General features: G+C 39.4%; 5 protein-coding genes and 1 pseudogene across 6 annotated transcripts; all 6 read right to left on the bottom strand.

Moving 5' to 3' along the window:
- Positions 1 to 1,217: 1,217 nt before the first annotated feature.
- Positions 1,218 to 2,141, bottom strand: LOC308266997 (olfactory receptor 2A5; the record flags this gene model as incomplete). Its single annotated transcript, XM_080701410.1, has 1 exon — positions 1,218 to 2,141. One exon carries the CDS (start codon positions 2,139 to 2,141, stop codon positions 1,218 to 1,220), a length of 924 nt encoding a protein of 307 aa, XP_080557536.1.
- Positions 2,142 to 31,837: 29,696 nt separating this feature from the next.
- On the bottom strand, positions 31,838 to 92,217 carry LOC308266893 (uncharacterized protein; the record flags this gene model as incomplete). The annotated part of the gene is made up of 5 exons (XM_080701273.1): positions 31,838 to 32,798; positions 76,396 to 76,578; positions 76,715 to 76,832; positions 76,933 to 77,028; positions 91,269 to 92,217. 5 exons carry the CDS (start codon positions 92,215 to 92,217, stop codon positions 31,838 to 31,840), a joined length of 2,307 nt encoding a protein of 768 aa, XP_080557399.1.
- LOC308266994 (olfactory receptor-like protein OLF3) lies at positions 46,731 to 58,487 on the bottom strand (the record flags this gene model as incomplete). The annotated part of the gene is made up of 2 exons (XM_080701407.1): positions 46,731 to 47,508; positions 58,336 to 58,487. 2 exons carry the CDS (start codon positions 58,485 to 58,487, stop codon positions 46,731 to 46,733), a joined length of 930 nt encoding a protein of 309 aa, XP_080557533.1.
- Positions 92,218 to 103,850: 11,633 nt separating the features above from the next.
- On the bottom strand, positions 103,851 to 105,385 carry LOC308266891 (olfactory receptor-like protein OLF3; the record flags this gene model as incomplete). The annotated part of the gene is made up of 2 exons (XM_080701271.1): positions 103,851 to 103,976; positions 104,441 to 105,385. The coding sequence occupies 2 exons, from the start codon at positions 105,383 to 105,385 to the stop codon at positions 103,851 to 103,853; spliced, it is 1,071 nt and encodes a 356-aa protein (XP_080557397.1).
- A 10,869-nt stretch (positions 105,386 to 116,254) lies between these two features.
- Positions 116,255 to 117,193, bottom strand: LOC308266995 (olfactory receptor-like protein OLF3; the record flags this gene model as incomplete). Its single annotated transcript, XM_080701408.1, has 1 exon — positions 116,255 to 117,193. The coding sequence occupies one exon, from the start codon at positions 117,191 to 117,193 to the stop codon at positions 116,255 to 116,257; it is 939 nt and encodes a 312-aa protein (XP_080557534.1).
- A 9,131-nt stretch (positions 117,194 to 126,324) lies between these two features.
- Positions 126,325 to 140,735, bottom strand: LOC308266890 (olfactory receptor-like protein OLF3; annotated as a pseudogene). The gene is made up of 4 exons: positions 140,691 to 140,735; positions 135,680 to 135,683; positions 133,950 to 134,144; positions 126,325 to 127,248 (listed from the first exon to the last, which is right to left on the bottom strand). The product of its transcript is annotated as an olfactory receptor-like protein OLF3 (transcript).
- Between the last annotated feature and the right edge of the window lie 3,444 nt (positions 140,736 to 144,179).

Below are 144,179 nucleotides of genomic sequence, written 5' to 3'. Positions count from 1 at the left end.
AAATAAAACTATTAATTGAAAAGTATGTATGAGAGAATTATGTTGAAAATAGAAAGATCTACAAACAGCAGGTGATAACAATACTGTGATAAGTATTATACACTTGAACACAAACTACAGAGAGGAAAAGGAGAGAATTATAAAAATATCATATTCAATTATATATGAATTATAAAAATATCATAATCACTTTATCATACCTTGCTTATCACTTAAAACTCCATCTGGTGTTAAAATCAAACCAATTACTCATTCATACCATTCTGATCACGTGGATCTAGGAAAAGTTATTTATATCACCTGGAGTAGGTGCATTTTAGAATTTTGTTGAGGTTTGTGTAAGTCCTTCTCAGACTTGTAATGTTATTGGTCTAAGATGTGTTTTTATCAAAGTGTTTTATCAAAGCATCAATATTCTTTGATGTTTTCATTTGGTGATATGTTTTTACTCTCATAATATTTTATTTATCAGTATAATGATGAACTGTCACCCATACTAACTTTTATAATCTGAATTCTGGAAAAGCTAACTCTCCTTAATAATGTTCTCTCATATATTTATTCTAACTATGAACTCTTTCCAGCCCCTTTCTAGTTAAATGGTATAACGTTAATTCTTTTTAAAGTCTTCTGCCTTTCATACCAAAAAAAAAAAAAAAGAAAAATGTAAAATTGGGCTTTTCTGTTCATAAGAGCAGATTCATCAAGCTCCCTCAGATGGCTTCTCAGTGGTGAAGTGCTGGACCACGTACTGATTCTACTCTTGGTTCTTGGTACATTCCCACTAGAAGATGCTTACCAAGGTTAGTGCTTATTTGCACACTTATAGCAACAGATATTGTAGGAATTTTAGCATGATTATTAGCAATAAGGTTAATAAAATGATAGAGAAATTTAAGAGAATTTTTAGAGAAATATGCCACAAAATATCGGACACCCATTCGTAGATGATTCTGGGAATTGTCAGTAGGCCTTCATGTTTCTTTGCTCCTGTGCTTCACCACGCCTGACCCATCTCTCTGTGGCCTGTGCTCTGTGTCTTTCTGCTTGTGATTTGTCATCTTTCCCTATGTTAGGAACATAATATAATCGATATACATTCTTGACTCATAAATCTAAGACATTAGACTAGAAGACATTTGATTTCCATTTCCTTAATTTCAAAGATAACATTTTGTTTGCCTTCAAGACTCCCATCTGGCATCTCTTCACCTTGATCACTGTTTCCACAGTACCCTCCTCAGGGCACCCTTGACCTCTGCGTTCCTCAGGCTATAGATCAGGGGGTTCAGCATGGGGTTGAAAAGGCTATAAAACAGGGAAAGGATCTTCTGCTGCTCCTCAGGGTGGCGGGACTTGGGGGCCATGTACATGACGATGGCGCTACCAAAGAAGAGGCCGACCACGCAGAGGTGGGAGGAGCAGGTGGAGAAGGCCTTGCTGCGGCCCTCCCCTGACTGGATCCTCAGGATGGCGACCAGGATGCGCGTGTAGGAGACCAGCACCAAGCAGAGGGGCCCCACTAGGATGAACACTGAAGCGGCAAAGATGACAATCTGGTTGAGCCTCGTGTCAGCACAGGCCAGCTTGAGGACGGACAGGATCTCACAGAAGAAGTGGTTGATCTCATGTGGCCCACAGAAGGGCAGCCTCAGGACGAGGACCACATGGACCAAGGCCAACAGGAAGCCACACACCCAGGAAACAACAGCCAGGACAATGCACACTCTCCAGCTCATGATGACAGAGTATTGCAGGGGGTGGCAGATGGCCACGTACCGATCATAGCACATCACCACCAAGATGAGACACTCAGTGTGAGCAAAAGCCATGTATAGAAAGGTCTGCATTATGCATGGAGCAAAGGATATTGCTTTTTTCTTGTTCAGAAAGTTTGCTAGCATCTTTGGGACATTGTTGGAAGCATAGGAAATATCGACAATGGCCAGGTGGGAGAGGAAGAAGTACATGGGGGTGTGCAGTCTACAATCCAGGCAGATGAGCCCAAGGATGACGCCATTCCCCATCATGGTGAAGGCGTAGAGCAAGGAGAAGAGCCCACAGAGGAGCATCTGCATCCTTGAGCTGAGTGGAAATCCTAGGAGAATGAATTCCGTGATCCATGTCTGATTTTCCGTCATGCCTGCGTGACAGTACCTGCATTGATCTCTCCTGGGGTAGTGAGAGTTGTTCTGAGGAACAAAGGCAGATCTTAGTTAGTCATTAAATAGATATAGAAGATTTATGATGTACACTGTGTGTGGACTTGACCAGCAATCTCTTTTAGCGTCATTGTAACAAATCCTTTAACCCACAGTAACACAGATAGAAAATCCATTTCAGATAGCTCATATACGTGACCACAGGCTGTCATATGCTATTTCTATTTCTGCAGAATTTTTTTTTATCTCTGATTGTAAGATCCACATTTTTACTATCTGGGTGGCAGCTACCAAGTTATTTTCCAGAATGAATAGCTGTTTTGTTTTTGAGAAAGGACCATAGCTATATGTCATGTTTTTGCTTTTTAGTTTATTTAGTTTTCATATTCTTGTACTACTTTCCTTCATCAATTAATTTTTTTCAGATTTTATAACTTGTGAAGAGTACATTGAACATAGTGGGTATTTAATAAATAACCAAAAAGTAAATCTATGAAGGAAGGAAGGAACGAACAAACGAAGGAAGGAAGTTAGTTAGTTTACAAATGCAATTCCAACGAGCGCTTTCCTTCTGTGTTATTGGGTTTAGGGCTTTAGCAAATGAAGCTTGCAGCAAATATTTTGCTCCCTCATGCTACAGGAAAACTTGGCTGTTTCCCTGGGCATTGGTAGAGACTGACAGTACTAACTTGGCCAACCTTCATGGAAATCATTTCTGATGTGTGGTCCAGGTAGGTGGTTATTTATGTGAAGGCTCGTAATATAGTATTCTTGCTCCAGGTACCATCTCAGCTTTCCACAGGATGCTTTCCTGGTTCTGAGTGGTTGCTCTTTATGAAATAGTGACCCACAGAGCTCAGACATTATCCGATATGGTTCTTGAATGGATGGATAGTAGACATTTAAGGTCATATTTTATGCCCTTTAACTTTTTTATTAATATTTCTTTCTGGCATCCATTTCACCAAGCATATAGCCACAGGAGTGACAGGAAGAGAAACCCCAAATGTTCTACAGATATATATTTGTGTAAAGATTAATGATCAAGAATCAATGGGCAGCTTATGATTCTGCCTCCTCACAGGTCAACCCTATTTTCAGCTCAAAAGACTTCCCACATCGACTCCAGATAATGTAGGGGAAATATCAGCAAAGTTTGAATGGAAAGATAGGAGAGGACGAAGGCTGACCTTGATTAATGAGGGTCTACATCCAAATATGTGTAAAATTATGAATATGACATAATTACCCTGGACAACCATTGGTGGGAGGGGGGAAGGGAAAACAGGGGGGGAGAGGGCACCAAATAAATACCATTTATGTTCAATAAAAAATTTGTTTAAAAAAAAAAAGACTTCCCATATTAGAGTGGATACAGTACCTCCCATTCAATGTATTCATTTCTTGAGCCTCCCTTTCATCCAGACCCCAGATTCTCTAAACTACCACACCTTGTAAAACATCATTTACTCACTGTGGTACCAACCCTGGTCTTTCTTCAGAAATATAATTAGATTTAGAGGAAACAGCACAGAGATCTTGGGAGCTTTTGAAGGACAGAGGTGAGGATCTTACTCTTTTCAGCGGCTTCTGAAAAGGGGACTTCTTGGGTGCCCGAACTGCTGCTGTCCTTGATGAAGGATGAAGCAGGGGCTGGGTTCTGCTCAATGAGAACTCTAGCCTGCAGGTCTTATGGTGAGGCTATGGCCACCAGCCCTCCCAGATTACCCCAAGGGCCCCTCTAGGGACAAGGATACACCTACTGAGATTCCATATCTACTCAAAGAAACAAATGTTTATCATTCTGTATCAATTTCTCTGGGCCCTGGGGATGGGCATTCAGAAGAAAAGGAACAGGAAGGCGATGATTTAATACCCAGCTGTATCCACACACATGACTATCTTGTAATAAGGACAAACCTTCTCCTGGGACTTCATGGAAAATTACACTCCCCAAGTATTCAGATGATGTTGCATTCATAGGTTCTAACCTTGCTTGAGTTTGAGTTTAGAGGAGGCAGGAAATCATTCTTATAAGAAATGACTTGAAAATCCCTTGCAGAACTTTAACTTAGATGTTGGTAGCTAAGAAAAAAGACTTATATCTTCCTTCTCACCCCGTGGTAAAAAACATCTGAAATACCTGTACGTTAAAAAAAACCTACTAATTTATCATTGATAAGAGAATAAGAAGAGTTTCATGTTTTAATAACTTGAATGAGAGCAAGTCAAAAGGAGACTCAGGTATACCTGGAAGCTAACCTTCAAAACAAGTTTTCCCTTTAGTTTTCTAGGTTGAGATTTTGGTGAGATTCATATAATTTAATGATGAGTGATATAAAAATGTACCTCACACCGAATCTTAAATATCCTCAAAGCCTCAAGACCATGAGGGATCTCATCTCCATCATACAAGGAAATTCAGAGGTCTGAGATATGATATACTCAGCTCAATTCTTATTTGAACAACTAGAGATGAGATAGAATTATCTATTATAGTGAATGACTTATCAGTCGGTGTCTCTTTGATAAAGTCTCTGGAAACAAATGAAAATGTTCTGGTTTAAAACTCTGTATTCTTTTATTTATATTCTATGAGCATATGTTTGGTTATTTACATTTATCTCTAGCAATATAATCCACATCTTCTATGAGTTTAATCGGTAATGATAATTAAAACATTGGTTCATTGCTTGAAATTTGGCAAAAATTGGACTAGAAAAGTTGCTTATCTGCTATCACATAGAAATTGTCTATGTGCCATATGTCCAAAATGGATGTATTTGACAGTAAATGAGAAAATTAAAAATATGAGAGGCTAATTAACCTTGACCCTTGAACTCAGCCCTTTCTTGTTCCCAATTCTCTTCTCTTACCACCGCCCTATTCCTTCTGGTATGATGCACTTGCTAAACCCTGGAGGAACCGTATGTCATATGTCCAGATACTCCTGAGGTCTGAATGAGCTCCATTTGCCTAATGCTTATTACACAAAACAGCACTTAAAACGCTTTTGTACTTCTTTGATTTTGGAACAGCACACATGCTTGTAATATAAGAAAATGAAATTCACCTGGAAGGTCACAACTCAGAAGTAAATCTGTTAACATTGCCAGGATTTTTATCAATTTTCACATATTTTTAGGATATTAGAAGTCATACTTCATACACCATTTCCTATGCTATTTACTACTTACCATAATAATTCAGGAATCTGTTAGTGAATATAATTTTAGTAGTTGTGTACTATCTTACTGTGTGCACATAAAAATTTACTTAATTAGTTCATGAATGTTTAGACTTTTCCATATAAAGAATGTAGGAAAATATTTTTGCACATAAAGCTTTTTTCTGTGTCTGAGATGGATTCTTTATTTTTTTTTTACTTGACAGAATTTATTTTTTTTTTATTTTTTATTGGTGCACTGTATTCATACATCATAGTGGGATACAAAAAAAAAAAACTTTTGCAGACTTACATGCACACATCGCCAGTCAACCCCACCCGATCCCCACCCCATTCCCTCCCCATCCCTCCTTCCCATGCTTGGCTTAGTGGTTGACATCTAGTATTATAGCAATTTATCCAAAATTAAAAATGATAATCTCACATAACAGTTTCATTTGTCTGATACCAAGCTTTTGATAACTTAAAGATGACATTTCAATATTTCTTTTTGCTTTCTTTCTTACCAAAAGATTAGAAAAATATTTACATTTGTGACATGAGCCAGTAGAGGGGCATGAACAGGCAGAACAATGAGTCATGCACTACTGTCTATTATCTGTGTGACGGGACAAGGTATCTAGCCTCTCTAAATCATTTCTTCACTTATAATTTGGGTGTAACGCCAATATTGCAGAGTTCTCATCAGAATTAAATGGAAAATGATAAATATAATTATTATATTATGAAATTAGACTGTTAAAAGATCCAGCTAATTTCTCCATCCTTTACAGATGACTTCCTTAATATCTGCACAACTTAGAGGAAGATTTATTTGCTCACAGTCTTTTTAGAGAACCCAGGTTCGGTCCAGGTGAGGCCAGGATCTAGAACTCGGGGCATGGTGGTGGAACACAGAGGGAGGGCGAGAGAGAGGCTCTGCTTTCACATCGTGGAGGCCAGAAGTAGTGAGAGACCAATCAAGCAGATTCAAAGGCACAAGAACAATGCTTAAGGCCACATTTCCAGAGACTCGCCTAATCCAGCGATACCCCACCTGCCTAGGTTACCACCAGATAAATCCATGGTCATGGATTTCAAAGGAAGGCCAGGGAAGGACTACTGGTGAGAAACAACCCTCATGGCGTAAGTCCATCAACCCTGAGCTCTTCAGGGGACATTCTATATCTGTCTATAGCATTCTGCTCCAGCCCCTAAAGAGCTTATGCCCAGTTCAGAATACAAAATGTATTTACTTCATTTTTAAGAGTTCCCATAGTCTTAAAGTTCCAGCATAGCTCAAAAGTCTCAAAGTCCAAAGTCTCCTCTGAGATTTAAGGTGAACTCTTGTCTGTGAACCCCTGTAAAAGAAAATAAAGAGCTAGTTACCTGCACCCAGTTTACAATGGTACAGAGTAAATATTTGCATTCCAAAGGGAAGAAATAGGACCATAAGAATAAGGACTGGAATAAGAACAGTATCAAAACCCAGCGGGGCAACTATTTAATCCTATGGCTCCATTTCTGGCATCTGGGTTACATAGTGGTGGTATATAAGCCCTCACAGCCCTGCCTCCGTGGCCTGGTTGATTGCAATGGGCAGTGTACTTGCCCCTCCGGAATGACTCCGTGGTTCACAGCCTGTGGACTTTCCTTGTGATCATTCATTCCATATTTCTGGTATTCTTAAATGTTGAGGTTTTTTCTTGTAACTTTGGCTTCACCCACACAGCTTCACAAATTGCCCCGTTTGGATGTGATTAAAGGGATTCTGACTCTGCCATGCATTTCCTGGCTTCTCAGGCCTTCCTTTGATTTCTGGGGGTAAGACTCCATGACCCCTCTTTTATCTAGCAAAGCCACCGGTACTCAAGCATCCAAACTGGCCACCAGCGAGAAATGTAGTCATGCCTTCTTCAATCACTGTCACTGAGCCTGTCTCAATCCTAGCGGCCAACACCAGGTCCTTTTTCTTCTTGGCTTTACAATTGGGCTTGAACTGCCCTGATCACATTTCTTTCTTTGTTCCTGTGCAGAACTTCAGCCATCATACTTTCCTTCATAATAGTATCTCTCCAGGCCTTTTAGCGCAATTCCTAGTCCATAAAGTCTCTCCACTCTGCTTTCTGTTTCTGAAATTTAGTGTACAATTAGCTTAATGCAGACATCAACATTCATAACACAGTTTGGATATTTTGCTGTTTTAAGATTTCCTCTGCCAGTTTAGTCAGTCCATCTTTTTTTTTGTGTGTGTGGTACTGGGGTTCCTGGAAACCCTTCTACCTCCAGGCTACACTCCCAGACACCTATTTTTTATGTTTTTATTTGGAAATAGGGTCTCTTAAGCCAGTGAGGCTAGCTTCAAACCTGCGTGATCTTCCTGTCTCCGCCTCCCAAGAGTGGGGATTACAACTGTGCGCTACCACGCCCGGCTCAGTTCATCATTTTTAAACTCAGACTCACACAAGGTTTCAGGACATGGGAAAAATGCTCATAAATTCTTTGCCAGAATGTAATATGTGTGGCTTGTACTCTGTTTTTGTATGGAGTCCTCTTTATCCTCCCAAATCTCCTGAGCACAGTCTAACATCCATGTTCTATCAGCATTCCGGCCCTTCCAACTTCCTCTCACAAACCATTTCCAATGACTCTCAAAACATATAGTTAGATTTAGATATAGCAGTGACCCCTCTTCTCTAGAACCAATTTTTGAGCTCTTCTGGAGTCATTCTATATCTAACTATAACACACAGTTTTCTCTCTCTATGTATGCATTTAGTTCTTAAACTTTTTTCAGTAATTTGATAGTTTCAAATTAGACCTTTTTAAGTTTGTACATATCTGATTAACAGTAAAGTTGAATGTGGTTTCATATTATTATTGGCCATTTGTATTGCCTCTTTTCTGAGAGGCTAGTTTATATCCTTTTCTTATATAGCACATGGTTTTGTCTAGGATGTTAACTTCCCAATGTTTGTTTTTCTTTCCAAGATACTGTCCAGGAACATGTGTTGAATATATTTCTCATGCTTTTATTCTTCTCCAGTCTGAAAGTGTTACTCAGTCGTTCTCTGACTTTCAATTCCACACACACCCTCAATGATTTTTGACCTGACATTCTGTAGGATTTCCCCTATCTGGTCATGTTTATTATTCCTTAATAACCAAACACGGGCCATGACTTCTTAACATGCCAAGGACACTTGGTATTGACCCTCTAGTCACTGGCGATGTTTTAACCTTGATTATAGTCAGGTTTCTCACCATGAAGACTTGTCCCTTTGAAATTTAGTAAACTTCTGCTACAGATATTATAATATTATGCCAATAGTTTGATCCTCATCAGAACTACATCTGTCAAATTTGACCCTATCAGTAATGCTCACTAAATTAGTTGCCACTTGAATGTGTGCCAAATTTCTGTTTCCATTATTTCTTCTACATTCATGAGTTGACATTCATTTGTTAAAAGAACTCATATATTTTGTCCATTTGTATTGGTTATGTATTTGTTTATGTTGGTATGAATTTGTGAATCTGTGTTTTACTCAATGAGTTTTAACCTCTTACTTTCACTCTTTGTGTGATTTGGACACTGGGAGTTCCTTTTTGATGGTCACTGTAATGTCTGACATACTCCATCATTCTTTTAGAAGTTCCTCAATATTTTGATGTAAAAAATTAGAGGCTCTTGTGCTTTCTTATTCTCACTCTGAGGTTAGTCATTTCTTCAGAAAGCCCTGTTACTTTGTATTTTAAAAAGTAAGGTCTGCCAATATAATATCAGTGCTTCTAAGACATCTACATCACCAAACATAAGAAAAAATGTATTTATACATTTATACATGTACACACATACACGTATGCATCTATAACTATATATATTACTATATTTATGTATACCTCTTAAAAGTAATTTTATAAAAATAATATATTGTGCTTTATCAAAATTAGAAACTTCTGTTCTTTGAAGGGCACAATTAAAAAATGAAAAATAAGCCATAAACACAGATAAAAATATTCCAATACTTTTTTTGACAAAAGACCTCTCTTTGTAAAATCTAAACAACTCTTACAATCTTATAAGAAGATAAGTGGTCCAATAAAAATTGATAAATGGTTAGAATTTTTATTTAAAAAGGTCAGGTAAGTATATTAAAAGATGTTCAACATCATTAGACATAGGAAAGATGCAAATTAAGTTGATGAAAAATTCTGCAACGATCTCACAATTAGTGTTAAAAATAAAACCCAGCTGTGGTCAAGATGTTGGCCAGTTAAAACTCATCTATTGCTTGTGGGAATGTACTGTGGCTAGGACATATCCCCCAAAGACCCAAAGGTTAAAGTTTTGGTCCCCAGAATGGTCCCAATGGTGCCACTGGAAGATGATGGATTTTTAAGAGATGGGGGTTTAGTGGGAGGTATTTAGATCATTGGGCGAATACCATTGAAGAGGATCGTAGGAGCCCAGCATTCTCTCTTTTTTGCTTCCTGGCCATGAAATGAGTGGTTTTACTCTGCCATGATATTATCTCCAGAGGCCCAAAACAAATCCAGTTATAAACTGTAAAGTCCTAATTTGTGTGCCTAAGTCTTTCACCTTTACAATTTTATTTTCCCAGGTAATTGTTATAGTAAAAAGATGACTAACATAGAATGTAAAGTGAATAAGTATCTTAGGGGCACATAAAATAAAGTACACTTACTATATAATACAGAAATTTCACTTTTAGATGGAAAAATAAACACTTATAGGAATTTATCAAAGAAAATTAAAGTAAATGTCCATGCAAAGAAATGTACTCAAATGTTCAGAGATACTTTACAAGGATAGTAAAAAAAACCCCGTAATGCCATGCCAGCCAATGAATTTACACACACACACACACACACACACACACACACACACACATATACATACATATGATATACCCATAAGATGCAATACTATAAAATAAAAGAAATGAATGAACTATATATATGGATTAACATGAATGAATAACAGAAACATGTTCAGTGAAGGAAGCTAGAGAGAAAAAATGAATATAAGAATATATTTGATATGATTATAGAGGAAATATATGAAATTGCAGAAGAAGCAGAACTAATCTATAGTGACAGAACTCTATAGTTCTATAGTGGTAGAAGAGTGGTTGTCATACAGAGAGTTAGGGGGATTTATTGCAAAAAGCCACTAGAAGAATTTTAAGGGTGACACAAATGACCTATATATTGGTTACAGAGATTTCCCTAACTTACTGGACTGGATTCTTAACGTGAGTGCATTCCATTGTGAGTAAGTGCTACCTCATTGAAGCTCACCTAAAACCAAAATGATTTCATACGGACACCACCACTTCCAGTCTTCCGGTTCTGGGATCTCTATGCCTACCATCATTTTCTAGTGGTAGGTGCTTTTTCCTGTTGTGAGAAAGTTCTCAGTACTTGTTTATCATTTGTGATTTTTCTCAGTTCACTCAACTTCTCAACTGTGCGAATCCACACCCTGTGTCCTGGGGTTCCTCCAGAGCACAGCCACAGATTCCTGCATCTCTACCTGCAGCCATACACAAGCAACCTGCCAACTGCTCATCACTTCTTCTGAGGAAAAAGAGATTGGAAAATAATAGAAAAATCTAATTACTATAGTTTGAAATTCCATTCTCTGATCTACGTCCTCTGTGCTTCCACCAATTTATTTTTTGTTTCATATTTGTTTCCTGATGGAAATAACATATATTGAATTCTATAGGGTGATGATAGTCCAGTCATTTTGTTGAGACCCCTTCATATATGGATATTTTGGCACTATACGGTTTGTCCAGTGAGCTCCTAGGCTGTTAGAGTGGAAAGCAGGGACAGAGGACCCCCATTGTGGAGAAGTAGAAGGGCTACACTAATGAGCTGGAAAAGTAACAGGGCTACGCTCTTGTTCTTCCGCCCTCAGACTTGCACTCAATTTCTCTGATTTCAGACCTAAACCTCACTGACTACTGCTTTATCTGGTACTTAAGATTTCAGGGATTTTTGTCCTCAATTTCCCCATAGAATTATCCTCCAGGGTCCGGCCCAGCATGAGTTTTTGCCTTGCTGGGTGAGAGCGGTGTGGGAGTCAGAAGGACCACCTGCTCTAGTAACAGAATTTCATCTTTTCATCTTGTCCCCATATGTCCACCTTGTTGCACCCTATTCTTCACTCCTCTCCTGTTCTCAGGTTAGAGACCTGAGGGGTTCTTGCTGGTGAACCTCATTGGTCTTCCCTTCAGCATACTACTACTCTGATGACTTGGCATTCCTCTTTGTGCTGTCCATTTCAAATAAATGATTTAAGCTGGGCAGTGTTGCATACCTGTAATCCCAGCACTTGGGAGGCTGAGACAGGAGGATCACAGGTTTAAGACAGCCTCAGCAACTGAGACTCTGTTTCAAAAAAAAAAAATGGAGGTAGAGTTTAGAGGTTGAATACTGCTGTGTTCAGTCCTCAGTACTTCCTAACACCAAATGTTTTAATGTCTTATTTCCTTATTTCTCTTCTCCTATTTGATACCATGAATTATATCTTTTGCCATTTTAATGTTATCTGGGGAGGAAGGTGCAATACACAAATATGAGAAATCTTCCTTGCTTTTAGAGACCCCTTAGCACTTAAAATTGTATATATCTGCAAACTAATTTTTACTCTAAGAGTTCTAAAATTAATTGAATTGATCTAAACTTATACACATGCAAATTTGCTATACTATATTCAGAAAAATTCCTTGACTTTAAAATATTCCTGGCTTATTTATTTATTTATTTATTTATTTTGGTGGTACTGGGGTTCCTGGAAGCCTTTCTACCTCCGGGATACACTCCCACGGGCTACCCTCCCAGAACTATTTTTTAACTTTTTTTTTTTTTATGTGGAAACAGGGTCTCTTAAGCCAGCGAGGCTGGCTCCGAACCAGCGCGATCCTCCTGTCTCCGCCTCCCAAGCGCGGGGATTACAAGCGTGCACCACCACGTCCAGCCTGGCTTATTTTTTTTGAGGCAGTATTTGAGAAGTGGAGTCTTGTTCACCTTTAAATCATGATCCAAAGTCTTTTATAAAATTTCAACTGTAATATCATACAAATGTCTCCACCATTTGTACTGTCTACACTGACTTAAATCCACCTCAGGTCCCTCTATTTACCCAAATAGCAACACTTTTGGGATGTCTGTTGGATGTAGACATGAAGAGCAATGTCAACACAAGGTCAAACATCTCCAAAGAATTGGTCACTTTCTTAGTAAATGTCAGTTTATTCCATTACTGGCCTTATGCATGCAAATTTATATTCCAAGTGGTTTGAAGCAAATGTATTAAACAATTAGTGGATCAATCTAATTAGATGTCCAAACTGGTTTGTGTATAGATATGTGTACAGATTTGCATATGGGTACATGCAAATTTCTTTTGGGGGGAATGCATATTCTTTGTGTGTTGATCTTTCTGGGGACCAGAAATCACCTGGCACATGTATCATGTCAACTATAGACCAGAGGTAGGTTGAGTCTGGGGACAGGATCTTTGGGAGTGAACATATGTTCCTCACAGTGGATCTGGTCACATTTCAGCTCCTCCTGCTGCTAGTCCAAAGGCAAAACTCAGATAGAAAACTAATTGGGAAAGTTTAACCTGTAAGTGACCTATTAAAGCTGTCTGGAGCATTCTCCCTTGCTTTCTCTCTCCCTCAGTGGCTGTGGACAACACCACTTTTCATCTGAAAGGAATGTGCAACTCTGAACCTTCCAAGGAAATCGCCTTCAGGGTTCTAAGAAGTTTTTCTGCTCAGGAGCCCTTTAGAGAACTCATTAGACACAGCCGCAAAATCGCCTCAGGCGTCTTGGCAAAGATGGAAAAAAACTTTTTAATTGATCTCCAAGGAATAGAAACTATTTCAGATTTTAAAAGTAAGTATCAGAAAAAAGCCTCCTTCTGGGGTTCATTAAAACTTTGCCTCTGTTAATTACAGGAGCCAGGCACTCTCAGCAGGCAACTGCTTCAGAGACCATGCATGGGGCCTGTGGCCTTTAGGGAAACAGTCCTGATTTCTAAGCTGCAGGGAACCAGAGCCGAGGGTCCTTAAGAGTGTGCAGACACCCTCCTGGGAGACTAGAGCTTCCAGTATCTTACCAATGAATTGAATTATTTGCCCAGTCATGAGTTTACATAGAGAATAATTAACCAAATTAATTGCCACATATTCCAGGCAGGATGCTAAGTCCTTTATATGCATTTTTACCAATCATCAAAATAACATGAACATGTATCTATCACTTTCCTGTTCATAAAGAAGAAAGAAATTGAACCAACTTATATAACTTATTCAAGGTCATACGAGGAACAGACCCAGAATTGAAAATTGACCCCAAATCTCTTTTCCATTTTTCTGCCGACAGATTCCAGCATACAGCAAGCATATTATCTCTGCACCTATTCATGGTACCTTGCTCAACCATCCAAACTACCATTCAGCATATGTTTTTCTTTCAAACAGCAAGAAAGAAAAATGAATGAAATATTAGCTAATAAGTGATATAAGTAGAACATCTTCAAATTAACATTATTCCAAGTTAACAGTTCTCACTGCTATCACATAACTGTCCCAGTCATTAACCTCAGGTCTAATTCCACCATCACCTTCATGACATACTCCATTTAGTTGCTTTTTTCAATGAACTGTATATAATAGGCAGATACTAAACTGGTGCCAAATTGCCCATGCACTTCAGCTCCTCTGTGAGCCTTTGCCTAGGCTCATGACATGGGGAGTGCTTGGAGTCCTAAGCTACAGAGTTGGTGCATGTCCTCCAAGGAAAAGATGTCAAGGATATCTGGGATTATAGGTGTGCAACACAGCCAGGCTTAAAAGATTTTTTAAAAAAATATGGGCGGCACAAAGAGGAACACTAGGTTATCAGAGTAGAAACTTCTGGGTAAGTAGTATGCTGAAGGGAAGACCAAGGAGGTTCACCAGCAAGAATCCCCCAGGGCTCTGACTTGAGGACAGGAGAGAAGTGAAGAGTAGACTGGAACGAGGTGGACATATGGGGACAAGATGAAGTTCTGTTACTAGAGCAGGCGCACCTTCTGACCTCCACACCGCTCTCACCCAGCAAGGCAACAACTCAAACTGGAGGGTAATTCTATGGAGAAATCGAGGACAAAAATCCCCCAAATCTGAAGTCCCAGATAAAGCAGTAGCCAGTGAGGCTTTGGTCTGAAATCAGACCAAAAGACGTCAAGGTGAGTGTTATAGTTCGAGACAGATTATCCCCGGAAGAGTTCATTATTAATATTCAGGATTGACTTAGCTAAGTCATGAGAGTTGTCATGTCATTGGTGGATTAGTCCATTGCAACAGATTTTTCTGGGTGGAAACTGAGGGCAGTGGGGTTGTGGCTGGAGAAGGTGAGTCCCTGGAGTGTGGGCTTAGGGATTGTGCTGTGTCTTTGAGTCCTCTTGCTTGTTGTGTTTTCTCTTGCTTCCAGACTCCATGGTGTGAGAGCAAAGACTTAATCTCCCTTTCTCTTACTCCCACAACCATGCCCTGAGATCTGTGGTCCCTGGGCTCACATGGACTGAACCCCTCAAGTTCCCAAAGAAACCGTGAGCAAATAAATCTACCTGCCTCTATGTCGTATGATCAGTTCATGGATTATAACAGTGAGAAAGCTAAGACAGTGTGCAAGGGACTTATTGTGGAAACACCATATGGAGAAACGAGGGGGATGCTGAGGAAGCCATGTTAGATGCAGCTCTGATTGCTGTGAGGAAAAGATTGAAGGAAGTGAGCAAGGTGTGTGCATCGCCGAGGGTCACCGCAGGAGAAAGATGGCACAATTTATGCTAATTCATGTAAAGTTTAAAAAAGAGTGGTCCTTAACAATGTTACGTGCATAGAGAACACAATGGAAGGCACAGCTGAGAGGAACACAACGTACCTATATAAAACCCTTCTCTCCAAAAGGTTTGTCTGAATCTAGATGTAAGGATTTCAAATTCCATAACATTCTGTAAAGCAATAACCTGAATTCTTCAAATAATTTTAGTGACATAAAAGACAGGACAAAAAAGATACTGAAATGAAACGAGAGGAAACAGAGAAGAAACTAAATGCACCAGTCTCTAACTACATCTCGAGTTGAAAACCGAAACCCAAACCCAAAGAGCCGTTTTCAGATCTTAGTATTGTATCGGTGTTGAATTTCTGAATGTGATGCTGGCGTTCTGGTTAATATTTGTTCTTAGGAAATACTTGTTAAATTTAGGAATAAGTAAGATGGTGTGTAGACATATATTGTATGAAGTTTCACTCATGGTGTCTAGCTAGATATCTGTGTCTAACTAGATATCAGGAGAAAGCAAAGCCCTGCATGGTAGCACGTGTTTGTAATCCCAATACTGGGGAGGTTGAGACAGGAGAATTGCAGGTTCAAGGCCAACCTCAGCAACTTTAGTGAGACCATTTAAGAAAAATTATACAAGGGGCTAGAGGTATAGAATGTAGAATGGCCCTGGGTTCAATCCTTAGGAGAGAGAGAGAGAGAGAGAGAGAGAGAGAGAGAGAGAGAGAGAGAGAGAGAGATATTAGTAATCAAAAATTAATAAATATAAGAGAAAGGGGTATGGTGCTCATTATATTAGACTTTACAAAATTGCCCTTTTTTTGGGTAACCAGAGATTGAACCCACGGGGAATTCTAAATCTAAGCTATAGCTGCAGACATTTTTATCTTTAATTTAAAACAGAATTTTTTTAAGGCCACTCACTGAAGGACTAGCTAAGTTGCTGAGGCTGGTCTTGAACCTGCAGTCCTCTTGTCTTAGCCTCCCAAGTACCGACACAATTCTGTGTTTAAAATTTCAGCAAAAAATGTTAGGAAAATTTAAATAAGTCCACTCATGATAAGAAACATTGTCAAAGAACAGAAGGAGATTCCCCCAAATGTGAAAGACTGAATAATTTGTTAAAAATTAAAACAAAACAAGTTCTCTACTCTCACCATTTTAATTCAGTGTGGTACTAAAGTGAGTTAGAAGTGCACTGAGGCAAGAGAAAGAGACAAAAGGTGTTTAGATTGGAAATAAAAGGGGGAATGTCTCTATCCTCAGGTTAAAATGATTGCATGTTCTGTACGTCTGTACATGCTAAATAAAAGTGGTGATAGTAGGTATCTTGCTTTGTTCATGTATGTATGTGTATATATATATGTATATATGTATTGAGTGTATTGTGATTTTGCATCATATCGGGGTATAGAGTGTTAGAAAAATACATACTCACAACTCTTTTTGCCCTTCCAATAATTTTGAGGGAAAATCAGTATTTCACCATTTGAAGGAGTTCTAATCTACTCCTAATTGGATGGAACATGAGTGGGTTTTTAAAAAAATATTTTTCTGCATCTATTAATATGATCACATGATTTTATATATTATATTTTAATAAGATTAATTATCTCCATTAAGTTATTATATGTTAAAGCAAACTTTGGGGGAACAAATTCCATTTTAGTATGAATTAAAGATCTATGGAGTATGTTTTGCATCTCAGGTGTTATAGTTTATATCTCTGGAAGTGTGATTTTCATTTACTGATTTTCAATGTTCTTCTGATAATGCCTTTACTTCTTCTGCCTTCTGGAAAATACTGTGTAAACTTATGAGACCAGTATCAGTGTCTTTGTCTACCAATTCCATCATCTTACTCAGTTGTGGGTCAGCTTATTTAGGTTGCAAAATCATATTTTTCTGTTATTATGCATATGTGAAAATATTTGCTTGGATTAAAGAAATAATTTTATACTATTATAGCCTTGATATTTTTATGTTTTCCTTAAATACCTTTGAGTTTGATTCTGGAATGCATTTAAATATGTGGAGATAATTTGTTTCTTCTGAAGCTTCTAAAGCTTGCTAGCAATCTTTGTTGGGCCCTAACGAGTCTTTAATTGAGGGCTTTTTATTCCCCCCAATGATTACATCATTTATTCAAGTTAGGGAAATTTTACTCAATGTTTGATTTATTAAGAGGTGTTTCTTCCTTAGTCTATGGAAACATGAACTATTCCTGGCCCCATGTGAGCTCTTAGAAGCACTGTTCAGTATTCAGCGACAGATCTGAGAACTCTCTGCAGATCTCTGGAGTTTGCTTATTCTTTCTCCACTGCCCCATCTCTGTGATGTTTCTTTTCTCTGGTACCTGTCTTGTTAATACTAGCCAGCCCCAAGTTCCAAAAGTCTGAACTCTCTTTCATCAACCTAAATATACCACTATCCTTTATTAGGCATCTATCCGTTTCTCTTTAAGCAGTAAGTTGAAGCCACTATCAAGCTCAGCTTGGAATGTTTTCTTCAAGATCACATATAGATCTGGTATAACTTAGACAAGTAGAAGCTTTGGGCTAAATATGGAGTCACGCAGACAAATCTCATTTGCATGAAGAGCATCATCTTTGTAGAGATGGTCCAGAAACAGATTTTTCTCTGGAACAAAGCCCCACAGATTCAGACTCCCACTGGCCATGAGAAAGTAAAGTTCAAATACACACAAAAAAAACCCTGTGTCATAATGAAATATTCTATGGCTATCTTCTTATGGATCCATTGCAATTTGCATTGTCCAATAATAATTTTTTTAAAAAAATCTGCTTCAAAGATAGTCAAAAGGTAGTGGAACAGTATCATAGATTCTCATAATTTATGATGGTTATATCCACCATGAGCACTGAAGTAACAAATAGTGAGCAAACAAGGTCAGGCTCTACATACATTACACCAACTGAAACATTAGCATGATGTTGACTCTGTTGCCAATGTCCTTGTGATGCAAGTAATAGCCCTCTAAAAGGTTTAAAACAAAAGTGAACATCTATGCAGATATACTCCAGAAATGAAACTGGAGAATAGAGACACCACTGGAAGCACACTAAGAAAAACTGAGCATATAAATAAAAATGTAATCATAATAAAATTGGAATAAAGGGTTAAAATAATTTGCTATTTGCTGGATGTGGTGGTGCATGCTTGTAATCCCAGCATTTGGGAGGCTGAGATAGGAGTATCAGGGTTCAAGGGCAGCCTCAGGTACTACTTAGTGAGGCCCTTTGCAACTCAGTGAGACCCTGTTTCAAAATAAAGAATAAAAAGTAGGGCTGGGTGTGTAGCTTGGAGGTTAAATGTCCCTGGGTTCTATCCCCAGTGCCGCAAAATAATAGTAATAATAATAATAATAATTTGCTATTAAAATAATAGGTGCAGGATATGCATAAGAGGGAAAATACATTCATTTTCTTAAAAAGTTTAATCCTAAAATAAAAAAATTTTTAATGTAAGTCAAGACAAATTTTCATAAATTAAAAGAAGACATGAAAAGTGGTTCCAATAACACAAAAGGAAAGCGAGCGGGATTGTTATTTCCTCCCCTCTTTCCATGCTTCTGCTTCATTGTGTACTTAATTATACTCTTCAAATCACATAAAATATCAAATAATGTTGAATGATTAAATCACAATCCTTTTCCCCTCAATTTCATGCCGCAATTGTACTCTCTTTGCCTATGTCTTTGATCTCTGTGTTTTTGTCTTCCAAAGCTACTTTGTGAATCATCTAGCATAATTTTCCAAAGCACACTAATTTCTCTTTCCTTCAAGTTCCTTGAAATATAACACCTTTTTGCTCAATGTATAAAACTTGAGTGGAATTTTTTTTCCAAAATTAGGAGTATTCATTTAAAAACATTGAATACGTTTTAGTTATTATATATATATATATAATTTTAAAATATAATCAATATTACTGAAAGAACTTAACAAATTAACTCCAAGTTTTTGCCTTTGAGTTCTTTGTACTGGCTCAATTTAGTAACAAGAGTTTATGGTCTATTGTTTACCTCTTCACACCAGATTGATTTAAAGCATTTCTTTATATTTGAGTATGATTGGCACCCATTTCACTTTAATTAAACATACCTCATCATCTTGTTTTTGTGTTATTGTACCCTAAATATCTCTTTTTTCTATGCTTCCCCTTGCGTTAAATGTTCCTTCATTGCTTCTCTAGTTATCTAAACCCTGTACAACTTTCAAAAGTCAAGATGAATCCTGTAAGTTCCACTAATTCTTTGTTTTATTCACTCAGCCTGCTTTTCTCATTTTTATGAATTCTTATAACATTTCTTGATTGTATATTTCATTAAAATTTTGTTCATACAAATATTTAATATATTTTATTGCCACATTACAATAATTAATACAATAATACAATAATAATGGCTTATTTTTCATGCTGATTGTAAATTATATAAAGTTAGAGACTATGCCTTACAACTATCTTATCTAATAGCTTATTTTATGTAACAAGAATTCAGATTTATTCAGACCTTGAGAAACTTCCTAAAGTTTCTAGATCTCAATTAATTCACCTGTATACTGGAGAATGTTGGAACAGGTAATGTTAAGTACTTCTCTCAGAACTCTGTATTTCAATTTAGTTGTTGAGCATTACTCATCTTTTTCCACTAGGTGGTACCAGCACCAAATAAACGCTGATTGAGAAAATTTGTCATGTATTTTTAAATGAGTGGTAGAAATGAATATTTGGAATAGGCCAGTTGTTATATATAATGGTCATCATATGAGAAATAGAGGCATATGTACATACCTGTGATACAATCAAACTAATCCATCATCTCCCCAAATTTTCTTTTGTGGTGACTTTGGTTGTTTTATTTACTTTTTCTTTTTTAATATTTTTTATTGGTGCATGTAGTCATACATCTCAAGGCAGCACAAGATGGCAGAAGCTTACATGCACACATCACCCAGTTAGCCCTTCCCCAATTCCCTCTTTCCTCCCTCCTTCTCATGTTTGTCTTAGTGATTGGCTTTGATATGTTTGTAAATGTATGTCATGTGCATTAGGGAATTTCTTTCTCCCCCTCTACAGTCCCCCTCAGTTAGATTTTTATTGTTCATCTATGGTTTCTCCTTCTTCATCTAGAATTCCTCCTATGACCCTTTCTTTCCAAGTTTGCACATATTAGGGAGAACATCTAATTTTTACTTTTTGTGACTGACTAATCTCACTGGCATAATGTTCTTCAGTTCCATCCATTTTCTCGTAAATGATGTAAATTTGTTCTTCTTTATGGCTTGGTAAAATTCCATTGAGTACATACCCTGTAGTTTTGTAATCCATTCATCTGTTGATGGACATCTTTGACAATTATGAATTGCGTGGTTATGAATATAGATACACATAAATTAGTTTGGTAGTTTCTTTCCATCCTTTTGGGTAGATGACCAGAAGTGCTATTGCTGGATCATATGGTAGGTTCATTCCCATTCTTTGGAGGATCCTGAATAATGTTTATCTATTTTTATTCCCCCCCCCCTTTTGATACTGGGGATTGAACCCAGGGGCATTATAACTCCAAGCTATACCCTCAGTCCTTGTTAATTATATTTTCTTCCTTTTTTGGTTGTTGTTGTTTTGAAACAGGGTCTTGTTAGATTGCTGATAGTCTCCCTAAGTTGCTGAGGCTTGTCTTGAACCCATGATCCCCCTTTCTCAGCCTACCAAGTACTGGGATTATGGGCATGTACCACCATTCCTGGTTATTTTTTCACTTTAAAATTCAATTTAATCAGCAATATTTTTCTTTATGGTGCTTATTCTTTGTGTTTCATTAACTAAGGCCTTCTTTAACCTCAAAACCATAAATGCTATACCATATCTATTACTAATACCTTTATATTTTCATTTAGGTTTTTTAGATCTCTTTTTTTTTTATTGGTGCATTGTAGTCATACATGTTAATGGGATAATATATGGTGGAGACATACACACACACATCAACCAATTAGCCTTGTCCCAATTCCTGCCCCATTCCCTCCCTCTCTCTCTTTCCCATGCTTGGCTTAGTGATTGACTTTGATGGCAATCATTCAAAACACAAACAACAACAAATGCTGGTGAGAATGTGGAAAAATGGGAACTCTAAAACATTGTTGGTGATATTGAAAATTAGTGCAACCACTCTGGAAAACAGTATGGAGGATTCTCAGAGGAATGGGAACAATTTTACCACTTGATCCAGCAATACCACTTCTGGGTATATACCCAAAAGAAAGCAAACCAAACTACCAAACTAATGCATGCTTTTCTATGTTCATAGCTGCACAATTCACCATTGCCAAACTATGGGACCAGCCAAGATGTCCATCAACAGATGAATGGATTACAAAACTGTGGGATATGTACACAGTGGAATTTTACTCATCCATAAAGAAACAAAACTACATCATTTACAGGGAAATGAAGTGGAGGACATTATGCTAAGTGAGATTAGTCACTCACAAAAATTAAGAAATTAGATGTTTTCCCTAATACGTGAAAACTAGGGAGGAACTCTAGATGAAGAAGATTTTATAGATGAACAATTAAGGCAACCTAACTGAGGGGATGGGAGGGAGGAAGAGAAACACTCTCTATAGCAACTGATGTTTTGGGTTATTCTAATCTTTGTCTTTTTGTTATGGTTCGGGAAACTGTCCCCAGGGATCTTGTTAGACCCCTGGGAATAATTTCCCAAAAACTCCCTAAAGAAACGAAAAACAGAAAAACTGCGGGTTCTTGTCCTGAGCTAAAGATAAGTAAACAATAGCCTGGACTCTTGCTGAAGATTTAAAGAAGTTTATTAAAAAGATAGAAATACAGAAGATAGTTACAGCCCCATGCCATTCAGGCATGGAGGGATGTGGTTCAAATGAATTCACACAGATACAACATGTGGACTGGACTTTTTATACAGAACACCCTCCATCTTGTTCACGTAATTCTGACTTAGTAAAAACCCCGTAAGGTTCCTCCCCTTACCCTGTAAGGTACTTCCCCCTGCCAAGATACCCTTCACAAAGGTCAATCCCCTCCTCCCATCCTAGCTAGATTATTATGCAGATCTGTCTTTAGAAGAGGAAGTCCTAGCTCCCCTCTCCTATGGACTTGCTAATTACTTTTAGCTAAGTCAATCTAAATTTCAATAGCTGTTTGCTTCCTGACCAAAACCAATGCCAAGTCTTTCTTTCCCCAGGTTGCCGCCATTTTGACACAATTATTTTTGAAATATATCTATTAATAATCAGAGCTTTCTCAAATCTTCCTAGGCCATTCCCAATACGGGTACATTTTTACTTTATTTTTTGTTAAAACATGGACCATAATACCTTTCCTTTTAACATGTTTAAAACAGTGCAATGCAGTATTATTAACAACAGGCAAAGCCAGGTGTGGTGGCGGACTCTTGTGATCCCAGGATTTGGGAGGCTGAGACAGGAGGATCGTGGTTTGAGGACAGCCTCAGCTATTACTTAGTGAGGTGCTTTGCAATTAAGGGAGACTCTGTTTCAAAATAAAGGATAAATATATGGCTGAGGGTGTAGCTCAGAGGTAGAATTCCCCTGGGTTCCATACCCAGTACTGGAAAAAAAATGAAACAAAACAAACAGCAGGTACTGTGCTGTCCAGCAGATCTCTAGAACTTCTTGTCTTACCAAATGAAAACTCTCTACCCACTAAGCAACAAACTCTCTTTTCTCCCTCCATCTTGCCCTTGGAAACCAGTGTTGCATGAGATGTATTATTTTATCCACTTCAACATAGGATAGTTTCACTGATATATGCATATGTTCAAGATCAACAAGATATATACATTGAATATGTACAGTTTGAGTGTACCAATTATATCTCCATAAATCTAAAAAATATAGGAAATCATAGAGTCTCTTTTACAGATTTTCAAATTGAACAATTATTTGCTAATAAATAACCTAATGAGTATCCTTAAAAACATTATTTGGAGAAATACTTGTGAAATTAACCCCAAAACCTTATTTAACAAGTACTTAGTGATTGTCTACTCTGTATTTAATAATATATAGGAATTATCTAAGGCTACACAAAGATGTTGCTTTTGAGTAGTCTTGGGGAAAAAAAGAAGTAAAAAATTAAGAAATCATAAGACTGATAAAAAATGAGACTGTCCAGAGAGTACAAATATTGTTTTTAGCTATGGAAATAAACTTCATTGTTCATGCAAACTGGGGTGTTTTAGATAAGTGGGAGGTCACGGATTCACTATTTTGTGTTACATTTAAAAAAAGCTCACTGAAGCACAGAGTGGAGACTACTGAATGTCAAAATACAGTCTGGATTTCATTCAATAGTTATGGGACAAAATTAAAGACTTAACACATAGTCTCATGAGTATAGATGTGGTTCAAAAAGTCATGTTTGCTTATAATGAGATTATTTGATTATAGTTAGACAGAAGAACTGGGTACAGGTTGAAAGGATGTCAGTACGTATGTTCATGAGATGGTGGTGGCCAGAAGATGGATGATGGACACAGTAGTGAAGGGTACCAGGCATCCAGGAACACAGGGAAGGCAAAGAAAACAAGGACAATGAGAATAACTGGATACCTCGAAGAGCATCAGAGCCAGTTTTGCTCTTGTGAGTGATGAATTAACCAAACGGCAATTTGGGTTTGAGCATCTAGAGACTTCTCTCCCTCAAAGAATACAGACTGTTCTGCTCAGTAATGGCAGTGCTCTGATGTTTGCTGATGATTTTCAAAGCTATTATGTCTCTTGAGTCAGTGTCAGATTTACAGCACCATCTAAAGCAAACAACTCATACTTGGACCTTTGTGAAATCTGTTAGTGACAGCTACAGAGTTGCGTAGATCTTTGGGTGCTTCTCTCGAGGCAAGTTTTCAAGTCATTTAGAATGGTATTGGAGAAATGCTCATGCACAGTTCCAGGAAACTTCTTTGTCCCCTTTGCTCCTCTCAGAAGCACACCTCCTTTAATTCATTGTAGCTTAGTTTAACAATGTTAACTATGCATCAACCCTCTGTCGAGGCTCTAGGACACAAAATAGAATAAAAAGAGACAGGCAGGTGCTCCTTTGAAAGTCTAGATTACAGGACAGCAGATTGGACTGCAGTTGGGGAGAAGGATACACTAGTTGGTGAGATTCCTGGAGGAGGTAATGCCCAAGTAAACCAGAAGAATAAAAATACAAATAGCAACAGAAGAAAGGCTGTTTTAGGTCCAGGATATAGCCTGAGAAAAGGCAGGGAGACCTGAAACAGCATGTTGTGTTTTAGAAACTACAAGAAGTCTGAGAGCCTAAAGTCCTCTGGGAGTTCAGGAACTGATGGTGCAGAGGTAGCTGCTCAGGTAAGAGAGAAGGCAGGGACACATCAAGGACAATCTTAGGAGCATGACTGAGGGCCTCGCTTCAGACTGCAGGAAAACCTGACACGTTTCAAAGAGGAGGCTGATATGAGCAGATATGCATTTTGATTTTGTGGTGGGGGATATTTTATCTTAGACACAAGCAGTAATGTTTTTAAACAGAAGAATATGAAATAGAAAATACATGGCAGTAAAGAAAAAGGAGGAAGAGGAACAAAAACCCGGACTTCTGTTCACCCCTAGACAAACACTTCTTAAATTTTAGAATCCATATTTCCAGTCATCTTCTTATTAGGAAATCATTTTTGACTACATGATCTCAGCAGGTATTGGGAGTCTTTCAGGGTCTCAGTCAAAATAAATAAAAAAGGGAAAGATCCCAAATATTAAATATGCTTTCTGTAGTAAAAGAGATGCAGTAGGCTGTGGAGCCCTGTCGTTACCATGGCAACCTTTGTACCACGTGAAAGGCTGATGGATTTTCTCTGATCTAGAAGCTTTGCCTCCATGTCATTTGATACTTCGCAATTTTTTAATATCAAGGAAATCACAGTCAGCTTCCTGTGCTCACCATGTTATATAGATGTATATCAGTTATATTAAATTGCCTAAGTCTTGTATTTTATATAACATGCCTCCTCTACACAGACACTTACTTGTGGGATGCAACTGGCCAAGTCCTATGGTGTTGTAATGGATCTGGCAATGGACAAATGTAAAAAAAAAATATTTTGTAAATGTTTTGCCACTCATGATTATTCTGTCTTGACGTGAGATACCTAGTACAATGTGGGAAGGAGCTGGTCCAAAAGATAAATGCCTCGGTTCCCTTGAGCTCTCTTGGATATTAAAGCTTTGTTTAATTAGTACATGATCTATCCACTCTCCCCTCTGCACCCTTCCCTCATCAACGCTTCCTTTCTTCTCAAAGATGTACACACACACCATATACGTACGCATTTTATTAGATAATACTGCACATCATTTTTAATTACTCCTGTGTGAGCTATTTTTCACATAGTAATACATTATGAACCACTTTCTATATCATTTTAACTATATTTTCTATCTTAAGAATATGCTACATTTTGCTCCATCCATCTCTATTTAGCACGCTGGCTACCATTTTTATACTACACACAACATTTGAATGAGGATACCATTGTTTTTACATATACTATATGTACTTCCCAGTATAAATATCCAAATTGAAATTATTGTACACGTTTTACTGTATGAGCATTCTCAGCCTTCGGCATAGATCATACTACTCTACAAGCCTTCACACTCAATGTTTGCTCTTGAGTTTCTCAATGTTTACTCACTTGCTCCCCATAGTAATAACATAATACTTTATTAAATGCTTACTAATTTTGCAACTCAGTGAGACCCTGTTTCAAAATAAAGAATGAAAATAGGGCTGGAGGTGTAGCTGGGTTCCACCCCTAGTATGGCAAAAAGAGAAAATGCTTACTAATTGTGAGATATTAGTCTAAATTCTTTATATTTACATATCAACATAATGCAATGGAATAGGTACAGTTATTAGACTTGTTTACATATAAGTAAACTAAGGCACAGAGTGTTAAACTCCTCCAAGTTCACGCAGCAGGAACCAGCATCAAGCCAACAAGCCCCAGAGCCTGTGCTTTCCAGCCACTACACTCTATTTCTTGTGACTGGATCCTTCTCATGATTCAGGTTTTGTGTGAGGTGTGGTCTCCTCCTCCATCCACACTCAGAATCTACTGCTCCCACCACCTGCTCTGCCACATTACATCCTTAAATCTGCTCTGAGTAGCCAATGACAAAGAGACTGGGAACGATCATCTCTATCTCTCTACTTCTTTTGCTGCCTGGTTTATAGATAGATGCAGCCAAAAGAAGTAGGGAGAGAGAGACTGATTGATTGGTTGGTTGGTTAATTGCAGGTCTTTCTCCTAATTCCCTCCCACACATTGTACTATGTCTCTAGACTAGACGAATCTTTTCAGGCCTACAACTATTCCCCTCTCCGGGTGGCCCATGTACCCTACTCTGTCTCCTACCAGCTTTGGTGACACTCTCTTCTCTGCTCATCTGGACAGCTCCAGGGATGTTAATTGTTTCTGAATGTTGTTGGTCTTTTTGGCCACAGCGTTCCTTATTTGATTCTGTAGCCTACTCCACACCTTCGCAAGTACTGCTTCCATTCAAATTCCTTCATGTGAACCATCCAAGGTGCCTTCTGTTGGGAACACAGGCTGGAACAAGTTGTTCTCTGGCAGGAACCTGACTGATAGAATCAACTTATCCTCTTTATTCTCTTTATGAAATTTCTTTTGTTCAAATGGAAGTCAACATGTTCATATTTGGTTTTCCTAGTTTAGAATTTTAAATTCATAATGGAATGATCTTGCATATTTAAATCTGTGCTCTCAGCATGGAGTAAACATTTACCTTATTTATTTATCTATGAATCATTAAATTGTCCTCCAGAAAAAAGCACAGGTTATCTGTGCTTCTGTCAAAAACATGCCTTAAACCAAAACACTTTTTATTAGATGTCTTGGAACGAAGAGAGCAGCCTCTCACAGACTGATAAGGCAGCTGAGTTCCAGGGGAGCATAAAGAGACAAGCACCTGGCACAATCTCTGTGTGCCACTGCGTTACAGGGCATGGCTGCAGCCCATCTATGGGGGAGCTACTGTTCTATCACCATGCATCCTGTCTTTCCACTGTTTAAAATGAATGATATTATTTGACAATTATCCTTACTAGACAGGCAGTTTAGAAAAGGAACAAGCAGACTAACAGCTCACACTGGTAGATAAACTGAATTTTAATTAGAGATGCCATGCTTGTCCTTGTAGATTTGAGGGGAACTACAAATGTTTATGTGGCTGAAGCTTTAGGTGCTGTTGAGGTTTCAAGAAAACAGCTGAGAAACAGAGAGTCCTCCTGTGCTGAAGGGCTGCATTTCCACAAGGGAGAAAATGGAAGGTGGGTTGGAGAAGCTGGTATGGCACCAAGTTAAAAAGCTTCAGTTCGGCAAAGGAAACAAACAACATTCTGAAGAGATGGCTTATGGAATGGGCAAAAAAATCTTTGCAGCGACTCTTCTAATAAAGGACTAATATCTAGAATGTATAAAGAGCTTAAAAAAAACTTAACACTTAAAAAATAAGTGAGTAGCTGGGCGTGGTGGTGCATGCTTGTAACCCCTGAGCTTGGGAGGTGGAGACAGGAGGTTTGAAGCCAGCCCTGCTGGCTTAAGAGACCCTGTTTCCATCTAAAAAGTATAAACATAGGTCTGGGAGTGTAGTCCAGAGGTAGAAGGGTTTCTAGGAACCCCATTACCACAAAAAAAAAACACAACAACAAAAATAAGTGAGTACAATGGGATTTACTCAGCTATAAAGAAGAAAAAAATGTGTCATTTGCAGGAAAATGAATGGAACTAGAGAATATGCTAAGTGAGATAAGTCAGTCACACACACACACACACACAAAGAAAGGTCAGATGTTTTCCCTCATATGCAGAAGCTAGGGAAACCCTGAGATACAGAATGGACTCCAGAGAAAGGAAGAGAACCTAGTGGAGTGAGGGAGAGAGCTGGAGGGAGGGAGGTTGGTGGGGGAGGGATTCAATGAAGAAAAAACTTCAATGGACATTACGTGCACACATAAAGTTATCAAAGTTCATATCAATATTATGCACAGGGAAGGAGAGGGAGTAGGGTGGGAATTTGGGGGGCTGTGTGCATATATGCCTCTATCACTCTTAACTTTATTATGATTCATGATTATAATGCACCAATAAAAATTTAAAAATGGGCTACTGAACTGGACAGATCCTTTTCAAAAGAAGAAATACAAATTGTCAACAAATATATAAAGAATGAAAACTCATTTTTTAGAATTTGTTACAAGTAAAAAGCCTATGGCTAGCAAAAAGGCTATGAATCTGTACAGCCCTCATCATTAAACGTTAGAGTTTATTTGTCTCCTCTTTAATAAAGGATTTCATTGGCCAGTGGACCATAGGTTCTGAGTCTGGATGGATCTAAAGAAGTTTAGTAAGCTTCTCTCTCTTGGAACTCTGTGGCCAACCTGTGACAAGGTCAGGCTACATTGCTAGAGGACAAAAGACCACAGGGAAGGAGGTCATCACAGGCAAGTTCTCAGTGACCTGATGGCTTAATGAAGACACATAACCACTCCCATACAATATCAGAAGAAATGTCTGCTCAATCTCCAGACTTGGAACTAAATAGAAAAGTTACTTCAGTCCACTAAATTTTGGGGCAATTTGTAATGCTGCAAAAGCTTACTGATGAGAGACCTTCAGAATATTCAACTTCATGAATAATCCATCAAGTTGACCCCCCCACACACATGACTATATAGAAATAGTCTAGATTCTGGCTATTCCTCCCAATTTCTACCACTACTTTTCTGATCCATTTAACATTTCATATCCCTTGAATTACTGAAGTAGACTCCTAAATGGTCTTCCTTCTACCCTTGCCTTATACTGAACACGATATTCAAGTATATAAATTTTATTTTGTGAAATTATCTACAAGTGTTCTTGTTGATAACTATATCCTCTGGGCTTGATCTCCTGGTCAATTACTAATATGGACTAACAGTGAATTGTATCTTCCATACCCCACAAACTCAGTTGTCACCAAGCAGGTTAGCTAAAACCTTTGAGTTTAACTTGTGTGACACACATTACAAATAGCTTGTTTCTGTATGAATTTAACTGTTCAACTGCTATACATCTTTTTATTGATGTGGATTCTCACATTGGTCTAAGATGTACTGTCTACTTTGCTAAGCCTAAACACCTATAAATTCAAAGAACAAAAATTTTAAAGCAGCATTACTGATTTTCATTTTTTTAAACACGATTTAACAGAATTTACCAAGAAACCCTATCTACGTGCTCTTTATTACCCAAATATTTGTGAAAGTAGTAAAGAAACATCAAATCCTTGTATCCTTGGTCTACTAGTATATGTACATAGGCCCCAACCAGTGTAAGGAAGCTTTAGGAAGGCGAGATAACACAGCCTTCCCAACCAGTTTCCAGTAATTGATAAGATTATAACCCTCATGACTTAACTAGATCAACTCTGAGCTCTTCCAGAGACATTTAGTGTCTGACCATAAAAGAAACTCTAACCAAGCAGCGACTTGCTTTGATGTTACACTGTCCAGATATTTAATAGTCATGGTCTTTTGGGTCTTATTAGGACTTATCACTGTGTAAGTCAGGCTTAGCAAGCATCATTATTCCTATTTTATATATCAGGACTTGGTATTTCAGAGAGGATAGGTGACTTGTCCAAAATAACATGGTAAAAACAAATCTGAGCCTAAAACTCAGATTGTTGCCAGAGTTCTTTGTTCTTTATTTTCTGATCCCTACCAAACATTTGTTTGCCAGTTTTAATGCATGTACTTAATATTTGCATATGACTGCTACCATGGCTTTATTCAAATGAATTCTTCAGAAAATAATGCTTTCTGAATATGCTTACATTTTAAATGCAAATATATTTATACCACTTCTTTATTGCCTTATGGGACAAAAGATATCCAAGAAGCAAACATAAAATCATTTTCATTATAAGTATTGTTTCCTTTTATACATGTGTTCTCAAAAGTGAGGTATGTTTCTATGTCATCTCTTATTTCTTTCCTTTCCTGGAACCTATCTTCTGTATTGGTACACTTTTATTTTAGTAACTGTACTCCAGGCATTGTTCTTGCAATAGTCCTTCATATCAGCTTCCTCAGTTGGCTTCTGAGGAAGCATGCTGCTCCCTAGGGAGACCCCTTATGCTGAAGGAAGGACCCAGGGCTCAGAGTCAGGAGACCTGGGCATTTGACCTCTGCTCCCCATTGTCTATGGAAATATTTTATTTACTTTTTTGAGCATCTGGCACTTTGTAAAATGGAACAAATAATCCTACTGACTACTTACTTCAAAATAAAATATAATTCAAAGTGTTGTTCATACTTAGATAAAAGATGTTACAGGCATAATAAAAGTGCCTGCTTAATACTGTTAATATAAAGAAATAAATTCATATTGATATAAGCATGTTATATTGAATTCAGCTTAAAGTAAGGGTTTCTTTGTCAATGCCAACACGGTGAACCCAGGGTAGAAATATCTCTACTTTTAAGGAAAAAGGTCTTATAAGATGCCAGATAAATAAATAGTAGAGCCGAGAGTCACTGTGGAATAGAAGGAAAATCTCCATAAAATCCTAAAATTGGGCTGCTTACATGGATATGAAACAAGTAGGGAAATAGGAAAGGCCAAGAGAGTAAACAAAGAACACCTAGGAGAAATGAGAGAACATTGTGACCAAAAAGGACCGAGAAACACAATTCCATTTAGCATTTAATATGTATATATTTTATATATATTTTTATGTTCTTTTTTGATGCATTATAGCCTCATATCATAATGCAAATCATATTGACAATGACATACATGCACACAACGTTTGCCGGACCCCTTTGCACTTAATATATTTGATGATATTTATTTATCATCTAATTTATGCTTATCTACTAGAAGATATAAGCATTGTAACATCAAGCAATGTGATTATACAATTCAATAAAAAGCAACCATATACATCATGAGAAGATGAAATATACTTGTACAAGATATGCTTACATAAGAAAACATTCTATTTGAGGCAGAAAGGCATTTAATACAAGAAAGTGCGCGCTGATAAAAGGTCTTAGAAAGACTCAAAGTGCAGACTCTAGTCTCTGCCACCAAGATTGACTCCCAGCACATGGAGAACAAGTCTGGTGACGAAGCTGCTACCTCTCTCACAGTCAGGAAGATGGGAACTAGGAGACTATCACCATATCTGCTGACCTTCGACCCATTGATGCTTGCTAGATCCCAAAACAGCCGACTCTGCACCACCATCTCTCATCTCATTTAATTCAGTTATAAATTAACTCACCATCTTAGAAAGTTCACTTGGGGTCATTGACAAAGCTCTGTGTAGAACATGTTTGCCCACAGAGCACAGGCCACACCCACAGAAGGAAGCCACCAAGGGCCTGATGGTGGTCTGGGCTCCACGTTGCCATATGAACACAGTAAGCGTCCAGCTGAAGCACTGAAGGAGAAGCGACAGAGGCAGGCAGAGTGCACCTCATCGGCCCTTTCTCTCTGATGGATCATAATAGACTACTCAGACCTAGCAGCCTGGCAGTAGGCCAGTTTCTTCAGAGCTTCCTTCACCTCTCGGTTCCTCAGGCAATAAATGAAAGGGTTGAGAGCAGGGGTGACGATGGCGTAGAAGATGGAGATGACTTTGTTCATGTTGAAGGCATGGATGGCTCGGGGCCGGGCATACATGAAAATCGTGGCCGAATAGAAGATGGTGACCACCACCAGGTGAGATGCACATGTGGAGAAGGCCTTCTGCTTTCCCGTGGGCATGCGCAAAACGGTGGCCAGAATGCACCCGTAGGACAGGACGGTGATGGAGAGTGGGAACAGGAAGATGACCAGCGCCAGGACAAAGTCCACCAGCTCCGCTATGGACATGTCTGTGCAGGAGAGGTTCAGAACTGGAGAGATGTCACAGAAGAAGTGATTGATGACATTGGGGCCACAGAAGCTGAGGCGGGAAATGAAGTAGATCTTTGCCAAAGAGATGCCAAAGCCGATGGCCCAGGATCCAACAGCCAGTCGGAAGCAGAGCCCGTGGCTCATGATGGTAGGGTAGTGGAGTGGGCGGCAGATGGCCACGTAGCGGTCGTAGGCCATGGCAGCCAACAGAACGCATTCTGTGCACATGAGTGCGATGAAGAAGTAAAGCTGTATCATGCAGTGAGTGAAGGAGATGCTGTTGCTCAGAGACCAAAAACTAAACAGTAATTTGGGCACAGTCACCGAGATGTACCAGGTCTCCAGAAAGGACAGGTTGGCCAGGAAGAAGTACATAGGCTTGTGCAGAGGCCGGTTTTGCTGCACCAACAGAATAATGATCACATTTTCAGCCACTGTCAGAATGTAGGCCACAAGGAATGTCAGGAACACCATGGTACGCATGCTCAGGCTCCCAGGGAACCCCACCAGGATAAACTTGGTGACTCGTGTCTGATTCTCTACCTCCATATTGAAGACACAGGGCTTCACCCTCCTGGTGGAAAGAATCATTTGGTCAGAATCCATGGTCCTGTTAAAAAATCGTTCAGCCTTGCCTTCTCTATTACTGACAACTATTTGTTAATAGCATGTCATAGGTTGGCTTATGAACTGAATATATTATGCACATAATTTAATTCCTGCATGGCCTTTTCACATATGTTATTATATCCATTCTAATGATAAATGAACTGTGTCTTCAATAGGTGTTAACTCACTTGCCAAGTTTCCACTGAGAGCAAGGCTGGAATTACATTCAATTCTAGGTCTAAAGTCATGCTTTATCTAATACCCTATATTTCTTCACAAAAATCTCCAAAGTATGCTATTCAACCTTTGCACTCCATGTTACAACTGCCAGTTTGAAAGGATATACTCAGCCTTCCTGACCCACCCTCTTCTCAAAATTCTGAAAATTATTCCTTATACCTCATTCCTAAGTCACCTCCTATTTTCTTTCCCTATCACCAGTGTCGATGGAGAGTCACTGTCATCACCTACAAGGCCTGTGAGAAGGGGAGGTGGGGAGAGTTGGGTTCTTCAGTCTTAAAGACCCCAACCTAATCCCAGTCTCAGGTCGGCCCCCAATTTCCTACGTGATCTGGAAGCCTCCTGACCCTCTTTAAGATCCTTGAGACCCTTGAGATCCAGTTTCCTCTTTTGTAAATATTTAGATTAAGATGTACTCAGCTCATACTGCCAATCACATGTTATATAAAATGTTATATAAACTCTAAGTTACAGTTAGCATGAAAGGGGCTCTGACCCCATATGAGGGTAAGAAAAAAGGTAAGTACAGACCACCAACAAGGAGAGACAAACTGCTATGAGCCAGGCAGACTGGGGAGCAAAATCCACCTGAGCCTGTCTGTCAGGGATCTGTGTGTTATGGGGGTGATGACAGGGGTCTTTGGGCAGAAATTTAAAAACAAATAATCAAAGGTGGAAAAGCATAAAAAAAATTGTGATGTTTTCTTTTCTTTCTTTTTTTTTTTTTGTATTGAGTGACGATTGAACTCAGGAGCATTCTGCCTCTGAACTATACCCCCAGACCTATTTTATTTTTTATGTGGAAACAGGGTGATGTTTGCTAAGTGGCTGAGACCTCCTCTAATTTGCTGAGGCTCATCTCAAACCTGAGATCCTCCTGTTTGAGACTTCCAAATATAGCTCTATATTTTCCACTGTAGCTCGGGGGTAGAATGCCCCTGGATTCAATCACCAGTACCACACACACACACAAAAAAAAAAAAACCAGAAAATAATAATAGTACTACAATCTGCAATGTTTCTCGAGCCTTTGAGGAGGTGACATTTGGGCAGAGAAGGATCCCAGGACTTAACCCTTTGGAGCTGAGGTGTAGAGCTGTGCTGAAGTGAGGCCACACTGCTGTCCTGTGATAGAATGAGACCATGCTGGTGTCCAGTGGAGCCAGAAAGAAGTGGAAAAGGCAGGCAGGGCCAGAGCAGACAAAGCCCCTTTGGTATTAATAAGGGATCAAACAGTGGTCTAAGTGCAATAGGAAGACAGCAGAGAATTAAAGCTGAATGGGATGTGATGTTGATTTACATTATGAAAAGGTGACTGTTGTTTCAAAATGGACCACTGAGAGGCAAGAGGCAAGGTTGTGAGACCAGCTCAGGGCTGTTCAGAGAAGGTTATGGTGACCTTGACGCTGGTTTCAGATAAGTGGGTAGATCTAAGATATATTTTGGAAGAAAAGTCCTGATAGTAGTTGATGGATTTGATATGAAAAGGGAGGAAGAGAAAGAAACCAAGGAGAAATCTCATAGATATGAATATTTCATAGAAAATTTGTCATTTACTAAGAAAAGAAGAGTTGAAAATTTTATAGGCATTTTTCTTAGAGATAAAAAGATGAAAATGGACAAAAGTGTAGTAGAGTTATGCTTTGAGTACTTTCAATAACTCATGAACTCTTACTATGTGTCAGGAAGTTTGCTAAGTACTTTTCATACAGTAGCCCAATTTAAACCACAAGGATAATGTTAATGAAACATTATTATTTTAATTTCACATAATATCTTGTGGTTCAGAATAAGAATTACACTAAAATTAGAATTACACTGAAGCCCACTTCTGCCTGGCCCAAAAGGGTTTGTTCCCAATACAAAGATGAAGAAAGATTTTGGCCCCACTTGTTTTTACATTTACGTGAAAATGTAACTCTGTAGAAAATGTTCTCTCATCCTATCAAAACCTCACTATAGGCACAAGATATCTGAGATGAGCCACTTTTTTCTTTTTTAAAAAAAAAGTGATAAGACTCAGTTCACCATTCATACAAAACAGAAATGAACATGTGGGCATGATAAATGTATCACAAACAAGAAAAGATTTAAATAACTTATGAGGTAAGTAAAAGAGTGAGCAGGGGCATTCTAGGCTGATGAATCACAGTGATAAAAGGCAGAGAAGTCTGAAACAGCCTGGCATATCCAAGGAAACAGCTCATCCTCACAAATTGTCCAACGGCTCTGTGTGTGTGTGTGTGTGTGTGTGTGGCCAGCTGTGAGTAATGAATAGGAAAGGACAGAGAGGAAGAGAGGTTTATCAGAATTTAGGTCATGGGACACCTTCACACACAGTAATGAGGAGTCTGGGAGTCATCTTGCACTGCAGGCAGAAGTCATCACTGACTGTCAGCAGGATGACAATTGCACCATGGATTTTGATGTGAGAGGATGGGTTTGCGTGAGACAGAGTGATGAAATCAGAGATTGATAGAGTTAGAAAACATCCTCAAAGACACTTAATGGCATACACATAAAAGAGGAAAAGCACTCCAGCTACTAATGTTTGTTGAAGATAAACAGAGAACAGAGATGAACATATTTGGGTATACCTGTTCACAGAAGTAACTTTATACTCCTAGAGGAAGCTCTGCAGAGAGAGAGAGAGAGAGAGAGAGAGAGAGAGAGAGAGAGAGAGAGAGAGAGAGGGAAAAGAGAAAGAGGGAGAGGGAAAGGGAAAGAGAGAAAGAGAGATATTCTTATTTTTATCAACTGAATGAATATTGATGGGCACTAATTATTGCATATTGATAAAAGGTATTATGATGTTACATGTAATATTTTTCTATAAAACTGTATTACTCATAATAGTTTTTACTCCACTACAGCATCCTCGAACAGGTTGCCCCTCATATCAGACTTTCCCACTGATCTAGAATCAAACATCTTAGCTACCCTCCACTCTTGTGCCAGCTGTGTATGCACTTTCTCTAAATTTGTGTACATTCTGTACAAAGGTAATATTCTAATAATTCATGTGATGAGAACATAGCTTCCATCCCTCCCCAGGTGGAGCTAAGATTTTGAGCCACTAGCACAAATAAGTAGCCAAGAAGCTAGAAAGACATAGCAGTCTATAGGACAGTAGAAATGGGAGGCAGTAGAAATCTAAAGGCTCTGATCAGATCATGGAGTGTTTATTTCCAACCCAACACCAAGGTATATGCCTCTCAGATGTAGGAGACACTATCTATTCACTGCACAACCAGCTGAATATGGCTTTCAGAACATGAGACTATCACCCTGGATGCTAGCTAGGAGTTGAGAGTGCACTTAACGCATTCAGGGTTAAATATCACTGTATCCCAGAAGCCCAAAGTAGGGCTGCCTGCATGATTTGGATGCCCTGGAAGGAAACATTTACCTGGACCGAACAGCCTCAGATGGGGTAGAGTGTGGAAAGAAATTCTTCACTGATTCTAAAATAGGAAGAAGTAGAAAAAAATGATTCAGATGTTGAATAGAAGTGAGGAGCCCACTCCCTGAATCTAGGAGGAGGAAATGGGCACAGATTACCCCACTGCATTCATGCTGGTAGCCAGGACTAGAAGAGAAGGCAGCCCTGGGCATTAAGATCACGTCTGAGCCCAAGGTGGCACCAGGCTGGCCTTTCCAGAACCCTGGGGCCAGAGCATCCATCGCCTTACTGGGCAACGCTCACCAAGCTGTGAAGACCTTTGGGTTCTGAGAGCTTTATAGAGCATCAAGATTGTCCCTGCACCTCTGCCAAGACCCAAGAGAAAAGAATCTTGGCAATAGCAGTTCAAATCTCTTGTGGGATTCAAGAGAATATTTTATTTTCATATTGTGGCTATTTCATTTGTTATATGTAATATTAATTCCACAGGGGGGAAATCACTAATGGCTTCATATTTTGGAAAGACCACATCTTAATTTATTATTTGTTGAAAGATGAAGAAGAAAAATATGTGCTCTATTTAAATTTATAATTTCATATTTTTCAATTAGAATTCAATCTTTGGCTTAGGTGAAGCAGGATGACCTGGGGAGCCATACTCCACTGGAAATGTTAACTGATGGAGATGTGGTAGCTAAAGTTTAAATAAAAGTTTTTGCTTTAACTGCTTATGCCATGGTTATGTGCTATGAATTTATCATGAGGGAATCATTGTCACTTTCTCATCTGTCACTAAAAGACCACTTAACGATTATTTCACATTCTGGTACAAAGCTCTGACTTATAAAATATCACGTCTCTGTAGCCTGCAGAACTGTCAAGTAGCCCTCATGTAAAGAAAAGATGTCAAATTCACTGTGGTTTCATGAAACAGTAAATGGAAACGTTGAAAGCTATGAACAATCCAGTTTAGAGTGCCACTCATGTTTGCAGTAATTAGGTAGGAAGCCTTTAGTATAGCCTTTTTTATAATACTGAAGTGTGAAAAACAAATTGCAGAAAGTTAAAAACAATGCAGCTCTTTTAAGTCTCTGGCCTCAATTTACCTCCAAGTCCCAGAAACACTCTGATATCCTCTAAGTGGATCATTGGATATTCGGGAGACTGCTCTGATGTGGTGGTCAGTAATGAAAAAAATGAAAAGCTTCCAGCAAATGATAGCTGTTGTAACTCTCCCCTGGTTACCTGTGTGATGGCAAAGGGTTAGGGGGAGCATGTGTCTCCATCTATTGTGAGAGAGGCCCATGGATTACTGTGGCTATGATTTTTGACTTCTAAATTTTATACAAATAAGCAGATAAGAAGTGGTTATATTCTGTGACAGACTGACATGGTGTCATCCTAGAGTTCAACTATGTTGGCTTTTCTTAGAGCTTTTTTTTTTTAATCTATATCCATTGGTGGTCCCAGATTGGTGGCTTCTACAGATCTCTGTCCAGGATAACTGGAAAGCTATAGGAAGACCCAGTTCCTAAGGTTCTGAGGTTTGTTGTCTGCCTTACTTTCTCAGAACCTTCTTTTAACTATTGCCTTCCCATAACATTCTTATAACTTATGCCCACTTAATTGCAAGGAACAGTTCATTCTTTATTATTGCCAAGTGTTCCAGTATATGAGAGTACCATTGTTTGCTATGTCTTTACCAACTTATGAATACTTGGTTTTGTTTGGGGGCATACCCTTAACACTTAGACCATTCACAACACTGCTTTAATCTTCACTTAATATTGGGCAGAGCCTGAAGGTAACCCGGAAGTAAAATATTTGAATCATTTCAGACCCCACCTGAGAAAGTATCCAGTCCTGGACATATGTATGGATTTCTCAATTTTCTGGCATGCATCTGAGTTTTTAACAGCCATCAAACCCCAATATGTCCTCTCCAACCACTTTCTTCTCAAATTTTTGACCTGTTTATTGCTTGTCCCAACTCTTATCCTTAGATTGAGGCTGCTACAACCAATACTTTTGCCTTTAAAAAGAATCAGAAAATTCTACCTGGGGAGTTATCCTAGCTCTGAGAAGACTCTCAACCAAGAACAACACAGGTAAGCCCTTGCATCAACCCTTTAGTTGGCTTCTAGATAAATTGAGAATGTGTACCAATTTGCTTTGAGAATAAGGTTGATATTGCTCTTTATCACACTAAAAATCTGTACCAGAAGTGTGAGTTGTCATCTTTATGACTGCCACTAGTCTGGTAAGTGAGACAAGATGGGGGGTAATTTATTTATTTATTTTTTTTGGTGGTACTGGGGTTCCTGGAAGCCCTTCTTCCTCCGGGCTACACTCCCAGACCTGATGGGGGGTAATTTAAATGCTCCCCATTCTCTGAAGACAATACGGTAGCTTCTATCTTCATTAATCCTCTCCTTGCATAGTATGAATTTTATGTTATATTTCATATTTTTGAAAAAGTTAACTCTGACACTTTTTGTGATATAACTAGGATTTTTGTGGAGGAAATCTTGGACTAACCTATTCCATAAGTAGGTGATGTCCAACTAGTAGTAGTATGCATATCCATGCTTCCACAAACACTAACACACACAATATTTTACAGCTTGCAAACTTGCCTAACTCTCTTTTTAGTTCTAAGAGCTTTACTGTAGAATCTTTGTAATTTTTATGCATATGATAATGTTGCCCAAGAAGTAAAATAATTTTATTTCTAATTTATGTTCATTTTATATTTTTCTTGTCTCATCACTTTGGCTACAACTTTCAGTTGAAAAGAATTAGTGAACATAAACATACAAGTCCTATCTTTAATCTTTAGAAGAAAAATACTCAGTTTTTCATCCTTAAGGAGAATATAACTGGAAAGTTATTTATAGATAATCCTTCAAGGTCAAGAGTTGAATTCTCTACCTAGTTCTTTAAAAGCTTTGTCCTGAGAGGATGTTGAGTGCATTTTACTGCCTTTTCTGCATATATTGAAATAAGCAATAGTTTTGCTATTAATAAGTGGAATATATTGATTTCTTTTATTTTTGAAACTAGTACTATATTATGCATGCATATTTGATGCAATCATTAGTAGAGCCACCTAGACCTGGATTTTTCCTCATGGGAGAACTCTTAGCTAAACATCAACTGTTCTCATGAATAGGAAGTTTTCTGGTTACCTGTTTCTCTTTATTTGGGCTTTAGTAATTTTTTTCTTTTTCTTTTTAATTGGTGCATTGTATTCATACATCTTAATGGGATGCAAGATGGTGGAGACATACATGCACACATCACCCATTTAGCTCTTACCAGTTCCTACCCCATTCCCTCCCCCTCCCTCCTTCACATGTTTGGCTTAGTACATTGATATTTTTGTTAAAATACATCATTGCATTAGAGGATTTCCCTCTTCTCCCCTCCCATCCCCTCAGGTCTTTTTATTTGCTCATCTATGGCTTTGGTAATTTTTGACCTTTAGGAATTTAACTTTTCCATCTATGTTTTTTATTGATGTTATTAATGTCTATGGATCTGTATAAATGTGCCTTCTCTAGTTTCACTTGTGGTTATTTGTGTCTTTTCTCTTTGTTTCTTGCTCAGTCTAGCTAGAGATTTGTTTTAATGTTATTAAATTTACTTTTGGTTTCACTGAACTTCTCTTTCTTTTTTAATTTCTCCATATTTCCTGTTGTATTTTCTTTCTTCTTCATTCTATGTGTTCAGTTTTGTCTTTTTCTGTCTAGTTTCTTTTCTCTTTTATTTAAAGGATTTATAAACTACACACAGTAATTGTACATATTTGTGGTAGATAGTATGACACTTCAATACATGTATACTATGTTTACTGAAGAGTCAAGATAATTAGAATATATTTTCCCTCAATTATTTATCATTTCTGATGTTAGGAGCATTTCAAATCATTTCTTCTAGCTATTTTGAAATACACATTGTATTCCAGTTGAGGTAGTTTATATTTCATTAATCTCAAATTCAATGATTCTTCACTGTTATGTTTAGTCTCCTTCCTGTAAAAGAAATCATGTACCTTTCCATGTTGTTTTTTTCATTTCTGGAATTTCTATTTTACATTTGTTGATAGTTTTTATTGTTTTGAATAAAGTTCTCATCTATTCATGCATTTTGTTTATGTTTCCCACTAGAGACAGTCCCAACTTAGGATAATTTGACTTAGGATTTTTTAACTTTACAATGGTGTGAAAGTAACATCCATTCAGTAGAAACCAAACTTCAGATCTCAAATTTAGATTTTTTTTTTCAGGCTGGTAATATTTGCAACAAAACTGTCTTCTGAACTCCTACTTAGCTAGGCAATCATGAGGGTCAACAACCAGTACTCCACAATGTAGTGTTGCTACAGTGACCTGTGATAAAGCGATTCAATGCATTGTGGACTTAACTATATTTTCAATCTACAATGTGTTTCCAGAATGTAGCTCCATTGTAAGTCATGAAGGATCTGTACATTATTTAACATACTAATCATGTTAAATTTCTACTTGAGCTGGGCATGATGGGGCACTCTTGGAATCCCAGTACTTGGGATTACTGAGATAGGAGGATTGCAAGCTCATGGCCAGCCTCAGCTACTAAGTGAGGCCCTCTGCAACTGAGTAAGATCCTGTTTCAAAATAAATAATAAAATATAGGGCTGGGGGTGTAGCTCTGAGGTAGAATGCCCCTGGGTTCATTCACCATTACTGCAAAAAAAAAAAATCTGTGGTAAATTAAATCTAGGTCATTTTTAGTTCTGATACTTTTGAATGCTCTAGCACTTATTAAATTAATGGTTAATTCTATCAATTACTGAAAATGTAATGAAGAACCACCAGACTAGGTAAACAGTTTTATTTTTTTTATTTTTATTTTTATTTTTATTTTTTTTATTTTTTTTTACTTTTTGGTACTGGGGTTCCTGGAAACCCTTCTACCTCCAGGCTACACTCCCAGACACCTATTTTTTGTATTTTTATTTGGAAACAGGGTCTCTTAAGCCAACAAGGCTGGCTTCGTACCTGCGCGATCCTCCTGTCTCCACCTCCCAAGTGCGGGGATTACGCCTGGCTGGTAAATAGTTTTAATACTTGAAAATGTGGTGCTCCTGCTTGGGTCAAACTGTTTGTGTAGGAGGTTGAAATGTTTGGGTTTTGTTGTTGCTATAGCTACCTTTGGTGCTCCACAGATTTTAAAATCTTTTAGTAGTGGACCCCAGTGTCTCTGCTGAGCCTACAGAAGAGAGTGTTTCTGCTGCACTCAGATTCCAGTAGGCACAACACTGCCTTTGTAACATAGGACATTTCTTGTGATATTTTCATCTCTCCCCCAGAAAGAGATGCAATTGATGATTGTTTGGTGTGAGGTTTGTGGGAGCAGTGGGGATAGTCTTGGTTTCCCTAATTCAGCCTCAGTCTTAGGCTCTATAAACCCTAGGCTTGGGAATTGGTGTTCTGTTCTCCTATCCATCATGGCTGCCAATGTCTTCATTGTATCTGTGATGGGTCATAGGTGGGGAGTTCCCACCCCTTTCCTAATGGATTCTCTTTGTTTCAGGATTTGGTCCTTAAATTTCTACCCCTCACCTAAGGAAACTCTTCCTTACAAGTTAAACAAATGGTGATTTTGTTCATATGGCTTATGATGGGAACAGAGGTATTTCTGTTTCTTAAGGGAAAAAAGGTTTTCCTTCTGCCTTTCTATCTTGTTCCTTTAAAAGTAAATTTTTCTCAAGCCGGGTGTGGTGGCGTACGCTTGTAATCCCAGCATTTGGGAGGCTGAGACCGGGGGATCGCGGTTCGTGGACAGCCTCAGCTACTTAGTGAGGTCCTCTGCAACTCAGTGAGACCTGGTTTCAAAATAAAGAATAAAAAAATAGGGCAGGGAGTGTAACTTCGAGGTCAAATGCCCCTGGGTTCCATCCCCAGACCCACAAGAACATACATACATATATATATATATAAAATAAAAGTAAATTTTTCTCTGTTTTAAAGATGAAAAAATAATATAATCTTTGTATAATAGGGGCCACTCAGTCATGGACTAAAAACTCTAGAATTGTGAGCTAAAATAAACATTTTCCCTTCATAAGTTAATTGCTTCCGATAGTTTGTTATAGTTATGGAAGACTAAAAAGCACAAATAGGTAATAATTTTATTATTAAATTTTTATCTACAGTGGGGTATGCTTTGGGAGTATGAGACAGTAGAATCACAGAGTAAAGGCAAGCCTCAGAAACTTAGTAAGACCTTATTCCAAAATACAAAATAAAATATGACTGATAGGATAGTTCAGAGGCAGAATATCCCTGGTATCCTACTACCAATAAATACATTAATTAATGTAAAATCTATGTATGAAAATATATATTTCTGTAACCTTTAGAAATCAATGATAACTTAAGTTGGTATAATTTTTATTTAACAATATTTACTCTTTAAGTACTTTTGAAAGATGTTATTTTACTTTTTTCCTATCATCTAATATCACACACAAAATATTGATTCTACCTGTCCTAGGCAGAATTCTAATTTGGCTCCCAAGTCCTCACTTTTTGGTGTACATGCCCTGTGTAATTCTGCCCCCTTCACTATGAGCAGGACTTGTGATCTATGACACCATTTTACACCTGTGATGATGTTGCACCACCATCACATATATAAAATGAGACTTTTTAAAAAGATGTAATTAATCAGCTGAATTTTATTTACTCAAAAGAAAGATTTAGCATTGCTGTGCCTAACCCAAATCAAGTGAGCTTATTAAAAATACCCAGGCTTGCCGGGTGTGGTGGCCCACACTTGTAAGCCCAGCATTCAGGAGGCTGAGCCTCAGCTACTTAGTGAGGCCCTCCGCAACTCAGTGAGACCCTGTCTCAAAATAAAAAATAGGGCAGGGGGTATAGCTGCCCCTGGGTTCCATCCTCAGACCTGCACACACACACAAAATACCCAGGCTTTTTTATGGCTGAGTTAAATTTCATTGTGTGTATATATACCACAGTTTTGTGATCCATTCTTCTGTTGATGAACATATAAGCTGTTTCACAATTTGGCTACAAATTTTGCTGTTTATGAATTATATTGTTATGAATTGTGCTGCTGTAAACATGAATATGCAAACATCACTATAATAACTATACTACTCAGTTTTTTAAATTTTTGAAAGATACCCAGGAGTGGAATAGCTGGATGTATGGTGATTCCATTCCCAGTATTCTTACAAACCTCTCCCATTGATCTCCATAGCAACTGCGCTAGTTTGCAATCTCACCAACAATACATAAGGGTTCCTATTTCTTCACATCCTCATAAGCATTTATTATTGTTTTTATTCTTGATGATTGCCATTTTAATTGGGGTTAGGTGGAGTCTCAATGTAATTTTTATTTGCATCTTCCTGATTGCTAATGATATTAAAAATGTTTATATATTTATTGGCCATTTCTATTTCTCCTTTTGTGAATGCCAATCTCAATACAAGCATGAGGAAGGGAAGAGAGTGGAGTGAGAGCTGAGATGCTATGTGCATGCATTTTCTTGTCACTCTGAACTTCATTATAGTGTATGATTATAATATACCAGTAAAAGTATAATAATAATAATAGACATACCTGGGCTTTCCTGGAAGTCAGAGAGATTTAAAGCAGTGGAGATATTCCTCTTGGTCTTAAGGAAGCAAACTGCCATACTGTGGGAGGAGTGCGCCAATGGGGTATAAACTCAAGGTGCCCCCTTCCCCGAACCTCAGCGTGGTCCTCAGCCCAAACCAAGATAACGGCAAATTCGGCCAACATAACTGAGAAAATGGATTCTTCCAACAACTGGTGTGTGGAAGAAGACCCTGAGCCTTAGACAAAATTATAGCTCCAACTAAGACCCTGAGCTCAAAACCCAGCTATGCTATGCCTAGAATTCTGATCTACAGAAATTTGAAGATAACAGATTTGTGATGTTTTATGCTTCTAATTTTGTGATCAATTATTACACAGCAGTAGAGAATCTTTAATCTCAGTACTTGGGAGGCTGAGACAGGAGAATAGCAGGCTTGAAGAAGCCTCAGCAACATAGTGATACTTCCAGAAACCTAGTAAGATTCTATTTCAAAACAAATATTAAAAAGTGCTGGAAGTTTAGCTTAGAGGTAGAAAGACCCTATATTCAATCTCAAGTACCACAAAGGATAAACAAATAACTACATAAATAAATATTCAAACAAATTATGACATGCTACAAAAGTAAAGAATCTGAATACTAGTGCTATTTGAAATAAAAAATAGAAACAGACTAGAACTATCTAACTTTCTAGAAGAAAGTCAAATCATAATGGGTATGAGGCAGAAAAGGTTATCTTTCATTGAAGAACTGGTCTTCATGTCATGAAGGAAAGAAAAAGCAAGGCAAAAAAATTATTTCTTTTATTTTTTTCAATTCTTTTTTCAATTTTTTATTGGTGCAGTATTGTCATACATCTTAATGGATACAAGATGGTAGAGGCATACATGCACACATCACTCATTTAGCCCTTCCCCAATTCTCACCCATTCCCTTCCCTCCTTCATCCTTCTCACGTTTGGCTTAGCAATTGACTTTGGTATGCTTGTGAATGTACATCACGTACATTATGGAAGTTCCCTCCTTCCCCTCTTATCCCCTTCAGTTAGGTCAACTTATTTGCTCATCTATAGTATCTCCTTCTTCATCTAGAGTTCCTCCTATGACCCATTTTCTCCCTAGCTTCCCCATATTAGGGAGAGCATCCGATGTCTTATTTTCTGGGACTGACTAATCTCACTTAGCATAATGTTCTCCAGTTCTATCCATTTCCCTGTAATTTTTCCATTTTCCTGTAAAACTTTCCCTGTAATTTTGTGCTTATTTATGGATGAGTAATTCCATTGTGTGCATACCCCATAGTTTTGTAATCCATTCATCTCTTGATGGACATCTTGGCTGGTTCCATAGTTTGGCAATTGTGAATTGTGCAGGTATGAGCATAGATATGCATTCATTATTTTGGTAGTTTGGTTTCCATTCTTTTGGGGAGATACCTGGAAGTGGTTTTGCTGGGTTTCTTTTTAACATACACTAACACACACACACACACACACACACACACACACACACACACACCCCTACTATGAATTATTTGTATTCTTCCAGGTCCTAAATTTTATCCCAAGATTCTGGAAGAACAATTATATGATATTTCACAGCTCCTTTTTATAATCTATTAAGAACCATAGAAAATAGGGCTGTATGATACATATCAGGATAAAAATATAGTCTTATCCATAATTGTCAAAATTAGAAGAATCTGAAAGCAGAAACTTATTAGCATGGCAAAAATGAAAGATGAATTATTAAGCACTGTTTATGAACATTAAAAACCTGCTGTCAGTACTCACTAAAATGCAACTGAAGTTCACAAATCTCATACTAACTTTAGGTTCTATATTTATATATTCATACTAAAAATGTTTGTGGAAGAACAATGTAAAAATAATTTTTGAGAAAATTATGAGGACAAGAGATTTAACAAAACAGAAGGAAATCTTACCTAGCTTTAACTAGGTTGCAAAAAAGGAAAAAGTGCCAGGCGTGGTGGCGCGTACTTCTAATATCAGCGCTTGGGAGGCTGAGACAGGAGGATCGTGCAGGTTCGAAGCCAGCCTCAGCTACTTTGTGAGGCTCTCAGCAACTTAGTGAGACCATTTCCAAATAAATTATAAAATAGGTCTGGGAGTATAGCCTGGAGGTAGAAAAGTCCCTGGGTTCCACCCCCAGTACCACAAAAAATAAAATAAAATAAAATCCTAAAAAAGGGAGAAAGAAAAAAATAATTGGACCGTTTCTCTTGCTAAACAATTGTGCTAGCGTTGACTTGGTCTATATTAACCTTATACTCAACCATACACTGCTGTCCTTGACTCTTTGCCAGTCTTTCCCTCCCTCCTTTCCTATCCATTTTTTACCAATTCTCCATGACCCTTACCTTAATTACTGCCATAATATTCTAACTTATTTTTTGACATCCACACTTCTTCATCTTCAATTTTTTTCACCATAGTTTGACCAAGTGCATTTTATTTGCAAATGAAAAGTCAGAATATGCTCTTCTCTCTGGCTTAAAAAGTTCAAATGACATCCCATGGCCACTGGCATACAATCACAGCCTAAAGTAAAATATGGTATCTCAACAAAGAACCAAGAAGTCCTTAGAGTCTTAACCCATTATCTGAACTTCTCTAAGATTTTCCGGAGTGCTGCCATAACTTCTTTATTTCTCAAGCTATAGATCAATGGATTCAACGCAGGTGCCACCACAGCATAGAACAGGGCCACCAGTTTCTCCTTCTCCTCTGAGGAGGCAGAACGGGGCCCTAGGTAGGTGAAGATGGTGGCCCCGAAGCACATGCAAACCACGGTGAGGTGGGAGGCGCAGGTGCCGAAGGCTTTGCGACGCCCCTGAGCCGAGCGAATGCGCAGAATGGCAGCCACTATGCGAGCATAGGAGAACAGAACCAGCGAGCAGGGAAGCATGATCACCAGGAATCCCGAGATGGTCACCATGACCTTGTTGAAGGAGATGTCCACGCAGGCCAGCCGGAGCACTGCGAGAGTCTCACAGGCAAAGTGATTAATAACGCCACGACACAACGGAAGTCGGAAGGTGATGATAGTTTCCATCAGTGAATTGGAGAAACCAGCCACCAAGCAGCCAGCGGCCAGCCCCAGGCACAGCCCTCCGTGCATGATGACCGTGTAGTGCAGCGGGTGGCACACGGCCACGTAGCGGTCGTAGGCCATGGCCCCCAGCAGGAAGAACTCAGAACCACCCAATGCCAGGGACACGCAGAGCTGCAATACACAGCTGTAGAACGGGATGTGCTTGTGGGCTGAGAGCAAATGGACCAGCATCTGCGGGGCAACACTATTTCCATAACAAAGGTCCACAAAGGACAGGATGCTAAGGAAGAAGTACATGGGTGTATGAAGCCTGGTGTCCAGTCTAATCAGGAAAATGATGAGAAAATTCCCCACCAAAGTCACCAAGTACATGGCCAGGATCAGAATAAAGAGGAAAACCTGAGTGCCTAGGTCATTGGACAGCCCCAGCAGAGTAAACGCGCTCGTCCATGTCTTGTTGTGAATTTCCTGGCCCATAAGCTTCAAGATTGGAAGGGTGGTTCGCAAGCCATACTGAGAGCCTGCCCTTCTGAACTTAGAGCTCTTCCAAGCTCTGCTTGAACACAGACGTGAAAGGAGCAGTGTGACCCAGGTGTGCACCTAGAATTCAAGGAGAAAAAAATATTAGATTACTGGAATTCAGTTTGTTGGGACATAATATTGTTTCCCACAGATGTGCTTTAAAGTAGGAAAAGAAAGTTAATATCTGTTTTTGAACTAAAAATCCTATTAGATTTATTAGTAGGATAGGGTATAGTTCCTGTGTTTGTGGTACAAAAGTTTTGGATCCACATCGATGATACTTTTCTGAATTCTAAATAATGGTTTAACCTTTTCTTGTTTACTGGGTTTCATGTAGAGGTTTCAGACACAACTCTACTCATTCCGCTACAGGAGGTATGTTCATGAGACCCTGAATATTTTAAATAATTATTTACATCCCATTTCTAAGCAATTTTAAGTTTTTTAAAATGTATCTTGCCCTTTTACTTTTAGAGTATCTAGTGGAGAGCTTCTGCTTCATCATACTAGTATCCATACAGATGGTCCAGACCAACTCAAAACAAACAGCTTCAAGGATCAGGTATTATATGAAGGGAAGGTAGACATACCTTCTAAAACTAATCTCACGTTCTCCATGGTGACTTTAATAAAATGCTTAATAATGTCAATTTCTTATTTGATGATATTTTCTCAAAAAAGGTAGTTTATTCATATCCTATGGGAAATTAATCATCTCTCAATAATGAAGATGAGATGAGGTGTTAACCACGGATCGCAGATGATAGCAGTAGTAGTATTGTTTGTTTATTAGCACCTTATTAAGCTTCAGCAGAGCAGAAATAATGATCAGTAATGTGAAAAAGTGATCATAGAATGTGAGAAAACACTTGCAAACCATATATCGAATGAGTGAATATTCAAAATATGTAGGGAATTTCTGCAACTCAATAGCAAAAAAGTATGAGATTCAAAATACCAATAAAACCAAATGACAATAATTTAAAAATTGGCAAAGGACTTAGATACACATGTCTCAAATGAAGACACACAAAGCATGAAAAGGTATATGAAAATGTACTCAATATTACTCTTAGGAAATGCAAATCAGAATCCCATGGCACATGAACACACTAGCAGTAGTTTTTTAGCTCAAACATAAAATTTTCTTTTTATTTGTTCACATACAGAAAGAACAAAGTGATCCATTACCAAAGAATATATATTGAGGCTAGAGACATCTGCAGATCTAAAGTTATAGGAAATAACATTTCTCTCTCTTTCTGTACACACAGACAAACACATACATACACACATACACACTCACACACATATTTTAAGAATTGCTGACAATGTAGATGTTGAAAAAATTAATACTTATTTTGTGTTTGCCTCTTTGTCAAAGGACTGAAAAAATAATTAAGTGCCGATACAAATCACAAAAAGCCTAAAATATACCAAAATGGGAGGAATAATTTCTAAGAAGTGTTTTTGCTGTGATTCATTATTTTAAAAAATAATAATTTGTCCTGTAGTGTATGCTGAACTTATTTTAAATAAGTTTTCCTTGGTCTTGACTACCAAGAGTTCAAATGTAACTGAGGCAGTAACTCTTCCAAGGACTCTCTGCACATACATATGTGCACATAGATGACAGAGAAAGGATAGTTAGCAGTGGATTCACTTATACTGTGCACACTCTACAACCTTGGGCTTAAAGGAAAAAATCTAACAAGTAGTAACAAAAGAAACAATGTTTCCCTACCTATCTCAAAACTATATCCACAAAGAAAGAGCTTGTGCTTAAAGTCACATTGGTTTTGCTCAGTAATATAGCGAAACACATGCATTTCCAAATGACCTATTACTTTTGTTATCAATGTTTGATTTTTCCAAAGAAAATAAATTTGTTACTTTTTAAAGTGACAAGTATGAAAAGCAAAAACAAAAGTGATATTAGTCACGAAAAGTAAAAAATTGGATGCTCTCTCTAATATTCAGAAGCTCAGGGAGAAAAGGTGCCATAAGAGGAATTCCAGATGAAGGAGGAGAAACTATAGCTGAGCAAATAAGGACTAACTGGGGGTGATGGGAGAGGGGAAGAGGAAAACACCCTAATGTGCATTAAGTACATTCACAAACATCAAAGTCCATCACTAAGCCAAACATGAGAAGGAGGGAGGGAAGGGATAAATGAGTGATGTGTGCATGTATGCCTCTACTATCTTGTGCTCGATTAAGATGTATGACTACAGTGCATCAATAAAAACGTTAAAAAAGAAAAAATGTAAAGGAATGGAAATACTGATAAGCTCTCTACGGGAGAAAGAAGTTTAACTTTTCTCAAAAAAGTAAGAATAATGAAAGGAAAAGAAAACCAAAAAGAAAGGCAATGAAATAAAGAGTATAACAAACATGCCAAGAAATCGAAATTAAATTATATGAGAAAGAGAATCTGTGACAGTGGAAGAAAATAAAATTCAAAGAAACATTTATGGACTTATGGACATCACTTAATCGATACTCAATTTGTTCATTGTTGATGTTGACTAATATTTTCTGTACCAACACATTCAATATTAGCATTTTATTCCGCCTGTTAGCCGGCTTCTTGTCACTGTGATTGACATACCTGACAAGAACAACTTAGAGAAGGAAAGACTTATCTTGGCTTACAGTTTCAGTTCATGGCCAGCTGGCTCCATTGCTCGGAGCCAGAAGCAAGGCAGAAGAACATCATAGTGGAAGGGGTGTGGTGGAGGAAATCCGCCCTGCTCATGACTATTGGAATGCAAGGGGAGAGGAGAGAGAAGATAAACCCTTGCAGGGCATACCTTCCCCCAGCCACCTACTTCCTCTAACTAGATTTCCTCCCTGCAATTCATTAAACTATTAAAGAGGGGATTAATCCACTGATGATATCAGAATCCTCATTACCTAATTATTTTTGGTGTAGAAACCTTTGGGAGATATTCTGGATTAAAACCATAGTACTCAGCCTCCAAACATTATGTTTCACCCTTTGCAGTAAAGGGTTTCTAAAAGTTAAATTTACTGTAGTGGAAGTCCTGCTCAAAGTGGTTACCAGGGAAACCAGTGGATTTTCAGAAATTTCGAACAGTGAGAGCTTTAGTATATCGCCATACACACAAATTGTTTTTCTTCACTTACATTACTGAAAAACCCAAATTCCCAATCAAAAGATAGATGACTCAAAAGCATGCTGAGTATGGTGGCTCACGTCTGTAATCCCAGTACTTGAGAAACCTGGACAAGAGGATCCTGGCTCTACGAGAGTCTCAACAACTTAGTGAAACCCTGTTTCAAAATAAAAACTAAAAAGGGTTTGGGGTGTAGCTCAGAGGTAGAATGCCTCTTGATTCATATTCAGTCTCTGTCTCTATCTCTGTCTGTCTGTCTCTCTCTCTTTATCTCTCTCTCTCACACACACACAAACACACACACTTAACTAAGGTGCATCAATGCATTATTGATTTATTTTAACACAGCTGAATTTCTGTTTTTTAGCCACTATAATCGGTTTTGTATAGGACAACAAATCTTTCATCCTGAACAAATCCTTGAATTGAAAAGGTACAACCAAGATGTTCATGAACACATATCCCTTCTTTTCTCAGAGCTTTCAGATGATTTTTGAGACAAGATAAATATGAGAGAAAAGAAGACTAAATAAATTACAAGGAGCACAAAAGACGAGAGAAAGTAGCAAATGTGAACCAGAGAATAAGCTGGGAACCCAGAGTCCACCTGCCTCTGATCACTCTGCTCAGCTCCTCTCTCACTTTTTGCCATAACTCCATGACCATCTCCTTTTCCCTTCTTTCCCCAGAATACTTAGAGAATGAGCATCAAACATACCCAGTCTCAATAAAAAGCAGAGCCAAATTTTTACTTCAAATGCAAATACCTGTATTCAAAGTTACAACAGATCTGTGTCTTTGGACGTTTTTCAAGCAGTTCAATTGTTTTATTTTATTCACCTAAAACTGTTTGGGAAACAATTTTTTTTTTTCAGTACTGGGGATGAATCCAGGGGCATTCTACCTCCGAGCTACAAACCCAGCCCTATTTTTCATTATTTATTTTGAAATAGGTTCAAAAGGCTTCACTAAGTAGTAGCTGAGGCTTTCCAGGAACTGCAATCCTACTGTCTCAGCCTCCCAAATGCTGGGATTACAAGCATGGACCATTACACCTGGCTGGGAAACAATTCTTTAAAGTAGCATAAAATCAAGACAGTGGCATAAATTAGACCTCTCCCAGAAGTTGAAGCATATAGTTATATGGTAATAATAAATATCAAAGTGGAAATTCAGTAGGGATAAAACAGAGTTGATCTTTCAGAGCATCTCCTTTCCACTGGAATCAGCAAAGAAAACGGCCCTTCATCACAGGCTGGCAAAATCAAGTCTTCAGATCTGGAGCTGACTGATCAAAAGACTCAGACCCATCGCAGGTTGGGATCTCTTAAGTCACTTAAAAAGTTCTGGCTTCCTAATTAAAATAACAAGAAAATAATTTCATAGATACATTTTCACTAGAGAATAATTATATCAAGCCTCCAAAACCTTAGACTTGAAGAATCAAGAGATTATGTGAATTTTAGAAAATTATCTTCTTGATTCACATTGCTAAATAGATTGGTAAACCAAAAAGAAGTGATTAACTCACCCCTGAAGAGTGGAAAAGGCCATCTGTGCCTTTGAAGGATGGGAAGACTAGGAAAGCTTGGAATCTGAAGACAGTGCAGTTGGAACAGGTAACTTTCTCAAACTTTAGAAAGCAATTCTCAAGAGGCCAATTATGTTTAGTTTATTAGATTCTTTTTCATTTTCCTCCCCCTCTCTCTGGTCACTTCTACACCTAACACATCTAACAATTTAGACTTCATTTAAACTCTGCCAATGGAAGTTTGGTTTCTTTGTCTCTGGGGCACAGGAAGGATCTCACCAAACTCTGATTTCTCAAGGGAACTACATCTGCTCTTCAATGATTCAAGTGAACACTTTTCTCACACTTGGTGAGCAAGAAAATGTGATTAAATCTTTATTCCGTCATCCAGTTCACTCATCTCCACATCCCTTTGAGGTCCTGGTCCAGGCAACTCAAAAGACCATTGGATGCTCTGTTTGCATAATTTGATGTGAGCAGGGCAAGGGAATGCTTTCATTTCAGGTTGTTTTAGTCATTCTGCTTTTATGACCAAAATACTTGACAAGCACAACTTAGAGGAGGAAAGGTTTATTTGGTTCACAGTCTTAGAGGTTCAGTCCATAGTCAACTCTATAGCAGAAACTGCAGCATTAGGGCTTTTAGCAGAGAAAAGTTGCTTCCTCTAACCATACTCCACCTCTGAACCTTCCTGTGCTATGGACAATGCTGTCAACATATGAACTTTTTTGGAAGGGATTCTAAACCTGATTTATAACTTAGAAATGTTAGTTCTTAGGATTTTTAATGAAAGTACAATCATGGTGTATGAAAAGGAATCTAATAAGGACAGTAAGGCTTGGCAAGTGAAACTTGCAGAATTATAACGCATCTCTCTTACCCCTTCCCTAAAAATAAGAGTGGAGAATCCCACAGATATGCATCGCCTGGGTGACATCAAGAGGCTGCTCTTACCCTTTGCTCAGCTGCCTGTCATTGTGCTAGGAAATCTGATTTTTCATTTCTTTTCCCTTTTTTGTGCTGACCCTGATAGCAGCAGCAACCTCTTCTTGTTTAGGGCCTGAGGGCCACTTTCTAGGAACAATACTATTTGTGTGGAGAACAGGCTTGCATGATTTCTGGGGCTGCAGAGAGAAATGCAATAGAGCCTGGGCTAGCTCAGGACATGAAAGAAAGAAGAAAGAAAGAAAGAAAGAAAGAAAGAAAGAAAGAAAGAAAGAAAGAAAGAAAGAAAGAAAGAAAAGAAAGAAAGAGAGAAAGGAAGGAAGAAAGGGAAAGAGAGAGAAAAAGGGAAAGAGGAAAGAGAGAAGATGAGAGGTAAGGAGAGGGTAGATGAAGAGAGGGAGAAAACTCTTTTCTAGCTTTCAAAATATTGCTAAAATCTCTCATAAAATACTTTTTTTCTTCTTTACTGTTCTTTCTACTTTGCAGATTGTGTCATTTATTATTTATTCTTTTGTCATTACCTGTATGAATGCCATACTCATTTGTAAAATGTGTTTCTTCACCTTTATATTTTAGGAGTTAAGTTTTTATGGTATATAACAAGAGAAATACATTTTTCCCATTAGTACAACTATTTGTCTCCATATCATTTATTTATAGTATATATTTTCCTAAATTTATTTGAAATTAGAAAATTATGATATACTAGATTTTCATGTACAGGAGTTTCATTTGGGGCTTCATTTTGATTCACTAATGCATTTGTTCTTACACCAATACCAGAGTTTTAGTTGTAGTTACTTTGTAGTATGTTTAGATATATTATGACAATCACTCTCTCATTTTAATTCACTTCTTTCTCAAAGCTCATTTTGTTATCTCTGTTTTATAGTTATCCTTGTTTGGAATTTTTCTTTTTGGTTATCCTTGATTGAACTTTTTTCTTTCACATGATGTATCAAATCAGTAAAATTAATATGATTCTGAAAAATGTTTGTCTTGAATTAACTACATGAGGAGATCTGATTTTTAAAATATTTATTATTCTTCATCCAGAGCAGGTATTATTTCACTTATGGTAGGTCTTCTTTATGTTATTCTTTAATTTAGAGATTTCTCATTAAAGTCTTTCACGTGTCTTATGGGATTTATTTCTTTTATAATTCATGCTGTCATTGTAAATTAAAATTATTCCGTACTGTTTATAGTTTTTGCTAAAGTATAGAATGTTACTTATTTAATGTATGAGAAACCTTGCTAATTTCTCATTATTACTGATTGTGTTCACTAATTGAATGTATTAGATGTTTTCAGATATATAATCATTATATTCCAGAAATATATCTATAGAAGATTATTAACTATACACAGATATCAAATTTCCCCTCCTTTGCCTCAAGTTTTAATACACACTTGACATTTTACAGCCTCCTTTAGAACTCAGGTGAGAGTATTTGACCACTCAGACAGCTGATATGCAGAAGATACTTGAGTAAAAAAGTGTATTTATGGATGTGAGGGCGACCTGGCCGTGACATCTGCCACCCCATTGATCTCCAGGGTTGAATCTGCTGATCTGGCTGGCTAGGGGGATGTCCCCTTCCTCCCTCACTGCTCCATGTGCGTCCCTCCTGAAGCTACCCGCTTGGTCGAAGAAGACAACCTTCCCCAAATAGAGGAGGACCGGTTTTCGGTCAAGGGTATACGAGTGGCTGTGCTCCCCTGCTAGAACCTCCAAAACAAGCTTTCAAGGTCCATTTGTAGGAGAATGTAGGGTAGTCAAGCTTCGAAGATGCCACACATCCAACTGAGGTGCTGCACATGGCAGTCTTCCTTTCTTTTTAAAAATAGTGTATTTATTGCTGTGAGTGCTCTCGAGTTTGGTTCTTATATGGGACTATGTGTCGACTACCTGACTCATCTGTTAATATTATTCCATGATCAGATACAGTAGTCATTCCCAAAAGCAACAGGAATGTGGCTAGGCAAGTTGAGTACAGGTCCACTAACTCCTAAATACTGTATTAGTTAAGACAGCCCTATACTGTATTTTTAAAAATAGTCTACCATGGTCACATGTGATTTGTCCTCAGGAATGCAAGGATAATTAGTCATCAAAAATTGATTGCTACAGTTACATGAATAATCTGTGCAATGAAACAGAATTGCAGATTTCGAAGCCCTTCTGTAAATCAGTGGACCAGCAACTTGATTCCTATGTACATACTACAAAGAAATTTCACACAAGGCTTCAAGTGGATAATCACGTGGTGCTGGGAATTGGGCGCCACTACTAAGAATAATAGGTAGAATATTATCAACACCAAGGAGTAGCAACCAACAGTAGAAGTGACAGACTAGCAATATGTAAATATGTATGGGTTTTTTAAATAAAATGTTGAGTGGGAAAAACAAATATGTAGAATAAAGCAGTTAATATAATACTTCCTATATACTATTTTCTCTCTATTTCCATTCTCTCTCTCTCTCTCTCTCTCTCTCTCTCTCTCTCTCTCTCTCACACACACACGTACACACACACACACACACACACACACACACACACATACACACAATCAACATCAAACACACTAGAATAGTTGTCCAAAAGGCAAGGAAGAAACAGGAGAAAGATAAGATAAAAATTAATTTAAAAAATAATGAGGCATGAGGAAAATTCAATTAAAACTACAATGAGATTCCATCCCACTTCAGTTAGAATATAAGTAATCAAAAACACAAATAATAAATCCTTATGAGGATGTGGGGAGAAAGGGAATGCTTATACATTGTTGGTAGAATTATAATTAGTACAGTCATTATGGAGATCAGTATGGAGGATCCTCAAAGGACTAGGAATGGAACCACCTTATGACCTGGTATACTACTCCTTGGTATGCATCCAAAACATGTAAAGTTAGCATACTATATTGATACATGCATACCCATGTGCACTGCAACACAATTCACAGTCCCCAAGTTATACAAGCCAACATAAGTGTCTATCAATGGATGGAGTACAAATATACATACAATGTAATTTTAATCAGCCATAAAGAACAAAATTATGTTATTTCTCTGGAAAAATGGGTAGGACTAGAGAATATTATGGTAGATTTTAGCCAGTCTCAGAAAATCAGGACTCCTATGTTTTTCTCAGATGTGGAAGCTAGAAAGAAATTGGAAACAAAAAGGACTTCAGATGACTAAGGAGAGATACTAGTAGAATAAAGGACGGGCTTGGGGAGGGAGGTGAGGAGGAGCAAAAGGAGACTTGATGAAGGAAACAGCTCAAATAATGGTATGTACATTATAAAGCTGTCAGTACCAATCCCAGTGATATATATGGGAAGAGGAGGGGTCCAGGAGGGTTCTGGAGTGAAAAACACTGAGTGCTGCTGGTGCATGCATGTTGCTGTCACTCTGAACCTCATTCTGATATATAATTACAGCGCACCAATAAAAATATATTAACTGCTAAGAAAGAGAGAGAGAGAGAGGGAGAGAGAGAGAGAGAGAGAGAGAGAGAGAGAGAGAGAGAAAGAAAGAATGAAAAGGAGGAGAGATCAGTAGCGTGGTGTAAGGGGATCAAGAAAGTGAGGAAGGGAAGAAAAGAGAAGTATGGGGGAAAAAACAAACAAAATTATGTTATGTGCATTATGAATTTATCACTATGAATTTCACTATTATGCATAATCATAATGCACCAATAAAAACTTTAAAAAAGAAAATATTCATGAAAGCCTGCGCAAGTGATAATGTTCCATGTGCCAAGGATATTTTTAAATCTTATTTTCGAATATCTTAATTTCTAACATATATTGTCTTTATATAATAGTTCATAAAAGACAACTAATAAAGTATATTTCAATCAATAAATTATTCAATGAGCAGGAATTTAATAGCATTGTTAAGGCACTGGGAACCACATAATAGAATCCAGACCCTAACTCTCTAGGAGTGTAGAGTAGCTGGTGACTAGAAGCAGATTCTACTTTAACCATTGAAGGGCCTTTTTGTATGTTTTTTATTTTTTTTTCTCACAGATTTACTAGGGTGATGATATATACCTAATGTGAAGAGCCAAGCAACCAAACCATGATCTACCATGTCAGAAAACCTTAGGAGAAAAGGCAAAAACAAAAACCAACATATCTATCATTTGTCTTGGTCTAGATCATCTTTCTTTGGACTACTTTAGGGAAGAAAAAATTCTTTAAAACTTTATCTTTTTTCACTAAATTTTTCCAGCACTTTTTGTAAGGCGCCAATCACATCCTTGTTCCTTAAGCTGTAGATTAAGGGATTGAGCATTGGGGTCACCACGGCATAGAAGAGGGCAACCATCTTCTCCTGTTCTGCTGAGGAGCCGCCCACGGGTCTCATGTAGGTGAAGATGGCTGTTCCAAAGCACATGGAAACCACAGCCAGGTGGGAGGCACACGTCCCGAAGGCTTTGCGGCGTCCCTGGGAAGAGCGGATGCGCAGAATAGCAACAACAATATGAACATAGGAGAACAAGACCAGAAAGCAGGGAAGCATGATCACCAGGAATCCTGAGATGGCCACCATGACCTTGTTGAAGGAGATGTCCACACAGGCCAGCCTCAGCACAGCCAACATCTCGCAGGCAAAGTGATTAATGACATCGCCACACAGGGGTAACTGGAAGATGATAATCGTCTGCATCAATGAATTCGTGAAACCAGCCACCAAGCAGCCAGATGCCAGCCCCAGGCACAGCCCTCCGTGCATGATGACCATGTAGTGCAGCGGGTGGCACACGGCCACATAGCGGTCATAGGCCATGGCCCCCAGCAGGAAGAACTCCGTGCTGCCCATTGCTAGAGAGATGTACAGCTGGAGCACACAGCTGGGAAATGGGATGGACTTCCGGGTTGACAGGAAGTGAATGAGCATCTGTGGCACAGTGCTGTTGGTATAGCAGATGTCCACCAAGGACAGGACACTGAGGAAAAAGTACATGGGCGTATGGAGCCTGCAGTCCAGCCTGATGAGGAGGAGGATTAGGCAGTTCCCCAGCACCGTCACCAGGTACATGGCCAGGAACAGGACAAACAGGGAGAGTTCAGTCTCCCAGTCACTGGACAGCCCCAGCAGGATGAACTCGCTCACCCAGTGGGTCCCGTTTCCTCTGCCCATCAGCCTTCAGGGACTGAGCCCAAGTCATAAATTAGAATATAGTCAAACCAAAACTCCTATTTTTTTTCTCTTTCCTTCATTGGGGATGATTTTATTTAAGTGACTGGACATTTGAGTTAGAAAAAAATAACTGTAGAATTTTGTTCTCTTCTTTATATCCAATTCCTAACCATGGAGTTTGTTCATTGCTTTGTTGGACCATTTTTTTTTCCTACTTACTGTCCCAGAATTCATACTGAAATAATCCAGCAGTTATAAACACTTTTATAAAAGCTTTTTTTTGACCTCTGAATTTTCTATGAAAATATGATGTTCAAGTGTCATATTTTTATGATCAAAATGTGAGATTTCCAATTAGAAAATAACAAAATTTAAATGGATTTTTAAGTGAAAATTTAAAAAAAATTACATGTATGATCATGTAAAATGAAAAATGAAAACCTAGGTGATCATGCTCAATTTTAAAACAGAGAACAAGAAGAAATAATCCCCAATATTACGCTCTTGCTCCTTTAAAAGCATGTCCGAGGACCAGTTAGCTGCAGGATATGCCTGTCAGGAAACAGAATAATCATCATTGCATTAACTATCTTCTCTCATAAATGGTAAGAACTTATGTACTTGCCATAAAATCTATTAACCAAGAGATGATGTAATCTGATGTCACATTCTCACTGATTTTATTTGTATATATTCTGAATAGTTAAGATCTGCGGACTAAGGTGTCATGGAAAATAACTGGAATTAACTTGTTGAAATGACCACTCATTATCTCTTTCTCTTAACTATCTTTACTCTTATTCTCGTCTCAAATAATGACCGCTTCACCTTTCTTGGAAAACATTGTCTTCTCTCATTCTTGTGCTGTTTTTCCTTGACTGTAACCAGAGAATAATACTCTAGTCTACTGGATACCATTCCCAACATTTTTGATCCTGATGATGTAACAGTACTTCCTGAAATGTCAAGGGCTCTGTTCACAAACACCTTTTGGAACTCTTAGTAATGTTATTGTTTGTACTGTAGTAAAATTACACAAAAACCTCATGGACAACAAAGCCTACGCTCAATTTTTTGAATATACTTCTCCACTAATTACTCTGTTTTTTAGGGAGAGGGGAAACATGGAACACACAGCTGTGACAATCAAATAGATTGTTTGCCATCTGTGATCAGGTAGTACTACTGAAGATGTAGTGAGAATTGGACTTGGTATTAATTGTGTTCATGACAGAAAGGGCAACTTCAAATTGGCAGGGTGCTGGGACAAAAGTTCTTCCTTCACTGAAAGAAAGAAAGAAAGAAAGAAAGAAAGAAAGAAAGAAAGAAAGAAAGAAAGAAAGAAAGAAAGAAAGACCTTTTATATTCCTAAAGAAAAAGGAAAAGTTGAAATATAAATACATCAATGGTAAACACCACAGATACAAAAGAGACAAGTCACCTCTCAGGGAAAATCAGTACCAGGATCCAGTAATGGAATTTGACCACAAACAGCTACTAGTTTATAAATTAGTTCTGAGAAATTAATGATGTGGTCTCTAGATCTGCTATTATGTAGGGAACAGCTCATGTAAAGAAATTTTGCCAGCAGAGGACTGAAAAAAATAATAGTGCAGTGATATAACTAAATATGATGATTACTAAATGCCTTTCAGGTACCAAACAAAGAGACTTTGTTGAAAATTCTGACTTTAGTTAAGGACTTGAGAAAAAAAAATGGAGACCTTGATCCTTAGTCAGTAATTTCCCTTCAAAGCCCAGGACATTATTGCTTAGAGATAAAATAGAAAACTCATGACTATCTATTATATTCCTGTATCATCTTCATGGTTTTTAAAAGTGCTTATTGGGAATGAACGAATTGCTTTGCCAGTAAACTTACATCTTCCAGTTAATGTCCATTACTTTCTTGATCTGTCAAGGGAGCACACACACAAATGTGTTCTAAGTTATTAGAGAGAGGGGAGAAGGGAAGATAACTGTATAATCATAGGACACCAATAGTAGAAAAAAATGATTTTTAGGTAAGAAAGTAAAACAATTAAAAATATTGTAATTTTTTAAAAAAATGGTATGTAAAAAGGTGAACGATTTATACAATCAGAGAGAAACCAGAGTAAAAAAAAATTGCTATGTAAATAAAACTCCAAGACTAATTTTTCAAAAGTAAGATGGCAATTGCTGTGGCTGAAAATAATAATAAAGTTAAGGAGTCTTTCTGTACTGACTTTCTTCTTGGAACTGAGTCAAGCTTCCTGGAATTGTACATCACAAGAGTTCTCCTCAACAAACAAAGCCACATAAAAAGTTTGAGCTGTCCCCAAATGTCTGTTAGCTAAATTACCTTCTACCACCCACCCCAATTTCGTTTATGTATATGTATTCATGGGTATACTCTGCTGCTTGGGGGAATAGAACATTCAGAGCCCATTGTTGAGACGTTGAGACGCAGTTACCTTTGGACCCGCATCCTTTGAGAATGGCTGGGCAGCATCAGCATGTCCTGTGGTCTCAAGTGCTGTTATCTCCTTGTTCCATTATCCTCCCTACTTCTCTTCTTGGTCAAGAACTTGATGGACAAAAATGTAACTTTTGTTGCTTCCCTTCCTCTCCAATGAAGTGAGACAGGCTTCAAAAGACACTCCCTTTCAACAAATCTAGAAACACACCCTGTGGCTAGTAAGCCTGGTGATTCCTATAGAAGCAGTATTGGAAAGAATTTCCTCTTCAGTGTAACTACCTAGAATGTGTTTTCTTGCAAACCAATGCCAACATTGGAACATTATTTTTTCAGTAACCAAAGTCAGTCCAATCGCTACACGAAAGAGTCTAGGAAAAGGCTATATGTGAAGGAGACCCTGGTTTCTTGTGTCCTAGTCCTGGGTACACAGTAGACTGACTGCCTTTGAATACGTCTGACTCCTCCCGGGGCAGGAGGCCAGCATTGCCCCAGGATAAGGAAGTTGGCCAAGGTATAGGATTTGGAAGAAGTAACTTTCTTTTCCCTCAGAGATAAAATCTCTATAGACTAATTATGCTGTTTGTTAAACTTTTGTTACTTCTTCACTTTCACTATTTTTAACTAAATCTCCCCCTCAATTTAGGTATTTCTATACGGATATGAAATCTGATATACGTGTAAGAGAACTTATAAATGAAAATTTAGTTTTCGCTAACTCAAAAAAAGAAAAAAAAAAACATAAGGATCTAAAATCCAAGTTCCCAGGAATGAATTTCCGCGAGTTTTCCCTGACGTTTCTCTTTGAAGAAGGTAAAACTCATCCATGACTTTCTGACCATGTACTTATGGGTTAACTATTTGAAGTGTGTCCAATTCTTGGGCCACCTAGGGGAACTTTGAGATATATCTCCTGTAATATGAACTTAATTTGTGCACAATGTGATATCACATTTTTTCTTCACAACCGGTGTAAAGTTTTGTGGGACTTTTTCCCATTTTTAATTAGTATTAAAAGACTCCTTTTTTTTTTTTTCTCGTGGTATTGGTGATGGAACCCAGGGGCATTCTACCTCCGAGTAACATCCCAGCCCTATTTTATTTAATACTTTAATTTGAAACAGGGTCTCATTGAGTTGCAAAGGGCCTCACTAAGTAGCTGAGGCATTTTTTAACCTGCGCAATCCTGCTGTCTCAGCCTCCCAAATGCTGGGATTACAAGCATGAGCCACCACGCCCAGCTGAAAGACTCCTTTTAAGCAGGCACAGTCAAATTAAATGTTTTTGTATCTGGATGTCATTCTTCATATTCTGCAAATGTTACTAAAATTTATTATTCACTTTAATCATTTCAAGTCATATGATTATTTGATTGACTTACATTTGGGTTGAGTTTGTGGCTACTAAAAACAACACTGCTATGAACACACACACACACACACACACACATATACACCCTTTGTGCCATAGATATACCCACTCCATTGTCTAGTCATGTGATTACTGTGATTACTGCACCACAAGGTTAAGTAAATATTTGTCCAGCTTTGGTTCATACTGTCAGCTTTCAAAAAGAGTTGCATCAATTAAATTCCTCTCAAAATGCACACAGATATTTTTTGCTCCAAATTTTGCCTGTCCTTGATATTGTCGATTTTAAGCCGTTTTATTGTGATAGTATTTACATTCCCCTGATGACTAATTGGTTCTGCATATTTCAAATATTTATTATCATCTAGGTATTCAATCTCCTGTAATATGTAGTTAATATTTTGCCCATTTTTGTATAGGATCATCTCTTATTGATTTTAGTTCTTTACGTATTTTGAGCCCCAGTTATTTGTCAGATATATGTATTACAAATATTTTCTCCCACACTATGGAACACCATTTTACCCTCTTTCTTGTGTCTCTGGTAAAATGAAGCTCTTAGACCGCGCGTAGCATGCCAGAACACTGGAGAAACTGGGCCCAGTAAGACCATGGGTCCCGTGCAGGGGTTGCACGGGGCACGCTGGAACCCCGGAACAGTCGGGGCCTGGGTCTCGGAACTCTGGGCCCCAGGTGGAATAGTGCAGAGCACGCTGGACCCATGGGGAAACCGGGCCGGGTCACAGTGCTACTGAGTACCTGATCCCACTACCTCCTCAAACCACACATACTGAAGAAAAAGAAAAAAGAAAAATATTGGAGAGGGGTTAAGTAGGCGTTGGCAGATGCCAGGACACTGGAGATGAAGACAAAACTTATCCAAATGCACTGGAACTTATGGAAAAAATTCGCCGTGAAGGAGAACTGCTGTTTCTCTATATTGTTAAGAATCTTGGACATCACCTGTAAGGAGAGAGTTTAGCGGAGACCAAGGAGAAAGGCGGTGTTGAAAGTGGTCTCCACAATGGTGGTGGAGACTTTTATTCAGAAGAAGCAGAAATCGGATTCTACCAACCTTATATTTTTGGAGAAATTACACCAAATGTCGAATGCTACTGTCACGCATGCTTAGGAACACTGGACAATATTCAGAGTGGGAAAAGAGCTTGGGAAAGAGTTGAAATGGTGGAGGCAATGGCAATGGCAGTGGCCAGTACTCAGGGGAGGCAGAGAACTGATGCATTACACCTGGAACCTTTGGAATAATAACCCCAGAGGCAGAATGCTACCACCACGTATCCTCGAGAACGTGGGACAATTGGTTGGGCAAAGAGGGTGCTCAGATTGGAGCCTGCCAAGGGGTGAGGCTGGCGACAGACACAGCAAAGCTGGGATTGGAGCCTGCTGTGAGGCAAGGCCAGTGCTGGAGCTTCCAAGGTCAGGATCGGAGACTGCCGAGGGGTTAGGCCGGTGCCGGGGCCAGCAAGGCCGGGATTGGAGTCTACCGTGAGACAAGGCTGGTGCTGGGGCCTTCGAGGCAGCGACCGGAGCCTGCCAAGGGGTTAGGCCGGTGGGGGGGGCCGATGGCCGACTTCAGAGCCTGCCTTGAGGCAAGGCCACTACTAGGGCCTCTAGGCCATGATCGGAGCCTGCCGAGGGGTTAGGCCGATGCTGGGACCAGTGAGGCCAGGATCTGAGCCTGCTGTGAGGCAAGGCTGGTGCTGGGGCTTTCAAGGCTGGGATCAAAGCCTGTCAAGGGATTAGGCCGGTGCCGGGGCCAGCAGCCAGCATCGGAGCCTTCAGTGAAGCAAGGCCTCTACTGAGGCCTCCGAGGCCAGGATCAGAGCCTGCTGACGGCTTAGGCTGGTGCTGGGGCCAGCGAGGCTGGCATCGGAGCCTGCCATGAGGCAAGGCCGGTACTGGGGCCTCCGAGGCAGGGATCAGAGCCTGCCAAGGGGTTAGGCCAGTGCCGGGGCCAGCGTGGCCAGGATCGGAGCTCACCGTGAGGCAAGGCTGGTGCTGAGGCCTCCGAGGCCGGGATTGGAGCCTGCCAAGGGTATCGTCCCCTAAGACTCTGACCCGCAGGGGCTTAGAGAACGACACAGACGCCTCTTCAGCTGAAATATGAATTCTTCTTTAATGGATCCTTAATATGTCTCTTCTTCATATTCTCTCAATATGTCTAATATGTCTGACAATGCGTACAACAAGCACAATATATATCAGCATCATAATCCCTCCTTCTATTCCCTACCAACCCCAAGCTTCCCACAGCTAGGGCATGCACACTTCTGACTCTCTCATAGGCAGGCTGGTAGTAGGCGTCACTGATCATTCTGTAGGCACGTAGCATGGCACACTGCGCATGCTCAAGGAGACGTCCATCTTGTGAGTCTCATGACTTGGCTGCAAGCCTAGGCGCCATCTTGAATCCACGCTGGCAACAAGCCTGGGTGCCATCTCGGTCCAGCCGAGTGGGCCCCGACACAAGGGGTTAGGCCAGTGCTGGGGCCAGCGGCTGGTATCGGAGCCTGCCGTGAGGCAAGGCCGCTACTGGGGCCTCTGAGGCTGGGATTGGAGCCTGCCAAGAGGTTAGGCTGATGCCAGGGCCAGCGGCCAGCATCGTAGTCTTCCGTGAGGCAAGGCCGGTGCTGGGGCCTCCGAGGCCAGGATCAGAGCCAGCTGAGGGGTTAGGCTGGTGTGGTGGCCAGCGAGACCAGAATCGGGGCATCCCATGAGGCAAGGCTGCTGCTTGAGCCAGCGAGGTCTGGATCAGTTCACCGGATAGCCAGGCCACTACTGGGGCCGTCAAGAGTGGGATCACTACTTGAAACGCGGCATGCACAGAGAAATATCGCAAAAAATAAAAATCAGATGCTTCCCCTAATCAGCAAAAACTAGGTGGAAAGGGGCAACAGGAAGAGGTAGAGCTGTAGAAAGTGCCCTATAGTGAAGCAACTAAGGTGACCAATCAGAAGGTATGGAATAGGGGAGGATGGGGCCTCTTTAAAATGCAGGAGGTACATAAACATATGTATCAAAGTTAATCACCAAACAAGCATGGGATCGAGGGAGGGGGAGGGAATGAGATGGGGGCTTGATGAGGGCTAATTGGATGATGTGTGCTTGTATATCCTCTCAAGTCTTGTACTCCAATAAAAAAATAAAAAAAACAAAAAATAAATAAATAAAAAATAAATAAATAAAATGAAGCTCTTAAAGTTTAATATAGATACATAGCTATAGTAAAAACATATATTTCCTCATATATATGTTTTTTTAGATAGTTACAACCTTGTGAGTCCTAACAAAGAAAGCTTCATCCATCTAACATCATAAAATTAATCTTCAATATTAACTTTTTGGAGGGGTTAGGCCGGTGCCGGGGCCAATGGCCGGCATCGGAGCCTGCCGTGAGGCAAGGCCGCTACTGGGGCCTCCGAATCCGGGATCAGAGCCAGCTGAGGGGTTAGGCTGGAGTTAGGTTTGGAGTTTTATTTTGCACAATTATATCAACAATATAACTGAAGCTTATCAATGTGCATGGTGTAAGAGAGTGGCCTGATTCACTTTTTAAATTAAATTTGTTAATTTAAGATGTGCTCAATTAATTTAATTATTTATTAATAAATTAATAAATTAATTGATCTCACCTTTCTGACAGATCATTGTTTCAATATGCATGTGTAGGGTTTATTCCAAGATACTTTTTTCTGGTCCATTAGTTTGATTTCTTTATTTTAATCCAAAACTACATTGTCTTAATAAATTGCTCATAATAAATTATGCTTTGTATATTGTAAGTTCTCCAGCTAGATTCTACATTTTTTTCACTTTTTTTTTTACTTTATTTATTTATTTATTTATTTTTAATTAATTTATTTTTTTAAATTGGTGCATTGTAGTCATATATCAATCACATTGGAGTACAAGACTTGAGAGGATATACAAGCACACATCATCCAATTAGCCCTCCTCCAGCCCCCGTCCCATTCCCTCCCCCTCCCTCCATCCCACACTTCTTTGGTGATTTACTTTGATACATTTGTTTATGTACCTCCTGCGTTTTAAAGAGGCTCCGTCCTCCAGTATTACATACCCTCTGATTGGTCACATTAGTTGCTTCACTATAGGGCCCTTTCTATAGCTCAACCTCTTCCTGTTGCCCTTTTCCTCCTAGTTATTGCTGATTAAGAGAAGCGTCTGATTTATATTTTCTGAGATATTTCTCTGTGCATGCTGCGTTGCAAGTACCAATCCCACTCTTGATGGTCCCAGTAGTGGCCTGGCTACTCAGTGGACTGATCCAGACCTCGCTGGCTCAAGCAGCGGCCTTGCCTCATGGGAGGACCCAGTTCTGGTCTCGCTGGTCCCAAACCGGTCAAACCCCTAAGCTGGCTTTGGTCCCGACCTTGGAGGCCGCAGGAGTGAACTTGCCTCACGCCAGGCTCCGATGCTGGCCATTGGCCCCTGCACCGGTCTAACCCCTTGGCAGGATTCCAATCCCGGCCTCGGAGGCCCCAATACTGGTAATGCCTCACGGCAGGCTCCGATGCCGGCCTCACTGGCCCCAGCACCGGCCTAACACCTTGACAGGCTCTTATCCTGGCCTCAGAGGCCCCAGTACTGGCCTTGCCTCAAGGCAGGCTCCGATGCCGGCCTCGCTGGCCCCAGCACCGGCCTAACCCCTTGGCAGGCTCTTATCCTGGCCTCGGAGGCCCCAGTACCGGCCTTGCCTCACGGCAGGCTCCGATGCCGGCCTCGCTGGCCCCAGCACCGGCCTAACCCCTTGGCAGGCTCTTATCCTGGCCTCGGAGGCCCCAGCACTGGTCATGCCTCAAGGCAGGCTCCGCTGCCGGCCTCGTTGGCCCCAGCACCGGCCTAAACCCTCGGCAAGCTCTTATCCTGGCCTCAGAGGCCCCAGTACCGGCCTTGCCTCACGGCAGGCTCCGCTGCTGGCCTCGCTGGCCCCAGCACTGGCCTAACCCCTCGGCAGGCTCTTGTCCTGGCCTAGAGGCCCCAGTACCGGCCTTGCCTCAAGGCAGGCTCCGATGACGGCCTCACTGGCCCCAGCACTGGCCTAACCCCTCGGCAGGCTCTTATCCTGGCCTCGGAGGCCCCAGTACCGGCCTTGCCTCACGGCAGGCTCTGATGCCGGCCTCGCTGGCCCCAGCACTGGTCTAACCCCTTGGCAGGGTCCGATCCCGGCCTCGGAGGCCCCAGCACAGGTCATGCCTCAAGGCAGGCTCCGATGCCGGCCTCGCTGGCCCCAGCACCGGCCTAACCCCTCGGCAGGCTCTTATCCTGGCCTCGGAGGCCCCAGTACCGGCCTTGCCTCACGGCAGGCTCCGATGCCGGCCTCGCTGGCCCCAGCACCGGCCTAACCCCTCGGCAGGCTCCGATCCCGGCCTCGGAGGCCCCAGCACTGGTCATACCTCACGGCAGGCTCCGCTGCCGGCCTCGCTGGCCCCAGCACCGGCCTAACCCCTCGGAAGGCTCTTATCCTGGCCTCGAGGCCCCAGTACTGGCCTTGCCTCAAGGCAGGCTCCGATGCCGGCCTCGCTGGCCCCAGCACCAGCCTAACCCCTCGGCAGGCTCCGATCCCGGCCTCGGAGGCCCCAGCACTGGTCATGCCTCAAGGCAGGCTCCGATGCCGGCCTCGCTGGCCCCAGCACCGGCCTAACCCCTCAGCAGGCTCTTATCCTGGCCTCGAGGCCCCAGTACCGGCCTTGCCTCAAGGCAGGCTCCGATGCCGGCCTCACTGGCCCCAGCACTGGCCTAACCCCTTGGCAGGCTCTTATCCTGGCCTCGGAGGCCCCAGTACCGGCCTTGCCTCACGGCAGGCTCCGATGCCGGCCTAGATTCTACATTTTTAAGTTATTCATGGCCATATAAATTTTCAAACTAATTTTAAAGTTCAAAATTTATCAAAAAATACTTGCTGAGCTTTTAATTTGAAATCTATTGAGTTAAAAATCAATTGGTATCAAAGTGAAATTTCTATGATATTAAGTCTTCCTATACACATAAAAGACATATCTACCACTTATGTAATATCCATCAATATTTCTCAGTTTTCCTTGTGGAGGTGCTATAGTTCTCTCTCTAGATTTGTTCCCATTTGTGAAACTTTGAAATGTGTTTTAAATAATATCTTTTAAAGTACATCAAAATATAATTGGCTTTTATATATTGCCTATATATATACATATATATATATATATATATATATATATATAAAATGGCCTTTTGTATGATAGGCTTCTTTTCTTACATATTGATGTGAAGTCATTGGTGAAGTTATCTGGCCTGAAATGTTCTTTGGTGCAAAATTTTTACTCATAAATTCAAATTTTCTAGTATATAAGAGCCTACTATTTTTTTCCTGTGTCTATTTTGGTAAGTTTATTTTTTTTCTAGAAATTTATCTCATTTCACATTCAAATTTAGAGACCTAATTTTATTAATATCTTCCTATATATTTTATCTATATTTTCCTGTATCTTTTATTAATATCTCCCTACATATACATAGAGAACTTTTTTTTTTTCAAGTCTGGGGATGAAACCCAGGGGCATTTGACCTCTGAGCTACACTCCCTGGCCTATTTTTTATTCTTTATTTTGAAACCGGGTCTCACTAAGTTGCAAAAGGCCTCACTAAGCAGCTGAGGCTGTCCAAGAACCATGATCCTCCTGTCTCAGCCTCCAGAATGCTGGGATTACAAGCGTGTGCCACCACGCCCGGCTAGAGAGAACTTTTATTATACCTCTTTTTCATCTTATTTATTTCTTTCGTTCCCTTTTTTGGACAAGTCTGAGCAACAGATTATAAGTTTTGCTAGAAAATATTTTAGTATCATTTGACCCAAGAACAACAAAGAATCCAAAAGGGAAATTAAACCAAAATACAGGCAACAAAAGTAAAAATAAGCAGTATAAAAACATCAAGCTAAAATGTTTCTGTGCAGCACAGGAAACCATCAACCCAAGGAAAAGGTGTCCTGTGCCACAGGAGAAGATGGGGCCGGAGTAAGAGCACAGAGGAGATTTGGTCCAACAATTCAAACTTTCAGTTAAAAAGTTCTAGATGTCAAATATACAACATAGATGGTGATGATCTTAATTTGATCTTGGCAGTTATTGCACAAAGAATCCACATATCAAAGCATCATATTGCACACTTTCTGGATATATCAAACTTTGTTCATTAATTAAATAGTGTAAGAAAGAAATACAAAGAAGGCAGAGCACCCTCACTGAAGAACAGCATCTAATGAGACAGGCAAAAGAAACAAGACAATTTTTTTCTTTAAGAAGAAGTTTTTGATACTATAAAATGACTGAAAGAACATTTTAAAATTATTCTGGGCCCAGTGTGGTGGCACATGCTTGTAATCCCAGTATGTGGGAGGTGGAGACAGGAGAATTACAGGTTCATGGCCAGCCTCAGCTACTTAGTGATGGAGAGGCCCTCTGCAACTTTCAACTCCCATTTTTTTTAAGTTCTGTCTATATGTTGAAAGAATAAGAAAAGAGCTATCCCGGTCTAGTGTAGAGGTATAAAAAATATTAAAAGAACAGATATGTTGAAATATGCACAAAACATTCCAAAGGAAAATAAAAAAGGAAGATTATGTCTTAATTCATTGTATAATGTTATCATGGCCATGATACAAAAAAAAATTAGCTGGGAAAGTAAGAGACAAATATTACAGTTTGGTTCTGACTCCAGAAAATAGATGGAAAACTTTAAAATAAAATAATTGAAAACTACATAAAGTTCCATGTCTAGAAACATTTACTGTTTCATTACAAACTTGATTTACTTTAAGACTAAAATGTTGGTCCAATACTAGGAAATAATGGATGTTATTTACCACATTATTAAAAAGGAAAAAGCCTATCATAATAATAGATATAGAAAATTGTATTAAATTTTAAATAAATTATTTTAAAGAAATATTAGTAATACAATAAAACGTGTATAGAATAAGCATCCACTTTGCTGAAGTTATTTCAGAAGTACTTCCTGTAAGCTCAGAAATCAAATAATGGTGTTTGTTTTACTAATTTCTATTCAACATTATTTTGATAATTATAGCCAGTGCAAAAAGTTGAGAAAAAATAACAAATATGCCATTCAAATAGAAGACAGTACTGTCACATCATTTTAAAATTGTATGATTTTCTATATAAACAATCCCAAATAACCTACATATAAGTCATAATTCATGAAATAATTAGGCATTGTTGTTGTATTAAATAAACCAAAACCAGAAGTCATTTGTGAACTTAGCTTCCAGCCTTGTGGCATAGCTAGGATGGCATTAATTCTTGCTAACAATAAAAATGTTTGATGAATATTTTTAAATCTTTTGCAGGCTTCTGATCATTGCATGAATATGAGCAACCTATCAAGGCCAAGGAAAGAACCATCACAAAAGAATGACCAGAGCAACCTTTAAAACTAAGACAGGGACCAGAATAATTGATACTCTCACTAGTGAGTATGGAAACATTTCTAACACACAAGACACTGGGCAGAGCCCTCAGAAATATATAGCCTTGGTACTGGTGCCAAATGTCCCTACACTTTAGTTTACCCTGGACCCAGATAATAACCCTTAAAAGTAAGTCATGATAGTTGGATGTGGTTACACACACCTCCCAGAACTCGAGAGGCTGTGACAGAATGATCACAGGTTTGCAGCTAGCCTCAGCAACTTAACAAGGCCCTCAGCAACTTAGCAAGACCCCATTTAAAAAAAAGTAAATAGGGCTGTGAGCATAGCTCATAGGTAGAACATCTCGGGTGTTCATCTCCAGTACCAAAAAAATGTCCATGAAGCCATGGAATACAAACTTGTTTCCCAAAACTTTAAATTTCCAGGAATACAATGAAGCACAACAGTTCCAAGGCCACAGCATTAAGAGAGGTAACTCAGCTGGACATGGCAGCACACACTTGTAATTTCAATACTCTAGAACCTGAGAAAGGAGAATCAGAGGTTTGAACACAACCTGAAAAAATAGTGAGACTCATGTAAGTTTGTTTCCATTTTTCTAAGGATCCTCCATACTGTTTTCCAAAGTGGTTGCACTTATTTGCAGTCTCACCAGAAATGTATTAGAGTAACCACTTCTCCACATCTTCACCAGCATTTGTTGTTTGTCTTTTGAATGATTGCCATTCTAAATTGGAGTTAGGTGAAGTCTCAGGGAAGTTTTGATTTGCATCTCTCTCATTGCTAATTATGTAGAACATTTTTCATGCATTTATTGACCACTTTAATTTCTTCTTTTGTGAAGTGTCTATTTAGTTCACTTGCCCATTTTTTATTAGGTTATTTGTTTTCTTAGTGCAGAGTTTCTTGAGTTCCCTGTATATTCTAGATATCAATCCTCTATTAGAGGAATAGTTGGCAAAAATGTTCTGCCATTCTGTTGGCTCTCTATTGAGGTTTCTTGAGAGGTTTTTTGTTTTGTTTTGTTTTGTTTTCTGTACAGAAACTTTTGGTTTTAAGCAATCCCACATCCCACATATTGATCTGCCTTTTAGTTTCTTGGCACCTTTGGGGTCTTGTTGAAAAAGTTTTTGTAGTGTTGGACCTATTCCCTCTTCAAGGAGCTTCAAGGTCTCTGGTATAATTTCCAAGTTTTAGATTTATCTTGAATTGACTCATGTGCAGGGTGAGAGAGTGAGGTTTATTTCCATTTTTCAATGCATATTTATCAATGCATATATGCATACCTATGCATATCTCTTGAGACAGGAGGACTCACAGGCAGCCTCAGCTACTTAATGAGGCCTTTGCAACTAAATGAGACTCTGTTTCAAAATAAAGAATAAAAATACAGGGATGAGGGTATAACTAGAAGGGGTGGAGGTAGAAGAATGCCTTAGGGTTCCATCACCACTACTGCAAAAAAAAAAAAATCTAGAAGGACAATCAGAGAGCAGAAAAGGCCTGCCTCCAATGGCTGTGATCTGTTGGCGGTGCCATCTTGCCTCACCACGCCAGACTGCCAGAGACTCACAGGAAAATAACCAACAACTTGAAATAAACTAAGCAACTGCAGCTCATTGGAATTGTAAGTCACCAGTTCCTCCTGCACAAACACTGGCTATGACTTGCAGCAGGGGCAACTGAGATCACCATGCCCTCCAGTGATCTAGAGCAGTGCTCAACAACATTGTAAATGAACCCGCTGTCCTTGAGGGAGAATGCCCAGTGCAGCCATGGAGATTCACGCAGCCACGATAAACCTACTGGGCCTGAGACTTTGTGGTTCAACCCAATGAAGGTGGGGATGGAGTCTGCTATTAGACATGGCAAAGGCTGGGAAGATTCAAGGTCCACATCATTAAAAAATTTGGAGGAAGACCTACACTTAACATTAGACCCAACTAGTACGATCTTTGAGATCACCACAAACCACCTAATCATAATTAATGGGAAGAAGTCAGACCAACCAAGCCCAAGTTGTAGAGAACATACTCTTATATATACACTGGGTTTGGTCTCAGAGGCACCCTTTGCCTATGCAGGCAGGAAGAGACTTAGGCTCCACATTGGTGGAAACTGTGGAGGGAACCCTATGCTTAATACTAGGTCCATCCACATTGATAACAGCCACTTGCATAGACTGAGTGAGAAACAGAGAACCAAGCTTGCAGCAGGAAAGGTCCCAGATGCACTCAGCATTTGCAAAGAGAAAAACTGCAGAGTCTGCTGAGTATTCATATATTTGTTGCATTGCTTTATTTTGTTGTTGTTTTGTTTTTTTTTCTTTTGTTTTATTTTGGAGTGTGTGTGTGTGCATGCTTGTTTGTTTGCTTTCTTCCACACTCCTTTCAAAAGCTTCTTCCCTTGTACACACCTACTGTCTTCTCTCCATTCCTTTTTTTTCTTTTCTTTGTCTTGTATTAAATTCTCTTCATATCACTAAACTAAATACTCTACATTGGTTACTAGAATCCTACTATATATTCACTATCTCTAAACTCTACTATATACTAACTTACCAAACTCATACTCTAATTCTATTTGATCTTGTCTATGGCTTTACCCTATTCTATCATTTACAACTTCACTTTCCTCCCCATTCAACCTTCACCATTTAATGCAAAACAACTTGCCCTATTATAGACCAGCTGACACCTACAGACTGAAAGAAATCTAGCAAAAGCAACAGATACAAACTTCTGAAATCATGAGAAAGAGGAATAACAGTGAAGCAATAATCTCCCACAACCCCACAGTAACAGAATCTGACAACATAGAATTGCAGGATCACCATAATTAGAAATAATCCAGGATTTACAAAAAGAATTTATCAAGAGACTGAAAAAATAATAAAGGATGCAATCAGTGAAGTGAAGGCATTGATACAAACTATAAACAATAGATTGGAACACATGTAGAATATAATATTGCTCCAAAAATGAATGCATTGTATATAATTTAGAAAAAACAATTAAGTACCATAAAGTGGACTTTGAAGAGATACAAGCCCATCTTAAAAGATCTAACCTTAGAGAGAATAGAAGGTGAAACCAAAGAGATCAACGATCTTTTCAAAGAAGTAATATCAGAAAGTTTTCCAAACATAGAAAAACGACTCGATACACAGGTACAGAAAACTTATAGAACCTTCTTTAGACAAGATCAGAGAAAAGGTTCACCATACCACATAATAGTCAAACTGACCAATGTAGCAGCCAAGGAGAGAATCTTAAAGGCAACAAAAGTAAAAACCAAGTGACATCCAGAGGCAAACCAATTATAATCACTCCAGACTTCCCAAAACAAGTCATGAAAGCCAGAAGGGCCTGGTGTAACATATTCCAAAGTCTGAAAGAAAATAGCTTGCAGCCAAAATTTCCTATTTAGCAAAACCATCCCTCAAATTAGTCAGGAAAATAAAAATCTGAAAAACAGAAGCTGAAAGAATTTATGTCTTTCAAACCAGCATTAGAGAAAATACTCAAAGAGATTAACTGCAAAAAAGAAATTAATAATACAAACCAGAACCAGAGAAACAATAAGTTTCTTCAAGCAAACTAAGCAAAGAAGATCACACACAAATCCCAATACAATAATACTGGAAGACTTCAACACCCCTCTCACCCCACTAGACTAATATTCTAGACAAAAGATCAGTAAAGATGCCTCAGACCTAAAGAACACCATCAACCAAATGGACCTACTAGGCACTTATAAAATATTCCACCCAACTACAGCACAGTTCACATTTTTCTCAGCTGCTCATGAAAGCTTCTCCAAAATAGATCAATCACTAAGCCAAACATGCGAAGGAGGGAGGGGCAAGGAATGGGGAGAGTTGGGTAAAAGCTAATTGAGTGATGTGTGCATATATGCCTCTACCATCTTGTATTCTATTAAGAGATATGACTACAATTCACCAATAAAAATGTTTTAAAGTATTTTTTCTTTTCTTGAAAAAATATTTAAAAATAACAGCAATGGTATATTCCCACCTGCTGTATCCTTCCAAAACAGGGACAGGAAAAGAGAGACAAAAGAGAAGTAGAAACTAAAATCTGATTGAAAACACCAACATGATAACAGCATATAGTAAAAAAGAAAGTTGCAAGCAAGGATTTTAGAAACTATATCAGAACATCAACTGAGAGGACCTGTTACTATAGTTAACTGAAAAATTTCAACTCAAAAACACTAGTTTTATTGATTTTTAATAACATTTTGATTCAAGAGGTCTGAGAATACACAAAGTGATGTTCTCTTATCAACATGGTTTTATTCCTTGAATTTGTTTCTTCACAAATCTCAGTGAATCTTCACATTTCTTTAGCTGATAATGCCATTGTGTACCACCATCAAGCCATGGTCAGATTTTATCAGAGTGTAACAAGAGCTGTTTCCTCAATCTCATCACTCAGAGACTGTATCACAGTAGTATCTACAAAAAATGTGAAATTTGGGTAAAATTATTCCACTCTATTTCTTTAGGATAATGTATCATAGAATTTGGGGATGTGACTAAATACACCACACACAGCGGTTACATCCCAATAATCATAGCCTAAGTCAGAAATATCATGTCAAAAACACCTAACCTGCTAAACATAACAACTTAGCAATGATATATGCAGTACTGGTGCTGTACCCAGGAGATGGGAGCTGCAGCTTGCAGCCAGAGCCTAGCATCCTCACAGCGCATCACAGAAGCAGGCGTTTGTATCCCCAAAAGGCATCAAATTTCAGAACTGGAAGTACAAAACTGGAAGTATTGCTTTTGAACATCATGAAGTTGAAATTTTTTTAATTGAATCATCATAAGTCAGGGACTGTTTGTTCTTTAAGCCATTAGCATGAAGATTAGAGTAAGTGTGGGAAGTTCTATGACAGCAGTGCCTACTCCACTGAACACGCTGCTGTGACATCAAAATACTCCCACATGCCACACCCAACACAACTACTCCCCTCCCACATAAAATCCAGAGCACATACTACATCATCTCCTTCCTAGTTGCCAAGCAACGTGGCTGATGCCTGTGATTCTAGTTGGGTTGAGAGCGCAGACACAAAGCTCTTTTCTCCATCATGCTCCCTAATCAGCGATTTGCCAGTTTTGATTTTAACCCAGATAATTGTCTTAATAGTTTCTGCCAGGCTGCTTTAGCCTCCTTAATCTGTAGGCTGTAAATCATGGGGTTCAGCATGGGCATCAAAATAGAATAAAAGAGAGAAATTAATTTCTCCTGAAAAACAAAAGGGTGGAAGCAGGGCTAGATGTAGGTGAAAATGGTGGTACCATAACACAGGGCCACAACGATGAGATGAAAGGCACAGTAAGGAAGGCTTTCCTCCTTCCCTCTGTCGACTGGATTTTTTTTTTTTTCGGTATTAGAGATGAAACCCAGGGACATTCTACCTCCAAGCTACACCTCCAGCCCTATTTTTATTCTTTATTTGGAAACAGGGTCTCACTGAGTTGCAAAAGGCCTCACTAAGTAGCTGAGGCTACCCTCAAACTGTGATCCTCCTGTTTCAGCCTCAAATGCTGGGGTTACAAGCATGCACCACCACACCTGACTGTCGACTGAATCTTTAGGATAGTGGAGATTATTTGGATGTAGGACGAGAGGACCAGGAAGAAGGCTGTCATCAGCAAGATGATGCTGGAAATCATGATGACAACCTCATTGGGAAAGGTGTTCACACAGGCCAGCCTGACCATAGCTAGGAGCCCACAGGATATATGATCAATGTACCTGTTTGTGCATAAGGGCAGTTGAAATGTGATGGCAGTCTGCATGAGAGAGTTCATGGAGCCACATACCCCGGATGTGATGGCCAGCCTCCTGCAAAGACCTGAGTGCATGATAGCAGAGTACCACAGGAAGTCACCACACTGCCACATAATGGCTAAAGGCCATCACCACTAGCAGAGCAAACTCAGTTTCACCAAAGACCAGGGAGAAAAACAACTTGGTTGCACAGCTCATGAATGTGATCCCTTTGTGTTCTGCAAGAAAATGCACCAACATCCAGAGTACAATGTTTGTGTCATAAGACACATTTACATGGGAGAGGTTGGAGAGAAAGAAATACATGGGAGTGTGCACTTGGCTGCCCCGTCTGATCAGAAGAATGATGAGGAAGGACTGTCACCAGGTCCACGAACAAGATAAGGACAAAGAGACAGCTCTGAGTGTTCAAGTCTGGACAGGCAAAACAGAATGAATTCACTCACCCAGATCTAATTATCTTGTCCCATTAAAAAGTTTATGTATAGCTGGGCATGGTGGCATATGCTTGTAATCACATTACTTGGAAAGCTGAGAGAGGAGGATCACAGGTTTGTGGCCAGCCCCAGCTACTTAGTGAGGCTCTCTGCAACTTGGTGAGACTCTGTTTCAAAATAAAGAATAAAAAATAAGACTTCCGGGAAGATGGCGACCGAGAAAAGCGGGGCTTAAGAGCCCCGCTAACAACAAACCTCCATTACCACAAAATCGGCGCCTTTCATAGCCAGAAAACACCATCACCAGTGAAACAAAAAATCACCAGGCTCCAGAGAGAAAGCGGACTGAGAACAGAGCCACAGAGGAGATAACCGGCCTATCGCCGAGGACGCGGCAGACGCGGCGGCAGCAGCGCCATACTGCCGGCGAATTCACGGGACGGCTACAGCAAGCCGAGGTGAGCCACTGCGGAACAGCCAGGCGGGATTTCTCCGCGCAGAGAGCATCTAAAGTTCCCAGTGGCCGAGCTCAGCACATGCTGCAGGGATTCAGAGTGGAAACCAAAACCAAGAAGAAAAAACCAGCCCCACAGCCGAGGGCGTAGCAGCGGCGCCATATTGCCACCGGCAGCAGCAGCACCGAATCCAGAGAGGCCAATACAGCTACATCTGCGTACTCAAGAACAGTGAGTCAAATTGCGGGCCACAGAGGAGAAATCCCAGTGCTGTACTCCCTGGGACTTGACCCAGTGGGGGAGGGGCGGTGGCAGAGATATCACACCATAGAACTTGCAACCTGGCACCCCCCACAGTCTAAAGCAGCCTCTAGCGACTCTCTGGGTCGGAGACTCTGTGATAAAACCCAGTAAAGGAGTAGTGGGGTCCGAGATACTACTGACTCGAGATCCAGAACACCTTAAGGGAAGTCATAGTGACCCAAGGGAAGAACCCAGAGAAGGCACAAACATCCGAAATCATGGGAAAGAGGAATAATTCTGGAGCAATAAATGCCCACAACCCCACAACATCAGAACCCGATAAAACTGAAAATCAGAGATTTCTAGAAGATCAAATCAGGAAAATAACTGTAGAAATAATAGAGGTGCTTCGAAAAGAACTCAGAGAGAGCCAAAAAGAGATAAAGGATGCAATTAATGAAGTAAAGGCCTCAATTCAAAGCACAAACAACCGATTAGAACACATGGAGAACAGAATCTCACTCTTAGAAGATGAGCAATCCAAAAATGAACGCATAGTTTCTAATCTAGAAAAAAATATCCGACAGCAGGAATCTGATATTGAAGAAATATGGGCCCATTTTAAGAGAGCTAACCTAAGAATATTTGGAATAGAGGAGGGAAAAGAAAGTGAAACCAAAGGGATCAACAATCTCTTCAAGGAAGTAATAGCAGAAAATTTTCCAGACATAGAGCAAGAGGTCGATACACAGGTCCAGGAAACTTATAGAACTCCCTTTAGACAGGATCGGAGAAGAGGATCCCCACGCCACATAATTGTCAAAATGACCAATGTGGAAGCCAAGCAGAGAATCTTAAAGGCAACAAAAGCAAAGGGCCAAGTGACATTCAGAGACAAACCAATTAGAATCACTCCAGACTTCCCAAACCAAGTTATGAGAGCCAGAAGGGCTTGGAGTAACATATTCCAAACTCTGAAAGAAAACAACTTCCAGCCAAAAATTTCCTACCCAGCAAAACTTTCTATCAAATTAGATGGAGAAATAAGAAGCTTCCATGACAAACAGAAACTGAAGGAATTTATGTCTTCAAAACCAGCACTAGAGAAAATACTCAAAGAGATTAACTACAAAGAAGAAATAGGTAACACACTCCAGAACTAGAGAAACAAGATTTTCCATCCAACAAACAACTAAGATTGGTTATCTGTGGAGATTCATTATTTATGTTAGTCTTTTACCTATCTGTAAAGGGTATTGTTTGCCTTTATTGTTGTTAATTTCTAGGATTCCTAGTTGGAATATTAATACACCTTCAGATATAGCATTTGGAAATATTTTATCCCATTCTATTAGTAACTGTTAACTCTGTTTACATTGTCTTTGGATATACAATTTTTTTTTTAGGGAGTTTGTATACTCCTCTGTTGCCTGTGCCTTTGAAATCATAACCAAGAAATCACTGCCAATTTCAATGTTGTGAGGTTTAATGACCCAGATTTTCTCCTAAAAGTTTATAGTCTTAAGATTTATATTTAGGTCTATTATCTATTTTGAGTTAATATTTGTATATGGGATTAGGTAAGGGTCCAATTTTATTCTTTTCCATGTAATTATTATTTTTTAACAATATTTAGTTAAAAGATTAATATTTCCACCACCAAATGTTCGTGGAAACCTTGTCAAAAATAACTTGACAATATAGGGAAGAATTTAGCTCTAGGCTTTTATTTAACTCCAATGGTTTATATATCTGCCTTTAGAATAGTACTACACTGTTTCAATTATTGTAGCTTTATATGGTTTGAAATCAGAAAATATATATCTTCTAGCTTTGTTCTTTTTCAAGATCGTTTTGGGTACCTAGAGTCCATATTCCATATTAGGATAGATTTTTTTCTGAAAAATAAATATATAAATATATGATAGTTTCACTTAAAAAATAGAAAAAAAAATATTCTCTGGTAAGAAAGAAAGCAAAAAGAAATATTGAAATGTTATCTTTAAGTCATCAAAAGCTTGGTATCAGACAAATGAAACTGTTATGTGAGATTATCATTTTTAATTTTAGATAAATTGCCATAATACTAGATGTCAACTACTAAGCCAAGCATGGGAGGGAGGGATAGGGAGAGAATGGGGTGGGGATTGGGTGGGGGCTGCCTGGGAAAAGTGTGCATGTATGTCTACAAAAGTATGTATCCTACTATGATGTATGAATACAGTGCACCAATAAAAATAAATAAATTAAAAAAAAAAAGAATAAAAAATAAGGCTGGGAGTGTAGCTCAGAGGGAAAAACGCCTCTGGGTTCAATCCCCAGTACTGCAAAAACAAACAAACAAACAAACAAACAAGCAAACAACCTCTGGGTTAAATTCTCAGTATCGCAATTTTTAATTTAAAAAATGTTTTAACATTCTGATAGAAAAATTTGTTTTTCTTCTCAAGGGTTTTGCTACCCCTATTTTATGTGGATTTGGATGCCTGGTTTTGTGTGTGTGTGTGTGTGTGTGTGTGTGTGTGTGTGTGTGTGTGCTACTGGGGTTCCTGGAAACCCTTTTACCTCCCGGTTACACTCCCAGACCTATTATATACTTTTTTTTTTAATTTGGAAACAGGGTTTCTTAAACCAGCAAGACTGGGTTCGAACCTGCGTAATCCTCCTGTCTCCGCCTCCCAAGCGTGGGGATTACAAGCGTGCACCACCACACCCGGCTCGTTGCCTGGTTTTCTTTATATAATTTTTTAATATAATTTGAATCCAGTTATTTAGACTCAGATTCTCAAACAGGTAAAAAAAAAAAAAAAAAAAAAAAAAACTGAAAGCCATGTTTAGTGATCACAAAGGGTGATCACATTGTATGAGAGTTTTTCTATGTAAATCCTCACCTTCTTTCTAGCTCTTGCCCCCAATATCAAGGATATTTTTTGAAGTATAATTCCCGTGCTCCAAGTCAGGCTGTTTCAATTCTTGTTCCAATTCATATTATGAATGCTGAGTGGCTTTGGGGATCCATTTAACCCATTTTCATTCTAATTATTTGTATTCATATAAATTTAAAACTACTCTTACGCCGGGCGTGGTGGCGCACGCTTGTAATCCCTGCGCTTGGGAAGCGGAGACAGGAGGATCGCGCAGGTTCGAAGTCAGCCGCGCTGGCTTAAGAGACCCTGTTTCCAAAAATAAAATAGGTCTGGGAGTGTAGCCCGAAGGTAGAATAGGACTTCCAGAAACCCCACTACCACCAAAAAAATTAAAAAATAAATTTAAAACTACTCTTATAAGCACTCTCAGGAAAAAAATGAGATAAAAAAACTTTTAAAGTGACCTACAATTTATCTTTACTAGAAATGTAATATACCAGCCTGGCATAGTGACACATGCTTGTAATTCCAGTACATGGGTGTCTGTGATGGGAGGATCAAAAATTCAAGACCAGCCTCAGGAGTCTAGTGAAAGCCTCAGGAAATTAAGAATGCCCTGCTTCAAAATGAAAAAATGAAATAAAATAGGTCTGGGGTTGTAGCCTGGACGTAGAATGCCCCTGGGCTCAGCCTCCAGTACCAAGAAAAAACAGAAAAAATGTAATATATTCCTACTATATATTCATTAATATCAATACCTAATGAAATGTTTTAGTAACCTAGGTTTCTTTCATAAATTTCTTCCCCAAAAGTCATGCAGGATTCAGTCATTATATTTCTAATTTTTAATTAATAATAATTTTCTCCAAACCCTGTCTCACTCTTTATCTTTCTCTCTGCCAGTACTAAAGTTTGAAACTGACAAACTGATACAGTAAAAATGTACCTAAGCCTGCAGCCTCTGGAAAGCAGAATTATTTTAATGCATTTGCTGCGATGTCTAGGTGATAAGATTTCAGCATTTTAGTTCATATCGCTAATCCTAAGTCCTTAACAAATCAAATGGTAATAAATAATGCCTCTTTATAAACTATTGTTAATAGCCACCTTCTATTGACACCTCTATTAGAAATTCTTAAATACTAATCAGTGCCTGGCATCATGGGTATATCTGCTTCCATCTAGGATTGTTTTCCAAAGTGTGCCCTCCTCCAGCAAAGTGGTGGACCTTGCAGATTAAGTGTCCCAGTCCCCTGGGAGAAAGTTTACAGGTGCTCCCAAATGGGCTCCTTCATGGAACTAATAAAGTGAGGCAATGGTGCCCTAGCAACTTGGAGCTGTCGGACCCTTCAGAAGCCTGTTGCATAAGTGTTCATTGCTTTCCAGACTATGGGATCTCAGATGCAGGGCTACCACGCAGCCATTCCTCTTCCTGTGAAAGGTGGTTCTTCACGCTTTTGCCTTCCAAAACTCAGCTGAAGCCTGAGGTTATTCTTAAAAATTACAAAGGCCAACTGTGTTCTCCTGTATCCTATACTCAATTTATCCCTCGATGTCTTTATTCAGGTGAGCAGAAAATGAGAGTCTATCCATAACAGTTAGTAAAAAAAAAAAAGCCCTATTCTGCCACCCCAAGTTACTGTACCTCCTTTTTCTGGAGATATGAGTGCTACATTTTATTCCCCTGAGATATGTGCAAAGAATATAATGGGCTTCTATGAACTTTACAAGTGTTGATGGATAACCAGTATATGTCTCCTGATATTATTAAAGTTTCAAAATAATGACATTTTTTCAAAAAGATTAAAGAGTCCTAATAAGAACAACAACAAGAGAGCCTTATGATCTAGGACAAAAAAATGTACAAATGAGGAAAATAGGATGAAAAATATTAACAATGCATACCTCTTTGATTTTTTAATATTTATCAGATTAGATGTAATTTTGAATGAACAGATTCACCTTACCATCATCTGGGATATTTTATGCCTTATGCATTCTTAAGTGAAACATTTATCCAATTATTTGTTTATCTACCAAATAAAATGCCCAGGAACTCTTGGCATCACTACCTAGCTATTCAGTATCTAGGGTCCTGATACCAGGAGCCCAGTACACCCCTCCATTGTCTCAGCTACTCAGCCCCATTGGTGCATTTCACAGCCTACATGCCCACACATTTATTTCCCTGATGTCCACTAATTATCCACCAAATCATCTATACTCTCACAATGAAGCATCTGTCATTATCAACTATTTTATTCACTCATTTTACCCGGGAATTCAAATGTTATAGAATGAATGTCTTTGGTGACGTTTCTGGAATATTTTGGACTACAGAAAGGAAAAGTAGACGTTCTTCCCTTTCTTCCTCCCAGTTTTGAAACAGCTATAGATTTGAAAAACTGGGTCGGATATTTTCCCTGTAGAAAGCTTGTTCAATCCCATCATGGTGAGGGCATTAGTTATGGTATCCAGATGTTTACATTATTGCTGTTTTTCTCCACTCATCTGAAGTTAGCAAAGGTAGAACTCCCGGATTCTAAGTTCTACCACATTCTCTGTCACTCTCATTGAATCCTTGGGAAATTTTTCCTTCTCATTCAACCTCAATAATTTAACTCTTGCTTTGAAACATCTCTCAGGTAGAATGTTCTTTTCCATTACTAATATTAATCGCATCAATCATCTTAGCCTTTTGTTATTAGGATCTAAGCAACCCAGTGCATTGCAAGCTTCATTCAACCCTGACTTCCTGAAATAGAAATTATGCAGATAGTGTCCAGCAAAACTGTGTTCTAAAGACCTTTTCATGGGTTTCTCATAGAGTAAAATGTGAGAACTCCTTAACCAATTCATGTTGTAGATCACTCTTACATTCACCTTTCAGTACAACACTTGATTCTAGTATGACCCAGCTCACAAATATTTGACCTAACTTTTCCAGTGATCCTAGTAACACACCTGAACTCAACTGAATGAAGAGCATCAAAATCAAACATAGTCTATGTCTCTTATGCTCATGAGCTCTCCTTCCATATGACAATTCTTTCTGCTCTCCAAACAGGAAATGCTTTGACTTCTACACAGGAAGTTCACCTCATAGGTGTCTACCTAAAAATTGAATTAATTCCTTCAAGAACAATTTGAGATAAACACACCGATGTCTACTATTGATTCACACCCTTGATATTATACATATATGTATATATGAGGTATTTCCAGAGAAGTAGTTTGATTTATAATTCCTTGCCATTAAAGGCATTCTTTGCTACTATTATAGTGTACTTACCTGAAAATATGTACAGACCACCAATTTATACTTTGTCTTTTAAAAAGGACCTTAAATAGCAATAGCAAAACACATCAGTTTGGTGATGACTATTTATTGCTGGGGAGAGTGTACCTGGCGATAAGAAAAGATATGTGAAAATTTTCTTTATTTTCTATTCAATTTTGTTGCAAATGTAAAACTGCTCTAAAAATAGTTTGCTCAAAAGGAAAAAAGCAATTTAATTTTTCTGGATTTCAGTTCATTTTAAAGATGCTAGAGAGGGCACTGCTTCTAACTAAAGCAAGAAAATGTTTGATAATTTACAAAAACATAATTATTCTTTTCTTTGCTTACTTGGGATGGAAATGGAACTCAGGGACAGTCTACCCCTGATCTACACCCCCAGCCCTATTTTTTATTCTCTTCTTTGAAACAGGGTCTCACTTGGTTGCAAAGGACCTCACTAAGTAGCTGAGGCTGGCCATAAACCTCAATCCTCCTCTTTTAGCCTCCCAAATGCTGGGATTGTAAGTGTGCAACACCACACCCAGCTACAAAAGCATAATTATTCTTAAACTGACAAAAGAGCTAAGGTTCGAAAGAAAATAGGTAGAAGGTGAAATCTTAGAAGTAGTATCTCCAGAGAGACATGGGACATAAACTCTGCATTGCCTGGGGCAGAGCAGAGGAAAAAACTTAGCCTACATGGGAGCTACTAAGAACATCAGTGTAGGATACTACAAGTATAAAGTGCCGGGGACCAGCAGAAAAGAGAGGAGTGTTTGGAGCTGTGTATGGTGGCTTGTGTCTATAATCCCAATACCAAGAGACTGAGACAAGAAGATCGCAGGTTTGAGGCCAACCTCAGCAACCTCAGAAACTCATCAAAGCCCTTTTTTTTTTTAATAAAAAGAGCTTGAAGTGCATCTCAGAGGTAGAACTCCTCTGGATTCAGTCCTCAGTACTAAAATAAACTGATTAATTAATAAAAATTTTTAAGTCAACATATTTATTTATTTATTTTGATGGTACATCCACTCCCCATCCCATTCCCTACCCCTCCCTCAATCCCATGCTTGTTTGGTGATTAACTTTGATACATTTGTTTATGTACCTCCTGAGTTTTAAAGAGGCTCCATCCTCCCCTATTCCATACCCTCTGATTGGTCACCTTAGTTGCTTCACTATAGGGCCCTTTCTATAGCTCGACCTCTTCCTGTTGCCCCTTTCCTCCTAGTTATTGCTGATTAGAGGAAGCATCTGGTTTTTATTTTCTGGGATATTTCTCTGTGCATGCCGTGTTGCAAGTTCTGATCCCACTCTTGACGGCCCAGTAGTGGCCTGGCTACACGGTGGACTAATCCAGACCTCACTGGCTCAAGCAGCGGCCTTGCCTCATGAGAGGCCCCAATTCTGGCCTCGCTGGCCCCGACACCAGCCTAACCCCTCAGCTGACTCCAATCCCAGCCTCGGTGGCCCCAGCACTGGCCTTGCCTCACGGCAGGTTCCGATCCCAGTCTCCCTGGCCCCGTCACCGACCTACCCCTTGGCAGACTCCCATCCAGGCCTCGGAGGCCTTAGTAGCGGCCAAGCCTCTAGACAGGCTCTGGTGCCAGCCGCTGGCCCCGGTACCAGCCTACCCCTTGCCAGGCTCTGATCACGGCCTCGGAGGCCCCAACACCAGCCTTGCCTCACGGCAGGCTCCGTTCCCAGACTCGCTGGCCTACCCTCTCGGCAGGCTCTGATCCTGGCCTCGGAGGCCTTAGTAGTGGCCATGCCTCAAGGCAGGCTCTTATCCTGGCCTCACTGGCCCCGGCACCGGCCTTAACCCTCGGCAGGTTCCAATCCAGGCCTCAGAGGCCTCAGTAGCGGCCTTGCCTCATGGCAGGCTCCGATCCTGGCCTCGCTGGCCCCGGCACCAGCTTAGCCCCTCGGCAGGCTCTGATCCTGGCCTCGGAGGCCTCAGTAGAAGCTTTGCCTCACGGAAGACTCCGATGCCAGCCGCTGGCCCCAGCACCAGCCTAACTGCTCAGCAGACTCTGATCACGGCCTCAGAGGCCCCAGCTCCGGCCTTGCCTCATGGCAGGCTCCGATCCCAGCCTCGCTGGCCCTGGCATTGGCCTAACCCCTCGGCAGGCTTCTATCCCAGCCTTGGAGGCCCCAGCACCGGCCTTGCCTCACAGCAGGCTCCCATCCCAGCCTCACTGGCCCCGGCACCGGCCTAACCCCTTGGCAGGCTCTTATCCTGGGATTGGAGGCCCCAGCACCGGCCTTGCCTCACGGTAGGCTCCAATCCCAGCCTCGCTGGCCCTGGCACCAGCCTAACCCCTCGGCAGGCTCAGATCCCAGCCTCGGAGGCTCCAGCACTGGCCTTTCCTCATGGCAGGCTCCAATCCCAGCTTTGCTGTCTCCATCGCCGGCCTCACCCCTCGGCAGGCTCCAATCCAAGCACCCTCTTCGCCCAGCCATTTGTCCCACATTCTTGAGGGTGCGTGGTGGTGGTCGCATTCTGCCTCTGGGGTTGTTACTTCAGAAGTTCCAGGTGTAATGCATCATATCTCTGCCTCCCCTAAGTACTGGCCACTGCCATTGCCTCTGCCTCCACCATTTCAAATCTTTCCCAAGCTCTTTTTCCACTCTGAATGTTGTCCAGTGTTCCTAAGCATGCGCAACTGTAGCATTCGACGTTTGGTGTAATTTCTCCAAAAAATAAGGTTGGTACGATCAAATTTCTGCCATCGCCATCGCAGAGATCGCTTCCAACACCACCTTCCTCCTAGGTCTCCGCTAAACTCTCTCCTTACAGGTGATGTTCAAGATTCTTAAGAATATAGAGAAGAAGCAGTCCTCCTTCACAGGGAATTTTTCCAAAAGTTCCAGTTCATTTGGATAAGTTTTGTCTGTATCTCCAGTATCCTGGCATCCGCCACGGCCTTCTTGACCCCTCTCCGATATTTTTCTTTTTTCTTTTTCTTTTCCTTTTTTTTTTTTTTTTTTAATATGAGAAGACAGTATATGTGGTTTGAGGAGGCTGTGGGATCAGACACTCAGTAGCACTGTGACCCGGGCCCGGTTTCCCCGGGAGTCCAGCATGTTCTGCATGACTCCACCCGGGGCCCAGACTCCTGCAACCCGGGCCTCAGCTCTTCTGAGGGTCCGGCGTGCCCTGCCTGACCCCTGCCTGGGTCCCAGGGCCTTGCGACTGGGCCCCGGTTTCTCCAGGGGTCTTGGGTGCTCCGCGCGATCCCACCCGGGGCCCAGACTCCTGCAACCCGGGCCCCAGCTCTTCCGAGGGTCCGGTGTGCCCCGTCTGACCCCCGCCCGGGGCCCAGGGCCTTGCGACCAGGCTCCGGTTTCTCCAGGGGTCTCTAATTAAATTTTTAAAAGGTGAGTATTCACCTATCCTCAAGATTTTCTTCTGACTTTGATTGATACTCATAGGAGTAGTGATGGGTAGAGAACCAGAGAAAGGCTCCATCTTGGCACAGATAAGAGTCAGGGCCACAATGGGTACCATGAGCAGACAAAAGGCATGTTCCTTCTGCTAAGAATGTTTCCTTATAATGTAAAACCTGTGCAACAAGGAAAGAGCCACAAACCCTTTCCCCAGAGACAGATGAGCATGTACTGCTAAGGGAATGAATAGGAAAGAAAAAATGTTCAGACCTAGGGTTTCTTTGAGGCAAAGAAACACTCTGGGTATAGACCATAAGCCAAATTCTCACCTGGTTTAATGGTTTAAATTTAGAATCTATTACATTGGATTTGTTTACTAATGAGATTACAAGCCTCATGACTTAATTATATCAACTCTGAACCTTAATACATGAGGTCTTTAAGGGACAGTCTATATCTAATCATAACATTCCATCACTGGGCCTTAAATAACTCATCCATCTCAGAATGACACCCTGTTTCACAATAAAGAATAAAAAAAGGACTGGGCTGTGGCTCAGTGGTAGAATGCCCCTGGGTTCAATTCCAGGTCTGCAAAAACAAAAGAAGAGGAAGGAGGAGGAAGAGGAGGAGGAGGAAGAAGAGGAAGAGGAGGAGAAGAAGAATGAGACAACTAAACTTGAATCTGGTCAAGTCGCTAGATCTAACAAGAGATACAGTGTCAAAGAATGTAAAATTATACTCCCAGAATATACAAAAAAAATCCAGACTGTATAGGAAGTCTAAATGAAAAAATAAATGTAGTTCTATTTAAAAGAAACGGAAAATGAGAGAAAAAAAAACTATAGTTTAAAAGAGTTTTCAGAGTGGTCAGAGACAAGAGCATATATGTCTCTTATTGGAATTTTTATTTCAACCAACTATAATTTTTATATGTATTATGACTTTTAAAGATAATCACCAGTGATATGTTTATGTGTATTAATTCCTGAATGAAATTTTTATTTCCAAATACTTTTCAGTATCCAAATCTTGAAATGTTCTATTTAATGGCCATGTTGTTTAATATATCATCTTATGTTTTCCCTGCACCAATAATACTTTGGTAATGTCTTCCACAGGCAGGTAACAATTAGAAGTGGCAGTAGTCTCAAATAATTTAATTTATGGATAATTTAATTTACTGAGAAACTGCAGGCCCAAAAATGTGCATAAAAAGAAAAAGATAAAAATAGAAATTTAATATATAAAGTATGAGACTATTTTAGTCCATCTGTTAACCATATCTAATGCCTACACTCAGCATTTCTTCTTCCTGAGGAATGAAGATATGCATAACCCTTCAATTAAAGTCCCCCCAATAAACTGAAGATTTGTTTGAGGGCAAGAGATTACACAGTGTTTGGTGGAGAATAGTCACAAACACTGTGGTCACATGACCAGTTGGATAATAGCATCTTTGTATAGTTTCTTCTTTGATATGTCTACATATCTGCATTTTTACCCAGTTTTCTTCTTTCTTCTCTTTCTCATGCTATTGTATGTAGGGTGTGCTTAGGGTGGTAAATTTTCCAATTTAGAAAACAATCTACAGAATATTCAGAGTGAATTGTAACATTTTAGAAGAGGCATGATATCCAGATGGTAATTCCAACTAGGAGATGTAGTGTTTTATCTGCTTAAATAACCTGACTTGGCTTGGCTTTTCCTGTTTTTTCTTGCCACTACTCTGGCTCAGATTCCACTGAAGTTGCAACATTTTTACTGAAGCAGCTGTTTGCATGATATCTTGCCTCTAAACTGTCTTGTCACTGTAAGATTTCAAAAGTGTGAACTCATTTTAAGCCATGCTTTTACTGAGGAATCTTTTCTGGCTCTCCTTTGCTATCAAAAAAATTAAAAGACAATTTGGTAGCTGAGTGTGATGTCACATGCCTGTAATCCCAGTACTTGGGAGGTTAAGACAAGAGGATCACAAGTTCAAGGACAGCCTCAATAATGTGACAAGACTCTCATCAACCTAATGAGATTTTTTGTTTCTTGATAGAAAATAAATAGGGCTGGGAGTGTGGCTTAGAGGTGGAATACCTCTGGACTCAATGCCCATAGCCCCCTCAAATAATAATAATAAATTTTAAAAATTCAATTCGGCATTCAGTGCCCACCAGGATCTTACCATGTCTTCTCACTCACTTTATCTTCTCCCCTTTCTCACTCTTCTCTGTCTTCAAGTGTGTTTTCAGCATCTTTCAATTTGCATGCTTGCTCCCATCCCACAACTTTGTATAAATATTAAGCTTGTTTGGCTTTCTTTTCAACTCAGTAATTCTAGTTTAGTTTTGGTCTCACAATTCTAGTTTTCACCTAAGGGACACAGATCTTTCTTTTCATAAAAAGCCTTCCTCACTCATCCAAGGTAGGCTTACTTTCATTTTAACACATATTATAATGCATTTTATCTGTTTTATCATTTGCAGTCCCTACTATGTGCGAATGTTTTTGTTCAGACTGTACAATATTGACTCCTGTGTTCAACAACTACTCGTGTGCATTGACATATATTAAACAGTTCATCAATAGTATTTGTTTTTACACCAGAAAAAAAAATCAGTAGAACTTAGCACCAGTAGAAATTAGCTAGCATCGGTATCTTTTGGAGATGCTTTCTTGTCTTGCAAGGATAACAATTAGGATTGTGCTAATATGATAGAATTCACATGTCAATGGGCTTCAAATTACAGGAGCCATCCACTCTCTTTGAACTCTTAGCTTCTTTGAAAATGTGTTGACATATTTAAGAACTGCAAGTGAACTGAGTTAGGAGGTAATGCAAGTAAGGAAATTATTAGACTCCCTTAAGAAAGCCAGAAGAAGGGTTGTTATTCTTTTTTCTCTTTTTGCTACTCCTTATCCATATTCACCTTTTTCTTTGTTTTACATTCTTTAGGGTTTTTTTCAGAGATTAATGCCTGTGTTATGTGTGTATGAGAGAGGATGGGAGGAATTCTTATCATGGTGACATGGGGGACATTAACACAGCAGATTAATCTGAAATTCCTCAAAACCCATATTTTAATTGTCATATTTTTATTGCATCTGGCTAAGGAATCTGGCCTTTCTTACATTAAATATGCCTTTGATAATATACGTATTCTCACAAATCATGTGTTTATTCTATTTTTATATATCCAGGGAAATGTTTGTGGGTTTTTTAGAGATTGGGCAATTTTTAACATGTTAAATGATATGAAGTATCATTTTATATGGATTAAAATTATTTTCAATCTATTAGAATAGTGTCAGTTAGAACCTGTAATTTATAGTTCTCTTGACTGCTAATTGTGTACAAACAACTTTGCTTCCGTCCCTATTAAGGTGAATAAAGATCTTCCTTTGCTGTTTCTCCGTTTGTCACCTCCAGCTGGTAGAAAACAGCATTGCATCCACATTTAGTAGGTTCTGAAGAAAAACATTTCAATTCAGCTTGAGAGCAAACTCTCCTCAGAATGCTGATTCACAAAACTGTTGCAAATGGTTACATAATATGTGCATTATGTGAGTGTGCAAACCTGTAAATGCATTTTGTTTCCACTAGAAACATCCTGGGCTTTTCAAAGTGTGTCTTCATAAGTACCCTGTGGTTCAAAGTAATATCTGTGAATAGGTTCATGATTAAAAACAGTATGACAAGTTTAAAAAATGAGTAATATTATTTCAATTATTTTTAAGCCACAGGAATAGAGATTAGAGTAAGTGTTGGAAGTTCTATGACAGTAATGTTTAACTCCACTGAAGATGCTGCTAAGATATAAAAATACTCCCACATTTCACATCCAGCTCAGCCACTCAACTTCACATTCTGGCATACTTTACCTCATCTCCTTCCTGGTTTCCAGGCAACGCAGCTGACGCCTGTCACATTGGTTGGGTGCAGAGCCCAGAGGCCAAGCCCTTTTCTTCATGATGCTCACCAGTCAGTGAGTTCCCAGTTTTGACTTTAATTCAGAGAATTGTCCTAATAGTTTCTGCCAGGCCCCCTTCACCTCCTTATTTCTTAGGCTATAAATCATAGGGTTCAACATGGGCATCAAAGTGGCATAGAAGAGAGAGATCAACTTTTCCTGAAGGACAGAGGGACCAGAGCGGGGCTGGATATAGGTGAAAATGGTGGTACCATAGCACAGGGCCACCACGGTGAGGTGGGAGGCACAGGTGTGGAAGGCTTTCCTCCTTCCCTCTGTCGACTGGATCTTTAGGATGGTGGAGATGATCTTGATGTAGGACAAGAGGACCAGGAAGAAGGGTGTCATCAGCAAGATGATGCTGGAAACCATGATGGCAATCTCATTGGAGGAGGTGTCCACACAGGCCAGTCTGACCACAGCTAGAATTTCACAGGATATATGATCAATGTACCTGTTTGTGCACATGGGCAGCTGAAATGTGATGGCAGTGTGTATGAGGGAGTTCATGGAGCCACAGACCCAGGATGTGATGGCCAGCCTCCTGCACAGACCTGAGTGCATGATGGCAGAGTACCGCAGGGGGTCACACACTGCCACATAGCGGTCATAGGCCATCACCGCTAACAGAACAAACTCAATCCCACCGAAGCCCAGGGAGAAAAATAACTGTGCTGCACAGCTCACAAATGGGATTCCTTTGTGTTCTGCAAGAAAATGCACCAACATCTGGGGGACGATGCTTGTGGCATAAGACACGTCCACAAGGGAGAGGTTGGAGAGAAAGAAATACATGGGAGTGTGCAGTCGACTGTCCAATCTGTTCAGAAGAAGGATGAGGAAGTTCCCAAGCACTGTCACCAGGTACATGAACAAGAATAGGGCGAAGAGGGAGACTTCTGTGTGCCACTCACTGGACAGACCAAGCAGAATGAATTCACTCACCCATGTCTGGTTATCTGGTTCCATTAACAAATACAGAGATTGCTGAGCCACTGAGAGAGTCAGAGAAAACAGAAGCAATTAGTTAATTATAGAGTAGCTTTTGAACATTCTGTATATGATCTGCTCCCCCTGTGTCAGTCTTTAGATCATTCATGTGGCCAAAATAGCAGGCTTGCTCTCAATATGCTTGATCTGGCCTATGTCAGAGAGATGGGCCAGTGCCTTAATAAAGACATGATGCATCTCAGGTATCAGTCCGACCCTGGAGGCAATGTGGTGCAGCTTTAAGACATCTGCATCTTTACCACTTCACCTCATCCCATACAAGAAGAGCATAGTAATTGGCATTGGTAGGTAAAATGACTAATGAAGAAGACAGGGTCGGAAAGTTTAAAAACTACCTCAAATATGTCACCTAGACCCATCGGGATGAAAGGAATGAATAAATTACAAAAGGAATAATTATGAAGAGGCAGGGGATGGTGGAAAGATCTAGGATCTTGTGGTGTCAGTTTGGAAACTGATTTTATTTAGAATCTTTGTGATCGCTGTTTAGTGATGGCTTTCCTCTACAGAAGAGACTCACATTTAATCTTAGATGTAGATAGATTTTTGGAAATATTTGCATATTATTAGTAGTAGTACTTCTGCAGTCCTGTGGGTGTTTGTAGTAATAAATTCTACCTTGGGTATATAGAGATGTAAATGTGATTACCCCTCACATTTCCTCCACAAAAATAGGTATAATCAGTTGGCAGCTTTTAATAGAAGCCTTTGGTTTCTTCCAGGTTTTTTTTTGTTTGTTTGTTTCTCAGCCTTTACTGGGCTGGAAGAAGATATCATGATGATGTCCAGTTCTTAGTAGTTTTCTCTTTTCAACTACTGTTAAGAATCTTTTCTTCAGGACAGGAGAATCAGTGTTTGTGGACAGCCTCAGCTACTTAGTGAGTCCCTCTGCAACTCAGTGAGACCCTGTTTCAAAATAAAGAATAAAAAATATGGCTGGGGGTATAGCTCAGAGGTACAATGCCCCTGGTTTAATCCCCAGGACTGCACACACACACAAAAAAGAATCTATTCTGAGGATGTAATTTAAAGGAAAACCAGTAAGAATCTGGACACTTAAACATCCAAACTACAAGAGTTAAAGTAAATCAGACATATAAGTGCCCATCTTCATGGCCAAGACTTAGAATAAGGTACAAATTCTTATAGATGAAAACGTCCTTCTGATTACTCTTTTTTTTCTCAGAAAGTGCTTTTTCAGTAAAACTAATGTGTTGTCATGTCAATTTAAAGCACCAAACAGAAGCAGGTTACATTTTTTAAATTTTTATCAGAACTGACTTTTGTTACTCCAAGCCTGGTTTTTATTTATGTTGCTCTTATTTTGTTTTTTGTTTTTGTTTTTGTTTTGTTTTTTGTGGCACTGGGGTTTTTTGAAAACCCTTCTACCTCCAGGCTACACTCCAAGACCTATTTTTATACTTTTTAAATTTGGAAACAGGGTCTCTTAAGCCAACGCACGCAGCTGGCTTCGAACCTGCGCGATCCTCCTGTCTCCGCCTCCCAAGCGCGGGGATTACAAGCGTGCGCCACCACGCCCGGCCAATGTTGCTCCTTTTGGAAAGTGTAAATTAAGAAAAACTAGGAGATAAAGGAGGCAAGAGCAAGAGAAGGTACATACATAGGATGTGGGCCTGAGTCTCTGAGCTGAAAGGGAAACTGCCTCAACACTCTCACCCCATACAGGACGAAACAAGACAAGTGTTTCTAGAAAAGCCCATCTCACTCATAGCTCAGATAGTCATGCATGGTTTTTATAAACTCTTCGGGTGTATTTCCTAAAACCAAGTTCCATAAAAAATACAAATTAATTTACATAATTTTCATGCACAAATTCCTAATGTTTAGATGTTTATAAAATTAAATTTAGCCAAGAAAGAAGAGTTTTCACACACGCCACAACCTCCTTCTATTACTATCTTTATCTTACTGATGGTAGCAGGTAGCAGTTATTATTATACTGTATGTTTTTTTTTAAAGTATTTTACAAATTAGGCATCTTCTACTTAATACCTTTCACTCACCTCTTAGCTGATTACTTTAACTAATTCATATTGTTATTTATTTATAAGAATATTGCCTTAATTTAAAATTTTTAATATTTAAATAAGGCTTCTTCTAAACACACAGAGTCCTTTTAGGAACTCATGGGAAATAAGAAAAATTGAAATATCATATGCATTTGAAAAACAATAGAGAAAGGATAAGATGTCCAGATGATTTTAATACATTTTTAAATCTGTTATTGGTGCATTGTATTTATACCTCATAATGGGGTAAAAAAAAAAAACTTGTGTAGACATAAATGCACACATTACCCAGCAAGCCCCACCAAGTCCGCACCCCACTACCTCCCATCCCTCCCTCCCATGCTTGGCTTAGTGGTTGACTGTGATATGAATAAGTACATCCTGTGCTTTAAAGAGTTTCCTTCTTCCCTCCCCATCCCCACATTTCAGTTAAGGTCATCTCCACTTTGCACTAGGTTCAATCTTCATAAGTTGACTTGTGTCCTTATAGCAAGGGGCCAGACAATGTTATTCGTGTCCAGCCTCCCCTATCAGGAAGGGAGAGCTTAGCCTTTTCAGTTATAATTAACTTGTAGGTTGCATAGTTCTCCCTAAACCTCCATTGTTCACTGTAGTCAAATAATTCAGGGGAAATTATGAGACTATTTGCTACATTTTTCTGTAAAGACAAGATGACAAAAACCTCTTAGCACAGAGGTAGGCATGCAGTTGATGTGTAAAAGCCATACTAAGCAGTCAAACCAGCACCTTAGAGCCGTGCTCGGGTACATTTTGGCCTCAATTTAGAAAACAGCCTCAACTACTTAGCAAAGACCTCACCAGCTTGGCGAGATTCTGTTTCAAAACCTCATATGCTTGTAATCCCAATACTCGGGAAGCTGACGCAAGAGGAACACAGAACTGTAACCAAACTCAGCTACTTAGGGAGGCCCTCTGAAATTTAGTAAAACCTTGTTTCAAAATAAAAAATAAAAAAAATGTGGTTAGGGATGTAGCTCGAACGTAGAATGCCCCTGAGCTCCATCCCCAGTATGGCAAAAAATAAAAATAAAAAATAAACTTAAAAAATAAATAAAACAGGGCTAGGGGTGTAGCTCAGAGGTAGAATCCCCCTAAATTCAATCCCCAGTACCATTCCTCAAAAAAAAACTATTTAAAATTATTTTCTATTTCTCTTGACTTGTTTCCTCAATATGTTCTGTCTTAACCTCCATATCACGAAGATAAAAGTAAATTTGGCTTTGGAAAACACTATGTGGTATAAACAATATAAAAGGACTTCTCAGCTTCCAGCCTCCAGAAATATTTCAAAAAATATATTTTCCCACTATTCATGTCAATTCAAAGAGTTCACGATTGGATGGATACCTTGGATCAGCCTTGAAAATTCAAGGTTTTAAGAATGAGTTCATGCCCTATATTACAGAGATGGTTCTTTATATCGTTGCACAGGTAACACCCTATAGCTAAGGATAAAATTCCATAAGCTTATTTTCCCAGGAAACTTTGTGAATCATTCTTGGTAATACTCCACTGAGTCTTAAACATATTCCGCTTTTTTACTGAAAACTTCTATAATCATACATGGATAAAAAGCAGTTCTAAATAGGGAAGTATAGCAGTAAGCTAAAACACGCAATCTACAGGTATTTTTCTTTCATGCTGGACAAAATAAATCAGAACCTTACCTTCATACAGCTGAGCCATTAGTGGAAATGGCACTTTGATTGAGACAATGATTCATGTTCCCTGTGCTGAACACTTGACTGTTAGATACTATATTTTTCATGGACAGGACTATCTCTAGTATTCTAAAATGAGACACAGAGAACCTCAGGACAAGTAGATGGGTGATATATCCAAACTGGGTTTTTTTGTTTTGTTTTGTTTTGTTTTGTTTTTGAGAGCCTCACTAAGTAGCTGAGGCTGGCTTTGAACCTGTGCGATTCTCCTGTCTCAGCCTTCCAAGCGTTGGGATTACAAGTGTGCGCCACCACGCCCAGCTCAAAACTGTTGTTTTTTTTTTTTAAATATATTCTGAGAAGACAATTTGCTTTTCTTCTTCAGAATCTTGTTATTTATTTTTATGTGATTACGTAACTATTCACATAGTTCAAGTTCAAATATTAAGATCCAGTTTCTCAAGCAGGTTAAAAACATTTGAAAGTCACCTTTGGTGATCTATTTTATCATAGTTCCATTGTGTAAATTCTCATTTTTCTATCTCTGTCCCCCCATAATAATAGGGTGTGCTTGGCAGTACAATTCCTGTGCTCTGTGAAGTTCTCATGACGTCCATCCACTTCAACCCACTTAAAAGGAGCCACCTCTGACATGCGGGTCAGAATGTCTCAATTCTCATCCCAATACATATTTTTAATGCTATGTGACTTTGCTAATCATTTTAACCAATTTGCATTCTAATCATTTCTATTCATAGGCGTATAAAACTGCCCGCACATAACCTAGGGGAAAAATTGAGGTAAGACTTTAAAGCAATTGACAATATATCTTAACTATAAATGTAATATGCTATTATATATTCATGAATATAAATTTCTAATGAAATGTTTTAGTAACCTAGACTTTTCCCTTCAAAAGGGATACAGAATTTATTCATCATATTACCAATTTTTAATTAATAGTAATTCTCTTTCCCCAAATTCTGTTCTACTCTTTCCCTTTCTCTCCTCTAGTTCTAATGTTTAAAATTGACAAATTAATACAGTGAAAATGTACCTAAGCCTATATTTTCTGGAAAGAAGAACTATTCTGTTGCATTTGCTGGAACACCAAGGTATGAGTAGAGTTCGGTATTACTAGATCTTACCTCTAATTCAAAGTACTTAGCAAATCAAATGAGAATAAGTTCTACCCCTTGATAAATTCTAGTTAAACCTGTCCTCTACTGATACCTTAATTCTGAAATATTAATCAATTCCTGGCATAATAGATATGTCTTCTCCACACTAGCACTGTTTTCCAAAGAGTGCCCATCTGGCATAGTGGTGGACATAGGGATTAAGTGTCCCCATCCTCCTGCGTTCCATGACTCAGAACTCATCTGGGACTAATTTAAAAAGACTCTTGGAAGTTCACCGGAGTTCCCAAATTGACTCTTGCACAGAACTAATAAAGTGAGATAGCGGCTGCACTGGCAACGTGGACCTCCCAGACCCCTCAGGAGCCCATTGCATGAGTGTTAATTGCTGTTATGACTCCTGAGTCTCAGAGGCATAGCAACCATGCTGCCCTTCCTCTCTCTTTGGGAGGTAGTTCCTCATTCCACTTCCTCCCAAAACTGCACTGAATCTTGAGGTCGTTCTTAAAAATCATAACTTTATGATATTTTAGGATGTTCTTCTATACCCTACACTGATTTTATCCCCCAGTGCCTTTACTCAGGTGAGCAATAAATGAGATTAAACCATAACAGGTGGGTAAAGCCCTACTCTCCTACCTCCATATCGCCCTCCCTCCTCTTTCTAGAGACATGAGTGCTGCATTTTATCCTCCTGAGACATGTGTGCAAAATATAATGGGCTTCTGTGGGCTTTAAAGTGTTGATGGATAACCAGTACATGTTTCTCCTGGTTTATTAAAGTTCCAAAATAATTACGTTCTATAAAAAGATTAATGACCTCTAATAAGGTCAACAAGAGAGTCTTATGATCTACATACAAAAACGAAAAAAGGAAGGAGTTCATTCAAAATATCACCAAAAAAGATTTACGTTGTATAACTCTTCAAGTTTTTAATAATGTGTGAAGAGATTTGATGTCATTTTAAAGAACATACTTGCATTGCCATTCTCTGGAATATCTTTTATGTCTCATGCACCTTTGAAGCAATTGTTTATCCAATCATTTGTTCATCTACCAAGTCAACCACTCAGTAACTCCTGGCGCCACAACCTAAGTATCCAGCTCACACCACCACCCCAGTACTCACCCCTCCATTATCTCAGCTACTCATGTCCTCCAGGACTACATTCTACCACTCACCTGCTGACACATACACTTCTGTAATGTCCTCTAATTGTCCATCAAATCATCTATACTCTCCCAATTTAGTACCTATCACTCATCCATTAATCTACTCAGTCATATTACTCAGGGATTCAAATATTACAGAACCAATGTCTTTGATGTGATTAAGGTCTTGGGATATTCTAGACAACAGAAGGGAAAACAGAGGTTCTTTTCTTTCTACCTCCCAACTTTGAAACTCCTATAGAAATGGAAACACTTGTTTGGATAGTTTACCTTCAGCAAGCCAATACAGTCCCATCATGGCGAGGGCTTAGGTCACAGTATCCAGAAATTTACATCACCACTGTTATTCCCTATTCATCTGCAGTCAGCAAAGGTGGCCTCCTTTTAATTCCACTCTTACTTTAAAACCTCTCTCAGGTGAAACCTTCCTTTCCATTGCTACTATAATTACCTCTATTATCTTAGCATTCTGTTCTTAAGATCCAAGTAATACAATGTATTTGAAAGTGTTCATTCAACTCAGACTTACTATAACACAATGTATGCGAATAGTGCCCAGCAAATTGTGTTCTAAGAACATTTTTTATGAGTTTCTGATGGTAAGAAGTCCTTAACCAATTCATTTTGTAGATAACTCTTATATTCACCACTTAGTACAATACTTTATTGTAACAGAACCCAACTCACAAATATTTGACCTAACTTTTTCAGTAACCCTAGTACCACATTTCACCTCAACTTAGCGAAGAGCATCAAAGTCAACCATATACTATGTTTTTCACTGTTTCTCACTCATATGAGCTCACTATCTGTACTATATTTCTTTCTGTTCTTCAAACAGGAAATGGTCTGTCTTTTGCACAAGAAGTTCATCTTATAGGTGTTTACCTTAAAAGTGAATTAGTTCCTTCAAGCACTCTTTAAGGTAGACACACCAATATCTACTATCAATTCATATACTTGTTATTGCGAAAAATAGAGTGAATGTAACAAAGAACTTTCTTTTAGGAATTAGGCCTATAATTTGAATGAGCTACTTCAAGAGAAATAGTTTTTTTTGGTTTATTATAGTCCTTGCCCTTAGAAGCATTTTTGACACTGTAATAGTTTATCTGAAAATAAATTCAGATCACTAACTTATACTTTGTCTTTAAAAAAAAACCTTAAAGAGTAATTGAAAAGTGCACCATTTTGGTAATGTATATTGCTATTTGGGGAGACTGAGAGTGGTGGTAAGAGAAGACACATGGGAATTCTTATTTTATGTTTAATTTTGAAATGAATGTACAACTGCTTTAAAAATAAAGTCTATTTGAAAGAAAAGAAAATAAAGTGAGCTTTTCTAGGCTTCGATTAGTTTGCAGAAAGCTGGAGGGGCCACTGCTCTTATTTAACGCAAGAAAATGTTTTGATATTTTACAAAAACGTAACTATTCTTGAACTAATAAGAAAACTGAGGTTCCAGGGAAAATAAGTAGCAGAAAATCTTAGGAACAGTAAATATCTCCAGAGAGACATAAAACATGAACTCTGCCTTAGCTGAGCCAGAGCAGGGGAGGAAAATAGAGCCACCCTTGGAGCAAGTAAGAACTGCTATATGACTTACTCTGAGTATGGGTCCAGCAAAGCAGGAAAAGAGAAATTTCTCAAACTAATAAATTCCATCTACAAAACCAAGCAACTGAAATTATACTTAGTGGTGAAAGAGTAAACTTTTACTCTAAAATAGGAAATAGAGCAAAACTGTTCTCAGATTATAGTTTCTAAATACCTTTTTTTTTTTTTTCACTAAAAGGAACCAGGTCTTCTCTTTGTTGTTGCTTTTGTTTTGGGGGTACTGGGGATGAAAACAAGGGGCATTCTATCTCTGAGCCATGCCCCCTGCCCTATTTTTGTTTGTTTGTTTTGAAACAAGGTCTCACTGAGTTGCAAAGTGCCTCTCTAAGTAGCTGAGGCTGTCCATGAACCCGGATCCTCCTGTCTCAGCCCCCTAAATGCTGGGATTACAAGCATGTGCCACCACGCCCAGCTGAACCAGCTCTTTTTGAAAAGAACATTCCATAATAAGAAAGAAAATGTAAATGATGGAACTCTAATATTGAATTACATTATAAAAAAGCTGTTGTATATTACTAGGACCATGTGCAATTAAAAAAGTAAAAAAGGAAGAAAGAAAGGAGGGAGAGGCAGAGAGAGAGAGAGAGAGAGAGAGAGAGAGAGAGAGAGAGAGGAGCTGAGTTGCAAATTTCAATAGTATCCATGGTAGGATAAGTAATAATCCTCTAAAGATACCCATATTGCCATCTCTAGAACCTATAAATATGCTGTCTTAAATGATAAAAGGAACTTGCAGATTTAATCATTGTATTTAAATGAAGGATTTAAAAGTGGAGAGATAATCTTTGTTTATCTGAGGGTCCCACAAAATTCTTAAAATCAAGGTTAGAAGAAAGAGGCGCTGTGATGATGTAAGTTAAGAATCACGTTCAAGAAAGAAGCTTGCGCTGCTTTTGACCTTGGAGATAAAAGAAGTGGCCACTATAGCCAAGGGATAAAGGCACCCAAGAAAGCAGGGGAAAGCAAGAAAGAAGATGGATCCCTAGAGTTCCATGAAGGAAGGCAGTCCAGTTGATATTTTGATTTTGGCCCAGTGAAACACATCTAGACTCTGACATCTAAAACTTTAGGATAAAAATTGGGGGTTGTTTTAAGTCATTAATTTTATAATATTTTATTACAGCAGCAGTAGGAAACTAAAATGGGTTTCATTCACTAAATGTGAGACAATTTAAACATCATTAAGAAAATGAGATTAAGATATATCAAATAAATTTACATTGGTGACTTATAGTAGTAACAAAAACCCTACCTCACTTAGTGTAGTATAAAAAAATAAAGAGGAAGTCAATCACTAAGCAATACATGAGAAGGAGGGAGGGGGAGAAAATGGAGTGGGAATTGGGGAAGGGCTAAAGTGCTGTGTGTATATATGCCTCTAACATCTTATACTCCATTAAGATGTATGACTACAATGCACCAAAAAAAATTTTAATAAAATAAAGTAAAATAGTAAAAAAATAAATAAAAATAAAACTATATGTACTTCTAGGTAATATCACAAACTTCAGACTAAACAGAAAGTTCAATTGAGGAAAACAAAGTAATTCTACTTAAAAATAGTAATTTCAATGATAAATCAGGGAAATTAGAAAAATAAGGTTTTCAAAATGTTTGCTGAAAATTGTATGTCATTTGAGATTGTATATCAACAAACTATAATTTTATATATATTATGATTTTATTATTATTTTAAGGGATAATCTCTAGTGTTGTTTATGATTATTAATTATTTAACAAGATTTTATTTTCAAATCCCTTTTTGTATCCAAATCTTATTCTATTTAATGGCTATGTATTTACAAATAGTATTTGTTTCTGTACCAATAATACTTTTCTTCTTTTCTATTGGTAATATATTTAACAAGCAGCTAAAAGTCAGAGATGGCAGTAGTCTTGAGTAATTTAATCTAAGAAGAATTTACTGAAAATGTAGTTCTAAAAATGCTTATAAAATAAAAATATGAAAATGGAAATTTAGCAGATGAGATATGAGACTATACTAGTCTGTTACTACATATCTAATGTCTGCCCTCAATACTTCTGCTTCCTGAGAAATGAAAATCTGGTCATTTAGCAATCCCCAATAAACTGGGAAGCTGTTTAAGGACAAAAGGATATGAGCTGATTGGTGGATAATAGTCATAAACACTGTGATCACATGCCCAGTCACAGAAATCAGAATATAGCTTCATTATATATGTTCCTTCTTGATATGTCATGTGGACATTTGTGTTTTTACCTAAATTTCACTTTTCTTCTCTTTCCTATACCACTGTATACAGGATGTGTTTGTGGTAGTAAGTTTTCCAGTTTAGTAGACAATCTGCAGAGTATTCAGGAGGAATCAAAACATTTAAAAGATGGGTGAGATCCAGATGGGACTTATGATGTAGAAGATGAATTGTTTTATGTCTTTACTACTGCACTCAGATTCCTCTAATGTAGTGACAGTCTTACTGGACCCACTGCTTGCTTAACTTTTTGCCTCTAATCTCCCTTGTCACAATAATATGTTAAAAGTGTGAACTCTTTTTAAGCAATGTTACTACCAAATTATCTTTTCTGGCTTCCCACTGCTATGAGAATAAAATTAAAGACAATTTGGCATTTAATGCCCACCAGGATCTCACCATGTTTACCCACCAGGGTCTCACAGTGTCTATCCACCAGGACCTCACCGTGTCTATCCACCAGGATCTCACCGCATCTACCCACCAGGACCTCACCGTGTCTATCCACCAGGATCTCACTGTGTCTACCCACCAGGATCTCAAGTCTACTCACCAGGATCTCACCATGTCTACCCACCCACTTTATCTTCTCTACTTTTTCATTCTTCTCCATCCTCAAGTGTGCTTCTCCACCTTTGAATTTGCATGCTTACCCCCATCTCCATGACTTTTTACAAGCATTGCATGTTTGGCTTTCTTATCACCTCAATAACTAGTCTTACAACTTTAGTTTTAACCTACGAGTCAAAAATCTTTCTCTTTATAGGAATACTTCTGCACTTATCCCAAATAGGCTTATTCTCATTTTAACACTTATCACAATTATAACTGCTTTATCATCTGTAATCTCTATTATGTGTGCATGTTTTTGTCAGGACTGTGCAATGTTGAATCCTGTGGACAGTGTTGAATCACTCATAGACATTGACATAGAGTAGATGGTCCAGTAGAAATTCACTTAGCTAGCAATGACATCTTTTGGAGGTGCTCATTTGTCTTGCAAGGATAGCAATTAAGATTGTACTTACTAATATGATACAATTCACATGTTAAATGGTCTTCAAATAACATGAGTCATCCACTCTGTTTCAACCCTTAGCTTCTGTGAACATGTACTGACAAATCTAAGAACTGCAAGTGAATTAACTTAAGAAGTGATGCAGAGAAGAAAATGCTTAAACTTTAAAGAAGCCAGAAGACCAACTATTATTATCTGGTCTCTTTAATTGCTATTTCTTGATCACGTTTCAATTATTTTTCCCTTTGTTCTGCATTAATTGTGATTTTCTTCAGAAATGAAATCCACACTACAGCCCAGTTTGCAAAGGACGATTAATGCCTGTTGTGTGTGTAGGGGGCTGGGGGTGGGGGAAGACCTTAACATGGAGACTTGGAGGAACATAAGCACAGTTGATTGGCCTGTAATTCTCTAAAACCCATGTTTAAATTGTCTTATCTTTCATTGGATCTGGCTAAGGAATATGACATTAACTATACCTTTGATTAAATATACTATCCCATAATTCATGTGCTTATTTTGTCTCTACATATCCAGAGACAATGTTTGTGGATTTTTCAGAGATTGAACAATTTTAACACGTTAAATGTCACCCCTTTTATATGCAGAAAATTCTTTTTACACTGGTTGAATACTGTTAACTAGTGCCTAAAATTGCATTCCCTTGGCAACTAATTGCCTTATATACAAACAACCTTCACTTATACCCCGGTTGAAGTGAATCAAGACCATCCTTTGCTGTTTCTCCATTGGTCACCTCCAGCACATACAGAACAGCGTTACATACACATTTGTAGGCTCTGCAGGAAAACGTTTCCATTAGCTTTGAGAACAAACTATCCACAGAACGCTGATTCACACAATTACTGCTTGTGGTAAGAGTGCACATTATTATATATGAGTCCTCAAACATGTAAATGCATGTCGTTTCCATTGGAAACACCATATCCTTTTCCACAATTTATATGCATGAGTCCAAGGTAAGATACATAAATGTGTTCGTGATTACAACTATAGCGCACATTTTAAAATGAATACTATTTTTTCAATTATTTTTAGGCCATATGAATGGAGATTAGAGAATGTGTGGGAAGTTCTATGACAGCAGTGCTTAATTCCATTAGATGCACTGCTGTGACATAAAAATACACCCACAACCCATCCTCAGAACAACTACTCAACCTGCTAAATAACTTCCCCAGCACACTGCGTCATCTCTTTCCTGGTGGGTGGAAAACACAGAGCCAAAGCTCTTTCTTCCATGCTGCTCATCAGTCAGTGAGTTACCAGTTTTGACTTTAACCCAGAGAATTGTCTTAATAGTTTCTGCCAGGCCCCTTTCACTTCCTTATTCCTTAGACTGTAAATCATAGGGTTCAGCATAGGCGTCAAAATGGCATAGAAGAGAGAGATCAGCTTCTCCTGCAGGACAGAGGGGCTGGAGCGGGGCTGGATATAGGTGAAAATGGCCATGCCATAGCACAGGGCCACCACGGTGAGGTGGGAGGCACAGGTGTGGAAAGCTTTCCTCCTTCCCTCTGTCGACTGGATCTTTAGGATGGTGGAGATGATCTTGATGTAGGACAAGAGGACCAGGAAGAAGGGTGTCATCAGCAAGATAATGCTGGAAACCATGATGACAACCTCATTGGAGGAGGTGTCCACACAGGCCAGTCTGACCACAGCTAGAATTTCACAGGATATATGATCAATGAACCTGTTTGTGCACATGGGCAGCTGAAATGTGATGGCAGTGTGTATGAGGGAGTTCATGGAGCCACAGACCCAGGATGTGATGGCCAGCCTCCTGCACAGACCTGAGTGCATGATGGCAGAGTACCGCAGGGGGTCACACACTGCCACATAGCGGTCATAGGCCATCACTGCTAGTAGAGCAAACTCAATCCCACCAAAAGCCAGGGAGAAAAATAACTGTGCTGCACAGCTCACGAATGGGATTCCTTTGTGTTCTGCAAGAAAATGCACCAACATCTGGGGGACGATGCTTGTGGCATAAGACACGTCCACAAGGGAGAGGTTGGAGAGAAAGAAATACATGGGAGAGTGCAGTCGGCTGTCCAGTCTGATCAGAAGAAGGATGAGGAAGTTCCCAAGCACTGTCACCAGGTACATGAACAAGAACAGGATGAAGAAGGAGACTTCTGTGTTCCAGTCACTGGACAGGCCAAGCAGAATGAATTCACTCACCCAAGTCTGGTTATCTGATCCCATTAAAAAGCTCACTGATTACTAATGTGCAGAGAGAGGCAAAAACAAAGCAGAATCAACTGAAAAACTATAGAATAACTTTTAAAGAACACATCCTGTATGCAACATGCCAGCCACTGTATCACTCTTTTAGTTGATTCATTTATAAGGCCAAGATGAAAGACCTGTTCTCGATATGCTTGACACTTTACCTGTGTCAGAGAGACAGACCAGATGTGATGTGTCTCTGGGATCCCTTAGAGCCTGGGAGCAAAGCAGAGCATCTTTAAAAGGTCTATATCTTTACCAATTGCCTTTGTTCTCATAAATAAAGAGCATATTAGTTGGAAATGGTAGGTAAAATGCTTTAAGGATGACAGGACTGGAAAGTTTAAAAACTACCTCAAATATGTCACCTAGACCCATCTTGACTTAATGCAATGAGTCAATTACAGAAAGAATGGCAGGAAACATACAAAGAGATGTTGTGTACATATGTATCACCTTGAATCTCCCTACGATGTATAATTTACATTGCACCAATAAAGTCACAAAAATAATAAAAATTAAACATGATTATGAAGAGTCAGTGGTTGGAAGGAAGAGCTAGAGTCAGATAACTTTGGTTGAGGAGCTGATATTATTTAGCAGCTATGTAATTTGTGTTTAATTGTAAATGTTCCTATGTAAAACAGGCTCACATTGAATAAGTCTGAAGTACATTTAAGTCAAATGTAAGTAGCTTTTTGAAGAGTCTTTGCATTCTGTTATTAACCAAAAAAAATCTACAATTGGGTTAAAATTTTCTCAGTTAAAATATTACCCTTGTGCCGGGCGTGGTGGCGCACGCTTGTAATCCCCGCGCTTGGGAGGCAGAGACAGGAGGATCGTGCAGGTTCGAAGCCAGCCGCGAGCGCTGGCTTAGGAGACCCTGTTTTCAAATTTTAAAAAATGTAAAAATAGGTCTGGGAGTGTAGCCCGGAGGTAGAAGGGCTTCCAGGAACCCCAGTACCACCAAAAAAATAAAAAATAAAAAAAAACATTACCCTTGTGCCGGGTGTGGTGGCACACCCTTGTAATCCCCCACTTAGGAGGCTGAGACAAGAGGATCACACAGGTTCGAAGCCAGGCTCAGGTACTTAGTGAGGCTCTCAGAAACTTAGTGAGACACTGTTTCCAAATTAAGTATAAAAATAGATCTGGGAGTATAGCCTGGAGGCAGAAAGCCCCTGGGTTCTGCCCCAGTACCACCAAAAATTAAATAAATATCACCCCTGTTTAGACTAATTTAGTAAGTACCCCCATGTCCCTTCTTTTATTATCTAATAACTATATGTTACAACAAATATGCATTCAATTGTTCTTCTCTCAAAGACAAATTTAAATGTTTAGATTCTTCATAAAACTTTTTTTAATGGCAAGATATGCCTAGCTTAAAAGTTAAGTTTCTGTCAATATAATCTTTTTAAAATAAAATAAGTCTATTAATTGGAATTGTTACACTTTATCATAAAAATTTAGTTTAACTTTTAACAAATCAAATGCTATTTTAAACCTATTCTATGTGGTAAATTAGCCCACTATTCTTTTTCCCATTTTGCAGCATCCTACCACCTTGAAACATCTTTAACTGAAAATGTATGTCACCAGAAGAAGATGCCAGAGAAATTCACACAAACAGGCAACCTCACTAGCTGGTGTTAAAACCTGCATTTGTTATTTTCTGGGTAAGGTAGATAAAATGTGGCTTTAGACTTCTCTGCATCCCGTCTTCTAAGTATGTCGGCTAACTTTTCTTCTATGAGCCAGATAACTTTGTGCTATTCTCTGTACCTCTCTGCACCAAGCCCTGCCTGTCACTCTGATGGGGCCCAACTCTAAAATTTCCCTTCTTCTTCTCCTCTGAAATAGAAAATCAAGGATGTCACGATCTGTAGTCAAGTTAAACATATTTTAATGTAAATTCTCAGGCAGTTATTTTGATTATGTTTGCTGCCAGTATTTGGTGTTTTGAAATCATAGAACCAGGCATTTGTTACAATTTTCTTAAAATTGGGAGGGAGTCTCATTCATGGCAAGCTCCTTATATCGCTGCAGCATACTCAAGTGGAAAGCTTCAAAATCTAAGACATCTCCACATGTCTTTCAGGCTTTCTACCTTTCAGGCTTCTACCATACTCTCTTATTTTTGCCATAATAAAAATGATGAGACCTTCCAGGAAGCAGGAGTTACTGTTCTTCAAAAAAAAAAAAAAGTTAGACCTGACCTACAGGTACCTCCACCAACCACGGACAGAACTGTTCACACTGTGGCACACACACACACACACACACACACACACACACACACACAACCATCCCGTGCTGTCTCTGGAGATGTCATGGATGCTTCTATTCCCATTGTTCTAAATCACACTTAGTTTTCCTGCTGCTCTATGGGCCAACACTCCAATTTTGGAGTGTTGGCCAATTACTCAATTTATCTTTGCAAAGAAGAAGGTAGCCAGAGCTTGGCACTTTGATGTCATTTTTCTCCACAACAGTCATTTTCTCCACAACAGCACATTTGGTTGTCCTAGCCCAGTGAGTACGATTCACATTTAAAACCATCTAAAATTCTTGTTTATTTCTAACGGGCTGTCTACTGCAATAAGTTGGACTTTCTTCCCATCCCATCCCACTCCAAAATAAAGAAGAGAGAAGTGAGTTTTGACTTAGAAAAAAAACCTGTGATATATGCACTGTGTAAGGTGATTTCTCAGTGTCTCATCCTTCAGAAATATTTCAGAAAAATAATCCTTTTCACTAGACATGAGTGCATGATCAGCCTTGAAAATCCAAACTCAAGTTTAGGGTAAGCCCATCACTCATGTAACAGAGATGTCCTGCACCATAATGCACATGATTCTCTCTATGGGATAAAATGCCAAAAGCTTTTCTCATGGAAAAGATTTGTCTTCACATTATCTGTTTTATAATTCCATTGAGTGATCATCACATTTGGCTTATTAGAGTACTTTCCAATGTCAGCTGCTTAAGTAGAGTCCTGAATATAAAAATAGCACACAAAGGTGAGACACATGACCCACAGATATTTTTTCTTCATGCTGTAAAAAAAAACCCAAACCTTACCTTTATGCAAATAAACTATCAGTGGAAATGGCACGTTCCTTTAGAGAAGGATTCATCTACTCTGTCCTGAACGCTTGTACAAACAGACTGCATCCATCATGAAGGGATCTCCCAGGAGACTCACACGTGGATACAGATAACTCCAGGACCACTTTGGTAGGTGATACATTAAAAAAAAAGTTTATATTCTGGGAGGACCATTAGTCTGTCCCCTTTAGGTCTTGTTTTCTATTTTCTCTCTGGATTTAGTTGCCTAACTTTTTACATAATTTAAGTCTGATTATTGATATTCAGTATATCAAACAGTCATAATCTGGAAATTTTCATTTGGTGGTTTATGTTACCATTTTTTCACTGTGCAAAATTTCACCTCTATCTCTTGACCCTGTATCTGGGGTAATTTCTGCAGTGCAACCCCTTTGCTCCTCCAGTTTGTATTGTGCATCTCCACAACTCATTCCAGAGGAGCCAGCCCTGACATGAGTGTCAGGGACCTCATTGTAGTCCAGATTTATATTCTTAATGCTGTATGACTTTGACAATCACTTAATCATCTTATATTTTACTTGTTTCTATTGATAGGAAAATCAAAATACCTGTATACACACTATCAGGAATAAAAGTCGAGATAAAAGACTTTAAAGCAATTAACGATTTATCTTTACTGGAAAGATAATATACTCCTATTACACATTCATGAATATTGATGCCTAATGAAATGTTTTAGTAACCTAGGATTTTCCCCTAAGTCTCTTGCCCAGAGTCATGCAGGATGGATCCATAACACTTCAACTTTTAGTTAAGAATAATTCCGTTTCTCCAAATTCCGATTCACTCTTTTTATCTCTGCCAGTGCTAAAGTTTGGAATTGATAAACTGATTCAGTGAAACTTTACCTAAGCCTGAAGACTCTGGAAAGCAGAATGATTTTGTTGCATTTTCTGTAACACGTAGATGATAAAATTTTAAGACCCCTAGTTATATTCCTAATCCAAAGTCCTTCACAAATAAAATGGGAATACATTCTGCATCTCTGTAAACTCTTGTAACACCAACTCTCTACTGACAACTCTATTAAGAAATCTCAGATGTTAATCAGTACCTAGCACTATGAATATGTGTCCTTTAGACCAGGGTTGTTTTCCACAGATTCCCCCTCCAGAAAAGTGGTGGACCACGGAAATTAAGTGTCCCCATCCTCCTGGGTTCCATGACTCAGAACTCACCCGGGACTAATTTAGAAACTCCCGGGAGGAAGTTCACGGGTGCTCCCCAATGGGCTCTTTTATCGAACTAATAAGGTGAGGTAGTGGCTGCACTGGCAGTGTGGACCCCTCAGGACCCTGTTGCAGCAGTGCTAATTGCTGTCTTGACTCCTGAGTCTCAGAGGCTGGGCTACCTGACTGCCCGTCCTCTCCCTGTGGGAGGTGGCTCTTCATCCTTCTGTCCTCCAAAACTCTACTGAATGTTTAGGTCATTCGATTTATTATTTATTTATCTATATATTTAGTTTACTTTTGTTTTTTATCTTTTTATTGGTGTATTTTAACCATGCATCTTAATGTGGTACAAGATGGCAGAGGCATACATGCACACATCATTCATTTAGCCCTTCCCCAATCTTAAAAGTCACAAAATCCAGCTTTTGTTCTCCTATATCCCATACTGACTTTATCCCCTACAGCCTTTTTTGAGGTGTTCGGTGAATGAAACTGAACCCATAGCAGGTGGAAAAAGTCCTCTTCTCCTACCTCCAGGATATGAAATAGTATTTAGCCCATGGTACTATTTATGTTCCTCAAAAAAGGACATTGCATAAAGATTAAAGACTTCCAATAAGATCTATGGCAATTGAATCTTATGGTCTACAGGGCAAATATAATCAAAGCAAGAAGGACATTAAATATAATGCAAAGAGTATTAACTTGTACACCTCCTCAAATTTTTTTAAAAAAGAATGAAGAGATTCGATGTGATTTTGAAAGAACAGATTTACATTACCATCTTTTGGCCTATTCTTTATCCCTTGTGCATCCTTAAGTGAATCATTTATCCATTTATTTATTTATTTATTTATTTATTTATTTATTTATTTACCGAGTGAGTCTGGTACTCAGTAACTTCTCAGCACCACTACCTATGCCTCCACTCAGTATCCAGCTGACCCCCCCCAGTACTCACCCCTTCATCATCTCAGCTACTCACGCACCCATTGCTGAATTCCAGCACCCACATGCCAGCACTTACCTTATACCCACTATTTATCCACCTAATCATCTATAGTCACCAGTTTAGCACCTAGCACTTACCCACTGAGTTGTTCAGTTATGTTAGCCAAGGATTCAGATGGTATAGAATCAATGTCTTTGACAAAGTTTCTGGGAAATTCTAGACAATTGGAAAGTGTGAACTGGAGGTTCTTCTCTTTCTTCCTCCCAACATGGAAACTCCTATAGAATGGAAACACTTGTTTGGATAGTTTACCTGCAAGCCAGCTGGTGCAGTCCCATCATGGAGAGGGCTTTGGTCACAGCATCCAGATGTTTGCAGCACTGCTATTCTTCTCTCCTCATCTGCAGTCAGCAAAGGTGACCTCCCAGAGTCCAAGCTCCACTGCACTCTCTGTCGTTTTCACTGAATCCTTGGGAAAGTCTTTCTTCTCAAACTCTATAATTCCACTCTCAATTTTCTTTGTGTGGTACTGGGGATGGAACCCAGGGACATTCTCCCTCTGAGCTACACCTCCAGCCCTATTTTTTATTCTTTATTTTGAAATAGGATTTCACTGAGTTGCAAATGGCCTCACTAAGTAGCTGAGGCTGTCTGTGAACTGTGATCCTCCTGTCTCAGCCTCCCAAATGCTGGAATTACAAGCATGCGCCACCATGCCTGGCTGTAATTCCACTCTTACTTTGAAACTTCTCTCAGATGGAACCTTCTTTTGCATGATTAATACCAATTGCCTCCATTATTTTAGTGTCTTGAGTTTTAATATACTTTTATTGGTATATTAATAACATACCCCACTATGATACACAAATGTCATTGGACATCATAGTGAGGTTCAAAATGATGCGAACATATGCACTCAGCACTTGGCATGTGCCCCCCAGGTCCCACCCTGCTCTTCCTCCTCCCCAGACATGTGAGTGAGATTTGTATCAATACTTTCACATGTGGAAATAGTATTATTTGAACTGTTGTCTTCATTAATTCCCATTTGCCCCTCCCCAGACCCCAAGTCCCTTCTCCTATTCTACTAGTGTTCTTTTTTTAATCTGAAGTCTCTTTCCTTTCCTATTTTATCTCCAATTTCTATATATGAGAGAATTCAGATGACCCTTGATTTCCTGAGAGTGCCCGATCTCAGCACAATATTCTCTAGCACCACCTGTTTCCCTACAAATGGCATATTTTATTTTTCTTTATGAAAAACAAGAAAAATCTATTGTGCATATATACCACATTTTCTTTATCCATTCATCTCTTGGCTGGCACCTCAGTTGGTTACGTAATTTGGCTATTGTGAATAGTGCTGCTAAGATCAGGGAAAATACTGTAGAGTCATGAAACACAATTCGAGGAAGGAGGCGAGGAGGGGGGAAAAGAGACTTAATGAAAGAAACAGTTCAATTGATGCTATTTACATATATTATTGTATGTAGTATTAAAGATTGCAATTCTAACTGGAGTTATATGAAATCTCAGTATAGGTTTAGTTTTCATTTTCCTGGATGCTAACAATGTTGAACATTTTCATATATTTATTGACCATTTGTATTTTTTGAGAGTGTGTATTCAGCTTAATTGCCCATTTAATTGGGTAACCTGGGTTTTATTAAGTTTCTAAGTTCTTTATATATTTCACATATTAGTCCTGAAATACATAAAGGTATGATCATAGGAGTAGCTAGCAAAGATTTTCCCCTACTCTGTCGACTCTTTTTTCAGACTTTTATTTCCTTTTCTGTGAAGAAACTTTTTAATATGATGCCATCTTATATATTGATTCTTAGTAATTTCCTGAGCTTGGCGGTCTTATTAAGGAAGCTCTACTAATTCCTGCATGTTGGAGAGTAGTCCTATGCTTTCTTCCAGTAATTGCAAAGCTTATAGTCTAATTTCTAGATCTTCATTGATCCATTATGAGTTGTCTCTTGTACAGGGTGAGAGTTTGGAGTCGAATTTCATTTGCCTACATATGGATCAGTTTTTACAGCACCATTTGCTGAAAAGGCTATTTTTCTTCAGTGTGGTTTTTGGTTCCCTTATCAAAACCCACGTGAATGTAAATGTGAGGATTTTTTTCTATATCTTCTATTCTATTCCATTGTCTGCTTTTGTGCCCCTATCATGCTGTTTTTATTATTATAGCTCTATAGTATAATTTGAAGTAAGGTATTCTGATGCCTCCAGCATGATTCTAATTTCTATGAATGACTTTTGCAATTCTGAGTCTTTTATTCTTCCATGTGATTTATTTATTTATTTATTTATTTATTTATTTATTTATTTATTTATTTATTGGTGGTCCTGGGGGTGGAACCCCGAGGCTTTCTACCTCGGCGCTATACTCCCAGATCTGTTTTTATATTTTATTTGGAAACAGGGTCTCGCTAAGTTGCCGAGAGCCTCACTCACTAAGTAGCTGAGGCTGGCTTCGAGTCTGTGCGATCCTCCTGTCTCAGCCTCCCAAGTGCGGGGATTACAAGCGTGCGCCACCACGCCCGGCTTCCATGTGAATTTTAGAACTATTGTTTCTAGCTCTGTGAAGGATTGTATTAGTATCTTGATAAAGATGCCATTGAATCTGAAGATTGCTTTTGGTTGTATGGTAATTTATTCTGCTTATCCAAGAACATGGATGGGAGGTATTCAAATCTTCTAAGGTCTTACTCAATTTCTTTTCTTAGTGTTCTATCACTTTCATTGTAGAAGTCTTTTTTATCTCCTTCATTAGACTTATTTATAATCATTTTTATTATTGCTGAGGCTGTTGTGAATAAAATTATTTTCTGCATTTCTTTTTCAAGTCAATTAAGAAAACTGGTTCAATAAGACGCCAAAAGCTCAGAAAATGGCATTAAATAAAAAAGCCTTTGTACAGCAAAAACAAAAACCCTCAAGACTCTAAAGAGAGAGCCTACAGAATGGGAGATCTTTTCTAGCTACTCTTCTGATAGAGGACTAATACCTAGATTATATAAAGAATTTTAAAAAGTAACACTAAGTCAGCAACTTGACAAATTATCAGTTTAAAAAAACTAACACTACAAAAACACAGTAAAATGGTCAATTGAACCAAAGAAACACTTCACAAAAGAAATAAAAATATCCAATAAATATGTGAAAAAATATTCAATATCATTAACAATTAGGAAAATGCAAGTCAAAACTACACTGAGATGCTATCTAATCCCAATTAAAATGGCAACCATCAAGAATACAAGCAATAATAAATGCTTGTGAGGATATTGAGAAATAGGAAACCTTATGTACTGGATTCCTATTTGGTGGGACTGCAAATTAGCGCAGCCTCAATGGAGATCAGTACAGGAGAAACTCTAGAAAAAAGGAAATAAATACCAGTGGAGAGATAGGGGGAGTCTAGGGGAAGGAGGTGGGTGGGGGCAGGGAGACTTGACGAAGAAAACATTTCAAATGATGCTATATCCATATACAAATTATCAATTCCAATCTCAATATCATGTGCAGGGCAAGGCAGGGAGAGAGTTGAATCTGGTGAGAAGCTCAAGTGCTTTGTGTCCCTATCATTCTCAACTTCATTACAATGTGTAAATACAGTGCACCAATAAAAGTATATTTTAAAGGAAAAAATGATGCATTTGAAAGAGTTGTAGGCTTCATTCAACCCAGACGTAAGCAGAAAGTATGCAGAGAACATACAGTCGACTATGTTTTTAGTACCTTTTATTGAGTTTCTGGTGAAACAAAACATAACTTCTTTAAAAATTCATTCTGTAGATCACTCTTAACATTTGACTTTCAGTGCAACACTTTATTCTAACATGACCCAGCTCACAAATATTTGACCTAAAGTCTTCAAGTACTTCAATACCAAACCTCAACTCAACTGAGTGAGAGCATCCAAGTCAACCATAGACTGTATTTCCCACTGATGCTCACTCATATGTGACTCCATCCAAACTATAGTTCTTGCTTTTGAATCAACAGGAAATCCTCTGTCTTCTTTCTGCACAGAAAGTTCATCTGATAGGTGTCTACCTAGAAATTGAACTACATCCTTTAAGAACTGTTTGAGATAGAAACACCAATAGTTACTACCAATTCACAGCCTTGGTACTGTAAAAAAAATTATGAATATGACAAATTATTTTCTCCTAGGAATTATACATATAATTTGAGTGAGCTACTTCCAGAGAAGCAGTTTGTTTGGTTTATAATTCCTTGACATATAAAACATTATTTGCCACTGTTCTAATTTACCTAGCTGAAAATTAGTATATATCCCTCATTAATAGTTTTTCTTTATAAAACACCTTAAAAGCTAATTGAAAAATGTACCATTCTGGTGATGGTTATTGACAGTGAGATAGGCTGAACATGGTGGCAAGGGAGCTACAGTGCATGAGAACTCTGTACTTTCTGTTCAATATTTCTGTGATTTCACATGTATAATAAAATTTGAAGGCTAAATGGGCTTCAAATGACATGAATCATTAACTCTATTTGAATCCTTGGCTTCCGTGATAATGCGTTAACAAATATAAGAACTACAAATGAACTCATTATTATTAATAATAAGCAATGACAAAGCTAGTGTTAAAACTAACACTTTAGCCAGGTGTGGTGACACATGCTTGTGACTTATGATCTCAGTACTCGGGAGGCTGAGACAGGAAGCTCCGGGTTTGCAGCCAGCCTCAGCTACTTAGCGAGGCCTTCTGCAACTTAGTGAGATCCTGTTTCAAAATAAAGAATAAAAAGTAAGGCTGGTGGTATAGCTTGGAGGTAGAATGCCCCTGGGTTCCATCCCTAGCACCACACACACACATAAGAAAAACTAACAATTTAAATGATATCCCTTTTATATGCAGTAAAATTCCTTTCAAAATATTTGAATACTGTCAGTGAAAGTTTCCTTGGCCACTGATTGCCTTATATACACGCAATTTTTTCTTATGTCCCTATTGGGCTGATTCAAGACCTTCATGTACTCTTTCTCATTTTTTTACCTCCAGCATAGCAGTAGACCCACAGGTAGGCAGCCTTGAAAACACTACTCTCTTTAGAATGTTGATTTAAATAATTCCTACACATGGTTGTATAACCATACATTATTTTATGGGAGTTTTCAAATGTGTAAATGCATTTTGTTTCCATTGGAAACACCATCATCTTTTTCAAAGTGTGTTTGCATAAGTACCATTGGTCCAAGATAAGTTCCATGAATAGATTCATGATTAAAAACAATATGATAAATTAAAAAATGAGTAATACATTTTTCACTTATTTTAGGTCATACAAATGGAGATTAGAGTAAGTGTGGAAAGTAGTGCCTAGCTCCACTGAACATGCTGCCGTGACATAAAAATACTACCACATTCCACACCCAACACAACCACTCAGCCTGCTGTATAACATCTCCAGCATACATTATATCATCTCCTTCCTGGTTGCCAGGCAACGCAGCTGATGCCTGTCACACAGGTTGGGTGCAGAGCTCAGAGGCAAAGCTCTTTTCTCCATGATGCTCATGAGTCAGTAAGTCGCCAGTTTTTACTTTAACTCAGAGAATTGTCTTAATAGTTTCTGCCAGGCTCCCTTCACTTCCTTATTCCTTAGACTGTAAATCATAGGGTTCAGCATAGGCGTCAAAATGGCATAGAAGAGAGAGATCAGCTTCTCCTGCAGGACAGAGGGGCTGGAGCGGGGCTGGATATAGGTGAAAATGGCCATGCCATAGCACAGGGCCACCACGGTGAGGTGGGAGGCACAGGTGTGGAAAGCTTTCCTCCTTCCCTCTGTCGACTGGATCTTTAGGATGGTGGAGATAATCTGGATGTAGGACAAGAGGACCATAAAGCAAGGTGTCATCAGCAAGACGATGCTGGAAACCATGATAGCAATCTCATTGGAGGAGGTGTCCACACAGGCCAGCTTGACCACAGCTAGTAGCTCACAGGATATATGATCAATGAACCTGTTTGTGCACATGGGCAGCTGAAACGTGATAGCAGTCTGCATGAGAGAGTTCATGGAGCCACAGACCCAGGATGTGATGGCCAGCCTCCTGCACAGACCTGAGTGCATGATGGCAGAGTACCGCAGGGGGTCACACACTGCCACATAGCGGTCATAGGCCATCACCGCAAGCAGAGCAAACTCAATCCCACCGAAGCCCAAGGAGAAAAATAACTGGGCTGCACAGCTCACGAATGGGATTCCTTTGTGTTCTGCAAGAAAATGCACCAACATCTGGGGGACGATGCTTGTGGCATAAGACACGTCCACAAGGGAGAGGTTGGAGAGAAAGAAATACATGGGAGTGTGCAGTCGACTGTCCAATCTGATCAGAAGAAGGATGAGGAAGTTCCCCAGCATTGTCACCAGGTACATGACCAGGAACAGAACAAAGAGAGAGACTTGTGTGTTCCAGTCACTGGACAGGCCGATGAGAATGAACTCACTCACCCGCGTTTGGTTTTCTCTGCCCATCCAAAAACATTAATCTGCAACAGATAACAGAAAAGGTTTGTGAAGAACCATTAAAATAAGTTTTTCCTGCATCAAAATACTCTAGCCAAGCTTAGCCAAGTACTTCAAATTAGGTAGTAGCCAAGATGGTGGGCGGGATCTCAATTCATGGGCTTGATTCCATTAGGTGTTCTATCTACTTTGCTCAGGAAGGCAGTCGAGTGCCTCATGAAGACATGATTTGATGTCAGAAGGGGAATCACTTAAAATCTGGAGAGAATGCACTGCAATTTCAGCACCTCTATCACTGTAATAACTTACTAAGATTCCAGAACATGGAGAGAATAGTACATGACTGGCAGAAAATAGAGAAGAATGTGATAGGGAACTGCAGGAATTATCTTAAATAGGAACAAAATGCATCCTGGTAAAAATGGATAAATCTATAATAAAAGGAAAGATTTAGAAGAAGTAAGGCCTGTGGAAAGAGTCAGAGTCAGAAAGCCTAGGCTTAAAACTGGTTTTATCAGGTAGCTGCATGATGTTATTTTAGTGATGAAGTTTTTTTATATAAAGGGACATAATACTGAGTAAACTACAAGTGCACATAAGTTCAGATGTAGATAACATATGAGAAGGTACTTTTCAGCTGCTCCAGAAAAAGAAAAACACTCTTAGGAATATGGGTATTAATAGCAAACTGACTTTGGTATTGAGGTTGATAAAATAAATGATTTTCCCTTCCACAAGCTCAAATAGTCACAAATGTTCTTTCTGATGTCTTCCCAGAACCTGACCTCACCTTTCATCATATCCTCCCTCACTGGCATTTCCACCTCTGCCACTCTTGTTGCTTCTATAAAATCATAATCATCATCATCACATCATCATCCTCATCATAACATCATCATCATCTTCATCATCATAACATCATCATCATCTCATCATCATCATCATAATATCATCATCATAACATCATCATCATCATAACATCATCATCATCATAGCATCATCATCATCATCATAACATCATCATCATCATCATCATCATCATCATAACATCATTATCATCATCATCATAACATCATCATCATCATCATCATAACATCATCTCATCATCATCATCATCATCATAACATCATCATCATCATAACATCATCATCATCATCATCATAACATCATCATCATCATCTCATCATCATCTCGAGAAAACAACTAATGGCCTCAAAAAAGATTAGAAAATAGTTTATTTAGAGAATCTGTGTGCATGTATATCCCTATCACTCTGAACCTCATTACGATGTGTGATTATAGTGCACCATACCTCTCTACATGTTTTGAGGTGTTTCTGTTTACTAAAAACAAACAAACAAACCTTTCTAATAAGCTTTCTCAAGAGATAGTATTAAAGAATGACAATCCTTGCAGTTCTTCTCCTTAGAAATAAATGCTATGAATGAAGGACCTCCTTTTGCCTCTGTTTTATAAATTGTGGTAAATGTAGGGTAATTAATATGGCCAATGACTAGAACACAATATATGATAAAATAACAAAGGCATTGGGGCTGTGAGCAGAGCTCAGTGGTCAAGCACATGCTCAGCAAGCACACAGTTCTGGATTCAATCCTCAGTACAAGGGAGGGAGGAAGGGAAGAAGGGGGAGAAGGAGGGAGGGAGGAGGAAGGAAGGAAGGAAGGAAGGAAGGAAGGAAGGAAGGAAGGAAGGAAGGAAGGACCTCATTAAATTGTCAACAGTGTCATCTAATCCATGATCCTTCTGGTCAGCCTCCCAAATACTGGTATTACAGGTGTGTCTCAACACCCCTGGCTCTCCTTCTTTTAGAAGGAACATCAAGAATGCCAAGATTTTAGCTTAGTTTAACTATATTCCTCAGGCAGTGAGTGGTTTTGATCATGTTTGCTGTTAACATCTGGTATTTTACAATCCTGGAATCAGGAATCATCCCACTATTCTGTTATAATTTTCTTAAGTTTGAACAGTTGATCATTCAGATGGGAGTCCCATTTTTACCAAGCTCCCTGTCCCTGCAGAATGTATTACAGGAAAGAGTTTACTCCAAGCATAAGCATAATTTCTTGCCTTAAAGCACTCCTTCGGCTTCTCACCCACCACACCCTCTCCATATCTCTGTTGTGATAAAAATGGCAAAACATTGAAGGAAGACTGAAAAATGGTTCACCACGGAAAGGAGGAGAGACCTGGTCCATGGACTTCTCAGCTAAATATGGACAGAACTGTTCACACTGGATGGTACCACACAGACAAGATCATCATATGTGGTATCTGCAGATGTCTTCAGTGCTCCTGTGCTCACAGTGAGGTTACTAGCTCTTATATGTGACTATTTTTCTTGCTTTCTATGGGCCAATCGTCCCAAAATACTCAATTTACCTTTGCAAAGAAGGAAACAGCCAGGACTTGGCATGAAAGTGTCATTCAATGTCAAGGTCACATTGTATTACCCTTTCCCAGTGAGTGTATTATACATTTAAAACTACCTAATATCATTTTCCACTTCTATCCCCTAACTGCTTTAAAAATTATCTTCTCCTTTTTTCTCCCATATGAGGAAGAAAGTAGTTTTGATTTAAAAAGACTTAGGGGGAAGACAGTCGTAAAAGGATAGCCCAGTGTTTCACTCTCCAAAAATACATCTCAAAAGAATAAACATTTCCACTATTTATGTCATTTCAAAGAGAGCACAATTAAACAATTCCTCACATCAACGTCTAAAATTTATTCTGAAGGACAGTAAGGCATAGAGGTAATTACCAACATTATCTCCCATTTATTATAGAGATGATTCTCTACAACTAGTGAACAAAGAGGCAAAATGTTTTCTCCCTGGAACATCTGTGTATCAAATTGTAACATACCTTTGAGTCTTAATTATATTTAGCCTCCTTATTGAAGATTCCTACAATCTTGTCAGAGATAAGTAGAGTCCTAAACAGCCCCACGAAGATAAGACACAAAAGGTACTGATATTTTTCTTTCAGACTGGTCATAATAAAACAGAACCTTACCTTTGTAAAGCTGAGCTCTCAATGGAAATGGCACTTCATTTAGAAAAAGATTCATCTGCTCTATGCTGAACACTTGGTTGTGGTACACACAGACTATTCATCACAAATGGGAGCATTTTTAGCATCCTACGATTTAGACATGAAGGACACTAGGTCCACTTAGTTAGGTGATATATCAAAAATGATTTTGTATTCCGAGAGCACAGGTTGTTATTTTTTTCCTTTAGGCTCTGGTGGTCTATTTCCTTTCTAAATTTGGTGACCCGACCTCACATAATTTGAGTGCAATGATTGAAAGGCAGTTTCAGGAATGTTTGTGATCATGAAATTTACTTTTTCTTAGTTATTCTAATTATTATAATGGTTTCATTGTACAAATTCTCACTTTCTTTATATCTTATATTCCCTATATCTAAGACTAGAGTGTTCTGTAGCATAGTCCTTTTATTTGGTAAGTCTTCTTAGTATAATTCCTAAACTGCATTCTAGAGAGCCTAACTCTGAAATAAGAACTAGCAGACCCCAACTGTCATTCCACCTCACATTCTGAGTAGAGTATGACTTTGATTAACTCATTTAATCATATTTCAGTTCAAATTTCTGTCATGTAAAGGAAAGCCAACATGTTTTGTATGCATATTCTTAAAACAAAACAATTGAGATAAGAGACTTTAAATTAATTGACAATTTATCTCTTTTGAAAATGTAATATATTTCTGCCACATTAGTCATGAATATTGAACATTATCTAAAAGCTTTGTAGAACTTCATTTCACTTTTAATTCTCTTCTCCAAAAATACTGCAGAATTCACCCATGATATTTATAACATTTGATTAATAATCATTCTCTTCCCCAACCTCTTTTTTTATTCATTCTCATTTCTTCTGCTAATTCTAAAGTTTGGAACTGACGAACCCATAGCAAAAATAAGTGTACACCTATGCATCTATCTTTTGGAAAACATAATTTTTACTACTTTTATTGTAAGATTTAGGATGAGATAATCTCACCATCCATGATTCATCTCAAAGTCCTAACAAATCAGATTGATACAATTTCTGTCCCTCACAAAGAAGTCTGTTTACATTCTATAATGCTTTCTGTTGGTATTTCTAGCAAGAGCTTTCAAATATTAAACAAAGTCTGACTAAATTAACTTGTCTAGTTTAGGTTGAAGATTTTTTCTAAAGGTTACTCCCCTCCAAGAAAATGATGTATGATAGAGTTTAAGAGTTCTCAACTCCTTGGGCTCCAGGGCTCAGAACTCACCTGAGACTCTGAAGGAAGCTATTGAGAGAGTTCACAGGTTTCCTCCAATGGCTCACACAGAGACCTACAGAAGTGTGACAGCCCCACACTGGCAGCGTGGGGCTGCAGGTCCCCTCAGGAGCTTCGTGCATTAGAGTGCTAATTGCTGTCTCCACTCCCAATTCCCAATGGCAGGGTTTCCATGTTGCCCTACTTCTCCCTATGGAAGGCTGTTCTCCTCCATACTTCTTCCTTCCAAAATACCACCAGTGCCTTGGGTTACTCTAATACATCATAGAAGTCAGCCACATGAGGTTTTAGGATGTTCTCCCAAAGACCAAATCTCACACTCTTATTCCAGTGAGTAGTGGTCCTCGATCCCTACCTGGAGAACCAAGTCAATTCTCATCCTTGGATCTTAGATGCTCTTACTTATCCTTCTGTATGGAAGAGAATTGTATTGCAAACCCCAAAGTTATGTGCAAAGAATATCTCAGTATTGCAAGCGTTGGTGGATATCTGAGTATGTTTTCATGGTGCTATTTAAGTTCTAACATGAACAGCATCATTGTATGATTTTGATTAATATTTAAGACTTAAAATTCAAGCTATGGAAAGAGTTTTATGATATGCAAGGGAGAAGAGGAAAAATACAAAAATCATTCAAAATTGGTAGCTTTGTTAAGAAATTGTACACTTTGGTATCTCTAATTTTTTCCTATTTATGAAGAAGTTCAAAATAATTTTGAAGAAATTGGAGTGACAATTCTCTGGCATTTTTAATGTTGTACATTTTAACATGAATCATTTATTTATTAATCATTCATGCACCAAGTCAAATATCTACAAACACTGCCACCTCCCTTTCCATTCTTTTACTCAGTTGTCTGTCATCACCTGTCTGTCATCATCTCATCCATTGGGTACCAACTCATCCGTTTTCTCATCTCATCATCCACTCATTGTTGCAGTCCATCAGCCACATGCCAACTCATCTATTTCTACTGACATGGTCTACCAAATCTTCTAAATTCACTCCATGTATCCTACACCTGCATATCCACTATATTCTATCATATTACCATTGCTTCTGGTATGATAACATTAGGTGTCTTTCACAAAATTTCTGTGATAATCCAGGCAATAGAAAGGAAAAGTATTTTGTTGTATTTGGTCTTCTTTTTTACTTTTTGTCTTATCCTAATGACATGTCAATTTTGCTTACTTTTTCAAAAAAATCCAACTCAGTTTTATTTATTTTTTTTCCTATGGGTTTTCTGTTCTCTACTGATTTAGTTCTGAACTTTATTTTCTTTCTTCTGGTATTTTTGAATTTAATAACTTCTCTTTCTATTTCTTCAAAAATATTAGACTATTTATTTGAGACCTTTCATATTTTAATGTAGATATTATTTTTCATATATCTCATACCTTTTCTTTAATATTAGAAATAAAAATAAAAAAATTTCAACTATTAAATAAAAATCAATTATCAACAATAAAATATCAATCTATGGTCAAGTTTTTATTTAGTTTCTTAGTAGAGAGAGCTATCTAATTCTTTATCATAGCTAACCTCACACCCACTAAATGACAATATTATTTGAACACTTTTAAAGATTGATTCAGCATGCAGACACATTCCCAAAACAATTCATATCACAACTATAATCCTCTTGAACTCTACTCTGAAACTGTCAATATAAGGAACAATTATGGCCCTCTTTTTGAAACTTCTTTTTAATATACTTTTATTGGCACATTATGATTATACATCAGAGGGAGGTTCAAAGTTATACAAACCAACTTGCACTTATGTCTTGGTGTCTCCTTTCAGGCCCCACCTGCTCCCCACCCATCCCCATACATAAATGAAATCAGAATTTCCCACTAAAATCTGCCTCCCATAGGTTTCAGTATGCTGTGTTTCATTGTTTTGTCTTAAGATATTTTTTAATTTTTCTTTTGATTTCTTCTTTAACTCATTGATTGTTCAGGAACATGTTAATTTCCATATACTGTATATTTTTAGGACTCCTGTTATTGATTTCTAGTTTTATACTATTTCTGTCTGAAGTAATAGTAGATATTCTTCTTTAATTTGTTAAGACTTGCTTCATGGTTAATATATGGTCTACCTTCTGGAACACTTCATTTGCAATGAAGATAAAATGTGTATTCTGATTCTGCTAGATAGAATTTCATCAAAAGTACAATTTGGATGTAGTATCTTCTTTTTTGTTGTTGTTGGTCAGGGTTTGGAACCCAGGGGCATTTGATCTCCAAGCTACACTCCCTGCCCTATTCTTTTTTTTTCAGGTGCAGTTATTTCACAGTTTTCTTATTCCATCATTTAATCCTTATCAATTTTAGCAATACTTGGTTATGTCCAATATTACATATTTTAAGTACTTTTTATTTCCCAATTTCTTGCAGTTATACTAGAAAAACACTTAATGGATTTTCTCCTATAACTTCCAAGGATAGCTAAAACTGTGAAATACAGCTTTTTTATTTTCTGTAGTATCTAAGCATATGTTTTAGATTATAAAAACATACACAGCATTATAAAACATTTTTAATTATTTGATTCAAAATTATGAATTATAGAAAGTAATTCTGCAATATAAATATTGTTAATATTAGCTGAAATTCTGTGGAATGAATGGTTATAATTCTATATTGCCTTTCAGCTATTTTTTATCTTATAGTACATGAAATTTTATTTTATTTTATTTTATTTTTTGTTTTTATTTTTTATTTTTATTTTTTTATTTATTTTTATTGGTGCATTGTAATCATATATCACATTGGAATACAAGACTTGAGAGGATATACAAGCACACATCATCCAATTAGCCCTCATCCAGTCCCCATCCCATTCCCTCCCCCTCCCTCGATCCCATGCTTGTTTGGTGATTAACTTTGATACATTTGTTTATGTACCTCCTGTGTTTTAAAGAGGCTCCATCTTCCCCTATTCCCTCTGATTGGTCACCTTAATTGCTTCACTATAGGGCCATTTCTATAACTCAACCTCTTTCTGTTGCCCCTTTTCTCCTAGTTATTGCTGATTAGGGGAAGCATCTGGTTTTTATTTTCTGAGATATTTCTCTGTGCATGCGCCGTTGCAAGTACCGATCCCACTCTTGACGGCCCCAGTAGTGGCCTGGCTACCCGGTGGACTGATCCAGACCTCGCTGTATTATTTATTTTGAAACAGGGTTTCACTAAGTTGAAGAGGGCCTCACTAAGTAGCTGAGGCTGTCCACAAACCATGATCCTCCAGTCTCAGCCTTCCAAACATTGGGATTACAAGCATTGTACCACCACACCCAGCTTGGATGTAATATTTTCTTATTACTTTTATTACTTGTTGTCTATTGTCTAAAGTGTTATTTCTCAGTTTCTTGCTATTATTATATTGCTATTCATATCTCCCTTCATGCCTATCAGTATTTATATATGTATCTTTGTGTATTTAGATGTTCCCATGTTACTGCATATGTATTTACAATTACTATACCCTCTTGATGAACTGACCCCTTTGTCATTGGGGCAGCTGTGGACTTGAAGTTTATCAGATATAAGTATACCCACCCCTGCTTTTTTTTTTTTTCTTTTGGTTACCATCTACATGAAACATCTTCTGTCCCTTCATTTTCTGCCTATTTCTGTCCTTAAAGCTTAAATGGGTCTCTTGTAGGTAGCAAATACTTGCATTTTTTAATCCATTCAGCCTCTTCATGTATTTTGGAGTATTTTATCTATTTATATTCAAGGTTTTTATTGATAGGTAGATTATTATTACCACTTTATTGTTTTCTGGTTGTCTTATAGATATTCACGTAATATCCCTTATTTGAAATGCCTGTGACAAGAAGTATTTTAAAATTCAGATGACTAAGCCAAACATGAGACGAGAAGGGATAGAGAATGTGGTGACAGTTGGGGAAAGGCTAAATAAGAGATGTGTGCATGTATGCCTCTACCATCTTGTACTCTATTAAGATGTATGACTACATGCACCAATAAAAAATGAAAAAATTCCTATTTTGTTGAATTATGAAATATTTCCTGCACTCAAAGATATAACACTCTTATTTAGTAGGTCCTGCACAAAAAAAAAATTAATCGACTTTGATGGGAATATCATCCTCAGAATGTTCACACAGCCAGGCATGGTGGTGTACACTTGTAATCCCCGCGCTTGGGAGGTGGAGACAGGAGGATCGTGGTGGTTCAAAGCCATCCTTGCTGGCTTAAGAGACCCTGTTTCCAAAAAAATATATAAAATGGTCTGGGAGTGTATTCTGGAGTTAGAAGGGTTTCCAAGAACCCCAGTACCACCAAAAAAAAAAAAAAAGAAAAGAAAAGAAAAGAAAAGAAAAGAAAAGAAAAAAAAAGAATGTGCACACAATTGCAATTGCAGCCTGTGACTACATATGCCAAATAATTATTTTAAAAGTCTTCAGTGGAGAATGCATTTTGTTACCAGTGAATTCACCAAAAACATCTTCAAAATGTAGATAAATAAGGTCGAGGAGACAAATACAACATCAATGTATAGGTAGGTCTATGATTACTACCAATGTGACAAATCAGTTACTATCAGCCATTAAAATGGAAATTAAGTGTGGGAAGTTCTATGGCAGCAGTGCTTAACTCCATTGAACACACTGCTGTGACATAAAATACACCCACACACAGCACAACTACTCCACCTCCAACATAGCATCCTGAGGACATACTATGTCATCTCCTCCCTGGTTGCCAGGCAACGCAGCTGATGCCTATCACACTGGTTGGGTGCAGAGCTCAGAGGCAATGATCTTTTCTCCATTCTGCTCATGAGTCAATGCGTTGCTAGTTTTGACTTCAACACAGAGAATTGTCCTAATAGTTTCTGCCAGGCCCCCTTAGCTTCCTTATTCCTTAGGCTGTAAGTCAAGGGGGTCAGCACGGGCATCAAAGTAGCATAGAAGAGGGAGATCAACTTCTCCTGAAGGACAGAGGGGCTGGAGCAGGGCTGGATGTAGGTGAAAATAGCCATTCTATAGCACAGGATCACCAAGGTGAGGTGAGAGGCACAGGTGTAGAAGGCTTTTCTCTTTCCCTCTGTCGACTGGATCTTTAGGATAGTGGAGATGATCTGGATGCAGGAATACTAGGAAGAAGGGTGTCATCAGCTAGATGATGCTAGAAACCAGGGTGACAACCTTAGAGGACATGTCCGTACTGGCTAATCTGACCACAGCTAGAATTTTACAGGATATATGATCACTGTACTTGTTTGTGCACATGGGCAGCTGAAACATAATAGCAATGTGTATTAGAGAGTTCATGGAGCCACAGACCCAGGATGTGATAGCCAGCCTCCCGCACAGGTATGACCACAAGATGGTAGAGTTCCACAGAAGGAAAGAGAGTAGTCATAGGCCATCACTTCCAGTAGAACAAACTCAATCCCATGCGAGACCAAGGGGGAAATAATTGGGCTGCACACTTACATATGGAATCCCTTTGTGTTCTTCAAGAAAATGTACCAACATCTAGGAGACAATACTTGTGGCATAAGACACGTCCACAAGGGAGAGGGTGGAGAAAAAGAAACAAATGGGAGTGTGCAACTGGCTGTCTAGTTTGATCAGAAAATGATGAGAAAGTTCCTTAGCAGTGTCATCAAGTACATGACTAAGATCAGGACAGAGGGAGATTCGAGTGTGCCAGTCATTAGACAGGCCGAAGAGAATGAATACAAATGGAATGAATGCATTATCTGGTTCCAGTTAAGAATATGAGATTATTAATCTGTGGTGTTGAAAGTGACAGAAGCCATTAAACCAAAAAGCCAGGATAGTAATCTCTTTGGAATGTGTAATATAGTATGTATTTCAGAAATAATATATAATGTATCCTGTGTTTTAGGAATACACAAACTTTAACCAAAAGTTGATATGAGCCAGGCATGGTCGTGCACGCTTGTAATACCAGCATTTGAGAGGCTGAAACAGGAGGATCTTGGTTTGCAACCAGCCTCAGCTACTTAGTGAGGCCCTTTGCAGCTCAGTGAGACCAACCTCTTCTGGTCAGAGCTTCTGTCCTCAATGTCTTCTAGGCTGTGTGCTCCTTGGACAAAGCATAAGCTCCCTTCTTCCCTTTGTGATTCTATAGAGCCCAGAGAAATTACAAGTTATAGATAAGGACATGACTCAGGTCATCCCATGCAGCCCCAGATGTATATTTAGTAATATAAGTGTGATGAGTCAAAATGCAATACACATGCTCACGTCACCTGGTCACCTGGCATGGACATGAGCCATTTTGCCCAGAACCCTATATAATGAACAGGTCTGTATAATAAGGATGCTGGTCTACTCTTGGTAGTGATTTCACATGTTTCTTCACTCTGTGGATCTCACTGCCAAAATCTCCCCTGCAAACACAACTGGCCTCTGACACTTGGTATAGTCAGCAGGATAAAGTGAGTATTTCCAGCATCCTTCCGGAGCAGCAGCCCTGGAATAAACAAGCCAGGCTGGAGTAGATGGGGCTCACAGCCTCCCTGTGGTTCCTAGTCACACCCTACCTGATGGTGTGGACCCTAACAAAAAATTGGGACAATGTATATCCTCAACCAGAAAATATCCAGAAGGCTTTAGAAGTGCTGGAGGTGCATGTTCCCATACACATCAACAGCTGCACTGGCCAGGTGTAATGCAAAGGGTGGCAGGGCTCAAGCCAGTGTCTGAGGCAATGCATCCCTGCCACCAGTGTTGAAAACCCTTGTTGCATGCCTCCTTCTGCTGCTTCCCCAAAATGGGCTAGCACCAAGCTGAGACCCAAGAGTGCACCACTGGACCAAAGCAGTGGTGTCGTGGGTGGTGAGACACAGCATCACAGCTCCAACTCTTGGCACAATTTACCACTAGCCCCACCACTGTGAACACCAGCCATTATGGGCCCTAACTTTATCTTGAATATAGCAGCATAGGCATGTACTCTGGGGGAACAGAGGCTGGCTTATCTTGAGGAGACCAACAGGGCAGCCCCAGGCCCAGTTCTGGCAGAAAGTGAAATGCCCAATCAGCTTCTGGTCCGGGAGGCTCAGCCCCACCTTTGTGCCCAGCGGTTTAAAGGGACTGTGACCCCTAAGAGGATTAAAATAGACCTGGAGGCTGCCTGTGTGAAGCTTGGCAAGCCGGGGCTAAGGCTTAGCAGGTCCAAAGAAAGTTCAGGCCACAGTAAGGACAGGACCCTGTTCATGCTGCACAGCCTCAGATATGTATATAGTTATATAAATATGATTAGAATAAAATGCAGTAGACATGCACACATCATGCTGGCATGGACTTAGATTTTTGCTTGGAACCCTATATAAGAGACATGTCTGTAAAATCAGGCTGTTGTTCTCCTCCTGATGGCAACTCTACATCTTCTTTCCACAAATCTCATCCCTAAAACCTCCCCTGCAAACACAGCTGGCCTCTGACTCATCAGGTAAAGTATGGCTGGAGTCACCTGGCAAACCTTTAGCTGCTTTGCATGCTAGAATCAGCTAAGGCAGAATGCAGAGCTCCCTGAAAACAAGTTCTCTCCAGAGCTATTTAGGTTTCAAACTCTGAGAGCAATGTAGAAGCCAATGATGTGACGGCATGTTAAGGAGCTAGCGAAAAAGGTAGAACTCCCCCAGGCTGCTCTCTGGAGCTGTGCACTTAGAGGGCAGGGTTAACGCCAGCTCTATGTCATGTTTCTTTACATCTATATATGTTTCTTTATATGAGAAGCTAAGGAGTCTCAAAGATATCTGCTGCAGAGATGGGTAGTGTCAGGTTCCGTGCTATACACAACTAAGGGTTCTGGTGTTCCCAGTCCTGGATCCTGTGTGCTATCACATACAATATCTTGATTCTCAAAGCACTAAATTCAAACAATAAAACCTTTCTCAAGGTGGCTCCCAGTTACTACACTATGAGAATATATTGGGAAGTTTAGACATCCCCAGAGCCAGTTGCTCATACAAACCCTAGGACTATATGTTTGTTCAGCATATGTTTCTGCAGTGTGTAGAATCCTGTGCTAGTGGTGCTCTCTGAGACTCTTCCTCTTTCCTCCACACCAAGAAAGACACCCATCCCTCTAAACACTTCTGTGTAATCAATGCTGGGGCATTCTGTTTCACTCTACGTTCCACTACCAAATGTCCATCACTATTGAATTCTAGTCCTAGCTCATGGTCAGCTACCTCAACGAGCAGCCACATTCCATTTGTTTATAGAGAATATATATATAATATATATATATATATATATATATATATATATATATATATATATAGAGAGAGAGAGAGAGAGAGAGAGAGAGGGAGGGAGAGAGAGACTCATTTGGGGAGACAAATCTTTGATACATAATTACCATTCTCATTCTCTCTTCTTCTCTTCATATCCAAAGGACCTTAATTATTGGTGCTCACTTCCTGGGATTTTTCTTATGACATTCATCCTGTAAGCCATTAAAATCTGATCTCTGCCTTTGATATACAGAAATTGCACTTTTAATGATTACTATTAGTGACTTTCTAAAAGTCATGTCCAGAGATTTTGTTCTACTTTCATTTTTGCATATCTTTTTTCTTTTTACAAATTTAACTATTTTTTAATTCTCAATCCTATGATACTTTTCTACCCTCATCTTTCTCCAAATCAATTTTCTTTGTGTTCTTATGTGCCTCCTGCTCTATGGATTTACATGTTTTCTAAGGTTCTGTGCTCAGAATGTATACTCTTCTTTCTATAACTTTTCCTTGAGGGACTGATCTCTAATAGTTATCAGCTCTGTATGGCTCATTCTCAATTCTGTGTAGCTCTGAGATTTCTCTCTAATGGCCAAGATGCTTCCTCCAACAGCGTGATGGGTATTTTGTAAACATTTGGGCTCAATACATCCCTCCACAGCCTGTTTCTCACCTGACTCATTTATCTTCATAAACAGAACTAAGATTCTCCCACTCTCAGTGTCATGATTAATTTTATGTCAAGATTATCTTCTCTGTGATTTTTTTTTTTTTGCGGTGCTGGAGAAGGAACCCAAGGGCATTCCATCTCCAAGCTACACCCCCAACCCTAGTTTTAGTCCTTTTTATTTTTAAAACAGGATCTCGCTGAGTTGTGAAGGGCCTCGCTAAGTAGCTGAGGCTGTCCGCCAAGGGCGATTCTGCAGTCTCCGCCTCCCAAATGCTGGGATTACAAGCATGTGCCACCACGCCCGGCCCTCTGTGAATTTTTTAGATGTATTTTTATTGGTGCATTGTATTCATACATCATAATGGGATAAAAAAAAAACCTTGTGTAAACATGCATACACACATCACCCAGAGAGCCCCCACCCAGTCCCCACTCCCTCCCCATCCCTCCCTCCTGTGCTTGGCTTAGTGGTTGACTATGATATGAATAAGTACATCACGTGCTTCAAAGAGCTTCCTTCTTCCCCCTCCCATCCCCACAGTTAGGTTGTCTTATTTGCTCCTCTATAGATGTAATTGTCTTAAATGGGATTTTTAAGATATAAATGACCTGATCTTACTGTGACCCTTTAAATTAGATCATACAAGACTAAAAACTTGAAACCCTTACAAAAGGAAGAGGGATGAAGAATGACATGGAGGCTGTAGGGACATTAAATAAGAGCAGGGACAGCAAAGAACAACTTCTCTTTCTTTATTTTTACTGCTGATGCATTATAATCATGCATCTTAATGGAGTACCAGATGGTAGAGGCATACATGCACATATTACTAATTTAGCCCTCCCCCAATTTTCTATTTCCTCTCCCCTCCCTCCTATCATTTTTGGTTTAGTGATTGATTTTTATATGTTTGTGAATGTACATCATGTACATTAGGAAATTTCCCTCTTCTTCTTCCATCACCCCAATTAGGTTTCCGTATTTGCTCATCTGAAGTTTTTCCTCTTTCCTCTAGAGTTCCTCCTAGAACCCTTTTTCTCCATAGCTTCCACATATTAGGGAGAACATCTGATTTCTTACTTTTTGTGACAGTAATGTTGACTCCAATTAACAGTACCACCAGGCCACTATGCGTGGTGGCACACACTTGTAATCCCAAAATTTTGGGAGGCTGAGACAGGAGGATTGTGGTTTGTGGACAGCCTCAGCTACTACTTAGTGAGGCCCTTTGCAACTCAGTGAGACCCTGTTTCAAAATAAAAAATTGAAAATAGGGCTGGGGATGTAGCTTGGAGGTAGAATGTCCATGGGTTCCATCCCCAGTACCACACACTCAAAACGTACTATCAGATGCCTTTTCCCATGCTCTAGCTTTTATAAGTAAACCAAATAAAACCAGTGACTTCTTTCTATGACAGAAATAGAAAGTAAAGCTAAGTCTTCAGATTCCTAGTATAAAGTTTTTCATATTAGCTAATACAGCTAATTAGAAATTTCATTTTCAGTTAGTTATAATTTTGGTTTAAAAGTTCGGCCAGGCATGGTGGCCCATGCTTGTAATCCCCGCGCTTGGGAGGCGGAGACAGGAGGATCGCGCAGGTTTGAAGCCAGCCGCACTGGCTTAAGAGACCCTGTTTCCAAATAAAAAATAATAAAAAATAAAAAATAGGTCTGGGAGTGTAGCCCGGAGATAGAAGGGTTTCCAGAAACCCCAGTACCACCGAAAAAATAAATAAATAAATTTTAAAAGTTCTATCAATTTAGCTTTGAACCTATTTGACCTTCCACATTGGACGTATAAAGAAATATTGGCCCAAGCAAGCAAAAGTCCTAAATATAGAAGCAGAGCATGAGAAGGTAAACATTGTTTTCATGCTAGTCAAAATAACTGAAAAGGGAAGCAGACAGATTCACATTTGTACTTAAAGATTTCAACACTCCTTTCTGAGCAATAACTAGGACAAGTATGTAAAATGTCTGTGGGGAACACTTGAACATCACTATGAAACACCTAGCTACCATTGATTGAATGTTCCATTCAATGGTAGAATGCACATTATTTTTATTGTGTACATGGAACATTCACCCAGATAGACCATATTCTAAGCCATAAAACAAACCTTGACAAGTTTAAAACATGCAATGTATATTCTCCGACAATAGCAAGTTAGAGCCCCAATGAGTAACAAAACTTATAAATTAAATCTAAAAATATTAGAAAATTAAGTAACCTATTCCTATAATATAGGAGTCATAAAATAAATTTAAGAAGAAAATTTTAAGTTGTTCAGTTGAATGGAAATGAAAGCAAATATAGTAACATTTATGAGAGAGTGCTAAAATGGTCCTTAGAGGTAAGTATTTACAATTAAGGTTGTATATTAGAAAATAAGAGCCGGGCCGGGCATGGTGGCGCACGCTTGTAATCCCCGCGCTTGGGAGGCGGAGACAGGAGGATCGCGCAGGTTCGAAGCCAGCCGCACTGCGTAAGAGACCCTGTTTCAAAAATATAAAATAGCTCTGGGAGTGTAGCCCGGAGGTAGAAGTGCTTCCGGGAACCCCAATACCACCAAAAAATAAAAATAAAAATAAAAATGAAAATGAAAAAATAAGAGCCGGGGATGGTGGCACACACTTGTAATCCCAGCATTCAGGAGGCGGAGTCTGGAGGAGCATGGTTCACGGACAGCCTCAGTTACTTAGTGAGGCCCTTTGCAACTCAGTGGCACCCTGTTTCAAACTAAAAAGATAGGGCTGGGGGTGTGTGTCTCAGATATAATCCCTTGGGTTCCATCCCCAGTACTGCAGAAAGAAAGAAAGAAAGAAAGAAAGAAAGAAAGAAAGAAAGAAAGAAAGAAAGAAAGGCTCAAAATGTGCAAATATAACTTCCAACTCATAATCTATAGAAAAGAGAGAATTAATCCCAAACAACAAAAAAGGAAAGAAAAACAACTTGGCAAAACATTTTGTTCCATAAAAGGGGATGTACTAGGTATTGATCCCTTGCATAGTCTATCTCTGAATTACACTCCCAGCAGTTTTTTCTTTTCCTTCCTTCCTTCCTTCCTTCCTTTCCTTTCCTTTCCTTTCCTTTTTTTTCTGAAGCAGTGTCTCACTATGTTGCTGAGGCTAGCCTTGAACCTGCAACCTTCCTGTCTCAGATCCCCAAGTACTGAGGTTACAGGTATGCACCACAACGCCCAGCTTTCTTTCATCTTCTTTCCCTTGTTTTCTTCTTTGGGTTTGCTCATAATGGTGCTTTTTTTTTTTTTTTTTTCAGTTTAGTTCCCAAATTACAGAATATCCAAACAGGATTTTGACATTCTGGAGGAGTGGCGCCCAATTAGGAAAAAAAAAATCCTGGAGATGAGGTGGAGGAGTCTCTGTTTGACATCCTCTGAGAAGATAGTACTGTTCCTACCTGTGCTCTGTTTTAGATGAGAAATTATTAAAAAGAAGGAGTCATTGATTTGGGAATAGTAAACATGCTGATTTGGAGTAGACAAAGGGGCAAACTGTCGACGCGATATTGCTTTCTGCCCAGGGTCTGCACGTCGCTTTTGTGTTTGAAGCATCTCCTCTTAGAAGAGGGTCGATGGTTTCCAGCAGGGAATCGGTTGGGGACCCAGTCTTTCCTGCCAGAACTTGGCTCAAGGACTGCTGATGCGCAGCGGGAGTCAAGCCACAGAACTGTCTTTGGCGAGGCTGCCGCTAGAGGCAGTAGAGAGTTTTGTTTCCAGAATGGGTGGTCCAGAGGTTTCCAGGAACCTCAGCGGGCTGGGAGCTTCAGCAGCATGTGCAGAGCAGACTACAGTGATGTCTCCATGGAAACAATTATGCAGAGTGAGTTTTGAACATCTTTTAGCAACTCTAAGCCTGATTCTTAGGGATTACATGAGCTACGTAGGACTCTTTAATTTAAAACATTTTCTGCTTATACTGGCTGGTTTACATCTGTTGCTGCAACTACAAATAGTGGATAATAACGATGATTAATGGCAACTTGGAAAAAATGATACGAGTGGTAAAATGAGCTTTGTTGTTTTGTTTGTTGTTTTTCTTTTCACTTTTCTGTTTACGTGTCATAATGGACAGCTTTTTATTTTTAATGCCTGCAATCTTAGTACTTGGGAGGCTGAGCCAGGAGCATTGCAGGTTCGAGATCAGCCTCTGCAACTTAGTGTAATCACCACCCATTCTGAAAATGGCACTCGCTACTGCCTCTAGTGGCAGCCTAGCCAACTTACACCCTGTTTCAAAATTAAAGTAGGGCTGGAGGTGCAGCTCTAAGGTAGAATACTTGGGTTTAATCCCCAGTACAAGAAAGCAGAGAAAAGAGGGAAGAAAAGGGAGAAGGAAAGAGGGAAGGGAGGAAGTTGGCACAGATTGTAACCACAAGGAGGAGCCCTTCAAAGAATGATAGCAAAAATTGAAGCTTCCAAGCCTGGGCCTCAGCTGGTTCTCAGGCTGTGTGCTGGTTTGCTTTAGTGTTGCCCGTGGCAGGCTGACTCATCACGGATGAACAGGGCAAGGATATCCAGGCTGTCAGCCGTCGCCTCTCTGGACAGTTCTCAAAGGCAGACCTCTGTCCTTTTCTGTCAATTTTCCTAGCTGAAGCACTGAGAGCCATATAAAAATATATATTCAGTATGCTTTCCTAGCTACTTTTATGCTCTGGAAAAATCCTTACTACCTCCCCTCTCTTTCAATTCTCCACTCTTCCTGAAACCCAAGGAGAAGCTTCTTAGGTTACTGGAAGTTTGTCATTCCGAAAAAACATTAGAAGGGCAATCTAGTTCTTTCCGATCCTAACGGCCTTTGGTCAGTCTCTCTCTCTCTCTCTCTCTCTCTCTCTCTCTCTCTCTCTCTCTCTCTCTCTCAGTGTGTGTGTGTGTTTGTGTGCTATTTGTGATTGTACCCAGAAGCATTCTACACTTGAGCTACACACCCAGCCCTTTTTGATTTGTTTACTTTGAAATAGGGTCTCACTAAGTTGCTGAGACTGGCCTAGAACCTGCAATCCTCCTGCCGCAGCCTCCCAAGTATCGGGATTACTGGTGTGCACCACTACACCCACCCCTATTTCTTTTTTTTACAAAAATGATATGCAACCCCTTCATTTTTGTCACCTGGATTTTATCTGACCCATATGATAGAAAGTCCCTTAGCATTTAAGAATAATGCTTCTCAAAAGTATAACTAACCAGTGACTTTTGCACCTTCATGATAGCTCTTGGATGACGTACCTGTCTAAAAAGTGTGAATCCTTCAATAACAAAGGCATTTTCCCATAATATTTAGATATTTAGATACTACTTTAAAATTAGCAGACTCTATTATATTTCCTTAGTGTATCTAAGAACAGAAATTCAAACACTTTCTCTCTCTCTCTCTCTCTCTCTCTCTCTCTCTCTCTCTCTCTCTCGCTTGTGTCTTAGATATCCACCAAAAATATTATACAGTAACTAGAAATAATGTTTAAAAAGAGCTGGGTTAATGCTTTGCTGTGATGTTTTAAGAAATGTTATAAGCTTAGTAGCCTTGAGTAAATGACTTAATCTCTATAAACCTTAGCTAATGCATATGTGAAAGGCAAATAATATTCTCCCTTATCAGATTGTGTAAGAAAAAAAAATAGCTATGCATATTGAACTCTTAGTCAGTGTCAAAATCTACAAGATGGTCAAGAAAGTAGAAATTATTAAATTATTTTTATCTGTAGCAATTATCACTTGCAAAATATTATTCATCCTTAGATTGTTTTTCATCGCTTCTCAACAGAGTAGGGACGGCTCTTTTCTTAGGAGTGATTTTCTATTGCCCAGAATAGAGTCTAGTACACTGGAACATGAAGATTACATGTTTTAAGGGTTTGTGTGTGGCCATAAAGGAGCAATACAAGTCTTATGATGGACCAGTTCCATATCTTTTTTTCTTGGGTCTCTCTAATTTTCCCAGACTGGTCTCAAACTAGTGTTTCTTGCCGTTTTGGTAGGTGGGACTGCAGGCATGTGCCACCATGCCCAGTACAGCTATGCACTTTGATTGACTGCTTACACACATCTCTACATGTCTTAGTCAACATTCTCACACAGCTATCATCCAAGAACTGACTGTTCAATTTAGAGGAAAGAGGATTTATTTGCTCATGGTTTTCTTTGAAGATTTGGGGGTTCAGTCCATGTAAGGCTGGGGATTATGGTTGTAGGCAGAAAAAAGGAGCATACAGAGCTTCACTCTCATATCATGAAGGCTGAAAGCAAGAGAGGGATGGGGATGAAGAACCATGTATAATCCCCAAGGACCCACTTCCCAGCCACATGCTACCAGCCCAGGTCAGCACACAGATAAATCCATTACAGTGGTTTTATCCACTGCTAGGATGATAACCGAGCCCCACTTTGAACAATGCTATGTCTCTATGAGGGATGGGGGAAGGGGGGCATTCTATTTCCAGACCATTACAACACACTTGATAAAATAACACAAAACTACACATGCACAAATACAGATGCAGATGTGAAAAACTGAGGGGTTCCGAATGAACTCTGTAGATTGCACTGAAGTCTATTTTTTAATTGTGATCTCGTACTAGAATTAGCAAACTATAACCAGGAAGAAAGACTAGGTGAGGGGTGAGCAGGATATCCTGACATATGTTTTCTACAACTTCCTATTAATCTATGATTTGTTCAAAATAAAAAATCTTAAAAATTGTTGAGCTAAGTTGGGCACAGTGGTACAGGCTTGTATTCCTAGTACTTGTGAGGCTGAGAGAGAAGGATTGCAGGTTCGAGGCCAGCCTTCACAGTTTATTTTTAAAAAGCCTCATCAACTTAGCAAGACTCTGTCTCAGAACAAAAAATAAAAAGGATTTGGGGTGCAGTTTGGAGGTAGAATGCTCCTGGGCTCAATCCCCAGTACCAAAAAAAAAAAAAATTGTTGCTCTAAATTTTTGTTCTAAGTAACAAAGTATAATTTGCAACTACTTTTTTTAAAAATATAGAAATTTTAAAGGAAATGACAAATATTAAATAATGTTAAGAATACCTTTCTTTGGCTCTTGTAATGAGGAAATCTTAATTTTTATCTTTTTCTTTTTCTATTCAAATTCTTAATGGATAAAACCTAACATTAGGCCATAAATTTTGGCTTGTTTCTTTATTTTTCCTTTAACAGTTTATCTAGTCTCCTAACTCAGGAAGATGCTTTCAAATAATCCTTGACATTTAAAGGCATTGTCTTTTGTGCCCCAGCCCAGCTCCCCAAGCTGAGCCCCTAATTTGCACTAAGGTGGGAGACTGTCCCTGAAGCAGAGTGAACCTCATAGACGTTTAGGAAAGCCACTCTTGAAAGGGTTCTAAACTACTCACTTCCTTTTTACTATTGCAATAATCATTGTTCTTGCTGGAAATTTCAAGCTTATTAAATCAGATTCAGTTGGCTTTTTAGCTATTCCTTGCCCCCCTCCCGCATCTGAAACGGAGATGTACTGTGGGCATACAGTGGCCTGGTGTCTTAACACCATTGCAAAATCCAGGCCTGTGACTAATTCTTTCCATTCTTAGAAAGGCAGCTCAGCATCTAAAATTACATATATTTATTTTAATGCAAAAGAACCGCCTTCCTTTTTTCCTAATGCTTCTTCACCTGTGATCCACTTGGCGATAATTCCCAACAGCCTGCTGGAACTAGCAACTCCAAGGATATCTCTGATAGTGCCTCACTGAGAGGCCTGGGTCCTAACCAATGCTTAAGAAAGAACTTTAAAAAAATGGACATTTTTAACAAGACTAAGATTTTCCGATGGTTTTATAATTTTTCTTCATACCTCTATGAGTTTCTAAGTATCAAAGCCCCCACAAGCTGTATCTATAAACCTCACTGAACCAGGAGCACCTCCACAGCTAGCTCCAGCCCCTTTGACCTGTCAGCGCCAGACGGAAGGAGGAGACTTCTGAGCACACCAATTCTCACTCTTTTGTTCTACTTTTACTTGCCAAAACCTCTGTGAGGATGAGGGGCAGATGGAGTTCCTCGAGTAGGTCAGAGAAGAAAGCTGTTATAAAGGGTGCATGAGACCAGTGTTGTGCTGCACACTTGTAATCCTAGTTTTTAGGATGCTGAGACAGGAGGGTTGCAGGTTCAAGGACAGCCTTAGCAAGCAGTGAGACTCCCATCAGCCTACCGAGACTCTGTTTCAAAATAAAATAAGGCTCAGGATTTAACTATGAGCTAGAATGCCCCTGACTCCAATCCCCAGTGCCGCAAAAGAGAATGCGCATGTGGTTAGATACTGAGGAATGTGTGGAACACCTGGAAATATGTCTTGGGTTTGAAATTCTTTGTAACACCAAAGAAGGTAACGGTTTTGTCGATGCGTGTTTCTTTCTGTTCTCCTCACTTCTGAATTTCGTAGTCCTGTCTTGTCTCTTATTTCTTGTGCTCTGTGGACAGGGAATACTCTCATCTTTTCTATCTCATTAAAGCAAGGGTGCCCAATGGCTCAGCATCACCCAGGAAGTAACAGCAGAGCACAGGCTGAACACCACAAGTTCTCTGCTGCTACTTTGTCCTTTCCACTACAGAAGCCCTGGTGCTGGGTGTACTCATACGCTGATTCCCATGCTGGGGGAATGATCCCCCACCCAGCACTCACTCTGGGCACAGAGACCTGGAACACACTTGACATTGATGGCCCCGGAGGACATAGCCCTGTCTCCCTGCTCTGTTCCCTCATCCCACCTTCTCCTGGCCCCCTGCAACTCTACCTCTTCCTCCTCCTTTTTTTTTTATGCATTTCTAGCCAGGTGTGGGGGGGCACACTTGTAATCCCAGCATTTGGGAGGCTGAAACTTGAGGATCGCGGTTCGCAGACAGCCTCAGCTACTTAGTGAGGCTCTCCGCAACTCAGTGAGACCCTGTTTCATAATAAAGAATAAAAAATAGGGCATGGGGTGTAGCTCGGAGGTCAAATGCCTCTGGGTTCCATCCCCAGACCCGCCAAAAAAATATGCATTTCTATTTGATTTCCCAACTTAATATTTCAAAAATTAATTTCAGCATATGTGTGTGTGATTTTGCTTTTATTCAGAATAGAAGGATTTATCTGGTTAGTCTTCCACACGAAGCCTGAAAAAAGTTAGCCTTTATATGTACTTTCTCTACCTTAATGTGTATGTGAAACTTGAACTGTGGGAAACCAAGGGCACAATGTTCCTACAAGTAAATTAGGTACAAATGGTAACCGCATATCAAAAGAGAGGTGAAATACGGTTCTGATGATCAAATAAAGCTCAAATAATATGACATAAAAGCTGTGCAAATACAAATAAGGCCAACGTACCTGGGTCTTGCTGATGCCAATGTCACTTCATTTGGAAAAGGTTGGTTTATGGGCTATAAGGGAGAGTGGACTACAGATAAATATTTGAAACTGTTTAGAGAAGAAAATGGGGATTTTTGCTAAAAAAACAAGTTCTTAACCACTACACAGCTAAGTCCCAAATTGTCAGTTCTGTAAATGACTCAATAACATTGAAACAGTTGTATTAAAATAGGTTGGAAAAAGTAATCTAGACCTTATGTTATTATGATTAGCATTATATTAAATTAATAATATTTAATGTTATAATCATTGATAGCATAATAACATGTAATTATATAATAGTATAATTACAACACAGTATAATGTATAATGACATAATTATGTGACTATAATATATAGTCATTATTATATTATACAATCTATTTAAGTTTTTATTAGCAGTCCACATCTAGAATAAGAAGATAAAGTGGGTTAATGATTGGTAAGCATGAGTATCATTTTAATGGGGTAAAAGTAAAGCAGGCCCTCAGAGGGGTTGGCTGGGCTCCTGGCAAGGACTCTGATGGAATGTTTTATTAATGTTGGGATAGAATCTTGGTTTCATAATTAAGCTGATCTACTAAAAACAAACAAGATCATTTTTCTTTTACATAGGTGAAGCTCTCAACTCACAGAGAGACTTCAAGAGCAAACAGGAAGACAACAGATCGACCTTCAAGAGAGGTCACAGAGCAGCGGCTCAGGGGCCAGCGCCGTCCCAGAGCTGTGTTTAGGAAAGCCAGACAGTAATCTAAATCTTTTTCCTTTCCAACACTGATGGAATCAGGTTTTCCATAAGAATCCAGACTCTCAGCCTCTCTGGAATGATCCAAAGACAGAGCATGGGGAAGGGAGCATCTTCACAGCACCACAACAATCTAAGGTTCTACAGCAGGAATGCCCTGCGGGCCATCGTCATCATCCATGGTCGTCATCGTCGTCGTCGTCGTCCTCCTCCTCCTCCTCCTCCTCACCACCACCACCACCACGGACCCTTTTCATTCCTTCACCTTCCTCCCTGACCTTTGGAGGCACTGTCTTCATGGTCAGGTCCTAAGTGTTCCGCTGTTTCTGTCCACTTGGTGGGCAAAAGCAGATTCTTGCAGGGTGGCAACTTGAGCTGGAAAAAGTAAATGCATAGCACCAGGATACCCAACGAGCCTCTGGAAACTCCTCAGAGGAAAGTTCAGGGATGAGGCCCCGTGTGGCTCCTGGGCCTTGAACCCTAGAGGTCCCCCTTAGCTGGGCTTACTAGGGTCTTCTCTGGGAAGCAAGTGGACAAGTTCCTTAGCTGGAGCCCACCAAACACTGTGAGTTTGGCGACTGCCTCCTGGCAGCAAACCGGCCTCCCAAGGCCTCTCCTCCTTCACCTCGCAGTCACAGTTCCTTTAGTAACCTATCAAGTGGCTTGGGATTTTGCTAAGGTCTGACTTCTTTAAAATGTATTAAGAAGTTTCAGATGGCAACAGAAGTACATTAAACATTAAACTCCGGGTGGGGCTTCCCGATGATGGGTCCCCCTGAGCGTGGGGCCTCTGGGGTGTGGGGCCCTGGGTGACTACAGCGGTCACACACCTATGAAGCTGCACTGCCGCTTTGCTATCTGCGCTGGCGAAGTAACCTAAGCAAGGAATTAGGAATCCTAGCTACCCACCTGGGGAGAATATGGAAATGAACTGCCCTGAAACACTGAGTACGCGCCAGAAAAGTTACCGTATCCTGTTTTCAAGAGTGGGTCTTGGTTTAGATTTTCTAAACTGTAGACAACACTATAAACTACAAAATTGTTTAAACAGAGAGATTTGCAGGCTTACAAAGGCCAAGGCAAGGGTAGGTCTAAATTCAGCACCAACCCTCTCTTCTCATTCTTTCTAAGCTTACAGTCTAGCCAAGGAAGGCATCAGATCTCTCTCTCTCTCTCTCTCTCTCTCTCTCTCTCTCTCTCTCTCTCTCTCTCTCCTCTTCTCTCCTCTGTCTTCTATCTCTCATTCTCTTTTTCTTTCCCAGTTCCTCTCTTCCTTAAACCTTCCCTTCTCTTTCCCTGTGCCCCTTTTTCTCTCTCTTCTTTCTCTTTCTTCAAGTCATGGCAGCATTCTAAAAAGTGCATCTATCTCAGGTCACCAAACCCAGTCCTCTTGGTGACCCAATTTAGTATGCAGGTCCCTTCTTCCTGACCTCCTGAACTCTCTAACTCTCCAAGCTGCAAACCTCTTCTAGCTCCTCCCTCATCCCCAGGCTAATCCCTCTGGAGACACCCTGCCAGCCTCCCCTGAGATTGGAAGGCAGACACTAGACACAGAGAGCTTGCTTTGCAGAGGTTTCTAGAAATAAACTTGACCTGACTACACGCAGAAAAGAGGTTTCTGGTAGCATGACAAGCGGCAGCCTGAGTCTGGAGCTTAGAGCCCAGTGCAGTGTTTAGAGGGACCTGTGGAGGCTGATGGGTGTTTGGGGATATGGAGCCTTGCCAAAAGACCAGAGTTCCTTGCAGCTGAGCGCGCTCTTTCCCATTCTCTCTGCCAAGACAGCTGCATAACCCTCCTGCTCTCAGAGGCTGACAGCCAGCAGGAGGAATGCCTGCCTTCCCCCTCCACACACACACACACACACACACACACACACACACACACATACACACACACACACACACACACTCACTCACACACACCATTTTTAGTCTATGTTGTTTGTTTTGGCTATGCAATTGGTTACAGACTTTTTTAGATAAATAAAAAAGTAAGCTCACCCCCTATCTTCTTTACGGAGAAAGAAACTCAGAAATGCAGACAGACAGCGGAAAGGATTAGCATGGAATTCAATACCAAATCCCTTCAGTACCAAATTCCTGAAGTCATGGGACAGACCTCTAGGTGTCTCGTGTGTGTGTGTGTGTGTGTGTGTGTGTGTGTGTGTGTGTGTGGTGTTTGCACATTTGTGTGTTTCTGGGCCTCAAGGAGACAGAGTCAGTAGAGCAGGCAATCCTCAGACCCTCCCCCACCCAGCAACAAACACTCAAAATCTACAAGAAACTCTATGCAAAGTCCTGGCTGAGCTTAGCTCTTTCTCGGGTGGCCTCTCTACACACACCCCAGTCCTCTCCACCCCTCCTTTGAGGTCACCACATGCTTTTGGCCCACTGCCTCAGTGCCTGGGAGCTAAGGAGGGGAGAGGGGAGCCCGCTTCTGACTTGGGCTCATTCCTGACACTTCCTGGGAATTTGGGGCGACCCTTCTCACCTCAGAGGTGTGGACACCAGTCTGAAAAGCAGCCGGTTTTTCAGTAGCTAGTGAGTGGCAGCCGGGCAAGGGCTCTGTGGGTAAGGTCTTTCATCCACTAAGCTTTCTACCTGCAGTGAACTAAACATTGTGGGGACAAAAGGGAGAGAAGATGAACTGAGTGACTGACGGAACATGAAGGGGAAGCAGGACTTGGAGGTGAGGGTCGAAGGGCTTGAATTGGGTCCTGGGTAGAAAGGGACCAGGCGGCACTGGCTCAGAAGGGAGGTGCCAGCCCAGATGAGCAGGAGGGACAAAGGGACCCACAGGGCGCACGGAAGGTCTTACTTGTGATGGAGAGAAATCACTGGCAATTGTGTGAGGTAAAGATGCGCTGCAGCTTAATGAGACCCTGTTTCAAAATAAAGAATATAAAAATCGGGCTCGGGGTGTAGCTCGGAGGTAGAATACCCCTAGGTTCCATCCCTAGTATCATAAAATCAATCAACCAATCAATAAGAAGCATGGGAGAGTCTGGAAGGGCTGTCCATCTCTACGGTCCTGGCAGGCATTCACCTAGCCAGTGCCATGTACCAGGTGCTCCTTTAAAATAGTCCTGAGGGGTAGAGATGACCGCCAGCCCCAATGTTACAGATGAGGGCATGGAGATAGAAGTTAGCCAATCCTTTGTGGTAGACATAAAATACCGCCCCCCCCCCCCAAAGATGACCAGGTCCCAATTCCCAGAACCTGTGAAGAGGTAATGTTCCATAGCCAGGGAGAACTGAAGGTGCAGATAGAATTAGAACTAGCAGGTACGCCGGGCGTGGTGGCGCATGCTAGTAATGTCCGGCCTTGGGAGGCAGAGACAGGAGGATCGCGCAGGTTTGAAGCCAGCTGTATTGGCTTAAGAGACCCTGTTTCCAAATAAAAAGAATAAAAAAATAGGTCTGGGAGTGTAGTCCGGAGGTAGAAGGGCTTCCAGGAACCTCAGTACCACCACACACACACACACACACACACACACACACACACACACACAAAAGAATTAGCAGGTGACTGAGAAATGATGGCTTATTCCAGATCCTCGGGATGGGTCCAGTGGAATCACAAGGATGCTCTAGAAAAGGAAGGCAGGCAGAGGCTTAGAGGAGAAGTGAGAGG

Source organism: Muscardinus avellanarius (genome assembly GCF_963383645.1).
Source record: "Muscardinus avellanarius genome assembly, chromosome: 9".
Taxonomy (NCBI): domain Eukaryota; kingdom Metazoa; phylum Chordata; class Mammalia; order Rodentia; family Gliridae; genus Muscardinus; species Muscardinus avellanarius.
The sequence above is the reverse complement of the archived record's forward strand: the minus strand, read 5'-3'. Positions and strand labels throughout refer to the sequence as shown.